We start from the raw sequence: 144179 nt of genomic DNA, 5'->3' as shown, positions 1-144179 counted from the left end.
GCACCAGAAAGTGTCAGAAAGTGATAAAACTAAAAAAGAAATGTCTTCAACATGTAGTGCTCAAATCTGAAGAGTCATCTTCTCCGTCGAGAATTTAATATGACCACCAAGAATTGTGAGTTAAATTCGGAGATTGGTTTCAAAGTCATCCCTAAAGAAACAAAAGGAATTTACAACCTTTTGGCTAGAGAGAGGTTAATAATATTCTCTGCAGTTTCAGAATCCACAAAAACTTGCCCCACGAACACAGTAGGAAATTGACATAGGTACAACCAGTCTCTTTTTAGCGGGGGTAGAGTTAACCCGCAATGTGATCCCTCCTCATTTGCTTAGGACCTGAAGTTTTCTTATTTGGCCTTGAGTTTAGAATAGTTTATGAGAGAATGATCCTGTTCCTTGATTAAAAGCATAAGTCCACTTGGGTTAAATTAGTTCATTAGGAGGATATGGCAAATCCCTACCAGCAAATTAGTCTTTGATCAGGCACAAAGGCCAGAATACAAGATACCTAGGAGAGTGTCATTGTTGTAGACTCATTCAGCAGACAGGCTATATAACTGGATGGCATAATATCCCACAGCATTAATACCTTGAGGCTATGTGCCCACGATGCAGAAATGAAGCAGAAAATTTCTGCAGCATTTCTGCATCTCCCTGGCAGAAAAAACGCATGCAGATTGTGCATGCGTTTTTCCTGCAGAATACATGCGGATCCACATGCGGATTCACTTGCGTTTCCGCATGCAGATTGACAAGCACTTTCCAGGCGATAGCATCACTTGGAAAGTGCTTGACAACTAGGTCACACTGTATAAATCCATGCAAACAGCATGAATTTATACAGTGTGAACCGTAAAAATTAAAACAAATAAAGCTATACTCACCCCCGAGGCCCCGGCGTGGCTGCAGCGCTGCTTCCTGGCTTGTTCCCGGCTGCCGGCATATCGCGAGACAGAGCGGTGAAGGGCCTGCGGTCACATGACTGTGACGTCATCGCAGGTCCTCAAGCGATGCCGGCATTCAGAGAGAAGCCGCCGGACAGGTGAATATAAACTTTATTTGTTATTTTATTCTTTTTTCACAGGTAGAATGGTACCCAGGTCTGGATGAGAGTCTCCTCTCCTCCAGAACTGGGTACCATCCGCACATAGAGACGCATAGAAGCCGCTTGTAAAAATGTACAGTCGCGGTTTCTATGCGTCTCAATGCAAGTCAATGGCGGGAGTTCCGCTGCGCTTCCGCAAAATTAAATGACATGCTGCGGATTTTTGTACGCAGCATAAACGCTGCGGAAAAATCCGCAGCATGTGCATAGAACATGCGGAATCCCCTTGGGGACCATGGGGTGCGGATTACCTAGCGTTTCACAAGCGTTTCCGCTGCGGAAATTCCACAGCATAAACGCTTGAAAAACGCTACGTGGGCACTCAGCCTGACTATGCCGAAGTACAGAATCAGTGGTTGAATGAACACGACCAGGTTCTTCAAACATTCTATAGAAGACAGACAAAAAGAAATTAGAGAATGCATTATAGGATTGTCTCATTCCATGATGATGAGGCCCAAGCCAAGCCAAAGCCAAAGTATCTCAGGATAGCAAAGAAAAACTTTGACTGGTCAGAAAAAAATGATTGGGGACAAAGTTTAAAGTGTACAGTGCACTGGTTCACAAATCTCCAGCAAGCCTTGGGATCTTAATCAAAATGTCTGTGTCAGATGTTGAGGAGTCGCGAGTGTAACCACAGGAGTTTGAGGCAGTGTGTCCATGCAAGCTGAGAGGTCATGTATACCCTGGACAGCCTCATGTTGGCTCACAGCATGATGCATAACCAATCCAGAAAAGTCCTCCATATCCAACGGCGACAGTGTTCATGCGTCTACACTTTTGAAATCCATTATCTGCGGAAAATCTGCGGATTCTGTTATGGACTCATTAAGCAGTAGGTCAGGCTAAGCAAGTCAGGTTGGACTTGGGTGACATGTGGATGAGCAAGGACCAGAACTGCAAGGTATGCAAGATGTCAGGCAGTCAGCAGAGGAAACACTAAAAGACATAGAGCTAGAAGGGTGGATATACATAGGAACTGTGGATGTATAGACATTCAAGGATTTGCATCGAACAGACATTAATGATATATTTGCATGCTATCAGGAGACAGGTGGTCAATGGCAGAGAGGTAGGCAAGCAGCAAACAAATGGTTAACTGCTGGCAGAAATGAGGAGCAGACAAGCTGGATAAATGCTTGAAGAAAAGATTACACACTGTTGTAGCAGCATTGTAATGTGAACAGTACCAAAGTTGATTATGCTAACAACACACAAATGATTATCTGCAAGTCTCAGCCAGGAACTAAAAGCAGGTAGCTGAAAAATAAGATGGAGTTCATTGAAGAGATGATTAGCCAGCTTAGAAAAATAAGCCAAAACTTTTGAATTATACATAGCAATTGAATGCAAACATACTGAATGCTCATTCATCACTTAGCTGTCAGAGTCAGCCTTAGAAGACTTTGATGACGATGTCAAAAGAATTCTCCATGTCAAATGAAAATAGTTTATTCTCTATTCAAAGTAATTAAAGGATTGGAAAGAGCAAGCAGATAATACACATTTAGATTTATGTATAGTGTTGATACTCCTAAACATCCACATCATGGCTTATGTGTCTCTGCTGACTAGATTGGATTGACCAATCGGAATAGAATGAAAAAACCTATAAATTAACATCCGACAAGAAGGCCATATGTATTCAATAAAAAAGACCTTTATTATAACAAGTTAGGGTATATGGTGACACAGAAAAAGAGCATACACATGATAAAATTATATCTCATTAAAATATTGCTTATAATATGCACGCAGGAAGTCAGAGTAATACTACCACTTCATTTAAGTATAACCAACACTGCTACATCGGACCTGCTACAATGGCAGTATGTCAGTATCAATGGCAATGCAACTTGTACTACATTAGAACACCATCCCAAATGTAACCGGCGGTATATGGACTTAACTGTTTTTATATGTTTAAGTGGCCACTAGTCTTTGCTGAATTATAATGTATATTCAGCATTACATGCGTATGTATCATTAAATGTCCTCATACTTGCTGGTTGGAATGTCCAAATATAGCGGTGGCTATTCCTGCTGAGCGTGTAATGCCCACCCCGATGCGCGTTTCGGTGCGTCCTTCCTCAGGGGATTTTTTCTATTCAACGTAAGCATGGACTACAACAGGGAGGCAGCCATGGGAGAAGGGAATAGGGATTGGTTTAGTGCTGGGACAGGTGAGTAACCACATGCTCGTTCTGTCCGTGTTTATGGCCAGTGAAGTTAACCACAACCTTTGATTTTCTAGAAATGTTTTATGTAATATATGTTTTTACTGCCATATCTATATGGAATCCATGAATATTGTGACACTTTGTCGTTTATTCAATGTCTATTTATTCATAACCAAATAGTGGAAGTGGGTAGTAGTTCACTAAACCTCGTATTACAAATAAAGAATGAAACTGGTCTTGGTTTATTTTATATTTACTAAATATTGGGCATAACAAGTAACCTTTGTACATGAGCCATAGAATTCCCTTTCTTCTTCTTCATTTATTCATGTTATCCACAATGCTGATGGTGTGAAATATACACAAACTCTACAACAATCAAACAAAAGAGGAATAGTGTAGAGATGTGAAAATGATTTTGTACGTGCCAAAATATAGAGGAATTGAAAAAAGCGAAGTTGTTATTTTTCTTTCTAGAGATGTATTAGGCTCTTACGTCATATTGAGGACTGGATTCAAAAAAGTGAAGTGGTGGTTTTCTGTAGAAGGTATTAGCCTCTTACATCATATTTATCGCTGTACTGAAAAAGTGAAGTTGTTGTTTTCTGTAACAGTAAATAGTATGTTTTGGGGGAAACATAGATAAGGAAAAACATAAGCCGACAGCTGCTCATCTCTTCTATATGTATGTTCTACTCATCTGAATGTTATAGGAAAAATCAAAAGTTGTGAGCTAACAGCTGTTTAATGTCTGTGGTTGCTTTATCCTTTTTCACAGAGGACCACGGGGACTCATACTTGACACATTACAGCTCTGTACAAATTCCAAGCTGGAATAAGGTGCTAAAATTTCCTATGAAGGTTGTCGAAACTCTTTAGGTCTTTTGCTTCTATGTTTTTTCTTAACGTATAATTCATGTTACACTTCATAAAATAGGAATATATCTCTATATTCATGACCTGCCATTTAACCGCCTGCTTGCTGGTTGACAGTTTATTCTCTATTCAAAGTGGTGGGCAAACCATGCTGTTAGGTACTACTTGACAGCTTTCTTTTAATTAAAGAACCCTTACTTACATATTGCTGTATAACTTTTCAACTCTTTTATGAAAACTAGGCAAATGTATCTAAGTACACATTGCGTTTAGCATTGATTCAAGGGTTTCCATCCATTGCTATCATCTGAATCTCTGGAAAATAGACTCAGCCTTTCATTACTATGAGACAAAAGGAGTTCTGTTGTAGTAGGATGTGATACCAGGAGCCCATTCAGGTTATAAGAGTAGTTCAGCTCCTACTGAATGGTACATCCATACTGACCATCACAAGAAGGTTTGCCATGTCTCCCAGCACAGTCTTAAAAGCATGGAGCAGATACTAGGACCATGGAAAGTCCTCAAACCATAGAAGAGCATCAACCCATCAGCAGAACCAATGTCTGTGCTCCCAGCACAGCACGGTGCAGCTTGATTAGCATTCACAGGAGAGCACCAGAATTAGGAAGTCCCCTATTAGCATTATTTGCACCTGTTCTCTTCACATATGAGAGCAGGTTCACACTGAGCACGAAACATGAAAGAGTCTGGAAAAGCTGTTGCCCATATTATGTTGTCTTTAATATCTTCCAGCATCACCGTTTTGGTGGTGGATCAGTGATAGTCTTGGGAGGCATATCTTTGGAGGGGTGCACAGTTAAATTCTCAGCGCCATTGTCACAATATTTGTAAGGATTCACTCACACTAGCATGTAAAAAAATCGGTCCCATTCTCATCCAGGAGAGTGGGACGATTTTATCCCACTTGTCATCCATGTGCAATTGATTTTTTTTACACAACAGTTATTAATCTTTTACAGGACCATTTACAGTTTCCTATGCTACAGAATTGTAATATATTTATATAATACATTACAATATATAACATAGGAAACTGAGATAAAATACGCTGATCTGCACTGCTTGATTGAATAACATTGTTCCGAGTGGAGTCCAGTTTTTATCGGATCGCACTCGTCTGTTTTATACGCTAATGTGAATGAGGTCTTAGCATGATAAAATTCATGCAAATTCGATCCAGCTGTGATTTAAATCCTCGGTTGGTTGTTCATTTTGGATTCCATTGGCCATAGATATGCAATTTTGCTCTCAAGAAATTAAACAATTTATATTAGTAAAGATTTTCAACTTCAACCTTTTGACTGAGAGCCAGAGGCAGCCAGGAGAAATAGAATCAATTTTCTCATAGCAGAAGGGCTTTAAGCAACGGCAAGGCAGCTTTTGAACGCTATTAACCTGCAGATTTTTTTTTATAAATATCCAATTATTTTCATCACTAAAATAGTTCAGTATCGCCGTAAAGATACTTACGAGGATAATCATATTGCTAGGTCATTTTTACCACACAATATATACCGTAAAAACAACGTCCCCCCCCCCAAAAAAAATTTGCAATTTCATCGCACTTGGAATTTTTTTTGCCGCTTTACAGTACACTATATGGTGGAATGAATAGTGTCATGCAAAATTGCAACTCATCCTGCAAAAAATAAACCCTCGTGTGTCTTTGTGCACAAAAAAAATACAAAAAAATTGGGTGTTGGAGGAAGGGGAGGAAAAAACTAAAATGCAAAAGCGAAAATTGGCCATGTGGTAAGGGGTTAAAAATTCAGCATTTTCCTAATTGTAACATATCTAAGATTCCCAACCATTCCCTTGCTATCGTTACTTCCATTTTTTTACTTCGGATAATGTTTCATTTCATACACACGCCAAGCATAAGGGACTGTCTATCACTGACTGTCACTCAATAGGCTATTCTTAAACTATACTGTCCCTCACTCCTGATGGTTTCAACCCCCTTTTCAACTGAATGTTATTAGTGTGGCTTGTCTGTTCAGCCCTCCTCTGGCTGTTCTGCTCAGTGTGTTCTCCCTCCTTGCTTGAGTTCTGCCAGTATGCTGTCTCGTTTTCATGGTGTTCAGAGAGGTTTAGGAACAGAGTACACTGACAGACAACTAATGCCTGCTCAGGAGAGAGAACACACTGAGCATGCGCCAGTTGTCAATTCCAATGCATACTTAGAGCCCTGATTCATCAAGACCGGCAATTTGCTTGCTGGTCTTCATGAGGGAGCATGGTGGAATCAGATGCTCCTGATTCATGAAGAGGTGCGTCACACCAGAAATCCTATTCCAGTTAGGGACTGAAGTCAGGTTTCTGGTGTATTTGGCAGAGCTGGGAGAAACTGGCGTGAAAACTCCAAAAGTCCAAAATGTTTGCGCAATTCCGAGGTGCCCCAAAACATTGTGACTTTTCAAAGCAATTTACGCCAGGATTCACTATTCCTCCAAACTACTGGAACAACACGTCCATCTCGAACTGTCCTCCCACCGCTCCTCAGGCTCCCTCTTTGACTATTACAATCTAGCTTCCGACCGCATCACTCCACTGAAACTGCCCTGACTAAAGTCACCAACAACCTACTAAACGCCAAATCCAAGCGACACTATTCTGTACTCCTCCTCCAGGACCTGTCATCTGCCTTCGGCACAGTGGACCATTCTCTCTTACTACAGACTCTCTCATCTCTTGGCATCACAGACTTGGTCCTATGTTGTATATCCTCATACCTAACAGACCGGATATTCAGCGTCTCCCAATCTATCCTAAACTCTGCTGCCTGACTAATCCACCTGTTCCCCCCGCTATTCTCCGGCCTCTCCCCTCTGTCAATCCCTGTACTGGCTCCCCATTGCTCAGAGACTCCAGTTCAAAACTCTAACCATGGCATATAAAGCCATCCGCAACCTGTCTCCTCCATACATCAGTGACCTAGTGTGACGCGAGTCACTACAGAAATAACAGTCTCAGAAGAGGAGAGAAGAGACTAATATTACTGAAAGAAATATTATATAAGTGCTACTTACTAGATAAATAGAGGGAGGTCAAACAATCCAAGGTCAAGTCCAGGAAGATGGCGCAGTACAAAGGGAGCAGACAAAAGAGTAGTCAGATAACAGGCAAATGGTCAAAATCCAGGTAAGGGAAAATAGTCAGGCTGGGTCAGGCACAGAGCACAGAGAGATCAGTCCTACACAGGCAATAGCAAGAGTACAATTGACACTGGGTGAAGGAGCAATCATGCTTAAGTAGAAGACTAATCAAGGGAAGTGAACACAGGTGATTGCAGAAACAACCCAGCAAAACCAAAACAGACTGACAGCCTCCACACAATAGTAACATAGCAGACAAGGAAAGTGTGGAGACCGTGACAGTACCCCCTCTTCAAGGGGGGGGGCCACCGGACCCCCAGGTCTCCCAGGAAACCGCCGATGAAAGGCCCGGACCAACCGATCAGCCCTCACAGAATGAGCCGGAACCCAGGACCGTTCTTCAGGTCCATACCCCTTCCAATGTACAAGATATTGAAGGGAATTCCGGACCATACGGGAATCAATGATCTTTTGTACCTCATATTCTAAGCTTCCTTCCATAGACACCGGAGGAGGCGGGGGCGAGGGAGACAGAACAGGGGGAATAAATTCCTTCAACAAAGACTTGTGGAACACATTAGGAATACGGAAAGACTGAGGGAGTCGTAATCGGAAGGAAACCGGATTGACCACCTAAAGAATCTCATATGGACCAATGAATCTAGGACCCAACTTCAGCGAGGGTATCTTCAATCTAATATTCTTAGAGGATAACCATACCTTATCCCCCACCTTGAAGGCGGCACCTGACGAGCGTTTTCTATCGGCCTTTTGTTTCTGCCGATGCTGAGCCACCCCAATATTCTTTTTAACCTCCCTCCAGACATCCCCCAACTCTTGAATGGTTACATCTACCTCAGGACACCCAGAACTTATCCTGGAGAACTCACCAAAATGAGGATGAAACCCATAATTACAGAAAAATGGCGAGGTTCCTGTGGACTGATTAACCTGACTGTTAAAGGCAAACTCAGCCAGAGGAAGAAAGGATGACCAATTCTCCTGCTGATCGGCGACAAAACATCTTAAAATTTGTTCCAAAGACTGATTTGTCCTTTCGGTCTGACCGTTAGTTTCAGGATGATAGGCAGAGGAAAAGGACAAATCAATCCCCAACCTTCTGCAGAAAGCCCTCCAAAATCTAGAGACGAATTGTACTCCCCTATCAGATACAATATTAAGAGGAATCCCATGCAATCGTACCACATGAGCAATAAACAGTTTGGAGAGAGTCTCTGAATTGGGTAACCCAGATAATGGAATGAAGTGAGCCTGTTTGCTGAATCGATCGACTACCAGCCAAATAGCTGCCATCGCCCCAGACAGAGGTAAATCGGAAATGAAATCCATGGACAAATGAGTCCATGGTCTTTCTGGAATGGGCAAAGGAGCAAATTCCCCATTGACAATGTTGTACTTTTGCGCGTGCACAAGTTTCAGAAGCAGACACAAAATCTTAAATGTCCCTACGCATAGCAGACCACCAAAAGAGTCTAGCAACCACCTTCTGGGTGGCAGTAACTCCAGGATGACCACTCAACACAGAATCATGGAATTCTTGCAAAAGGCGTAATCTGAGATACACAGGGACAAACAACTTGCATTCAGGAATATTGGAAGGAGCCAAGGATTGAGCAGTACGAATTTCCGCTTCCAGCTCAGAGGAAACTATGGCCACAACTATACCCTGAGGAAGAATGGAGGAAGGAGGCTCCGGAGGAGACACAGAATCAAGGCTACGAGACAGGGCATCCGCCCTCACGTTCTTAGACCCAGGTCTGAACGTAATAGAAAAATTAAATCTTGAAAAAAATAAAGACCATCTGGCCTGTCTAGGTGTCAACCGCTTAGCAGATTCGATATACGCTAGATTCTTGTGATCTGTCACCACGGTGACCAGATGAATGGCTCCTTCCAAAAAATGCCTCCCTCCATTCTTCAAAAGCCAATTTGACAGCAAGTAACTCTCGATTACCCACATCATAGTTTCTTTCAGCAGGAGAAAATTTCTTAGAGAAAAAGGCACATGGTCGCAGATTAGTTAAAGTCTTAGGACCTTGAGACAATACAGCCCCCACCCCAACCTCGGAAGCATCCACCTCCACAATGAACGGCCTCTGGAGGTCTGGTTGAACAAGTACAGGAGCAGACATAAAACATTTCTTAAAATTTTCAAAAGCCTTGACTGCTTCTGACGACCAAACCTTTAGCTCCGCCACTTTGCGAGTGAGGTCCGTAAGAGGCTTGATGATCTGAGAAAAACCTTTAATAAATTTTCTGTAATAATTTGCGAACCCTAAAAAGCGCTGCAAAGCCTTAAGGTTGCTGGGTTGAACCCAATCAATGATGGCCTGAACCTTCCCAGGATCCATCTTAAACCCGGAGGCTGACACAATGAAGCCCAAGAATGATATTTCTTGAACAGAAAAGGTAAATTTTTCAATCTTGGCAAACAAACAATTATCTCTTAACCTTTGCAGAACCAAACGGACATGTTTATAATGAATATCCAGATCAGGTGAAAAAATTAGAATATCATCTAAATAAACCACAATAAATCTCCCAATATAATCAGAGAGAATATCATTCATAAAATTCTGAAAGACCGCGGGTGCATTTGTTAGCCCAAAAGGCATGACGAGGTTTTCAAAAAGACCTTCAGAAGTTAAAAACGCTGTCTTCCACTCATCACCCTCTCGAATACATATCAGATTATATGCCCCTCTAAGATCCAGTTTGGAAAACCATTTGGTCCCCGAAAGCTGATTATATAGATCGGGGATAAGTGGAAGCGGATAAGTATTTTTAACAGTTATCTTGTTTAATTCTCGGAAATCGAGGCAGGGACGGAGACCTCCATCTTTTTTTTTAACAAAAAAGAATCCGGCAGCAACCGGTGATGAGGAAGGACGAATATGACCTTTCCGTAAACTTTCGTTAATATAAGCCTTCATGGATGCCCGCTCAGGGCCAGACAAGTTATACAAGCGATCTTTGGGTAATTTGGCATTAGGAATGAGATTAATAGCACAGTCATAGGGACGGTGAGGAGGTAAGATCTCAGACTCTACTTCCGAAAAAACATCTCCGAAGTCCTTCAGGTAATCCGGAAGACCCTCCTGACTAACGGAGCAAGCATGCACAGATTTAAGACATTTTTCAATACAATGAGGCACCCATTTGACAATATCTTTCTGATACCTGTCAATGATTGGATTATGCATGCGCAGCCAAGGAAGACCCAACACAATCCCAACAGGTAAATTGTCCAGGACATAACAGGAGATTAATTCTGTATGAAGTGATCCTACCTTGAGTGTGAACTCCACCGTAACTAACTGAACCAGATTTTTTAGCAACGGTGTTCTATCAATAGCCACAATTTGAATAGGGTCTTCTAGCTTAACTGTCCCTAATCCTAACTTCTGAACAAGTCCCGAATCAATGAAATTATCCGCGGCTCCACAGTCAATAAAGGCAAATGTTGATAGACACTGTTTTTGAAACAGAAGTTCAGCATTCAACAACACTTTATCGGAGGAGTAAAAGGGTACCTGTAAGTCTGGGTGACCTCCTCGACAATCACCCAGACCTAGGCATTTCCCGACGGCTTATTCAATGCAGGTCGTGCTGGGCAATCCTTTAAGATATGTCCAGTTTGGCCACAATACAGACAAAGTCCAAGTTCCAGACGGCGTCTCCTCTCCTTAACCCTTGAGCTGGCAGCTCCAACCTCCATAGGTTCTACCTCTGGTAAACGACCCGGGCCCGGTGGACAAAATGGAACCTCGTGTTGAACCTTGAGTCTCTCCCGCATCCTCCGTTCCATGCGGATAACCTGAGTCATGGCCTCCACCAAACAACCAGGTGGAGCATGCAGCGCCAGAGCGTCCTTTAGAGACTCCGAAAGACCCCTGAGGAATTGGCACCTGACAGCCGAGTCATTCCAGAGAACCTAAGTAGACCACTGACGAAACTCAGAACAGTAGTCTTCCGCTGTGTGGTTCCCCTGTGTCAGGTTCATGATCCTTGTCTCTGCCACCTTGACCCTGTCAGGTTCGTCATAGATCTGTCCTAAAGCGTCAAAGAAAGCGTCCACAGAAAGACGTTCAGGAGCAACAGGGGGTAGAGAAAATGCCCAAGTCTGGGGACCCCCCCCCGCAGAAGTGACATTATAATTCCCACCCGCTGTGACTCATTCCCTGATGACCGAGGACGCAAGGTAAACAATAATTTACAACTTTCTTTGAAAGTTCTGAACTGATCTTTCTCCACCGAAAATTTGTCAGGGAGTGCTATAGCCGGTTCAGGGGGGCTCAAAGATATGTCAGATGGTTCAGAAGTCATGACAGTGGTCGGAGAGGAAAGATTCTGAGGGACTGTAAACGTACCAGAAATCTGGTCTTGTAACTGAGCCTGTGAGGACGCCAGTTTGTGTTGTTCCAAGGCCAGATCCTGAACTAACTGAGTCAGATTCGCCACCTGATCACACAAAGTACGTAACGGATCCATAGGTGGGAAAAAATAACAAAAAAATAACGCTCAATTGTAATGTGACGCGAGTCACTACAGAAATAACAGTCTGAGAAGAGGAAAGAAGAGACTAATATTACTGAAAGAAATATTATATAAGTGCTACTTACTAGATAAATAGAGGGAGGTCAAACAATCCAAGGTCAAGTCCAGGAAGATGGCGCAGTACAAAGGGAGCAGACAAAAGAGTAGTCAGATGACAGGCAAATGGTCAAAATCCAGGTAAGGGAAAATAGTCAGGCTGGGTCAGGCACAGAGCACAGAGAGATCAGTCCTTCACAGGCAATAGCAAGAGTACAATTGACACTGGGTGAAGGAGCAAGCATGCTTAAGTATAAGACTAATCAAGGGAAGTGAACACAGGTGATTGCAGAAACAACCCAGCAAAACCAAAACAGACTGACAGCCTCCACACAATAGTAACATAGCAGACAAGGAAAGTGTGGAGACCGTGACACCTAGTCTCTCGATACTTACCTGCAACCTCCGATCCTCACAAGATCTCCTTCTCTACTCCCCTCTTATCTCTTTTTCCCAGAATCGCATACAAGATTTCTCCTGTGCATATCCCCCCTACTCTGGAACTCTCTACCCCAACATATCAGACTCTTGCCTACCATGGAAACCTTCAAAAGGAACCTGAAGACCCACCTCTTCCTACAAGCCTACAACCTGCAGTAACCCTCGCTCCACCATACCACTGCACGACCAGCTGTACCCTCACCTACTGTATCCTCACCCATTCCTTGTAGATTGTGAGCCCTCCTTGGCAGGGTCCTCTCTCCTCCTGTACCAATCGGTTACTCGTTTTGTTCAAGACTATTGTAATTGTCTTTGCTATGTATACCCCCCTTTTCACATGTAAAGCGCCATGGAATAAATGGTGCTATGATAATAAATAATAATAATAATTAATAATAAAATTGCTTTGATGAATCGGAGCCCTAGTGTGTTCTTTCTCCATGCCAAAGTTCAGAGAGGCTTTGAAGCAGAGCACAATGACCACCAAACCCTGGCAAAGAGAAAGAACACTATGAGCAGTAGGACAGTCAGAGAAGAGCAGAACAGATAAGCCCTGTCACTATGGACATTTTATTTCCAGAATGGGTGTTGAAACTGGCAGGAGGGAGGGACAGCAAAGTACAGTCCACTGATCATATGTCAGTGATGATGTTCCGCTTATTACTACCTTATGAATGGTGGAAATTTCAAATAAAGCGTCGTCGGAAATCAAATAAAAAATATATCAATAGTGAGGCTAGCAAGATTAATGGTACGTAATTTTGAAGTGTCAATTATAAAAATGCTTATTTTTTTATATAGTTAATTAAAGACGCAGTTTAATGTATAGGACAACATCTAGTAATGAGGATTAATGAGCCCAATAACAACTCCACGTATCTGTTAGGTCTGTAGTTTTTAACTTAACTAATCATTTCCAGAGGGCATGATTTAGTGGTAGTAGGACAATGCTGAAGGCAGTTAGTGCCACATGTAGACAATGTGCAGCCCGTGTCCCGTACGTCATCCACACAGTCTCCCCGGCATTGTCAAGGACAGAGAATTATGCCTGCTTAGGAGCGCGATGCCAGGGAGATTGTGTGGATGGTGCAGGACGCCTCATCCGCTCGAAGCAAAAAGGAGAACGGCATTGCAAGAAGAAGGGAGGCACCGGATTAAGACGAGTGACGTCCTTTGGACCGTACCGCCCAGTAGGCGAGTATAATAAAACGTAATTTTCTTGTCTTGCAGGCGGGGTGGGGGGCATATATACAGCATATTAGAACGCTGTATATCAGGGCTGAAAGATACTGGTCTTATCTCATATGGAAGCTGACTCGCCCCCTGGGCCGTGGGGTACCCGGAACTGGGCTTCTGTACGATGCTCGGGGTAGTAGTGGCAACCCAATCCCGTGGCTCAGGGTGGTCAGACCAAATTGTGGCAGTCTATTTATCAGTGTTTTGAATGTCCGACTATGCCACCCGTGGATTGCGGTCAGGGAGGCTGGTGTTGGTGTGCAGCACAGGGGTAGGATAACTCCCCACGGGAGGAGCGTAGCCTCAGGGCAGCGTGTAGGGAGGATGGGAGTGATGGTGCAGGCGCAGCAAAGATCACACTGAGTCCAATGGTGCAGTCCAGGGTTTTTACTCACAGTTGTTATCCATGTCACTTCTGTCAGCAATGACTGCCCAAGCCGTGCTGCGTCCACCAGGTGAGGAGCTCGGTCAACCCCCAGGCAATTCAGGAGTATGGCACAGGACCCCCTTCTGTCCTTTCTCTGGCCTCTCGTGCCCCACCAGTGACCAAACTTCTGTCCAGCTACCGCGAACCTTGTCGGGTAAGCATTGGCCTTCTCTTCCCGCTATCCTATATGGTGCCTTCCTAGCAGGTTTGGCGGGGGGTCGCACCAATAAATGATCACGACCTCCGGTTCTTGGCTGAGGGATGATTTACCTCCTCCAACTTGGGAATCCGGTACCCTTCCACAGCCTGACCCTTCACCCAATATAACGCGGGTTTGCAACGGTTGCTGTCCGTTCTGCTCTCTTAGGGTCCCTTCTGCCTTCTTGTTTCTAGAGCCTTTCTACTCCTCTCTCTCTTCTCCTTCCTTCCTTCTCCTCTCTGGCCCCAGCCTTCTCTCTAGGCCTGCCTCGTGGAGCTGAGCTCAGGCTGAGCCTCGGCTCCCTGTCAGCTCTCTACTCCTTTACTCTGCTCTGCTTCTCCCTGACTTAAGATGGCTCCCACCTTTTATCTGCTGCTCTGTGTCTGAGCTCAGGTGACCTGCACCCAATGAGCTCCTTCCTGTGCCCCAGAAACCATCCACTTCTGCTCCTACATCACTGGGTTCTCTCCCCCCTCCCCACTCCAGCCAGGGACATGGTCAGTTGTGCCTGCATAAATGGGAGCACCGTCGAGCTGTCCCGCAGAAATGGGGTGAGTGTGTGTATGCAGCTAACTGAGCCCTGGTCCACACTCCATCCTTACCTGGGAGTGGAATATCACACCTCTGGTTGAGGTGCAATACCCCTGTAGCAACCGAACCCTCGGGGCGCTACATAACAACCTGGTGACAGGCTCCCTTTAAGTCAATTTATTAATAGTCCTTGCTGTGGAGGACTCACCTCCTTCTAAGCCAGCACTGTCAATCAAGCAGCACTGGGTGGAAATAGTAGTACTTACAGGAGTTGTCCAGTACTTACATTAAAGGGAATTTATCAGTAATTAAAAAATGACGAGCTGAATCCTTCTAAATCAAGCCCATATACATTTGCATCTCATGAACCTACAATTCCCAGTATGTCCTTAACAATGGTAGAGAGATGCTGGGAGTTGTTATCAGTCTTTATCAGACTGCGGACCATACAGGAACCTCAGTACTGATGAGATGTAGCCAGTTTCAACAAGTAAGCATTTACATCCAGGTACCTTATAGGTGACCTCTTCTCTGATTGAGTCGTTTCTTTCTTTTCATCTTCATCTTGTCCAGATGCCATGATGACTTTTCACATTCACAGCTAGTCTCTGTAGACTTCCCTCTTCTCCGGTCTTCTGAAGCACATCCCTATATGGTGCCATTTAAAAATAAGAGTCTTATTAAAATGCCCTCTACATAAAAATATCTGTCCATATTATGATTTAAATAAGCCTCCTATAGTATATGATCTTCACATTGTCTGACTTAATGAGCTACACCCACCACACTGTCTGCCATTATCAACTATAACCGCCACACCATCCGCCCTTATGAACCACAGCTTATACCATGGCTGTTCCCTCTGTAGTTTTCCCTTACACTCTCTATATCTCTACACTGCACACCTCCATGCTAACCTCTCTCCATACTGTGCCCCCATTTCACGCTGCCCCTCTCCATATGCATTCTTTGCCCCTTTTCACACTATACCCTCATACTGCCCACCACGTTGTCCTCTCCAAGCTATATTCACCCCTCACATTTTTCTCCTACACAGTATGACACAGCCGTCCATACAGTGTGATATCCACAACATTACCCCAATATACACTATGATGTTCACCACAGCCCCCCAATATACAGTATGATGTCCCCCACTGATGACAGCTCTTCTGCTCCTGTTCCTGATAGACACAAATATTATTGAGTGCAGGGAGGGAGCGACGGTCAAGCGCAGGACAAAGAGAGGGCTTATTGGTGTCAGTGACTGATATCGTTCACCACCGAACCTGCGCCTCAGTCGTCACTGTGCTGAATGCGGCCAGAGGAAGATGCTGGGTGGCCACAGAAATTCAGCCGTTGCACTTTTGTTTTCCCCAAGTGCTCTTCGGGGAGGCCGGAGGCAGCGCCCTAGGTGGGTGCCTACCCTGCCTAGCCCGTGTCCCGGCCCTGCCCTCAACCATATGTATTGGAATGCAAGTGTTTGAAAGCTAAATCAATCAACATCTTTATATCTTCTAACAGTTACTATATTCATAAGCAAAGAAAAAATGCTTAGGGCTAGGGATGAGCGGACTTGTGGATGTTCGGGTTCGTCAGGTTCTGCCGAACATTAGTCCGAAATTCGGTTCGGGTACCAGAACTTGACCCCGAACACAAAACACATAGAGGCCAATGTAGACCCGAACTTTGGTGCTTTGGTGCTGTAAAATGGCTGTAAAATGGTCATAGTAAGCGCTAGGGGCTGAAAAAGGAAACAAAATAGGGGTAAGAGCAGGACAATTCCCCTGCAAACAAATGTTTATATGGAAAATACTTCAAATAACATAGAATAACAAAATATAGAAAATAATTATTTTGAACCTGGAGGCGGAGGTCCAAATAGGCGAGTGGAGCAGTGCTTTGCGTGTATAGTTTACTTTACTTGGTAATAAATAAATAAATGAATAACCAGCCAAGAGAAAGCAGACAGCTGTGAGCTGGTGTTATTATGTTGGGACGGAGCAAATATCCATGGACCTTCAGCTCTCTGCTTTACCTTTGCTGGTTATTAAAAGTGGGGGGACACAATAAAAAATGATGTGGGGTCCACCTTTTTTTCATAACTAGTTAAGGCAAAGCAGACAGATGAAGGCTGATATTAATAGGATGGGAAGGTCCATGGATAGTGGCCCCTTCCCAGCCTAATAGGACAAGCCCTCAACCACCCCAGAAATGGCGCATCCAATAGATGCTCCAATTCTGGTGTTTAACCTTGGCTCTTCCCAATTGCCCTTGTGCAGTGGCTATTGAGGTAATAGTTTTTGGGGTTGATGTCAGCTGTGTAATGTCAGCTGGCATCAAGCCCAGGAGTTAGTAATGGTGAGGTGTCTATCAGACACCCCCATTACTAATCTCATATGTAAAAATAAAAAGACACACACAGGAAAAAGAAAAGTATCCTGCAATTCCAACGTAATCCATTCTGGTTCCTATGAAATCCAGCAATTCTCTGCCAGTAATGTCATTGCCCGTGAGACATGACTGGGAATGACCTACGGAGCCTCGTTCTAGTCATGTCTCACGAGCGTTGATACTCCCATTATCAGGCTTCCTCCACCAAACTTAACCGATCGAGAAACTGAAGGAACTGTCAACCCCTTTTTCCCCTGTTTCTTGCAGACCTATTTGAACCCACCAGAGCCTAGTCTATTGACTTTCATCTCATCATCCAAATCACCGTTTTCCTATCTTCTACTGTCCACTTTTCATACTTTTTTGCAAACTCGAGCCGACAATTCTTACGTCAATATTGAAGTAGAGTCTTCTACTTTTCTTGGGCCACCATTCCAGACTTGTGTAAAGTGCATCACAGAGTACTTGCATAGATGTCTGTGATCTCACTATTATGAAGCATAGGAGCCACCTCCACTGCCATGTTTGTCGCACCAGAACTGATAGACCTTGTGATGAGCCGACTTGTTGACTCCGATATTTTCCCTGGACGTCCACCACTTTTGAATGGATGGACATTAACAATGGAGTAACATGACAAGAATCTGCATAATTAATTGTATGCTAAATAGTTGCAAGTCAAATTTATGTATGAGATAGCCAAGATGATTGTCTATAAAATGATGATGGTCAAACGTTCAAAGCAGTAGTGGACGGTGAGATATGGAGCCTGAAAGTCAAAAGTTCAAAACATTGTTACCCTTTTGCTCATCACTGTATAGTTATAAAAACATTTAAAAAGCAAAACAGCTATGATTATACACTGGGTGTGTCCATGTTAGGACTTACACCTCTAGTCCAATGTCCAGCACAAGGTAAACCACTGAAAAATGTAGATAGTAACCACAGTTTATAGATATTATAGACCAGAAAGTATATCTATGGTAAATAGTGTTGAGCGAGCACTAAAATTCTCGGGTGCTCAAAGCTCGGACCAAGCTCACCGTGATACTCGGGTGCTCGACCTGAGCAAGGAGCCCAATGTTAGTCTATGGGAGACCCGAGCATTTTTGCGGCGACACCCCCGGCAGTCTGTAGAAAGCCTAAAAAGTGCCCAAAACTATAGTGACAGTGCTCAAAAGAGTTGGGGACAGCATGGGCATCGCCCCAGGAAGCATTTCTGACCCCCAGGTCACTGCTGTCAACAACGTGGTCAGAGGTATTAAGCCACTTTAAAGGGCTCACAATAAAACGTTCAAAAACGAAACAAACGGTTTTCCTGTGAAATATGTTAAGGAACTTCCTTTCCAGGGTAAAGACTTGTGTATAAGGTAAAATAAATAACCAAAAAAAAAATACTCCTCCACACCTTGGGCTATGTTCACAAGTAGCATTTTTTATGCGTTTTTGCACTTTTGTATTGCTTTCAACCGTGACAAATGCATTCACCGGGAAATGTCATTTTAACATTTTACAATCTTATCTGGCCATGTGCTGTGTGACACATGCATACAGTGCTGAAAAGACATGGGAACAGCATGGGGAAGACCCCTGGAAGCATCTCTGATACCCAGGTCACTGCCTAAAAGTGTGCCCATCAGAAGTGATCCTTTACGCATCAGAAGATGCAGACTTGCAACTATCACTGTGCAAGTCCTTGTCCCAGGGTAGTGTTCAATTGTACCTCCCCCATTCCTTGCAATGCAAGCGCAAGTATGCAGCCTGCGACCCACCCACCCCCAGGCTGCAATACCATACTGCTAGCTTGCTTGCACTTGAAATGGGGCCTTTTAGTTTGGAGGAGGCCGAAGCTGGCTACTACCTCATGGCTGCTTCGGCAGCGAGGTATCCATACTCAGTCCCCAGCCGCCCGGCGGTCGGGTGTCCACGCTCGGTCCCCAGCCGCCAGGGGGCGGCCGGGTGTCCATAAACGGTCCCCAGCTGCCCCTATTTCTCCTTGAAACATCCCCCCACACTTTTCTTAGCCCGGCCTGCTTTAGGGCAGCATTGGACGAGCCCACCAGAGAACCAGACTCCTCCGGTAGGCCCTGGCTTCTACATCAGGGGAGTTGAGAGTTCCAAGGTGAGAAGCATGATGATGATGATAGAAGTTAGCATCTGCTTTGTTTTCTTGGAATGCAAGGGTAAGTGTGCAACCTGCTACCCACCCACCCCAGGCTGCAATATCATACTGCTAGCTTGCTTGCACTTGAAATGGGGCCTTTTAGGCATATGGAGGCAGACGCTGGCCACCATGTCATGGCTGCGTCGGCGGCCTGGTATCCATACTCAGTTCCTAGCCGCCCGGCGGCCGGGTGTCCACGCTCGGTCCCCAGCCGCCAGAACGAGCATTGGACGAGCCCACCAGAGAACCAGACTCCTCCGGTGGGCCCTGGCTTCTCCATCAGGGGAGTTGAAAGTGCCATGGTGAGGAGCATGATGATGATGATAGAAGTTACCATCTGCTTTGTTTTCTTGGAATGCAAGCGCATGTATGTAGTAGCGGCTAGGCCTGAGGTGGTCAGGGTTTTGGCGCATATCCTACCTCCTCCGAGGATTGCTGGATGTTTTCCTGCTACTATCCCAGATCTATTACTCCCGTTAAAACAAAGCTTCAGGTGATGAATAATGGATGAGGTGGTGGCAAAGGAAAAAGAGCAGGAGGAACAGGGACCATTCACATCAATATCAGGCCAGTCAACCACACATGTCTAGTAGGATATGTTTCTGTACCAAAAGGAGAGGTTCGGCTACACAGTTATAGAGCATGCAGTGAGTGCAATGCCTACCAAAAATTTCGAGGCACTCCAATGCCCCTTGGAAGTGAAATGGAGGTCAGAGGGCCTTAACTGAACCATTTTTTCCATTTATAGCAACTGGGTCTCATGTGCACTGTTGGCCTAAGCAGTGAATGGAAGGCTTTCCAAAAATTATGAGGAATTGCAATGCCCCTTGAAACAGACGTGGATTACAGCATACTAAAAACCATCTACCCATTATTGGGGAGAGGGTCTCCCTTAGTGTCGCCTATGCATTGAAAAGCAAAAGCTGACTAAAATTAGGAGGAAATGCAATGCCCGTTGGAAGAATGGTGGAGTTCGCAGTGGAATAAAAAGACAATATCAATGCCTCGTGAAAAAGTGGTGGAGGTCGCAGGAGCTTAACAAGACAGTTTTAATGCCCCTTGGAAAAGTGGTGGAGGTCGCAGTGGAATAAAAAGACAATATCAGTGCCCCTGGGAAAAGTGGTGGAGGTCGCAGAAGCTTAACAAGATGGTTTTAATGCCCCTTGGAAAAGACGTGGAGGTCGCAGTAGCTTAACAAGACAGTTTTAATGCCCCTTGGAAGAGTGGTGGAGGTCACAGTAGCTTAGCAAGACGGTTTTAATGCCCCTTGGTAGAGACGTGGCGGTCCCAGTAGCTTAACAAGATGGTTTTAATGCCCCTTGGAAGAGTGATGGAGGTCACAGTAGCTTAACAAGACAGCATTATTGCCCCTTGGAAAAGTGGTGGAGGTCGCAGTAGCTTAACAAGACAGCTTTAATGCCCCTTGGAAAAGTGGTGGAGGTCGCAGTAGCTTAACAAGACGGTTTTAATGCCCCTTGGAAAAGTGGTGGAGGTCGCATTAGCTTAACAAGACGGTTTTAATGCCCCTTGGAAGAGACGTCGAGGTCACAGTAGCTTAACAATGCGGTTTTAATGCCCCTTGGAAGAGCGGTGGAGGTCACAGTAGCTTAACAAGACAGCTTTATTGCCCCTTGGAAAAGTGGTGGAGGTCGCAGTAGCTTAACAAAACGGTTTTAATGCCCCTTGGAAGAGATGTCGAGGTCGCAGTAGCTTAACAAGATGGTTTTAATGCCCCTTGGAAGAGACGTGGAGGTCGCAGTAGCTTAACAAGACGGTTTTAATGCCCCTTGGAAGAGACGTCGAGGTCGCAGTAGCTTAACAAGACTGTTTTAATGCCCCTTGGAAGAGACGTGGAGGTCGCAGTAGCTTAACAATGCGGTCTTAATGCCCCTTGGAAGAGTGGTGGAGGTCACAGTAGATTAATAAGACAGCTTTAATGCCCCTTGGAAAAGAGGTGGAGGTCGCAGTAGCTTAACAAGACGGTTTTAATGCCCCTTGGAAGAGAGGTGGAGGTCGCAGTGGAATAAAATGACAATATCAATGCCCCTGGGAAGAGTGGTGGAGGTCGCAGTTGCTTAACAAGACAGTTTTAATGCCCCTTGGAAGAGACGTGGAGGTTGCAGTACATTAACAAGACGGTTTTAATGCCACTTGGAAGAGTGGTGGACGTCAGAGTAGCTTAACAAGACAGCGTTAATGCCCCTTGGAAAAGTGGTGGAGGTCGCAGTAGCTTAACAATACGGTTTTAATGCCCCTTGGAAAAGTGATGGAGGTCGCATTAGCTTAAAAAGACGGTTTTAATGCCCCTTGGAAAAGTGGTGGAGGTCGCATTAGCTTAACAAGACAGTTTTAATGCCCCTTGGAAGAGACGGGGAGGTCGCAGTAGCTTAACAAGACTGTTTTAATGCCCCTTGGAAATGTGGTGGAGGTCACAGTAGCTTAACAAGACAGCTTTATTGCCCCTTGGAAAAGTGGTGGAGGTCGCATTAGCTTAACAAGACAGTTTTAATGCCCCTTGGAATAGTCGTGGAGGTCGCAGTAGCTTAACAAGATGGTTTTAATGCCCCTTGGAAAAGTGGTGGAGGTCACAGTAGCTTAACAAGACAGCTTTATTGCCCCTTGGAAAAGTGGTGGAGGTCGCAGTAGCTTAACAAGACAGCTTTAATGCCCCTTGGAAAAGTGGTGGAGGTCGCAGTATCTTAACAAGACGGTTTTAATGCCCCTTGGAAGAGACGTGGAGGTTGCAGTAGCTTAACAAGATGGTTTAAATGCCCCTTGGAAAAGACGTGGAGGTCGCAGTAGCTTAACTAGACTGTTTTAATGCCCCTTGGAAAAGTGGTGGAGGTCGCAGTAGCTTAACAAGACAGCTTTAATGCCCCTTGGAAAAGTGGTGGAGGTCGCAGTAGCTTAACAATATGGTTTTAATTCCCCTTGGAAAAGTGGTGGAGGTCGCATTAGCTTAACAAGACGGTTTTAATGTCCCTTTGAAGAGACGTGGAGGTCGCAGTTGCTTAACAAGACGGTTCCAATGCCCCTTGGAAGAGTGGTGGAGGTCACAGTAGCTTAACAAGACAGCTTTAATGCCCCTTGGAAAAGTGGTGGAGGTCGCAGTAGCTTAACAAGACGGTTTTAATGCCCCTTGGTAAAGTGGTGGAGGTCGCATTAGCTTAACAAGATGGTTTTAATGCCCCTTGGAAGAGACATGGAGGTTGCAGTAGCTTAACAAGACGGTTTCAATGCCCCTTGGAAAAGTGGTGGAGGATGCAGTGGAATAAAAAGACAACATCAATGCCCCTGGGAAGAGTGGTGGAGGTCGCAGTTGCTTAACAAGACGATTTTAATGCCCCTTGGAAGAGACGTGGAGGTTGAAGTACATTAACAAGACGGTTTTAATGCCACTTGGAAGAGTGGTGGACGTCAGAGTAGCTTAACAAGACAGCGTTAATGCCCCTTGGAAAAGTGGTGGAGGTCGCAGTAGCTTAACAATACGGTTTTAATGCCCCTTGGAAAAGTGATGGAGGTCGCATTAGCTTAAAAAGACGGTTTTAATGCCCCTTGGAGAACTGGTGGAGGTCGCATTAGCTTAACAAGACAGTTTTAATGCCCCTTGGAAGAGACGGGGAGGTCGCAGTAGCTTAACAAGACTGTTTTAATGCCCCTTGGAAATGTGGTGGAGGTCACAGTAGCTTAACAAGACAGCTTTATTGCCCCTTGGAAAAGTGGTGGAGGTCGCATTAGCTTAACAAGACAGTTTAAATGCCCCTTGGAATAGTCGTGGAGGTCGCAGTAGCTTAACAAGATGGTTTTAATGCCCCTTGGAAAAGTGGTGGAGGTCCTATTAGCTTAACAAGACTGTTTTAATGCCCCTTGGAAGAGACGTGGAGTTTGCAGTAGCTTAACAAGACGGTTTAAATGCCCCTTGGAAAAGACGTGGAGGTCGCAGTAGCTTAACTAGACTGTTTTAATGCCCCTTGGAAAAGTGGTGGAGGTCGCAGTAGCTTAACAAGACAGCTTTAATGCCCCTTGGAAAAGTGGTGGAGGTCGCAGTAGCTTAACAATACGGTTTTAATTCCCCTTGGAAAAGTGGTGTAGGTCGCATTAGCTTAACAAGACGGTTTTAATGTCCCTTGGAAGAGACGTGGAGGTCGCAGTTGCTTAACAAGACGGTTTCAATGCCCCTTGGAAGAGTGGTGGAGGTCACAATAGCTTAACAAGACAGCTTTAATGCCCCTTGGAAAAGTGGTGGAGGTCGCAGTAGCTTAACAAGACGGTTTTAATGACCCTTGGTAAAGTGGTGGAGGTCGCATTAGCTTAACAAGATGGTTTTAATGCCCCTTGGAAGAGACATGGAGGTTGCAGTAGCTTAACAAGACGGTTTCAATGCCCCTTGGAAAAGTGGTGGAGGATGCAGTGGAATAAAAAGACAATATCAATGTCCCTGGGAAAAGTGGTGGAGGTTGCATTAGCTTAACAAGACGGTTTTAATGCCCCTTGGAAAAGTGGTGTAGGTCGCATTAGCTTAACAAGACGGTCTTAATGCCCCTTGGAAGAGAAGTGGAGGTCGCAGTAGCTTAACAAGACGGTTTTAATGCCCCTTGGAAGAGTGGTGGAGGTCACAGTAGCTTAACAAGACAGCTTTAATGCCCCTTGGAAAAGTGGTGGAGGTCACAGTAGCTTAACAAGACAGCTTTAATACCCCTTGGAGAAGTGGTGGAGGTCGCAGTAGCTTAATAAGACGGTTTTAATGCCCCTTGGAAGAGACGTGGAGGTTGCAGTAGCTTAACAAGACCATTTTAATGCCCCTTATAAAAGTGGTGGAGGTCGCAGTGGAATAAAAAGACATTATCAATGCCCCTTGGAAAAGTGGTGGAGGTCGCAGTAGCTTAACAAGACGGTTTTAATGCCCATTGGAAAAGTGGTGGAGGTCGCATTAGCTTAACAAGACGGTTTAAATGCCCCTTGGAAGAGAAGTGGAGGTCAGAGTGGTTTAGCATGATGGTTTTAATGCCCCTTACAAGAGCCATGCAGTACAGCATATTAAAAACATTATTCCCATTATTGGGGAGTGGGTCTCCCATAGTCTTTGCTTATGCCTTCCAAGCAAAAGCTGCCAAAAATTAGGACGGAGGAACTTGCAATGCTGGCAACACTGACCACGGTCACCCTGGTGGTATAGTGGTGGTGGAGGCTGAAGATAAGGAGAAGAGCAAAAAAAAGCCGAATTGAGGAAGCGTATACCCATGTGTGGGTGTGAAGCGGTGCATGGGGATATACCTCCCGAAATAACACAGTGGATTTGACTTTATGTTACTCTGCTGTCATTTGTTGGTGATGAGAAGTCTGGCCCAATCCAGCCCTTATTCATTTTGATAAGGGTCAGCTTGTCAGCATTGTCAGTTGACAGGCGAGTGCGCTTATCAGTTATAATTCCCCCAGCGGAACGAAAAACACGCTCCGATAACACGCTAGCGGCAGGGCAGGACAGGACCTCCAAGGCGTACAGAGCGAGTTCATTCCAAGTGTCCAGCTTGGATACCTAATAATTAAAAGGCACAGAGGAATCACGGAGGATGCTGGTACGGTCGGCAAGGTACTCCCTCACCATCTTTTGAAACTTTCCACTCCTTGAGAGAGTACCCCGCGACTCAGGGCCTGTAAGCTGGGTGGGACTTAGAAAACTGTCCCAGAACGTTGACAGTGCTCCCCTGCCTCTGCTGGATTGGAGTTGTGTCTCTCTTGCCTGTACGCCTTGGTTGGTCAACGAACTGTGACCTCTGCCGCTAGCGTGTTCAGATGGGAATTTTTTTAACAGTTCTGCAGCAAGTGCCTTCTGGTACTGCCCCATTTTTGTAGACCTCTCCACCTCAGGAATAAGAGAGTGAACGTTCTCCTTGTAGCGGGGGTCTAAAAGCGTCACCAACCAGTAATGACTGTCACCCAACATTTTGGCAACGTGAGGGTCACGGTTAAGGCAGCGTAACATAAAATCAGCCATGCGTGCCAGACTGGTAACGGGCAAGACTTCCGTGTCCTCACCAAGATGACGACTGACCATGCTCTCCTCCTCCTCCTCCCCCCTGTCCTCAGGCCACCCACACTGAACCGACTGTATGACAGTTGTACCGGTACTACCGTCTACAGTGCATGAGTCCAGCTCCTGTTCTTCCTCCTCCTCCTCCTCTCCCTCATTGTCCCCCAATGCACGTTGGGATGAGATGAGGCTGGGCTGTGTGTAATCGCCCATTGCGGCTTCTTGATCCATCTCATCATACTCTGGCTGCAATGCCTCCTCTTTAATTCCCTGCAGAGAGCTTTGCAAAAGACAGACAAGTGGGATGCTGACGCTAATGATGGCATCATCGCCACTCACCATCTTGGTGTACTCCTCAAAGTTTGTTAGGATGGTACATATGTCAGACATCCAGGTCCACTCCTGAGGTCTTATGTGTGGAGTCTGACCTGAATATCGACGGCCTTGTTGCAGCTGGTACTCCACAACTGCTCTCTTCTGCTCATAAATTCTTTGCAACATGTAGAGGGTAGAGTTCCAACGTGTGGGGACATCACACACCAGTCGGTGTGCCGGAAGCTGCAAACGCTGCTGCAACACAGCAAGGGCGGCGGAAGCTGTAGCCGACTTCCGAAAATGAGCTGACAGGCGGCGTACTTTTACGAGCAGATCTGGCAACTCGGGGTATGATTTAAGAAACCGCTGAACCACGAGGTTAAGCACATGAGCCAGGCATGGTACGTGTGTGTTCTCGCCTCGCCTCAGAGCCGCCACCAGGTTACGGCCATTGTCACACACGACCATGCCTGGATGTAAGTTCAGCGGTCTCAGCCACAGATCTGCCTGCTCTTTCACAGCTGTCCACAACTCACAAGCAGTGTGAGGTTTATTACCTAAGCTTATGAGTTTCAGCACAGTCTGTTGCCGCTTGGCTGAGGGAGTACTGCAGTGCTTCCAGCTTGTAACTGATGCAGTGATATCTGAGATGGAGGCTGAACATGAGGAGGAGGAGTAGGATGATGCGCAGGAGCTGTACACTGTGGGGGCAACTCTGACTGACATAGGGCCCACAATCCTCTGTGTGGGGAGTATGTGTTCCGTCCCAAAGTCCGACTGGGTCCCGGCTTCAACTATGTTTACCCAGTGTGCCGTCAGGGAGATGTACCGTCCCTGGCCACAAGCACTTGTCCACGTGTCCGTTGTCAGGTGGACTCTACCAGTAACTGCGTTGTTGAGGGCACGGCAGATGTTTTGGGACACGTGCTTGTGTAGTGCGGGGATGGCACACCGGGCGAAATAGTGTCGGCGGAAGGATTCCTTCTCCACCAGCCTAAAAGGCAGCATTTCCAAGGCAAGCAGTCGTGAAATGTGCGAATTTAGGACTGTGGCCTGTGGGGCGTTGGCTGCGAATTTGCACTTTCGTTCAAAGCTCTGGGATATGGACAATTGAACTCTGCGGTGGGACGTGGACATGGATGTTGATGCTGTTTCTTGAGAAACTGCCATAACAAGTGAAGACAGAGAGGAGGGGGCATCTTTGCATGCAGTATGGACAGGGGATTGCCTTGCATGCACAACAGGGTGTTCTATTACACGCACAACAGCGGAAGAAGCAGTGGTGACACCCGCTGACACTGGTCGTTGACCCTGGGGTTCGCCCCACAAAGTCGGGTGCTTTGCTGCCATGTGCCTGATCATGCTGGTGGTGGTCAAGCTGGTAGTTTTGTCACCCCTGCTCATGCTGGAATGGCAGGTGGTACAAATGGCCTTTTTGGGGTTATCAGCAGAGGCTTTAAAAAAATTCCAGACTCTGGAAGACCTACCGGTGGTACTGGCAACGTCCCTCGTGTTTGTGTTACGAAGAACTGTTGCCCGCCTTCTGTGTGCGGCCACCACACTGTTTCTTCTTGTCTCTTGGGGTTCTCTGCCTCCCTCCCCCTGTGTGCTGCTGGCCTCGCTCTGCGTGTCCTCCTGCCACGTTGGGTCAGTTACTAGATCATCCACCACCTCCTCCTCTTCCACTTGTGCACCATGATCCTCCTCCTCACTTGCTGGCAATTGTGTCTCGTCATCGTCCACCTCTTGTGACAAATTGCCAGCGTCGACTTCCTGTGGCTGTGGCTGTTCAAATATTTGGGCATCTCTACATGGGATCTCCTCTTTCACCACTTCAAGCGGAGCAGGCGAGGGGCACAAATCTGGAAATGGACCAGTGAAGAGCTCTTCAGAGTGTCCAAGTGTGGGATCAGTTGCTGTCTGACGACACTCGGCATGGTGAGAGGAAGGAGCATCAGGGTGAGGAGGAGTATGCGGTCGAGACTCACGGCTACTAAAACTTGACCGTGTGGAAGACAGACCGGAGGTGGTGGTGCCCAGGTAACTGGAAGTATTATCTGCTATCCAATTAATAACCTGTTCACACTGATCAGTTCGCAATACTGGTGTTGTAGTGTGCTTCCCTAGTAATTCGGTCAAGAAGTGGGAGCGAGAAGATGTGGCTGTTGGTTGTGGCACAGCTTCACCTTGGCCACGGCCCCGTCCTCTACACGCACCATCACCAGAACGTCCAGTTCCACGTCCCTTGCCACGTGCCTTGCCCATTGTAAATGAAGTAAAATAGCTTACACTCGCACTATCAATGGAAAAAGGGTAATAAAAAGGAGATTAGAACCGTGGAAGAGGAAAACCACAGTTCTATTTCTCTGGCCTACACCAGAATCTTTTAAACAGATATATTTGTGACTGAACAGACAGGGAGACACTATTACTGTTTTTTTTTACGTAAAACAGGCCAAAAGCTGGATAATACGGGGATTTGAACAGTGGAACTGCAAAACCACAGTTCTAATTTTGTGGCGTATACCAGACTTTTTTAAATAGATATATTTGGGGTTGAACAGTCAGCGACACACTCAAGCTGTTTTTTTTATGTAAAAAAGGCCCAAAAGTGGATAATACAGAGATTTGAACTGTGGAACTGCAAAACCACAGTTATAGTTATGTGGCGTACACCAGAATCTTTCAAACAGATATATTTGTGTCTGAACAATCAGGGAGACACTATTACTGTTTTTCTTTACGGAAAAAATACCAAAAGCTGGATAATACAGAGATTTGACCCGTGGAACTGCAAAACCACAGTTATAGTTATGTGGCATACACCAGACTCTTTTAAACATATATATTGGTGTCTGACCAGTCAGGGAGACACTATTACATTTTTTTTTTACGGCAATAAATGCAAAAAGCAGGATTATACAGAGATTTGACCTGTGGAACTGCAAAACCACAGTTATAGTTATGTGGCGTACACCAGACTCTTTTAAACCTGTGGAACTGCAAAACCACAGTTATAGTTATGTGGCGTACACCAGACTCTTTTAAACAGATATATTGGTGTCTGACCAGTCAGGGAGACACTATTACAGGTTTTTTTTACGGCAAAAAATGCCAAAACCAGGATAATACAGAGATTTGACCCGTGGAACTGCAAAACCACAGTTCTATTTTTCTGCCTACACCAGACTCTTTTAAACAGATATATTGGTGTCTGAACAGTCACAGACACACTCAATTTTTTTTTTGGAGGGGGGGGGAATACCAAAAGGTTAATAAGACGCGTATTTGGACAGTCTGACTGAGGAAAAAAAATACAGGATTTAGATGAAAAAAAAATTATTTTTCCTGGCCCCTGAGACCGGGGTGATAAGTCCAGCAATTTCAGCAACAGGAGCACACAGGACTGTAATGCAGCGTTTGCTGGTATAACCACTGCGTCTCCTGTACAGCCTGTCCGCCTGATATCTGGGATGGATATTAGTCCTGAGAAGGACCGTTTGATTTGGCAGGCTTTAGAGACCCTACACTACCTATTTCGCACTATATATATCTCCATAACTCAGCAGCACTCTCCCTACACCGTCTGATCCAGAGCGACTGTATCCAAGATGGCGGCGCCCGGTTTTAAATACTCAAGGTGACGCTGTGCGGCCAGCCAATCACTGTAATGCCCACAAACAACATGGCTGTTTACATTTTGCATCTGTATTTTACTTTGAAAAAAATAGTAAAAGGAAAACGATGTAAATATTTTTTTTTCCGTTGACGCTTTGTAATGAATCAGATGAAAAAGAACAAAAAACGCAAATGGAAAATGGATGGCTTGAAATTTTTCATCTATTTGGAACGGATCCCCATCTGGAATGCATGCTGTCAGTTTAAAAAAAAGTCAGCAGATGCATAATGGGAATATGCCATAAGATCGATGTAATTACAAATAATTCAATGGAAATGTTTTATGCCCCCTCCCCAAAAAACTTCTATGTCATCGGATACTTAGATAAATGGGTCCAAAAATATGACTTGATTTTGCCAAATAAGCATGATTATTCCCACTGAAAAGCAATAGTATTCCAGCTGTAGTTTGAAGTCGGGTCATTAAGTATTATACACTGTAAAATTAATTTTTACACTTCGCTTTAACAGCCTGTTTGTATGGTCGCAAGCCTATAACATAAAATCACTGATATGTTTCCAGCTTCCAATCCCGCCTCTATCTCTTGCGTATCTGATTCATGGGCGAGTCACAAGTCAGTTGTGCAATAACACTGGTCGAGCTTCCAGCCCGCAACAAGTCTTTTCACGAGTTCAGTTTAGAAAGAAAGAAAAAAATAAGCGCTGAGCTGTTTACTCAGGGGGCAGGTTTAAGAAATGCTTCAGACAGGAAAAATGTGATCACTGAACTTTGTGCACTTCTGCAGATTTCAAGTCTTACGGCTGTTCTGAATTTTCCTTCCGCACAGACTCAAACTGGTTGTTCAGGCACACGGCTGAGATCGTCCTGACCATTGCTGGATGTAGCAACAGACATGGACCAAAGGTGTGTAGACCGTACATGAAGCCCTCGTTCTCTGATTTTTATGTTTCAGAATGTTATGGATAACTTTTTGCAAATCTTTACAGAAACATCCAAGTCAGTAATTCTGCGGCTGTGACCTCACGAATGCTGTATCTTGTCTCATCTACTAATGGTAAGAAAAATTATGGTATATTACTTGAAAAGAAAATACCCAAATATGACGAATTTCCTTGTCTTACTAATTAATAGATTGTGCAGGCAAATTAGTGCTGCAGTGCACATGTTAAAAATACTGACAAATCTTAAGGAGCAGCAACTGTATATAAACTTTATTCACAATGGTCATTTTTTCCTTTGTGACTAATCCTAATAATTACTTTTCGAAATGACAGATTCTGAAGCTTTATTTTTTGTCTCCATGCCAAAAAGAATCCAATTGAATCTCCATCTTAGGGTTCGCTCTCACTTGCGATTAAATCGGACGAATGCAATCTGATAAAAAATTGGATTGCATTCGGACCAATTTAATCCTATGTTTCTGTGCTCAGTAGTGTTTTTTTTTTCCAGCTCCGGTCATATTGCGATCGGGCTGGAAAAAAAAAAATCGCAGCATGCTGCGATTGTATGCTGGATTTAGATCGCACGCACATATATAAGTCTATGGGTGCATGTGAACCATCTCACTGCACTCGGATATCACCCGAGTGCAGTGCGATTCCTGCTGATGCCAGCAACAGAGGAGATAGAGAAATTGATTTCTCCGTCCCCTCCGCAGCTGTGCTGCGATCCTCTCTGTGCGAGAGGACCGGAGCACAGAGCACTGACATTCGGTTCCCGCTCGCAGCAGAGCAGGAGCCAAATGTCATTATCATATCACATCTGATGCTATTGCATCGGATGCCATACGCTAGTGGGACCCCAGCCTTATGGTTAAGTTCAGTTGAGCACTGAACTTTTTGGACCAGATACTGCATAGTCCACAGGTGTAAGAATTGCCTACTATTTACATCCATTAGTCCGGCTCGTAAAGAAGAAATATTGCACATAGTCTGGTGCGCACACAGAGAACACATGGATCGAACTGTTGCTAGTGTGAACTTAACCTAAAGCTCATATATGGCTCCTGCTTATGTGTGCTATACAGGGAGAGCAGATACTGAGAGATGATTATTAGGTCACTGTGATCCATCTTGTATGTAGTTAAAGGGGTTGTCCTTTAAAAATAAGCTGTCACCTATCCTTTGAAAAGATGATATCTTACTGATTGCTGGGAGTCAGACCACAGGGGTGCACAGCAATCAGCAGAACAGTGAAATTTTATCTCATGTGGGGCACTTTTATCTCCGTTACAAAATGGTTAGGCAAGAGGGATGCCTGACTGCTGCTCTATTCATTTTCTTTGTGTTGCCCAAAGATGCCGAGCACATCGCTCTGCAGCCCCACAGGGAATGAATAAGGTGGCATGCTCACTTACGCTCCATGGGATGGCAGGCACCAAACCCCCCCACCCCCACAACATTCCCAACTTACCAAATAAAATGAAACACGACACATAGTGTGCAGATAAAAGGCCGTGGTATTTATTAATGGTTACTCAAATAAAATAACAAAAAAATTCATTACCCCATAGACACTAAAAACCATCCAGTCTCCACCCAGCAAAGCTGGGCGAGAACCATCTAATAAATACCACGACGACGTTATAACTTAAGGGAGGGCGGGCGGGCAGCTGTTTCTTCAGAATCCCGGCTGTTGTAAGTCCCCTGACAGGAATGCAGGGCTTAAAAAGGCTCTTCTGTTTCCCACCGAAATCCGTCCACCAATCAGGCTCCTGTCGCTCATATTTGCCTGGCACCTGAAGACTAAGAAACCAATCTACAAAAGGTAAGTACCATCAGTCATTACCTATCAAAGGAAGGGGGGAGGAGGAATAAAAACCCATTACTGAGAGAACTAACGGGACATACCAAGACTAAACCCTAGCTAGACTAGACTTCAGAAAACAGGGGGAGTTGGTGCCGCAATCCCATGAAGCCCCCACGCTATATGTTCTAAAGGTGGGCTTGGACATTCTTACGGAGATACAGATTCCCCATTCTGCTGATCTGTGTGAATGCTCAGCGGTCGGACCCCCATCTATCAATGATTCATCACTTTTATATAGAAGAATGAAAACCACTTTAAATTGAAGAATGATGTGCAGGCTTGAATATTTTATAGACAATTTGCCATACATACTGAATATTAGGCCACCTTCAGTATTTGGTCAGTATTTTCCATCAGTATTTGTAAGCCAAGACCAGGAGTGGGTGATAAATACAGAAGTGGTGACGTGTTTCTATTATACCTTTTCTCTGATTGTTCCACTCCTAGTTTTGGCTTACAAATACTGATGTAAAATACTGACCAAATACTGATAGTGCGGCTATTGTCTAAGGCCACGGCCCCACTATTAGTATTTGGTCAGTATTCGGTCAGTATTTTTTCTCAGGAATGGGAGCCAAAACCAGGAGTGGGTGATAAATGCAGAATTGGTGACTTGTTTCTATTATACCTTTTCTCTGATTATTTCTCACCTGATTTTGGCTCCCACTCCTGAGAAAAAATACTGACCGAATACTGAAAGCGAAGCCATGGCCTTAGAGACATTTCTGGGACTACCCAGAATATCATTTTGAGAAAGATGAATAAAAAAAACAAGAAGATAGACTTTAAAGGATAATATAAGATATGATACTTTCACTTTGCTATTTAGTCAGCGCTCTTTGATTTGCAATATTTGTTCAGCATTCATCTTTCGATTTCATTAGATTTTAAACTGTCTAGCAGTTATGAGTCAGAGCTTTGAAACACTGTACTGGTTAAAAGGTTAGTTTTTTAATATAGTATTTATTTCTTCATGTCTTAAAGATTTGGGGCATTGTGAGAAATGCCTAAATATTGGATAACCCCATTAAAAACTAAATATAGGGCCCAATTCATTAAGACTGGCATTGTACACGCCAGTCTTAATTGAGGAATCACTGGCATACGATGTGCCTAATTCATTAAGAGGCACACGCACCTTTATAAACTAGGCACATATTAACGTCTTTTTGCTATAGCCATTTTCTGTTTTTTCCATTTTTGTTGTTTCCTCCCCTTCTTCCAAGAGCCATAACTTTTTTATATTTCCATTAATGAAGCCATATGAGGCTTGTTTTTTCAGGGCAAGTTGTACGTTTGAATGGCATCATTGATTTTACTGTTTAGTGTACTGGAAAACAGGAAAAAAAACACCAAGTAAATTTGCAAAAAAAGTGCAATTCTACAATTGTTTTTTTATTTTTTTTTTATTTACCATGTTCGCTATATAGTAAACCTGACCTGTCAATATGATTCCACAGGTCAGTATGAGTATGCAGATACCAAAAATGTATAGTTTATTTTTTATTTAAGTGGTGAAAAAAAAAATCTGAAATTTGTATAAAAAAGTTTTTGCATTTGTCGCCATTTTCCGAGACCCGTAGCGTTTCCAGTTTTTCGGATCTGGTGCTGGGTGATGGGTGTTTTTTGCGCCCTGAGCTGATTTTTTTATTGATACCATTTTGGGGTAGATATGCAACGTAGCTCGTGGCAGTAGTCATGGGTGACACATGGCACTCGTCTTCAGCGCCCCAGCACGTTACATGAAAGTTTGGGTCCTGGCTGTGGGTCCTCTGGACTTTGGTGGTAGAGGCTGTGTTTTCGTGACTACACTCACAGGCTAGTAAAGATAACCCAGTACCTTGATGGTTAAGGGGCCTGGCCACTATAGTTCTGCACCAGTAGAAATCACCAGGTACCTTGACGGCTCAAGTGGCTTGGCTGCTGGGGTTCCGTCCTCTGGCTCCTATAGTCTCGGGCCACTCCATTCGAGAATTGATCTCTAGTTACAAAACTGTTCACACCCTTGTCTCTGTCCACACTGGAGGTTCTTGCTATCTCCCATCTGGTCTCTTTCTCCTCCTGCCACAAGTCACCCAATACACACAACCTTGACAGCCTGCAGACTATTTGTCCATTTTTACTACACAATAGGTCTTAACTGAAGTCTCTAGAAAGAACTGTGTCTGTCCCTAGCAGCTGACCCCTCCCACTGTGGGCAAGTCCCAACATTAAATGTCTCTGACCCTGCTGTCTGTTGCTGGGCAAACTTAACCTTTCACACAGTTCTATGCAAACATCATAACACCTATCTCTATCATACATTACAATATCACATCCTACATTATACACAATAAACTTTCTTAAAGGGGGAAATGGGAGCAGCATGTCCATACCCTTACAAATACAATTCTTTGATCACCTCTTAATGCATTTTATTGCAATGTTGTGGCAGCCAAAAAAAACGTAATTCCAGCGTTTAGATTTTTTTCTCATTTCGCTGTTTAATGATCGTATTAATTTATTTTAGATTTTGATAGTTAGGCCATTTGTGAATGCAGTGATTTTGTGATGCTTTTTGAATCAATGTCCTTTTCTGTGCATGATACCAAATATGTGTATTTTTTTATTTTATTTCCATTGTAATAAAAGGGGGGTGATTTGAACTTTTATGGGTTTTTTTAAAAATTTTTACAAATGTTTGTAAAAATTTTTTTTCACTTTTTTACTGCATTTAATAGTCCCCTTAGGATGATCGCTGCTTTAGGTCTCCTATCGCCTTGGCTATACATAGCAGTGCTTCAGCCTTGCTATGTATATCAGAATTCACAATCTCCTATGAACGCTGGCCTCAAGCCGGCGTTCCCAGTGGTCTCATAGTGATAGGCACAGGGGTTTTCTGCAGACCCCTGGCTGTCAAGACTAGAGATGAGCGTTGTTCTACTCGAACTGTTCGCCAATCTCAAATTCGAGCTGTTTTGGGCGGTGTTCGAGCCGGTCGGCGAACACGAACAATTTGAGAAAAATTCGGCTGTTCGAGGTTATGTTCGATAACTGTTCGTGCACCAAAATCATAACTGGATTTTTTCTCAGTAATGATGAAAATTAATGTTAATACGCAGTTTGAGTGTACAGCGGGGCGGGGGGAGGGGCAGGGGATGGATCTCTGCAGGAACAATGAAGATCTCCATTTTTTTTTCTCTTTCCCGCATTTGCAGTGGGGAGGTGCAATCTGTCAGCCTATCAGCAGCGCACACACGGAGCGAAGTGCTTTTTTTCACACAAGCAAGGGCATGTGTGATTGGCAGTGTATGTCACATGTCCTTGCCCTATAAGACCAAGCCATTTTCCCCGTCGCCACCATTTTCTCACTGCTGCAGCTGCGTGTTAGACGGCACCGCTGTTGCTGTGTGCGCTATACCTTGTTAATTTCAAGCCAATTTTCGCACAAATATACAGATAGCTTGGGAGTAGGGAATAGTTGTGATTGCAGTCCTTTTAAGGACTAGGTTACAGCATTTCCTACGACTTTTATCAGGCAGGTCTGTGCTCTTAAATAGATAGATTGTGGGAGTAAAGACTAATTGTAATTGGAGTCCTTTTCAGGACTAGGTTACATCAGTTCCTATCAGTTTTTGCCAGGCAGGTCTGTGCCAGTGCTGTGCAAGTTTTTTTCACAGCATTTGGCTGAATCTAGCAAAGCTAATCCTTTTTGGCCTATTGCAGAGTGTGTTAGTCAGTGGAGTAGCCTATCTGTGTTGCAAGATATACCACCTGTGTATAGAATACCAATTTTTTTACTGCACCTAGTGAAGTAAAATCTTTTGGGCATAGCATCATTCTATTAGTCCATCTATACTGACCTCCATCAGGTTGCAAACTGAATATAATTTTTTTCTGCATCTAGCTCTGAAAAAATATTTGGGCTTCTAGCGGTGTGTGGGACTTGGTCTATTAGTCCATCTATACTGACCTCCATCAGGTTGCAAATTAAAAATAATTTTTTTCTGCATCTAGCTCTGAAAAAATATTTGGGCTTCTAGCAGTGTGTGGGACTTGGTCTATTAGTCCATCTATACTGACCTCCATCAGGTTGCAAATTAAAAATAATTTTTTTCTGCATCTAGCTCTGAAAAATATTTGGGCTTCTAGCAGTGTGTGGGACTTGGTCTATTAGTCCATCTATACTGACCTCCATCAGGTTGCAAATTAAAAATAATTTTTTTCTTCATTTATCTCTGAAAAAATATTTGGACTTCTAGCAGCGTGTGGGACTTGTTCTATTAGTCCATCTATACTGACCTCCATCAGGTTGCAAATTAAAAATAATTTTTTTCTGCATCTAGCTCTGAAAAAATATTTGGGCTTCTAGCGGTGTGTGGGACTTGGTCTATTAGTCCATCTATACTGACCTCCATCAGGTTGCAAATTAAAAATAATTTTTTTCTGCATCTAGCTCTGAAAAAATATTTGGGCTTCTAGCAGTGTGTGGGACTTGGTCTATTAGTCCATCTATACTGACCTCCATCAGGTTGCAAATTAAAAATAATTTTTTTCTTCATTTATCTCTGAAAAAATATTTGGGCTTCTAGCAGCGTGTGGGACTTGTTCTATTAGTCCATCTATACTGACCTCCATCAGGTTGCAAATTAAAAATAAGTTTTTTCTGCATGTAGCTCTGAAAAAATATTTGGGCTTCTAGCAGTGTGTGGGACTTGGTCTATTAGTCCATCTATACTGACCTCCATCAGGTTGCAAATTGAATAAAAAAAATTTCTGCATCTAGCTCTGAAAAAATATTTGGGCTTCTAGCAGTGTGTGGGACTTGGTCTATTAGTCCATCTATACTGACCTCCATCAGGTTGCAAATTGAATAAAAAAATTTTCTGCATCTAGCTCTGAAAAAATATTTGGGCTTCTAGCGGTGTGTGGGACTTGGTCTATTAGTCCATCTATACTGACCTCCATCAGGTTGCAAATTAAAAATATTTTTTTTCTGCATCTAGCTCTGAAAAAATATTTGGGCTTCTAGCAGTGTGTGGGACTTGGTCTATTAGTCCATCTATACTGACCTCCATCAGGTTGCAAATTAAAAATAATTTTTTTCTGCATGTAGCTCTGAAAAAATATTTGGGCTTCTAGCAGTGTGTGGGACTTGGTCTATTAGTCCATCTATACTGACCTCCATCAGGTTGCAAATTAAAAATAATTTTTTTCTGCATCTAGCTCTGAAAAAATATTTGGGCTTCTAGCAGTGTGTGGGACTTGGTCTATTAGTCCATCTATACTGACCTCCATCAGGTTGCAAATTAAAAATAATTTTTTTCTTCATTTATCTCTGAAAAAATATTTGGGCTTCTAGCAGCGTGTGGGACTTGTTCTATTAGTCCATCTATACTGACCTCCATCAGGTTGCAAATTAAAAATAATTTTTTTCTGCATCTAGCCCAGCCAATAGTTTTGGCCTAATACCACAGTTTGGCCACTCAGCTCTGCTCGGTTACCATCCATTGTTTTTTTGTGCAAACAACTCCAGAGTTGTGAATTAGTTAACCACCAAAATGAGTGGAAAAAGGCCTGCTGCTGGTGGAAAGGGGAATAGGCGTGTTGGGAAGGGGAAAAAAGGTTGTGTCCGTGGGGTAGGTGCAGAAGAAAGACCATCTTCCAGCCAAACTAAAATGTCTACTTCTTTTAGCGGACAATGTGATAAGATCCCTTTCTTACGGCCACGCCAATCGCTACAAATTCCAGATGAGGCACAAAAACAGCAGGTGCTTCAACGGATATCAAGTGCTCCTTTAAGTGGGCTCTCCTCCACATCAACTTCAACATCACAAATACTCCAGTCCTCAAAGGTGTCACCCAAATCGCACTTGCTTCCTCACAGCTCCCAAATCTCCAGCTGCCCGTCTGAGTATGAGGTAGAACAGATGGTTGAGTCTGCAGAGCTGTTTACTCATACTATAGCCTGGGAATCAGAGGTCGACTCCAGCGCTTCTGTGAATCCAGACGAGGAAATGATCTGCACTGATGCCCAGAATCTTTATGAGTCGGATCCAGGACCAGACGCAGAAGGTTCTGACCATAATGTAGACCCTCATTCCCAAACTGTAACTCCTGTTGGTGGAGACAATGAGGAAGACGATGATAAGACTCAAATACCTGATTGGAGCGACAACTTTAGTTTTTTGTCAGGGCAGGAACAGGTTGGCTCTGAGGACGACGGGTGTGATAACGCACAGGGTGATGATGATGAGGTCGGAGATCCCACTTACTGTCAACCCACAGTCAGCCAAGAGATGAGGTCAGCAGAGGAGGTGGAGGAAGATGCTAGTGACGACGAGGTCAGGTTGCGCCTTCCTGGACAGAGACGTAGTACTGGAAGCACGTCAACAACTGCATCCTCAAACACAACTCTGCCTCTCACCACAAGTCGTGGTGGCTCTTCAGGTCGCATGGGTGCTAAGCCTTGCATAGCCTGGGCATTTTTTCAGATCGATAAAGATGACCCAACTCGTGTTATCTGTAACATTTGTCAGCAAAAGCTAAGTAGAGGCCAAAAAATACATAGTTTGAGTACTTCATGCATGAACCGGCACATGGACATGAAGCATAAGTTGCAGTGGGAAGCTCAGTGTGCTACAATGCGGCCTAGCCGGCCGGGCCAATCACCGTCTGCCATATCTTGTGCATCCGCGGCCTCTTCATCCTCTGTGACTGGGGGGACAGCAGTCACACCTGTTTTGGGGCGCAGACCTGCCACCTCTTTACCCGCAACAGCCAGCGTGATTGGCAGGTCATCATTTTCTTTGGAGGTGGTAACACCAGCTGGTGTTGAGCGCTGTCCGACATCGATAGCACCACCTTTGGATCAAGGCAACCTAACATGTCCGCCTGCATCTTCCTCACAGACCGGCAGTTTGCCGGGGACACCCTTATCAACCCCGTCTAAGCACAATAGCCAGCCCTCGGTCCCTCAGATGTGGACAAGTAAAAGACCATTTCCTCCTAGTCATGAGAAAGCTAAGAGGTTGAATTTCACCATCTGCAAGCTCTTGGCTACAGAAATGCTGCCTTTCCGCCTGGTGGACACAGAGGATTTTCGAGACCTTATGTCCGTCGCAGTGCCCCAGTACCAGATGCCCAGTCGGCACTACTTCTCAAAGAAAGGTGTGCCTGCGCTCCACCAGCATGTCGCACACAACATCACTGCTTCTTTGAGAAACTCTGTGTGTGACAGGGTGCATTTCACCACAGACACTTGGACGAGTAGGCATGGACAGGGGCGTTACATGTCGCTGACTGGGCACTGGGTAACTATGGTGACAGCAGGACAAGGGGCTGCTGTCCAAGTCTTGCCGTCCCCACGAGTTGTGCGTCAATCCTCTTTATGTCAAAGTTCCTCCACTGCTTCTGCCTCCTCAACCTCCTCTCGGTCTTCCACCTGCACCCAAAGCATGTCTGGTCATGCCACAAGCTTTCTAACTGCGCAGAAGGGATCCTGCACACCTCCTTACTATGCTGGCAGTAGGGCTCAACGTCATCAGGCGGTTTTTACATTGAAATGTCTGGGAAATGTGAGTCACACAGCTGAGGAGTTGTGGTCAGCTCTGGAGAACCAATTTCATGAATGGTTGTCTCCACTGGACCTGAAACCAGGGAAGGCCGTGTGCGACAATGCTGCAAACCTGGGTGCGGCCCTTCGCCGGGGCAATGTCACACACGTGCCTTGTATGGCTCACGTGTTGAACCTGGTTGTCCAGCAATTTTTAGCCCACTATCCCAGACTAGATGGCCTTCTGCAGAGGGCACGGTCGCTGTGTGCTCACTTCCGCCGTTCGCATCCCGCAGCTCAGCGACTTACATCTCTACAGAAGTCGCTGGGCCTGCCACTTCACCGGCTAAAATGCGATGTGCCTACCCGGTGGAATTCAACTCTGCACATGTTGCAGCGACTGTGGCAGCACCGACAAGCCCTGGTGCAATACGTTCTGACGTATAGCCTGGGCCAACGAGATTCAGAGGTGGGGCAAATCACGCTGGAGGAGTGGTCTCAGATCAGGAACCTATGCACCCTTCTGCACAGTTTTGAAATGGCGACGAAGATGTTTAGTGCTGACGATGCCATTATCAGCATGACTATTCCGGTGATTTACATGCTGGAGCACATGTTAAACAGAATTCGGAGTCAGGTGGTGGCACAAGAGGAGGTGGAGGAAGTAGAGGAGGAGGAGTTGTATGCGGAAGGGCTAACATCTGCAAGGTCCAGACGGTCGGCAGCACCAAGGCGGCAGGCATGTGAGGGTGGGGGAGATGGTTTTACCAGGGCGCATGGTAGCAGCCAAACTAGTGAGGAAGGTGCAGGAGCCCAGGAAGAAGTGGAGGACGAACTGATGGAAGACTCATCAGATGAGGGAGACCTTGATCACATTTCTGTTGTGCGAGGTTGGGGGGAGAGGACAGAGGAAGGAAGCATGATTGTTACCTCGCCACCAACACAACAGGGACTTGGTGCTCCTGGATGCGCAACACACATGAGTGCCTTCTTGCTGCACTACCTGCAACATGACCCTCGAATTGTGAGAATTAGAAATAATCCTGACTACTGGGTTGCCACACTGTTAGATCCCCGGTACAAAAGTAAATTTGCAGAAATTATTCCTGCCATAGAAAGGGATGCACGCATGCAGGAGTATCAGCAGAGACTGTTGCAGAATCTTACATGTGCTTTTCCACAAAATACCAGTGGTGCACGTAGTGAATCTCACAGTTCCAACTTGCCAACCGTGGGACCGTCAAGTGTTCAGCACTCAAACCGTAACAGAACCACAGTATCTGCTGGTAACATCAATTTTGCGGAATCATTTCACCACTTTTTTAGCCCATCCTTTGCAAGGCCACAGGAGACAAGAAGTCTGACACATAGTCAACGCCTAGAGACGATGGTACAGGAGTATCTCCAAGTAAACTTTGAAGCCACGACTGTGTCACTGGACCCTTGCTCTTTTTGGGCTTCCAATCTGGATAAATGGCCAGAGCTAGCCACTTACGCCTTGGAGATCTTGTCATGCCCCGCAGCCAGCGTTCTGTCTGAACGTGTGTTCAGCGCTGCTGGTGGTGTGCTGACAGATAAGCGCACGCGGCTCTCCACTGATAATGTAGACAGACTCACGTTCATAAAGATGAACAAATCATGGATCCGAAACGACTTTTCTACCCCTGTGTCATCCTGGGGAGAGTAAAAGCTTGATGATTGGTTAAAATCACCCTACCAACCGTTTTAAGCTTTCAAATTACTAATCATGTTTATCTGTATCTTGACTGGAAAATAATTTGGGCTTTGTAGCAGTGTGCAGCACTGATCCTATTAGGCCATCTATAATAAGCTTCACCAGATTTAAAATTAAAAATAATTTTTAGCTGCATCTAGCCCGGAAAATAATTTTGGGGCTCCGAGATGCGCAAGACACATAAGTGCCTTCTTGCTGCACTACCTGCAGCATGACCCTCATATTGTCAGAATTCGAAGTAATCATGACTACTGGGTTGCCACACTCTTAGATCCCCCAAACTTTTCGATCAACCTTTTCATTTTAATAAAGACCAAAAAAATGGTCATTTTTGAAATTATAAGCATTAGCAGGTTGTTAGAAACTGAAATCAAACAGTTTTCAACTCAAAACTTTATTCTAGGTGATGTTACATTTTCACATAGGACCCCTTGTTCGAAAGGAGCTTCTGAACTCTCTCGTCCATTGAATTTGTCAGGTTTTGGATGGTTTCTGCTTCAATTGTTTTGCATGAGGACAGAATACCCTCCCAGAGCTGTTGCTTAGATGTGAACTGCCTCCCGCCATCATAGACACTCCTTTTAATGATGCTCCAAAGGTTCTGAATGGGGTAGAGGTCAGGGGAGCATGGGGGTCACACCATAAGTTTGTCCCCTTTTATGCCCATATCAGCCAGAGATGCAGATGTTTTATGTGCAGCATGAGATGGTGCATTATCATGCAGAAAAATGATCTTGCTGTGAAATACACGGTTCTTCTTCTTGAACCATGGCAGGAAGTGCTGTTTGAGAAAATCCACATACATTATGGAGTTCATCTTTAGCGCCTTCAGGGATCCTAAAGGGGCCGACAATCTCTCTCCCCATGATTCCAGCCCAAAACATTACTCCACCTCCTCCTTGTTGGCGCTGTAGCCGTGTTTGCGTGGGGTGTCCATCAACCAGCCATCCTCCACTCCATTCATCTGGACCATCGAGCGCTGCACGGCACTCATCCGTGAACAAAACAGTTTTGAAATCAGTCTTCATGTAATGTTTGGCCCACTGGAGCCGTTTCTGCTTGTGTGAAGTGGATAGAGGAGGTCGACAGGATGGCATATGCACAGCTGCAAACCTCTGAAGGACCCTGCATCTTGTTGTTCGGGGGACGTTGGAGGCACAAGCAGCTTCAAAAACTTATCTGCTGCTATGACAAGGCTTTTTTGCCGCTGCTGTTTCAACCTGACGTAATTGCCTGTAGGAAAGAGTCCTCAATTTGCCCTTATCAGCACGCACACGTGTGTACTGTGAATCAGCTACATACTTCTTGATTGCCAAGACACTTCATCCTGATCATCGCACAATGTTGATTGTAGTCATGCCTTGACCTAAACACTCCACAATTTGTTGCTTCTCAGCAGCCGACACATCCTTTTTCTTTCCCATTTTGGCAGAAAATGTAGGCTGCTTAATAATGTGAGAGAGCCTTCTTAAGTAGTCTTGCCTTTCATTGGACACACCTGCCAAACTAATTAGCACAGGTGTCTGCAATTGCTTACAGTGATATAAAGAGCCCTGACACACATCACCATCAATGAGTTTAACTGACAAACAAACAAATTCTTCCCTTATCACTCCTAAACACTTTTTGCATAATAATTTGGAACGCGGTGTACATGTGCTTTTCCACAAAACACCAGTGGTTCACGTAGTGAATCTTACAGTTCTAACTTGCCAACCGTGGTCTGTATGGAATTGTTCAATAAAGGGCCCAAAATTAAGATAACATAGATGGGAGAGGTCTCTATGAATAGGAATTCCTAAGTATTTGATACCCTGTGAGGGCCAGGCAAAGGGAAAGTTGGACTGGATGGAATCCTATATGGATTTAGGGAGGGAGACATCGAGGGCCTCAGACTTCGCTGCATTGATTTTAAAATTTTACCATGTAACAAAGTGATCTATTTCAGCCATAACAGCAGGGATGGATATATGTGATTGAGTGATATATACTAGGACATCATCAGCAAATAGAGAGCACTTGTACTCGGTGCCTCCCACCTCAATCCACCTAATATTGGGGTTATGGCGAATTGATGAGAGCAGGTGCTCCGTCACTAGGATGTATAAGAGAGGGGACAGAGGACATCCCTGCCTTGTCCCATTGGTGATTGTGAAAGGTGATGAAAATGTTCTGACGCACCCCCTGGGCCTTGGGACACCCGGAGCCGGACCCTTTTTGGTGGATGCTGGTGGTTGTAGTCTTCTTGGTGGCGATCCGGTTCCGTGGCTCAGGGCGGTCAAACCAGTGGCGGAACTATTTATGTGGTTTTGATGTTTAAATGTCCGACTACGCCACCCGTGGATTGCGGTCAGAGTGAACCGCCGCTACAGGGCAGACCGCTAAGGCTGGTGTTGTGGGTGCAGCAGAGCGTAGCATAACTCCCCACGGGAGGAGTATAGCCTCAGGGCAGTGTATGCGGAGGATGGGGGTGATGGTGCAGGGCAGCAGCAGTAACGACACGGAGTCAGTGATGCAGTTCAGGGCCTTTACTCACAGTTCTTATTATCCAGACCACGTCTGCAGGTAACGGCTGCCCACGTCGTACTGTGCTCACCAGGTGAGGGGCTCAGACAACTCCCAGATAACTTTGGAGCGCTTCACAGGACCCCCTTTGTGTGTCCTTTGTCTGGCCTTTCTTACCAACACTTCTGTCCGGCTGCCTCGGGCCTCCTCTTGGTAAACTTGGCGCCAGTTTCCCTGACCCTATGTGGTGCCTTCCTAGCGGGTGGAGCAAGGGGCTGCGCCACATAAAATGTCAGAGCCTCCGGTTTCTAGCTGAGGGTCGTTTCCTGCCTCCACTAGTTCGGGGACCGGTCTCCCCCTTTGGCCTGACCCCTCCACGCAGGTGGATTCGGGCGTGCGGTGGCGACTCGCCCGTCCGCACCCCTGGGATCCCTTCATTCCTCGTTCCTGGAGCCTTCTCCGCTCCTCTTCCTTCCTTCTCCCTCTTGCAGGCCTGGGCCTCTGTTACTAGGCCCGCCTCCGGAGCAGAGCTCATGCAGAGCCCCTGCTCCCTGCCACTTCTGCTCAGACTTCTCTGCACTGAACTAAGATGGTGCCCACCTTTTATACTCCCTTCTCAATGCACCCAGGAACTGCTTCCTCCCTGCTCCTGCACTGCAGGGTTCCCCTTCCTCAGTGTTCCCTCCCCCCACTCCAGCCAGGGACAGGGACTGTCGTGCCCATCTCAGGGGCATATTGGTCGCCCTGCCCCACGGCAATGTGGTGTAATGCATGCAGGTGTCGGGTCCTGATCCACACTCCATCCTTATCTGAGAGTGAGATATCACACCTCTGGGTGAGGTGCAATACGTCTGTAGCAACCGAGCCCTCGGTGCTACAGTTCCATTTATCTTCAGCCTAGGTGACGTATTGTGATACAGGGCCGTGATTTTGGCTATAAAAGGGTCCCCTAGACCCCTACCCCAAGATTTTTAAGAGAATCATATATGGCGTGCCAGGAGACTCTATGGAATGCTTTCTCAGCATCCAACGAGAGTATCTACTTACAAATTTTTAACTGCATCTAGCCCAGGAAATACTTTGTGCCTAGTAGCAGTGTCTGCTAGTCAGCGGATTATCCCGGCTGTTAAGCAAGCTACACCACCTGTAGTTTGGACACTTAATTTTTTCAAAGGAAATGCTTCGGGACCACGGGATACTTAGTGAAGAGCATCAGGAGGCACCCCAAGGCATAGGGGCTGGGACTGGCACTAGGATGCCTTGCGGTGGACAGCCGAGCTCGATCCTTATAAAAGCTTTTTAACTGCAGCAGCTTTAGTGGACGCTACTGGAGCTGGAATTACGCGGCTGCTGGCATGAGACTTGCCCTCCAATAGATCCTTGTAAATGGATTTAAAGTGTATTCATTCAAATTAGAGGGACAATTTAAATTAAAAAGCTTAGAGCTGCCTCCACCACAGGGGGGCTCTCTCGACCCACCAGCGGACAGGCACCAGTATTGGGAGAGGGGGGCTGGCCGTCAGGGTTCACCGCGGCTCTGGCACAAACCCGGCGACACGGAGGTGGCACGGGCAGGAGCGGACTGGCCGTCTCGGCTTCTCACTTTTTGGATTTTAGAAGGGCATGACATGCCTATATCTGTGTCTCCCCCTCCTTTTACTCCTCCACCTCTTTTCTTTTCGCATGACTATATGTACTTGTCACTTTTCCATGTGTTAGTTGTGTCTTCTGAGCAGTTTGTCAGCTTTTGGACACCTTTGAAGGTGTTTTCTATGTGTTTCTATGTGTTTTTGTTTGCCTGCCATTGGTTTTAACGGTGTTCGAAGGTGTTCGACGAACAGTTCGACGAACAGTTCGGCGAACACACGGGTGTTCGACGAACCGAACCGAACTCGAACACTACGGGGGTGGCTCAACACTAGTCAAGACAACCCATCGGTGCCCCGCAGTTACATGACAGGGACGCCAATGGGCGGGATTTATAACGCACTTCCAACTGGTGCATGTTAAATCCCACTGTCAGATATTGACAGTGGGATTTAACTGGTTAAAAGCCACGGGTTAAGCTCTGATACTTCCGCGACTGTTAAAGGCATATGTTGGAGGATTAAATCCATTTTCTGGCATAATTTGCAGAACTAAAGTGGCAAGGGTGGGCTTTGCCACACACTGTCCCATCCCAGTTTTGTCTACTTTGATGAAGCTGGCCCATCAAGGACAACATCTGCAAGAAGTTTGCATGTTCTCCATGTGTTTGGGTGGGTTTCCTCTGGATTCTCCGGTTTCCTCCCACACTCTAAAGACATACTGGTAGGGAATCTAGATTGTGATCCCAATGGGGACAGTGCCAATAATGTCTGTAAAAGCGCTGTGGAATTAATGACGCTATATACGCGAACAATATAAATAATTAAATAAACTAGCTAAAGAGTAAAGATGCCAAAAAGTTGCAAAATTTTGTTGTGCAATCTTTTATCTGAGGTAAGCTGTTGCTAATGGAGTCTAGCAACAGCTTACTCCGCTCTCCCCATAGAGAGAACACATGAATGCTTGACTGAGCAGAGCTCCCATGTCCATGGGTCAGTTGAGAGCGAAAGCTATCTAAGGTGTATGGGCACTAGAGATGATGCAAATTGATTCTCATGACCCAGTTGAAAGTCCACATCAGTAATTTGATACTGCTTGATTGGAATCCAGAGAGACTCCTTCAGCCTGTCAGCATCTGCCGCACTTCTTTTGATTAGCTGACATGATATGACATCACATGTGCGTCACACCAATTCAGCTAATCAAAAGTGGATCTAGTAATGCGATCAGGTAAGAGGCGGTTTGCGCGGTTTGCTTGACTTCTGTCCAATGGCTACAGATTAATGACAAGGCCACTGAACCAGGTCCTGTGAATTAATTTTCACCACCTCTTATGGGCACCTTTAGAAGTACAGGTGCATCTCACTAAATTAGAATATCATCAAAAAGTTAATTTATTTCAGTTCTTCAATACAAAAAGTGAAACTCCTTTATTATATAGAGTCATTACACACAGAGTGATATATTTCAAGTGTTTATTTCTGTTAATGTTGATGATTTTGGCTTACAGCCAATGAAAACACAAAAGTCATTATCTCAGTAAATTAGAATACTTTATAACAACAGCTTGAAAAATGTTTTTAAAATCCGAAATGTTGTCCTACTGAAATGTATGTTCAGTAAATGCACTCAATACTTGGTCGGGGCTCCTTTTGCATCAATTACTGCATCAATACGGAGTGGCATGGAGGCGATCAGTCTGTGGCACTGCTGAGGTGTTATGGAAGCCCAGGTTGCTTTGATAGCAGCCTTCAGCTCGTCTGCATTGTTGGGTCTGGTGTCTCTCATCTTCCTCTTGACAATACCCCATAGATTCTCTATGGGATTAAGGTCAGGCGAGTTTGCTGGCCAATCAAGCACAGTGATACTGTTGTTTGTAAACCAGGTATTGGTACTTTTGGCAATGTGGACAGGTGCCAAGTCCTGCTGGAGAACGAAATTTCCATTTCCAAAAAGCTGAGGGAAGCATGAAGTGCTCTAAAATTTCCTGGTAGACGGATGCGCTGACTTTGGTCTTGATAAAACACAGTGGTCCAACACCAGCAGATGACATGGCTCCCCAAACCATCACTTATTGTAGAAACTTCACACTAGACCTCAAGCTGCTTGTATTGCGGCCTCTCCACTCTTCCTCCAGACTCTGGGATCTTGATTTCCAAATGAAAATTGGAACTCTGGGACCGTGTGGAGTGTGTCAATGACTGCCTTCTGGACATCTGTCAAGTCAACAGTCTTCCCAATGAATGTGGAGGCTACTGAAACACTAAGGGACCTTTTTAAACTCTTAGGAAGCCTCTGCAGGTGTTTTTGTTAATTATTTTAATTTACTGAGATAATGACTTTTGAGTTTTCATTGGCTGTAAGCCATAGTCATCAACATTAACAGAAATAAACATTTGAAATAGATCACTCTGTTTGTAATGACTCTATATAATAAATGAGTCTCACTTTTTGTATTGAAGAAGTGAAATAAATGAACTTTTTGATGATATTCTAATTTAGTGAGATGCACCTGCATAGTGAGGCCACATGCACACGTTCAGTATTTGGTGAGTATTTTACCTCAGTACTTGTAAGCCAAAACCAGAAGTTGAACAATTAGAGGAAAGTATAATAGAAACACATCACCACTTCTGCATTTTTCACCCATTCCTGATTTTGGATTACAAATACTGAGATAAAAAACTCACCAAATACTCAACGTGTGACCTAAGGGGTATTTTTTTCCCTGTGATACAAGTATTCCCAAAGGTATTCAAAAGATGATGAAGTTTGGATTCTGTGTGGTCTCTTGGTCTCAAAGTGTTAGAAGTTTTTATTTTTTGCAAAGTATATATTGCAATTTTTTTCTCAGTCTAATGATTTCTAGGTAGTATTTCATAATGTATTGTACCAGGAATTGAAAATATTTTATTAGTAACAAATCCCAAATCCAGATGTTATCTAACTGCAATCCCTTAACTATATTTGAGTGATGAATGTAGGTATGTTTCATAACTTCTATAGTGTACGTATTGTCTTCTGGTATTTACAAAGCTCATACATTTTGGGCTCATCAATCCTAAAACCCTTGCTTTTCAGTGAAGTTGTGCAATTTCTGTATTACATGGAAAAACTTTTTTCAATAATGGGCTAGGCAACTTACGCTTTCAGATCTATAGCATTGGCTTCTAGGCTGCATATAGAACATGTTAAGGTTTGGTCTCCATGAGATTTTCAATGCAATTTTTTGGGTGCTAAATATGTAGACGTCAGATGTTTGCTGACAGTTAATGGGAGAATATAAAGTTATATACACACTATGGCCCACATTTATTAAATATGGCTTCATTTTAGCCCATGTGTAATGAAAAGTCTGGCTAATTTAGTTATGGACGGTATGTTGCAACTGATTTAAGACTGCGTTGGTTTTCTTTATAAATCAGTTACAACATACATTACTACTACTACTAACTTTCAACGTTCACATTGACTAAAATGACAACACTCTTTTGACACCAGCTTCCATTTTGAGAAAATGTATTACTTTTTCCTCATTTTGTAACATTCTAGGAAAATAGCATTTCACAAACGTGTCTAAATCCTGACCCAGCAGAATACAGGTCCATTTATCTCTCCTGGGGTGGCTCTAAATTCTAGTGGAAATGGTTACTTTACAAATTAGAGACTATTCTAATGTAAAATATGCCTAAACGATGCAAATACATTAGTAAATGTGGGTCAATGGGTCATGTTATACAAAATTTAATATTGCTCTGGTTATGGTATGTTAGATTGTTTTCTATTTATAGACCTACATTTTTTTCAGTTTATTTTTTTTTTCTTTGGTGCATTTTTTGAACACACCAAAATACGTGTGAATCCGGCCTCCGGAGAAGATGGATAAACTAAAAATTATCTGATGCAAAAATGAAAAAGAGAACTTTAACTAAATTTTAATATCAAAGGTCAACTTTCAACTTGTCATAAATCAGCTTAGATGAATGTTCAGAAGAAGAAAGACAAGAGTAACACATCCTGTCACTAGAGGGATCTAACTGACAGATTTACTGCTATACATTCTGCTACGTACAGGGATACATAGAGGCTGCAAAAACCAAATGACATGAAGGTCCCAATTCATTAAAGAGTTTCCACCAGTTTTCTTGCTTACAACGCCTTAAAATGTTGCAAACTTTTTGAGCAACTGAAAGTTAGTCAAAAATATTCAAATTTTTGGTGTTTTTACGCCAGTCCCAGCTAGCTCCACAAAACTGGATGGAATAGGGGCAAAATTCAAAGCCTACCATAATAATTTTAGCCAGGACAGTGACATAAATTATGCCAGAATTGTACTCCTGGAACTGGCTGGTGTAACATTTCTGGCAAAGGGACACGCCAATTATAAGATGCGTCAAAATCATAAAGAAGTATGTGTTTCTTAATAAATTTGGTGCATCTTATTCCAGCGCACCTTTCATTAAGACTAGCATGCAAAACACATGTCACAATGAATCGGGGCGAAAATGTTTAACCGGTTCAGGACCGCCCACTGTACATAAACATCGGCGCTGCCTGGGCTCTGTGCAGCGCCGATGTTTAAAAACGGTGGGTGGTCCCGCAGCGCTCAGGACCCCCAGGGTCCTGCAAGCGCTGCGGTTTAGGTGCAGAGCGATAGCTCTGACATGTGACATCATGGGGACCTGATTGGTCCCTATGATGTTAACCCGTTCCTATCTTATAGATGCCGCGATCCATAGCGATCGCGGCATTTAAAAGATAGTGACAGCCGGTGGTCGGTGATCGGGACCCCCACATACCTTAACAGCGAGGGGATCCCGGTGCTGTGACCTCTAACCTCATCGAGACCTGATTGGCTCAGGTCTCGATGATGTCAGCGTCACACCAGCCAATCCGAGAGATCACTAGGGAAGTTTGTTTTAGCAACAAACTTTCCCGGGTGATCTGCCTGATAAATACACTGCTTCCCCTCAGATCTCAGTGAGAGAGGGAGAAACAGTGTGACAAGAGCTGTGTCAGCCTTGCCACTGTGACAGTAAAAAAAAAAAAAAAAAGAAAGTAAGAGTTAGGCTAAAGTTAGGGTTAGCTTTAGGGTTAATCAGTCCTGTCAGTCAGTCCTGTCAGTTAGTCAGTCCTGTCAGTTAGTCAGTCCCGTCAGGTCAGTCCCGTCAGTCCTGTCAGTCAGTTCGGTCAGGTCAGTCCAGTCCGGTCAGTCCAGTCCGGTCAGTCCAGTCCGGTCCGGTCAGTCCAGTCCAGTCCGGTCAGTCTAGTCTGGTCAGTCCAGTCCAGTCCGGTCAGTCCAGTCAAAAAATATAAAAACAAATAAAATGGCCCGTCAGACTTATACCGCAGAGGAGGTGTATGCCCTGCTATGTTCTGACACTGATGACAGTGCAATCTCAGATGGAGATGTGGATTTTGAGGGCTTTTGTAGCGGCGAAAGGTGAGAACTCAGAAATGAGCAGTGATTCTGGTCCATCCTCAAGCCCAAGGACCAGTACAACAATAGGGGCAAATAGCGCTACTGGAGAAACGTCTCCAAATCAGGGAACACTGCCCAGTACAAGCGCTGTCCCTGCTACTAGTGAATTGGCGCACGCCAGTGTACAAGGGGCTTTACCACTGGATATAGCATTTCCCAGATGGGAGGCTTCGGATTCGGCTGCTCCATTCAGCCCTGATTTCAACGCCATTCCTGGTATAAATGTGGAGGGTGGAAGATTTTGGACCAATTCATTTTTTTAATTTGTTTTTTACAGACAGCTTGCTAGAGCATATTGTCATGCAAACAAATTTATACGTGTCCCAATTCATAAGCCAGAATCCCCGATCTTATGGACACCAACTAATGTCCCGGAAATAAAAAATTTTTTAGGACTTACATTTGCCATGGGGCTTGTTAAAAAACCGAGCATTCGATCCTACTGGTCCAACCACCCTGTTCAAGCCACCCCTATGTTTCCAGTCGTTCTTCCTAGGACCCGTTATGAAATGCTCATGAGGTTTTAGCATTTTAACGACAATAGTCAATGCCTGCCCAGAAATGCCCCAGAACATGACAGGTTATATAAAATTAGACCCATCATTGAAAATTTGTCAGAAAAATTCTTAAGGCTCTACACCCCAACACAAAATATTTCTATAGATGAGTCCCTTGTAAAATTCAAAGGAAGACTGCACCTCAAGCAATTTATCCCATCTAAAAGGGCAAGGTTTGGAATAAAGCTCTATAAAATGTGCGAAAGTTCAACCGGATACACATCCGCTTTTCGCATATATGAGGGGAAAGTTAGCCAACTAAACCCACCAGGATGCCGTACTTATTTGGGGACATCTGGAAAAATTGTTTGGGAGCTGATAAGTCCATTTTTTCAAAAAGGCTACAATCTATATGTGGACAATTATTACACCAGCATACCCCTATTTAAAAGTCTGGTTGAAAACAACATCGGAGCTTGTGGGACCATTCGTAAAAACCGTCAGGGGTTTCCACAACCATTGGTCAACTAAAAGTTCCAAAAGGGGCAGTCAGGGGCTGTACGCAACGGAGAGCTGCTTGCCCTGAAGTATAGGGATAAGAGGGATATTTTTGTCATCAGCTCGATCCACACAGATGCCACAAGGGCCACTGTAGAACTAGGATCCACTACTCCGAAGCAAAAACCTGTGTCAGTCATTGACTACAACAAACACATGGGGGGTGTGGACCTTGCAGACCAGGTTCTACAGCCATACCAGGTATCAAGAAAGTCCTATACCTGGTATGAAAAGTTGGTTATTTATTTGTTTCAGGTGGCCACATACAATTCTTTTGTGTTGTACAAAAAAGCAGGAAATTCAGATCCTTTTCTTGATTATCAAGAAAAGGTAATAGAAAATCTTGTTTTTGAATGTGATAGCCCCGCTCATCCATTAGAATCTGAGGATGTGAAAAGACTCACTGAGCGACATTTTATTGCACTTATTCCAGCAACGGAAACGAGAAGGAACCCCCAGAAAAGATGTTGTGTATGTACTAAGAGAGGCGTGATACCCACTACTATTGCCCACAATGCCCATCATTGCCAGCCTGATGCGTCACTGACTGCTTTAAAATCTTCCACACAGAACCACGTTTTTAAACTGTAAAAATGTATCCCATTTTGTTATTCAAACATTTGGTTCATTTAGTGAATGACACATTCGAGTAGAGCTCACTTAATTTCCAGGGGTGGGGTGGGGGGGGTTCTTCAGAATCTAAACCTTCCATTGCGTGCTTGTTTCTGGAAATCATCCATTGAGTTAAAATGGTCACTAAACCCATAGATGAATTCTCAGAGGGGTGTCATTTCCAAAATGGGGTCACTTCAGGGGGGATTCTTTAGTTCTGGTACTTAGCGGCTCTGAAAAGTGCCAGAACAGCAGAATCCCCCCTGAAGTGACCCCATTTTGGAAATGACACCTCTCTGGGAATTCATCTATGGGTTTAGTGACCATTTACCTATCTACTTATTTTCCCACCACTAGATTAATTTATACAGAGGAGTAGATTGTAAAATTCAGTGGGGGGTTTCCTCTGTTTAGGCACCTCAGGGGCTCTCCAAATGCAACATGGCGTCCGCTATTGATTCCAGCCAATTTTCCATTCCAAAAGTCAAATGGCGCTCCTTACCTTCCGAGCCATGCCGTGCGCCCAAACATTGGATTTATACCACATATGGGGTATCAGCGTGCTCAGGAGAAATTGCACAACACATTTTGGGATCCAATTTTTCTGGCTGCCCCTGTGAAAATTAAAAATTTGAGGCTAAAGTAGCAGTTTTGTGTTAAAAATGTGTTTTTTTATTTTCACACTTCAACATTATAAAATTCTGTGAAGCCCCTGGGGGTTCAAGGTGCTCACCACACATCTAGATAAGTTCCTTGAGGGGTCTAATTTTCAAAATGGGGTCACTTGTTGGGGGTTTCCTCTGTTTAGGCACCTCAGGGGCTGTCCAAATGCAACATGGCGTCCGCTATCGATTCCAGCCAAATCTCCATTCCAAAAGTCAAATGGCGCTCCTTACCTTCCGAGCCATGCCGTGCGCCCAAACAGTGGTTTTGCACCACATATGGGGTATCAGCATGCTCAGGAGAAATTTCGCAACACATTTTGGGGTCCATTTTTTTCTGGCTGCCCTTGTAAAAATTAAAAATTTGAGGCTAAAGTAGCAGTTTTGTGTTAATAATGTGTTTTTTTATTTTCACACTACAACATTATAAAATTCTGCGAAGCCCCTGGGTGTTCAAGGTGCTCACCACACATCTAGATAAGTTCCTTGAGGGGTCTAGTTTCCAAAATGGGGTCACTTGTTGGGGGTTTCCTCTGTTTAGGCACCTCAGTGGCTGTCCAAATGCAACATGGCGTCCGCTATCGATTCCAGCCAAATTTCCATTCCAAAAGTCAAATGGCGCTCCTTACCTTCTGAGCCAGGCCGCGCGCCCAAACAGTGGTTTTGCACCACATGTGGGGTATCAGCGTGCTCAGTAGAAATTGCACAACACATTTTGGGGTCCATTTTTTCCTGTTACCCTTGCAAAAATTAAAAAATATTGGGTCTAAGGTAATTTTTTGTGAAAAAAAGTAAAATGTTCATTGTTTTCTTCCACATTCCAAAAATTCCCGTGAAGCACCTGAAGGGTTAATAAACTTCTGGAATGTGGTTCTGAGCACCTTGAGGGGTGCAGTTTTTAGAATGGTATCACTTTGGGGTATTTTCTGTCATAAAGGCCCCTCAAAGTCACTTCAAATAAGATGTGGTCCCTAAAAAAATGTTTTTGTAAATTTTGTTGTAGAAATGAGAAATCGCTGGTCAACTTTTAACCCTTATAGCTCCCTAACAAAAAAAAAATTTTAGTTCCAAAATTGTGCTGATGTGAAGTAGACATGTGGGAAATGTTATTTATTAACCTTTTTTTTTGACATATCTCTCTGATTTAAGGGCATGAAAATTCAAAGTTTGAAAATTGCAAAATTTTCAAAATTTTCACCAAATTTCCGATTTTTTAACAAATAAACGCAAGTGATATCGAAGAAATTTTACCACTATCATGAAGTACAATATGTCACGAAAAAACAATCTCAGAATCAGGGGGATCCGTTGAAGCGTTCCAGAGTAATTACTTCATAAAATGACAATGGTCAGAATTGAAAAAATTGGCCCGGTCACGAAGGCAAAAACAGGCTCTGGCGCGAAGTGGTTAATGAAGCATTGTTTTAAAAATGCTTGTGGCTCAACAATGCATACATCTAAATATTAACTACACTTTCCATTTTTACTCATAAATTAACAGTAAAAGCAAAGATAAGTTACTTTTTAATGTAAATTATTAGAGAAAAAATTCTTCTTTCCCCACATATCAGGCAATTTTTCTCTTTCTGCACTAAATATTCACTCTCCAACACTGCTGAACACTTTCTACATATCTGTCTACAGAGAACGATCAAATTGCATCAGCTGTCTATAAAAGTCTATGGAGCGGGGGTGGACAGAGAAGCCGGAGAGAAACAGAAAAATACACCAATTGAAACAGCTAAATCTTCTGGTGCAGTTCAATAATTGCTAAAAAAAAATGTAGTATACAAGTCATACAATGGTCAGAAATAGTGTTAATTCTCACACACGGCAGCTTATTCAGAAAAATTACTTGAAGGTGCCGTTACACTTCAAATAAAAAAATACCCCCATATATCCTTTAAGTGAAAAAAATATACTGAAGATATTGTCATAAACAAACTGCACAATTGGATTAGTTTAGATTTCATTCCAAGTGCATTCTTTCCTAGCTGTGTTTTTGTAAACTCTAAGTAAGTTACAAAGTATTAGTGTTGAATTAACAAGCCAGATGTTGGCAGTGAACCCACTTATGACCCAAATGTACAAGGTTGAAGGTACAAGCCAAAATGGACAGAGGAAGATTTAGCAAGTAGAGATGAGCGTTGTTCTACTCGAACTGTTCGCCAATCTCAAATTCGAGCTGTTTTGGTCGGTGTTCGAGCCAGTCGGCGAACACGAACAATTTGAGAAAAATTCGGCTGTTCGAGGTTATGTTCGATAACTGTTCGTGCACCAAAATCATAACTGGATTTTTTCTCAGTAATGATGAAAATTAATGTTAATACGCAGTTTGAGTGTACAGCGGGGCGGGGGGAGGGGCAGGGGATGGATCTCTGCAGGAACAATGAAGATCTCCATTTTTTTTTCTCTTTCCCGCATTTGCAGTGGGGAGGTGCAATCTGTCAGCCTATCAGCAGCGCACACACGGAGCGAAGTGCTTTTTTTCACACAAGCAAGGGCATGTGTGATTGGCAGTGTATGTCACATGTCCTTGCCCTATAAGACCAAGCCATTTTCCCCGTCGCCACCATTTTCTCACTGCTGCAGCTGCGTGTTAGACGGCACCGCTGTTGCTGTGTGCGCTATACCTTGTTAATTTCAAGCCAATTTTCGCACAAATATACAGATAGCTTGGGAGTAGGGAATAGTTGTGATTGCAGTCCTTTTAAGGACTAGGTTACAGCATTTCCTACGACTTTTATCAAGCAGGTCTGTGCTCTTAAATAGATAGATTGTGGGAGTAAAGACTAATTGTAATTGGAGTCCTTTTCAGGACTAGGTTACATCAGTTCCTATCAGTTTTTGCCAGGCAGGTCTGTGCCAGTGCTGTGCAAGTTTTTTTCACAGCATTTGGCTGAATCTAGCAAAGCTAATCCTTTTTGGCCTATTGCAGAGTGTGTTAGTCAGTGGAGTAGCCTATCTGTGTTGCAAGATATACCACCTGTGTATAGAATACCAATTTTTTTACTGCACCTAGTGAAGTAAAATCTTTTGGGCATAGCATCATTCTATTAGTCCATCTATACTGACCTCCATCAGGTTGCAAACTGAATATAATTTTTTTCTGCATCTAGCGCTGAAAAAATATTTGGGCTTCTAGCAGTGTGTGGGACTTGGTCTATTAGTCCATCTATACTGACCTCCATCAGGTTGCAAATTAAAAATAATTTTTTTCTTCATTTAGCTCTGAAAAAATATTTGGGCTTCTAGCAGTGTGTGGGACTTGTTCTATTAGTCCTTCTATACTGACCTCCAGCAGGTTGCAAATTGAATATAATTTTTTTTCTGCATCTAGCTCTGAAAAAATATTTGGGCTTCTAGCGGTGTGTGGGACTTGGTCTATTAGTCCATCTATACTGACCTCCATCAGGTTGCAAATTAAAAATAATTTTTTTCTGCATCTAGCTCTGAAAAAATATTTGGGCTTCTAGCAGTGTGTGGGTCTTGGTCTATTAGTCCATCTATACTGACCTCCATCAGGTTGCAAATTAAAAATAATTTTTTTCTTCATTTAGCTCTGAAAAAATATTTGGGCTTCTAGCAGTGTGTGGGACTTGTTCTATTAGTCCTTCTATACTGACCTCCAGCAGGTTGCAAATTGAATATAATTTTTTTCTGCATCTAGCTCTGAAAAAATATTTGGGCTTCTAGCGGTGTGTGGGACTTGGTCTATTAGTCCATCTATACTGACCTCCATCAGGTTGCAAATTAAAAATAATTTTTTTCTGCATCTAGCTCTGAAAAAATATTTGGGCTTCTAGCAGTGTGTGGGACTTGGTCTATTAGTCCATCTATACTGACCTACATCAGGTTGCAAATTAAAAATAATTTTTTTCTTCATTTATAACTGAAAAAATATTTGGGCTTCTAGCAGCGTGTGGGACTTGTTCTATTAGTCCATCTATACTGACCTCCATCAGGTTGCAAATTAAAAATAATTTTTTTCTGCATCTAGCTCTGAAAAAATATTTGGGCTTCTAGCAGTGTGTGGGACTTGGTCTATTAGTCCATCTATACTGACCTCCATCAGGTTGCAAATTAAAAATAATTTTTTCCTGCATCTAGCTCTGAAAAAATATTTGGGCTTCTAGCAGTGTGTGGGACTTGGTCTATTAGTCCATCTATACTGACCTCCATCAGGTTGCAACTTGAATAAAAAAATTTTCTGCATCTAGCTCTGAAAAAATATTTGGGCTTCTAGCGGTGTGTGGGACTTGGTCTATTAGTCCATCTATACTGACCTCCATCAGGTTGCAAATTAAAAATAATTTTTTTCTGCATCTAGCTCTGAAAAAATATTTGGGCTTCTAGCAGTGTGTGGGACTTGGTCTATTAGTCCATCTATACTGACCTCCATCAGGTTGCAAATTAAAAATAATTTTTTTCTTCATTTAGCTCTGAAAAAATATTTGGGCTTCTAGCAGTGTGTGGGACTTGTTCTATTAGTCCTTCTATACTGACCTCCAGCAGGTTGCAAATTGAATATAATTTTTTTCTGCATCTAGCTCTGAAAAAATATTTGGGCTTCTAGCGGTGTGTGGGACTTGGTCTATTAGTCCATCTATACTGACCTCCATCAGGTTGCAAATTAAAAATAATTTTTTTCTGCATCTAGCTCTGAAAAAATATTTGGGCTTCTAGCAGTGTGTGGGACTTGGTCTATTAGTCCATCTATACTGACCTCCATCAGGTTGCAAATTGAATAAAAAAATTTTCTGCATCTAGCTCTGAAAAAATATTTGGGCTTCTAGCGGTGTGTGGGACTTGGTCTATTAGTCCATCTATTCTGACCTCCATCAGGTTGCAAATTAAAAATAATTTTTTTCTGCATCTAACCCAGCCAATAGTTTTGGCCTAATACCACAGTTTGGCCACTCAGCTCTGCTCGGTTACCATCCATTGTTTTTTTGTGCAAACAACTCCAGAGTTGTGAATTAGTTAACCACCAAAATGAGTGGAAAAAGGCCTGCTGCTGGTGGAAAGGGGAATAGGCGTGTTGGGAAGGGGAAAAAAGGTTGTGTCCGTGGGGTAGGTGCAGAAGAAAGACCATCTTCCAGCCAAACTAAAATGTCTACTTCTTTTAGCGGACAATGTGATAAGATCCCTTTCTTACGGCCACGCCAATCGCTACAAATTCCAGATGAGGCACAAAAACAGCAGGTGCTTCAACGGATATCAAGTGCTCCTTTAAGTGGGCTCTCCTCCACATCAACTTCAACATCACAAATACTCCAGTCCTCAAAGGTGTCACCCAAATCGCACTTGCTTCCTCACAGCTCCCAAATCTCCAGCTGCCCGTCTGAGTATGAGGTAGAACAGATGGTTGAGTCTGCAGAGGTGTTTACTCATACTATAGCCTGGGAATCAGAGGTCGACTCCAGCGCTTCTGTGAATCCAGACGAGGAAATGATCTGCACTGATGCCCAGAATCTTTATGAGTCGGATCCAGGACCAGACGCAGAAGGTTCTGACCATAATGTAGACCCTCATTCCCAAACTGTAACTCCTGTTGGTGGAGACAATGAGGAAGACGATGATAAGACTCAAATACCTGATTGGAGCGACAACTTTAGTTTTTTGTCAGGGCAGGAACAGGTTGGCTCTGAGGACGACGGGTGTGATAACGCACAGGGTGATGATGATGAGGTCGGAGATCCCACTTACTGTCAACCCACAGTCAGCCAAGAGATGAGGTCAGCAGAGGAGGTGGAGGAAGATGCTAGTGACGACGAGGTCAGGTTGCGCCTTCCTGGACAGAGACGTAGTACTGGAAGCACGTCAACAACTGCATCCTCAAACACAACTCTGCCTCTCACCACAAGTCGTGGTGGCTCTTCAGGTCGCATGGGTGCTAAGCCTTGCATAGCCTGGGCATTTTTTCAGATCGATAAAGATGACCCAACTCGTGTTATCTGTAACATTTGTCAGCAAAAGCTAAGTAGAGGCCAAAAAATACATAGTTTGAGTACTTCATGCATGAACCGGCACATGGACATGAAGCATAAGTTGCAGTGGGAAGCTCAGTGTGCTACAATGCGGCCTAGCCGGCCGGGCCAACCACCGTCTGCCATATCTTGTGCATCCGCGGCCTCTTCATCCTCTGTGACTGGGGGGACAGCAGTCACACCTGTTTTGGGGCGCAGACCTGCCACCTCTTTACCCGCAACAGCCAGCGTGATTGGCAGGTCATCATTTTCTTTGGAGGTGGTAACACCAGCTGGTCTTGAGCGCTGTCCGACATCGATAGCACCACCTTTGGATCAAGGCAACCTAACATGTCCGCCTGCATCTTCCTCACAGACCGGCAGTTTGCCGGGGACACCCTTATCAACCCCGTCTAAGCACAATAGCCAGCCCTCGGTCCCTCAGATGTGGACAAGTAAAAGACCATTTCCTCCTAGCCATGAGAAAGCTAAGAGGTTGAATTTCACCATCTGCAAGCTCTTGGCTACAGAAATGCTGCCTTTCCGCCTGGTGGACACAGAGGATTTTCGAGACCTTATGTCCGTCGCAGTGCCCCAGTACCAGATGCCCGTCGGCACTACTTCTCAAAGAAAGGTGTGCCTGCGCTCCACCAGCATGTCGCACATAACATCACCGCTTCTTTGAGAAACTCTGTGTGTGACAGGGTGCATTTCACCACAGACACTTGGACGAGTAGGCATGGACAGGGGCGTTACATGTCGCTGACTGGGCACTGGGTAACTATGGTGACAGCAGGACAAGGGGCTGCTGTCCAAGTCTTGCCGTCCCCACGAGTTGTGCGTCAATCCTCTTTATGTCAAAGTTCCTCCACTGCTTCTGCCTCCTCAACCTCCTCTCGGTCTTCCACCTGCACCCAAAGCCTGTCTGGTCATGCCACAAGCTTTCTAACTGCGCAGAAGGGATCCTGCACATCTCCTTACTATGCTGGCAGTAGGGCTCAACCTCATCAGGCGGTTTTTACATTGAAATGTCTGGGAAATGTGAGTCACACAGCTGAGGAGTTGTGGTCAGCTCTGGAGAACCAATTTCATGAATGGTTGTCTCCACTGGACCTGAAACCAGGGAAGGCCGTGTGCGACAATGCTGCAAACCTGGGTGCGGCCCTTCGCCGGGGCAATGTCACACACGTGCCTTGTATGGCTCACGTGTTGAACCTGGTTGTCCAGCAATTTTTAGCCCACTATCCCAGACTAGATGGCCTTCTGCAGAGGGCACGGTCGCTGTGTGCTCACTTCCGCCGTTCGCATCCCGCAGCTCAGCGACTTACATCTCTACAGAAGTCGTTGGGCCTGCCACTTCACCGGCTAAAATGCGATGTGCCTACCCGGTGGAATTCAACTCTGCACATGTTGCAGCGACTGTGGCAGCACCGACAAGCCCTGGTGCAATACGTTCTGACGTATAGCCTGGGCCAACGAGATTCAGAGGTGGGGCAAATCACGCTGGAGGAGTGGTCTCAGATCAGGGACCTATGCACCCTTCTGCACAGTTTTGAAATGGCGACGAAGATGTTTAGTGCTGACGATGCCATTATCAGCATGACTATTCCGGTGATTTACATGCTGGAGCACATGTTAAACAGAATTCGGAGTCAGGTGGTGGCACAAGAGGAGGTGGAGGAAGTAGAGGAGGAGGAGTTGTATGCGGAAGGGCTAACATCTGCAAGGTCCAGACGGTCGGCAGCACCAAGGCGGCAGGCATGTGAGGGTGGGGGAGATGATTTTACCAGGGCGCATGGTAGCAGCCAAACTAGTGAGGAAGGTGCAGGAGCCCAGGAAGAAGTGGAGGACGAACTGATGGAAGACTCATCAGATGAGGGAGACCTTGATCACATTTCTGTTGTGCGAGGTTGGGGGGAGAGGACAGAGGAAGGAAGCATGATTGTTACCTCGCCACCAACACAACAGGGACTTGGTGCTCCTGGATGCGCAACACACATGAGTGCCTTCTTGCTGCACTACCTGCAACATGACCCTCGAATTGTGAGAATTAGAAATAATCCTGACTACTGGGTTGCCACACTGTTAGATCCCCGGTACAAAAGTAAATTTGCAGAAATTATTCCTGCCATAGAAAGGGATGCACGCATGCAGGAGTATCAGCAGAGACTGTTGCAGAATCTTACATGTGCTTTTCCACAAAATACCAGTGATGCACGTAGTGAATCTCACAGTTCCAACTTGCCAACCGTGGGACCGTCAAGTGTTCAGCACTCAAACCTTAACAGAACCACAGTATCTGCTGGTAACATCAATTTTGCGGAATCATTTCACCACTTTTTTAGCCCATCCTTTGCAAGGCCACAGGAGACAAGAAGTCTGACACATAGTCAACGCCTAGAGACGATGGTACAGGAGTATCTCCAAGTAAACATTGAAACCACGACTGTGTCACTGGACCCTTGCTCTTTTTGGGCTTCCAATCTGGATAAATGGCCGGAGCTAGCCACTTACGCCTTGGAGATCTTGTCATGCCCCGCAGCCAGCGTTCTGTCTGAACGTGTGTTCAGCGCTGCTGGTGGTGTGCTGACAGATAAGCGCACGCGGCTCTCCACTGATAATGTAGACAGACTCACGTTCATAAAGATGAACAAATCATGGATCCGAAACGACTTTTCTACCCCTGTGTCATCCTGGGGAGAGTAAAAGCTTGATGATTGGTTAAAATCACCCTACCAACCGTTTTAAGCTTTCAAATTACTAATCATGTTTATCTGTATCTTGACTGGAAAATAATTTGGGCTTTGTAGCAGTGTGCAGCACTGATCCTATTAGGCCATCTATAATAAGCTTCACCAGATTTAAAATTAAAAATAATTTTTAGCTGCATCTAGCCCGGAAAATAATTTTGGGGCTCCGAGATGCGCAAGACACATAAGTGCCTTCTTGCTGCACTACCTGCAGCATGACCCTCATATTGTCAGAATTCTAAGTAATCATGACTACTGGGTTGCCACACTCTTAGATCCCCCAAACTTTTCGATCAACCTTTTCATTTTAATAAAGACCAAAAAAATGGTCATTTTTGAAATTATAAGCATTAGCAGGTTGTTAGAAACTGAAATCAAACAGTTTTCAACTCAAAACTTTATTCTAGGTGATGTTACATTTTCACATAGGACCCCTTGTTCGAAAGGAGCTTCTGAACTCTCTCGTCCATTGAATTTGTCAGGTTTTGGATGGTTTCTGCTTCAATTGTTTTGCATGAGGACAGAATACCCTCCCAGAGCTGTTGCTTAGATGTGAACTGCCTCCCGCCATCATAGACACTCCTTTTAATGATGCTCCAAAGGTTCTGAATGGGGTAGAGGTCAGGGGAGCATGGGGGTCACACCATAAGTTTGTCCCCTTTTATGCCCATATCAGCCAGAGATGCAGATGTTTTATGTGCAGCATGAGATGGTGCATTATCATGCAGAAAAATGATCTTGCTGTGAAATACACGGTTCTTCTTCTTGAACCATGGCAGGAAGTGCTGTTTGAGAAAATCCACATACATTATGGAGTTCATCTTTAGCGCCTTCAGGGATCCTAAAGGGGCCGACAATCTCTCTCCCCATGATTCCAGCCCAAAACATTACTCCACCTCCTCCTTGTTGGCGCTGTAGCCGTGTTTGCGTGGGGTGTCCATCAACCAGCCATCCTCCACTCCATTCATCTGGACCATCGAGCGCTGCACGGCACTCATCCGTGAACAAAACAGTTTTGAAATCAGTCTTCATGTAATGTTTGGCCCACTGGAGCCGTTTCTGCTTGTGTGAAGTGGATAGAGGAGGTCGACAGGATGGCGTATGCACAGCTGCAAACCTCTGAAGGACCCTGCATCTTGTTGTTCGGGGGACGTTGGAGGCACAAGCAGCTTCAAAAACTTGTCTGCTGCTATGACAAGGCTTTTTTGCCGCTGCTCTTTCAACCTGACGTAATTGCCTGTAGGAAAGAGTCCTCAATTTGCCCTTATCAGCACGCACACGTGTGTACTGTGAATCAGCTACATACTTCTTGATTGCCAAGACACTTCATCCTGATCATCGCACAATGTTGATTGTAGTCATGCCTTGACCTAAACACTCCACAATTTGTTGCTTCTCAGCAGCCGACACATCCTTTTTCTTTCCCATTTTGGCAGAAAATGTAGGCTGCTTAATAATGTGAGAGAGCCTTCTTAAGTAGTCTTGCCTTTCATTGGACACACCTGCCAAACTAATTAGCACAGGTGTCTGCAATTGCTTACAGTGATATAAAGAGCCCTGACACACATCACCATCAATGAGTTTAACTGACAAACAAACAAATTCTTCCCTTATCACTCCTAAACACTTTTTGCATAATAATTTGGAACGCGGTGTACATGTGCTTTTCCACAAAACACCAGTGGTTCACGTAGTGAATCTTACAGTTCTAACTTGCCAACCGTGGTCTGTATGGAATTGTTCAATAAAGGGCCCAAAATTAAGATAACATAGATGGGAGAGGTCTCTATGAATAGGAATTCCTAAGTATTTGATACCCTGTGAGGGCCAGGCAAAGGGAAAGTTGGACTGGATGGAATCCTATATGGATTTAGGGAGGGAGACATCGAGGGCCTCAGACTTCGCTGCATTGATTTTAAAATTTTACAGTCAGCCAAGAGATGAGGTCAGCAGAGGAGGTGGAGGAAGATGCTAGTGACGACGAGGTCAGGTTGCGCCTTCCTGGACAGAGACGTAGTACTGGAAGCACGTCAACAACTGCATCCTCAAACACAACTCTGCCTCTCACCACAAGTCGTGGTGGCTCTTCAGGTCGCATGGGTGCTAAGCCTTGCATAGCCTGGGCATTTTTTCAGATCGATAAAGATGACCCAACTCGTGTTATCTGTAACATTTGTCAGCAAAAGCTAAGTAGAGGCCAAAAAATACATAGTTTGAGTACTTCATGCATGAACCGGCACATGGACATGAAGCATAAGTTGCAGTGGGAAGCTCAGTGTGCTACAATGCGGCCTAGCCGGCCGGGCCAACCACCGTCTGCCATATCTTGTGCATCCGCGGCCTCTTCATCCTCTGTGACTGGGGGGACAGCAGTCACACCTGTTTTGGGGCGCAGACCTGCCACCTCTTTACCCGCAACAGCCAGCGTGATTGGCAGGTCATCATTTTCTTTGGAGGTGGTAACACCAGCTGGTCTTGAGCGCTGTCCGACATCGATAGCACCACCTTTGGATCAAGGCAACCTAACATGTCCGCCTGCATCTTCCTCACAGACCGGCAGTTTGCCGGGGACACCCTTATCAACCCCGTCTAAGCACAATAGCCAGCCCTCGGTCCCTCAGATGTGGACAAGTAAAAGACCATTTCCTCCTAGCCATGAGAAAGCTAAGAGGTTGAATTTCACCATCTGCAAGCTCTTGGCTACAGAAATGCTGCCTTTCCGCCTGGTGGACACAGAGGATTTTCGAGACCTTATGTCCGTCGCAGTACCCCAGTACCAGATGCCCAGTCGGCACTACTTCTCAAAGAAAGGTGTGCCTGCGCTCCACCAGCATGTCACACACAACATCACCGCTTCTTTGAGAAACTCTGTGTGTGACAGGGTGCATTTCACCACAGACACTTGGACGAGTAGGCATGGACAGGGGCGTTACATGTCGCTGACTGGGCACTGGGTAACTATGGTGACAGCAGGACAAGGGGCTGCTGTCCAAGTCTTGCCGTCCCCACGAGTTGTGCGTCAATCCTCTTTATGTCAAAGTTCCTCCACTGCTTCTGCCTCCTCAACCTCCTCTCGGTCTTCCACCTGCACCCAAAGCCTGTCTGGTCATGCCACAAGCTTTCTAACTGTGCAGAAGGGATCCTGCACACCTCCTTACTATGCTGGCAGTAGGGCTCAACCTCATCAGGCGGTTTTTACATTGAAATGTCTGGGAAATGTGAGTCACACAGCTGAGGAGTTGTGGTCAGCTCTGGAGAACCAATTTCATGAATGGTTGTCTCCACTGGACCTGAAACCAGGGAAGGCCGTGTGCGACAATGCTGCAAACCTGGGTGCGGCCCTTCGCCGGGGCAATGTCACACACGTGCCTTGTATGGCTCACGTGTTGAACCTGGTTGTCCAGCAATTTTTAGCCCACTATCCCAGACTAGATGGCCTTCTGCAGAGGGCACGGTCGCTGTGTGCTCACTTCCGCCGTTCGCATCCCGCAGCTCAGCGACTTACATCTCTACAGAAGTCGTTGGGCCTGCCACTTCACCGGCTAAAATGCGATGTGCCTACCCGGTGGAATTCAACTCTGCACATGTTGCAGCGACTGTGGCAGCACCGACAAGCCCTGGTGCAATACGTTCTGACGTATAGCCTGGGCCAACGAGATTCAGAGGTGGGGCAAATCACGCTGGAGGAGTGGTCTCAGATCAGGGACCTATGCACCCTTCTGCACAGTTTTGAAATGGCGACGAAGATGTTTAGTGCTGACGATGCCATTATCAGCATGACTATTCCGGTGATTTACATGCTGGAGCACATGTTAAACAGAATTCGGAGTCAGGTGGTGGCACAAGAGGAGGTGGAGGAAGTAGAGGAGGAGGAGTTGTATGCGGAAGGGCTAACATCTGCAAGGTCCAGACGGTCGGCAGCACCAAGGCGGCAGGCATGTGAGGGTGGGGGAGATGATTTTACCAGGGCGCATGGTAGCAGCCAAACTAGTGAGGAAGGTGCAGGAGCCCAGGAAGAAGTGGAGGACGAACTGATGGAAGACTCATCAGATGAGGGAGACCTTGATCACATTTCTGTTGTGCGAGGTTGGGGGGAGAGGACAGAGGAAGGAAGCATGATTGTTACCTCGCCACCAACACAACAGGGACTTGGTGCTCCTGGATGCGCAACACACATGAGTGCCTTCTTGCTGCACTACCTGCAACATGACCCTCGAATTGTGAGAATTAGAAATAATCCTGACTACTGGGTTGCCACACTGTTAGATCCCCGGTACAAAAGTAAATTTGCAGAAATTATTCCTGCCATAGAAAGGGATGCACGCATGCAGGAGTATCAGCAGAGACTGTTGCAGAATCTTACATGTGCTTTTCCACAAAATACCAGTGGTGCACGTAGTGAATCTCACAGTTCCAACTTGCCAACCGTGGGACCGTCAAGTGTTCAGCACTCAAACCGTAACAGAACCACAGTATCTGCTGGTAACATCAATTTTGCGGAATCATTTCACCACTTTTTTAGCCCATCCTTTGCAAGGCCACAGGAGACAAGAAGTCTGACACATAGTCAACGCCTAGAGACGATGGTACAGGAGTATCTCCAAGTAAACATTGAAACCACGACTGTGTCACTGGACCCTTGCTCTTTTTGGGCTTCCAATCTGGATAAATGGCCGGAGCTAGCCACTTACGCCTTGGAGATCTTGTCATGCCCCGCAGCCAGCGTTCTGTCTGAACGTGTGTTCAGCGCTGCTGGTGGTGTGCTGACAGATAAGCGCACGCGGCTCTCCACTGATAATGTAGACAGACTCACGTTCATAAAGATGAACAAATCATGGATCCGAAACGACTTTTCTACCCCTGTGTCATCCTGGGGAGAGTAAAAGCTTGATGATTGGTTAAAATCACCCTACCAACTGTTTTAAGCTTTCAAATTACTAATCATGTTTATCTGTATCTTGACTGGAAAATAATTTGGGCTTTGTAGCAGTGTGCAGCACTGATCCTATTAGGCCATCTATAATAAGCTTCACCAGATTTAAAATTAAAAATAATTTTTAGCTGCATCTAGCCCGGAAAATAATTTTGGGGCTCCGAGATGCGCAAGACACATAAGTGCCTTCTTGCTGCACTACCTGCAGCATGACCCTCATATTGTCAGAATTCTAAGTAATCATGACTACTGGGTTGCCACACTCTTAGATCCCCCAAACTTTTCGATCAACCTTTTCATTTTAATAAAGACCAAAAAAATGGTCATTTTTGAAATTATAAGCATTAGCAGGTTGTTAGAAACTGAAATCAAACAGTTTTCAACTCAAAACTTTATTCTAGGTGATGTTACATTTTCACATAGGACCCCTTGTTCGAAAGGAGCTTCTGAACTCTCTCGTCCATTGAATTTGTCAGGTTTTGGATGGTTTCTGCTTCAATTGTTTTGCATGAGGACAGAATACCCTCCCAGAGCTGTTGCTTAGATGTGAACTGCCTCCCGCCATCATAGACACTCCTTTTAATGATGCTCCAAAGGTTCTGAATGGGGTAGAGGTCAGGGGAGCATGGGGGTCACACCATAAGTTTGTCCCCTTTTATGCCCATATCAGCCAGAGATGCAGATGTTTTATGTGCAGCATGAGATGGTGCATTATCATGCAGAAAAATGATCTTGCTGTGAAATACACGGTTCTTCTTCTTGAACCATGGCAGGAAGTGCTGTTTGAGAAAATCCACATACATTATGGAGTTCATCTTTAGCGCCTTCAGGGATCCTAAAGGGGCCGACAATCTCTCTCCCCATGATTCCAGCCCACAACATTACTCCACCTCCTCCTTGTTGGCGCTGTAGCCGTGTTTGCGTGGGGTGTCCATCAACCAGCCATCCTCCACTCCATTCATCTGGACCATCGAGCGCTGCACGGCACTCATCCGTGAACAAAACAGTTTTGAAATCAGTCTTCATGTAATGTTTGGCCCACTGGAGCCGTTTCTGCTTGTGTGAAGTGGATAGAGGAGGTCGACAGGATGGCGTATGCACAGCTGCAAACCTCTGAAGGACCCTGCATCTTGTTGTTCGGGGGACGTTGGAGGCACAAGCAGCTTCAAAAACTTATCTGCTGCTATGACAAGGCTTTTTTGCCGCTGCTCTTTCAACCTGACGTAATTGCCTGTAGGAAAGAGTCCTCAATTTGCCCTTATCAGCACGCACACGTGTGTACTGTGAATCAGCTACATACTTCTTGATTGCCAAGACACTTCATCCTGATCATCGCACAATGTTGATTGTAGTCATGCCTTGACCTAAACACTCCACAATTTGTTGCTTCTCAGCAGCCGACACATCCTTTTTCTTTCCCATTTTGGCAGAAAATGTAGGCTGCTTAATAATGTGAGAGAGCCTTCTTAAGTAGTCTTGCCTTTCATTGGACACACCTGCCAAACTAATTAGCACAGGTGTCTGCAATTGCTTACAGTGATATAAAGAGCCCTGACACACATCACCATCAATGAGTTTAACTGACAAACAAACAAATTCTTCCCTTATCACTCCTAAACACTTTTTGCATAATAATTTGGAACGCGGTGTACATGTGCTTTTCCACAAAACACCAGTGGTTCACGTAGTGAATCTTACAGTTCTAACTTGCCAACCGTGGTCTGTATGGAATTGTTCAATAAAGGGCCCAAAATTAAGATAACATAGATGGGAGAGGTCTCTATGAATAGGAATTCCTAAGTATTTGATACCCTGTGAGGGCCAGGCAAAGGGAAAGTTGGACTGGATGGAATCCTATATGGATTTAGGGAGGGAGACATCGAGGGCCTCAGACTTCGCTGCATTGATTTTAAAATTTTACCATGTAACAAAGTGATCTATTTCAGCCATAACAGCAGGGATAGATATATGTGATTGAGTGATATATACTAGGACATCATCAGCAAATAGAGAGCACTTGTACTCGGTGCCTCCCACCTCAATCCACCTAATATTGGGGTTATGGCGAATTGATGAGAGCAGGTGCTCCGTCACTAGGATGTATAAGAGAGGGGACAGAGGACATCCCTGCCTTGTCCCATTGGTGATTGTGAAAGGTGATGAAAATGTTCTGACGCACCCCCTGGGCCTTGGGACACCCGGAGCCGGACCCTTTTTGGTGGATGCTGGTGGTTGTAGTCTTCGTGGCGGCGATCCGGTTCCGTGGCTCAGGGCGGTCAAACCAGTGGCGGAACTATTTATGTGGTTTTGATGTTTAAATGTCCGACTACGCCACCCGTGGATTGCGGTCAGAGTGAACCGCCGCTACAGGGCAGACCGCTAAGGCTGGTGTTGTGGGTGCAGCAGAGCGTAGCATAACTCCCCACGGGAGGAGTATAGCCTCAGGGCAGTGTATGCAGAGGATGGGGGTGATGGTGCAGGGCAGCAGCAGTAACGACACGGAGTCAGTGATGCAGTTCAGGGCCTTTACTCACAGTTCTTATTATCCAGACCACGTCTGCAGGTAACGGCTGCCCACGTCGTACTGTGCTCACCAGGTGAGGGGCTCAGACAACTCCCAGATAACTTTGGAGCGCTTCACAGGACCCCCTTTGTGTGTCCTTTGTCTGGCCTTTCTTACCAACACTTCTGTCCGGCTGCCTCGGGCCTCCTCTTGGTAAACTTGGCGCCAGTTTCCCTGACCCTATGTGGTGCCTTCCTAGCGGGTGGAGCAAGGGGCTGCGCCACATAAAATGTCAGAGCCTCCAGTTTCTAGCTGAGGGTCGTTTCCTGCCTCCACTAGTTCGGGGACCGGTCTCCCCCTTTGGCCTGACCCCTCCACGCAGGTGGATTCGGGCGTGCGGTGGCGAGTCGCCCGTCCGCACCCCTGGGATCCCTTCATTCCTCGTTCCTGGAGCCTTCTCCGCTCCTCTTCCTTCCTTCTCCCTCTTGCAGGCCTGGGCCTCTGTTACTAGGCCCGCCTCCGGAGCAGAGCTCATGCAGAGCCCCTGCTCCCTGCCACTTCTGCTCAGACTTCTCTGCACTGAACTAAGATGGTGCCCACCTTTTATACTCCCTTCTCAATGCACCCAGGAACTGCTTCCTCCCTGCTCCTGCACTGCAGGGTTCCCCTTCCTCAGTGTTCCCTCCCCCCACTCCAGCCAGGGACAGGGACTGTCGTGCCCATCTCAGGGGCATATTGGTCGCCCTGCCCCACGGCAATGTGGTGTAATGCATGCAGGTGTCGGGTCCTGATCCACACTCCATCCTTATCTGAGAGTGAGATATCACACCTCTGGGTGAGGTGCAATACGTCTGTAGCAACCGAGCCCTCGGTGCTACAGTTCCATTTATCTTCAGCCTAGGTGACGTATTGTGATACAGGGCCGTGATTTTGGCTATAAAAGGGTCCCCTAGACCCCTACCCCAAGCTTTTTAAGAGAATCATATATGGCGTGCCAGGAGACTCTATGGAATGCTTTCTCAGCATCCAACGAGAGTATCTACTTACAAATTTTTAACTGCATCTAGCCCAGGAAATACTTTGTGCCTAGTAGCAGTGTCTGCTAGTCAGCGGATTATCCCGGCTGTTAAGCAAGCTACACCACCTGTAGTTTGGACACTTAATTTTTTCAAAGGAAATGCTTCGGGACCACGGGATACTCAATGAAGAGCATCAGGAGGCACCCCAAGGCATAGGGGCTGGGACTGGCACTAGGATGCCTTGCGGTGGACAGCCGAGCTCGATCCTTATAAAAGCTTTTTAACTGCAGCAGCTTTAGTGGACGCTACTGGAGCTGGAATTACGCGGCTGCTGGCATGAGACTTGCCCTCCAATAGATCCTTGTAAATGGATTTAAAGTGTATTCATTCAAATTAGAGGGACAATTTAAATTAAAAAGCTTAGAGCTGCCTCCACCACAGGGGGGCTCTCTCGACCCACCAGCGGACAGGCACCAGTATTGGGAGAGGGGGGCTGGCCGTCAGGGTTCACCCCGGCTCTGGCACAAACCCGGCGACACGGAGGTGGCACGGGCAGGAGCGGACTGGCCGTCTCGGCTTCTCACTTTTTGGATTTTAGAAGGGCATGACATGCCTATATCTGTGTCTCCCCCTCCTTTTACTCCTCCACCTCTTTTCTTTTCGCATGACTATATGTACTTGTCACTTTTCCATGTGTTAGTTGTGTCTTCTGAGCAGTTTGTCAGCTTTTGGACACCTTTGAAGGTGTTTTCTATGTGTTTCTATGTGTTTTTGTTTGCCTGCCATTGGTTTTAACGGTGTTCGAAGGTGTTCGACGAACAGTTCGACGAACAGTTCGGCGAACACACGGGTGTTCGACGAACCGAACCGAACTCGAACACTACGGGGGTGGCTCAACACTATTAGCAAGTACTAACACATGTCGACTGTTACTTTTGAATCTGCAAGGGGAACACATTAAGCAAGAAAAATACTCCAAAGGTTTAAGTTAGGAACAAGTTACATACAGAGGAGCTTGAAAGTTTGTAAACTTTTTAGAATTTTTCCATATTCTGCATAAATTTGACATAAAACCACATTAGATTTTCTAAAAGTAGATAATGAGAACTAAATCAAACTAATGATTCATATATATTACACGGTCATTTTTTTATTGAGAAAATGATTCAATATGTAGCATGTCTGTGAGTGGCAAAAGTATGTGAACTTTTAAGATTACCAGACCATTTAAAGCTAAAATTAGAGTCTAGTGTTTTCAATCAATGGGACGGCAATGAGGTATTAGTGGATGACGTGTTTTATTTAAAGAACAGGGTTCTATCAATGTCTGATCTGCACAACACATTTGTGGAAGTGTATCACAGCACAGACAAAGGAGATTTCTGAAGACCTCTGAAGAAGAATTGATGATGCTCATCATCTAAAAAAGATTTGAAAACTATCTCTAAAACTCCACTAAACCACAGTCAAATGGAGAAAATTCAAGATTAATATTAACCTCTCCAGGATTGGTCGACCAGCAAAGATTACTTCAAGAGCAAGGCTTAAAATAGTCCATGAAGTCACACAAAGATACCCAAGGTAGCCTCTAAGCAACTAAAGGCCTCTTTCACATTAGCTAATGTTAATGTTCTTACATTACACCATCAGGAGGATATTGAACAACAATTATGTGCATGTCAGTGACGCGCCCAGGGGGATATGGGGGGAATCTCGGTACCCGGGCCTTGACCTTCTGTGGGATGTCACAGCAGTCGGCTCCCGGGCCCGTACCCTGGGGTCACTCTTTAAAAGGGGGTTTGTTAACAGTTTTTGTCTCGCGACGCCACCTGTGGTTCCCGGTAATTCCGCTGCTGCAGACCTCCGGGGGTGATGGGATGGCAGCTGGGATGTTTCTGTTCCCCACAGGTGGAGCGGGCCCCCGGGGCAGAGTTGATGGAAGGGATGCAGATGGTAATGCTGGGCGCTGTAGTGCAGATGCGGTAGCGTGATAGAAATAACTGACAGAGACGGTGGAGTGCAGTCTTCCGAGTTTACTCACAGTTCTTTTAGGTTCCTCGGGTACACTGTCCAGGTGTCAGCTTCCCGCGTCGCACTGCGTTTGCCAGGCAGGGGTCCAGCACTCCCTCAAGTATATCAGAAGCACTTAACGGGACCCCCTTTCTTTATGTTCCTTCCTTGACCGTCTTCCCGTGCTGGGTCTTCTCCCTCCTGCCCTGCACTCCCCCACTCAAAGTCCCGATAGGGTACTCTGAGATCCCTCTGGGCAACCTGGAGTTCCCGGACCTGCTTGGTGCCCTTCACGGCGACCTGGGTGAGATTGTGGCAACTGCACCATGGAAGTGCAGAAGCCTCCAGTTTTCCAGCCGAGACCTGGAGTAACACGTCTGGTCCAGGGACCGGTTCCCTTCCTGCGGCCTGATCCCTCTGACGCTTGGCAAATTCGGGCGTACGAGTGCCGTCCTGCACTCACCATACCCCCTGGGATCCCTTCTGTAATGGAGCCTTCCTCCCTGACTCCCCTCTCACTCCTGGGCCTCTCTTACTAGGCCTCACTATGGAGCAGAGCTCCTGAAGAGACTCTGCTCCTCTCCTCCTTTCTCTCACTGCATCACTAACTGAACTGAACTCACTACTCTAAGATGGCTCCCTATATATATCGATTCTCTAAGTGCTCCCTTGTTCTACGTCCTCCACCCACACCCACTACTGGTTCCCCCTCACTTTGATTCCCCCCACTCCAGCCAGGGATAGGGCAGCAGAAGAAGTGCATAATGCCCTTCCAGCCGGCCTGGAGTAGTGTAGTGTTGAGTGCAGGTGTTGGGGTCCCGTGGCAGTACTCCCTCCTTACCTGAGAGAAGGAGATGCCACACCTCTGGGTGAGGTGCAGTACCTCTGTGGTGACTGAACCCTCAGGGACGCCACATCAGGATTGCAAAGGTAAAGCCACTGCTCTCCAAAAAGAACAATCCAGATGACTATTGAAACAAAGTTTTATGGATGGATGTGACTAAGATGGAGCTGTTTGGTTTAAATGAGAAGCAATGTTTGGAGATAGACAAATATTGCACTATATCATAAAAATGTCATGCCATCTGTGAAACACAAATCATAATTTGGGCATGTTTTCCTGTATCTGTACCAGGATGGTTTTCCATCATTGATGAATCAATGAATTCTTAATTATATCAGCAAATTTAAAAGGAAAATGTCAGGACATCTGTCCATGAGCTGAATCTCAAGAGAAAGTGGGTCATGCAAAAAAAACCAAAGGAAGTCGTTCTGCTATATAAAAGCTAAAGTAGAATATAGGGAAAGTTTTGGAATAGCTAAGTCCTGACCTGTTGTGAAAGGATCTGAAGTGAACTGATAATGGCAGACAAGCCACCAGCCTAAAAGAGTTGAAGTAATTTTTTTTTTGGGGGGGGGGGGGTAATGGGCTAAAACTCTTCCAAGATGGTGCACAGGACTAATCAACAATTACCATAAACGTTTACATACCTCACAATCTGATTAAACCAAATACTGAAATTAAAGGTTCACATACTTTTTCCATTCACAGTCTTGCGATATTTGTAGCGTCGGCGTCCCTGCCTCCTGCTAGGCAGGGACGCTGTTCCCCTCACCTCTCCGCTCCGTGCCCGGCGTCTTCCTCCCGCTCTGCTGGCAGCGCGCGCTGCTTCCCGGCCACTGTGCTTAGGGCGCGCGCGCGCTCCCCCTCTCTTAAAGGGGCCGCGCGCGTCGTCCTAAGGAGTCCCCTGCCAATGGCCGGAGGACTTCACCATATATAAGGCACCTCCTCCAAAATGGATGTGCCCGAGCAATGCTGTTGCAAAGCCTTCACTCTGCTTCAGTCCTCAGGTCCCGCTACCAGTTACCTGCCAGTCACCTGCCAGATTCCTGCTTGATGCTTGCCTGATATCCGCTTACCTGCTTGCAAGCCTGCGGTCCGACGGTCTGCCTTCCGACACCTGTCAGTCTGTCTATGGACCAGCCTGCCCGCTCACCTGGGAGCGCTCACCTGCTACCTGCCTGCTAGCCTACCTGGAGGCTCTGCCGTCACTTGCCGTGACCACCTGCCTGTCCAGAGACTCTTGCCTGCTCACCTGGGAGCGTCCACCTGCTACCTACCTGCTAGCTCACCTGGAGGCTCTGCCGTCACTTGCCGTGACCACCTGCCTGTCCAGAGACTCTTGCCCGCTCACCTGGGAGCGCTCACCTGCTACCTACCTGCTAGCCTACCTGGAGGCTCTGCCGTCACTTGCCGTGACCACCTGCCTGTCCAGAGACTCTTGCCCGCTCACCTGGGAGCGTCCACCTGCTACCTGTCTGCTAGTCTACCTGGAGGTTCTGCCGTCACTTGCTGTGACCACCTGCCTGTCCAGAGACTCTCGCCCGCTCACCTGGGAGCGCTCACCAGCCACCCGCCTGCTGTCCTTCTACCCAGAGACTGTCCCTGTCACTTGCCGTGACTACCTGCCCTTCTACCCAGAGACTGTCCCTGTCACTTGCCGTGACTACCTGCCCTTCTACCCAGAGACTGTCCCTGTCACTTGCCGTGACTACCTACCCGTCTTCCCTGGGAGCCACCCGCTTCCTTACAAGGACCGCCCCCTTGTATAGTTGCTCAGAGGTTCCACCTCCCAGACCCGTTACAATATTGAATTATTTTACATTTAAAAGTGAAAAAGACTAACATTTTTGAAGGCTAGAAGTTAAAATTCAAGAAGACAACACCGTATATAGCAAAATTTTGGGAGAAGGTGAGGTTATGGGTTCCTTCGAGTAACGGTCCTTTCAATACATTTAAATCAATGGTCTTACAGCTGCTGCCCTGTCCCGTACAGGCAAAATGGAGGCCTTGTCTTAGTGCTATGGACATCTTTGTAGATCAGGATGAAATATATGACTACGCTTTTGTAGTATATGTTATGCCAAACAATATAGAAATACTAGTGGCTTTATTTGGGAAGTTTGACATCTATGCATTTCAGAGTCAGACTGACACCTTCTTCAGTATAAAACATCATCATACCATCAATCAGTAATCATTTTTTTGCGCCCTGCTGAGCACAGGTGCCACAGAACCCAGTAGGGTGCATGGATGGACTTCTCCACAAGAGGCCCTCACACATTCATACACCTCCACCCTACCACCTCAGACCACCGGAGGGAGCCCCATTAGGGATATATATATGGAGGATGGAGCCAGGCAGCTCAGTGAGAAGTCAGTAGTTAGTTGTGAGAGAGTGTGCTGGCACTTAGACCAGTAAAGACGCAGCACGCTGGCTGCTGTGCTTAGGCGAGCCAAGGCCTACAGCACGAGTTTAAGCCTAGTGAGGGCCCCGAGTGTGGCCGAAGGCGAGTGGGGAGAAGAAGCAACGTGGGGGCAGGGGAGCGTACCAGGCTCACCCCGAACTATACACCGGACACCGGGTCTGCGCCTACAGGGTCCCTTTATACCCAGTAGGGACCACCGGATACCTGGAGGACTACAAGTCCCAGGTCGACCAACGCTGACTACCGTACCAGGGCTAGGAATCACGGAGGCCCCAGCAACCAGGGAGAGTGATCTCCAAGAGAAGACCCTACCACCAGGTCAGCAGATGCAAGAGAGAGACAGTAATTAAGCCAGGCCTAGCTCCAGGCAGGTCAGAAGCTTAGCAAGTGAAAGCAATGGATCAGGAGGCCCTATACCCGCTCACTGGGGAGAGTCCAGAAGTGCACCCTTAGTACCAAGTACCCTGGACCATACCTGCATCTACACCAGTAAAGGTACCGAAGCGAACCCCCGTGTGAGTGTCTGTCATTTCTCCCTGAATAGTCCTGGCCGTCTCTCACCTGTACCATCATCCATTTCCCCACGCTCCCCTGAGGCCTGCTCCACCTGTGGGGAGCCGTTCCATCATAAGCTGCCCTAACATCGGCCTCAGAGGACTGTCGCAGCGCTGGTAGACCTTACCAGGCACCTCAGGTGGGGTCATGAACTATTCCAAAACCCCATATAAACCCAAAACCCCCTTTCTTTTTGTTGACCGCCCTGGGCCACGGACCGGGCCAGCCACCGTGGTATCCCCCACCAACATCCATAGGTCCGGCTGCCGAGTACCCCACGGCTCTGGGGGCGAGTCAATTTAAATACTAAAATATGTGAAATGGTGATACCACTTCTTGAGTGTGTACATTAAAAAGGCTTCAAAGGCTTTGCAAAAATTAATGAATCAGTTTAAAATAATGGAGTCTTTAAGAGACTGATTAAACAAATCTTAAGGCAGTGATTTCATAAATTAATAGCATAAAAAATAAAAACTGATGATCTGAGCTTTGGAAAAGAGGGATGATCGCGGGGGAAAGCTGGGTGTATCTACAAGTGTTTTTTTCAGGCTCAGTACGTAGATAGAGCGCCGGACTGATTAGTGTATGGCGCTGGAACTGATACCGTGTGTCCAGCAGCATAAACAATAACAGCAGATGTTGCATATTGTAAGCATTGGGTTCCCATGGTCACCATGACGTTATATGAGCCACAGAAGCCGGGCTGCGGAATAATTGGTCCGTTTGTCTTGGCGTTGATATAGTCTGTTTGTATATGTGTCATCTATTAGAGATCAACAGAAACATTTGTTAGTAATGATTTAAGAGACTATTTGTCTGAAAGCTGCAGATTTAAGTTTTACATGAAAAAAATTGCAAAGGAAAACTAGTTATGTACACAAATACTAATATGGATGCTATACTAAGCAAGAACTTCTTATAATGTCTGTTTGACTCCTGGGCTGATATAATGTATTTCACAGAGGGAATATATCTGAATTATTATAGGTGTTAGGTATCCATGGTAATCTGGACGCTGGATAAGCTACAGAAACCTATTAAGGACAAAGTTAGCTCATTCGTGACAACGTTGCTGCATGAGGGAAATTTTTAGCAAGAAAATATTCCTTTCATATTTGGATTTGCATGTAATAAGAGTCCACATTTCATTAGTGGTCGATAGAGAATACCAAAAGAAAGGGAAAAAGGGAAAAAGTCTAATATTTTTGACTCATTTGTTTTATTTGGTTCTCTTTATCTACTTTTAGGTTGAACGGCAGTCAAGTGTGCCATATGCATACTCCCGGCCAGAACCCATCTAGCGGGCATGGCCTCATACAATACAAGTGTATACACAGGTCTTTCCTCCTCACACCCACAAATACGACTGAAGCATCTGAACTGCCTTAAATATGCCATTTCAAGGCCTGGGACTGGAGGCATGGGAACGGCCAAAGCCCTCCCAGCTATAGTGGCAGTCCCTAAAACACAGAGCCAGAATCTGAGCCCATTAAAAAACCTCTGCACTATCTGTGCTGGAGTCTGCTCTCTGGGTGTCATATCATCGAAGCTAGGCACCTCAGTGACACATATGCTCCATCCAGGACTTATCCAGCTGCAACCTTACAGTATATATATATACATACACATATAAATATATGTGTGTGCGTATATATATACACACACGTGGTCAAAATTGTTGGTACCCCTCGTTTAATGAAAGAAAAACCCACAATGGTCACAGAAATAACTTGAATCTGACAAAAGTAATAAATTAAAAATCTATGAAAATGAACAAATGAAAGTCAGACATTGCTTTTCAACCCTGCTTCCACAGAATTTTAAAAAAAATTAAACTCATGAAATAGGCCTGGACAGAAATGATGGTACCCCTGAAAATAATGTGACAAAAGGGACATGTTAAATCAAGTTGTGTCCACTAATTAGCATCACAGGTGAGAATATGAAATGATAACAAAAATACTTTTTCTCTACTCATGGTTATTGGTTTGGTGAAGTTATTTATTGTCAAACTACTGTGTTTTCTATTTTTAAGTCTTAATGACAACCAAAAACATCCAAATGACCCTGATCAAAAGTTCACATACCCCAGTTCTTAATACAGTGTATTGCCCCCTCTAACATCAATGACAGCTTGAAGTCTTTTGTGGTAGTTGTGGATAAGGTTCTTTATTTTCTCAAATGGTAAAGCTGCCCATTCTTCTTGGCAAAAAGCCTCCAGTTCCTGTAAATTCCTGGGCTGTCTAGCATGAACTGCGCGCTTGAGATATACTCAGAGTGGCTCAATGATATTGAGGTCAGGAGACTGAGATGGCCACTCCAGAAAACTTCACTTTGCTCTGCTGTAGCCAATGACAGGTTGACTTGGCCTTGTGTTTTGGATCGTTGTAATGTTGGAACGTCCAAGTACGTCCCATGCGCAGCTTCCGGGTTGATGAGTGCAAATTTGCCTCCAGTATTTGCTGATAACGTGCTGCATTCATCTTTCCTTGAACTTTTACCAAGTTTACTGTGACTTTGTAGCTCACACATCCCCAAAACATCAGCCATCCACCTCCATGCTTTACAGTAGGATTGGTGTTTCTTAAATCATAGGCCTTAATGACCTCTCTCCAAATGTAACGTTTATGGTTGTGACCAAATAGTTCAATTTTGGTCTCATCACTCCAAATTACCTTGTTCCAGAAGTTTTGAGGCTTGTCTCTGTGCTGTTTGGGGTATTGTAGGCAAGATACTTTGTGGCATTTGCGCAGTAATGGCTTTCTTCTGGCGACTCAACCATGCAGCCCATTTTTCTTCAAGTACCTCCTTATTGTGCATCTTGAAACAGCCACACCGCTAGTTTTCAGAGAGTCCTGAATTTCAGCTTTGCATCCCGAACAATTTTCCTGGCAGTTCTGGCCGAAATTTTTGTTGGTCTACCTGACCGTGGTTTGGTTTTTACAGGGCCCCTGATTTTCCATTTGTTAATCACAGTTTGAACACTGCTGACTGACATTATCAATTCCTTGGATATTCAAGAGAATGCCAAGAGTGTGCAAAGCAGTCATCAAAGCAAAAGGTGGCTACTTTGAACAACCTAGAATATAAGACATATTTTCAGTTGTTTCACACTTTTTTGTTAAGTATATAATTCCACTTGTGTTAATTCATAGTTTTGATGCCTTCAATGTGAATGTACAATTTTAATAGTCAGGAAAATACAGAAAAATCTTTAAATGAGAAGGTGTGTCCAAATTGTTGGTCTGCACTGTATATATATATATATATATATATATATATATATATATATACATACATATACACACACATGTAGATACCTAGTTGCTCCTGTTTAGGTGTTGAATTTTGGAATAAAATTTTTGTATTTTGGGTTTTTAGGCACATAGATAGCGTCACTCTCAACTGCCCTACATCATCACCCATGATCTGTGCATGTTTTTTTCACATCATAATATTTTAATACCCAGATAAGTAAAAGATGTGGGTCACATAAGGGACATTAACCCCTTGCCGCCGAAGCCTGTTTTCACCAAACTAGCCAGGCCAAATTTTTCAAAATGGACATGCGTCAGAATAAGTGATAAAACTTTGGAACAATTTGGCTATATTCACTTGGCATCTTTTTTCAGGTGGATTCCACCCTGAATCCTCCTAGAAAATCAATTTGAAAGCTCCACATAACATGAACATAATGCCCAGCAATGTCTAAATGACAATACTGTGCACATATTCCGTGTTATGTCACTTCTTTTAATCACTTCAGGGTTTGGAAACCCTGAAGCCGTTAAAAGAAGTTACTTGTTCATTCTCTAGGTGGTTTACGCTCAGAAGCCTCTATATTTCACAGTGTAGAGTAAAAGATGCCATCAGTGGAGCCGTTGCAAAAACAATGGCAAGACTGTTGCTGATGTCGCTTCAGAAAACGACTACCATTTTTATCCTAAATTGGCTTTGCCTGTGAAACTTGGCAGCTGCATCGGCATCTAAAAGACTGCACATAGACTTCTATATATCACGGTGATTCTGAGACACATTTTTCCTTAACACATTGTACTTTATTTATTTAAAATTTAAGTCTATATAACTTACATGTATTTATAAAAATATATGAATTTGACAAAAATTAGGAAAAATCTGCATTTTCTGAACTTTGAGTTTTTTTGGCCCTTAAAATAGATATCCATATTGCACTAAATAGTTATTAAACAAAATTTGCCATATGGCTACTTTACACAAGCATTATTTTTTCAACTTTTTTTTTGTTAGGATGGGTTATGAGGGTTAAAAGTTTAGCAGCAAATTGTCATTTTTACATGAAATTCACAAAACCTATTACTTTTGAAGTGGCTTGCAGGGGCCTATATATCATAAACCCAACAAACAATACCCCATTTTAAAAACTACACCCTTCAAACTAAAATAATATTCAGGAAGTTTGGTAAACTTTTAGATTCTTCACAGGAATTAATGCATAGTGGAATAAAAAAATTAAAAAAGTTTTTCCTCAAAAATGTTACTTTAGCCCCAAATTTTTCATTTTCACAAGGGTATCAGCAGGAATAGTGCTCCACAATTTTGTTGAGCAATTTCTCCTAAATACGCTGATACCCCATATGTGGTTGTAAACTTCTGTGTTGGCACACGGCAGGCACCGGAAGGGAAGGAGAACTATTTGACTTTTGGATAACAATTTTTGCTGGAAAATACTGTGGATGGCATGTTACATTTGCAGAGCCTGGGGAGGGGAGAAAAACAGCAAGAACCCCCCCAAAAATGATCATATTTCAGAAACTACACCCCTCAAGGAAATCATCTAGTTTTGCAGTTATAATTTTGGACAATTTTGAAAACTTAACTCCTAGAATAATTTATATAGGTGTTATTTATTGAAATGCAAAAATTAATATATTCACTTTTTCTATCAAAACATTTCTTTAGACCCACATTTTTAATTTTCAAGACTGAAAGGAGAAATATTGAGTAATTTCTCTTGAGCATGCTGATATTCCATAATTGATTGGAAACTACTGTTTCGGCACATGACAGAGTTCAGAAGGAAAAGAGCGCTATCAGATGTTTGAAACGAAATATTGGCTGGGATAAGTTGTCACATTAGCAGAGTCCTTGAATTGCCAAAATTGCAAAGACCCCCCAAAAGTAATCCTATTTTTGAAACTATACCCCTTAAGGCAGGGTTTCCCAACTCCAGTCCTCAAGGCCCACCAACAGGTCATGTTTTCAGGATTTCCTTAGTATTGCTCAGGTGATAATTACATCACCTGCACAGGCAATAATTCTATCACCTGTGCAATATTAACGAAATCCTGAAAACATGATCTGTTAGTGGGCCTTGTGGACTGGAGTTGGGGAACACTGCCTTAAGGAACTCATCTAAGGGTATATTAATCATTTCTACTAATAGGTGTTTCACAGAATTGTATAATGCTGGGATGAGGAAATGCAAAATCAAGCTTTTAAAATAATGTTTTAGCTCTAAAATTTTCATTTTTACAAGGGGCAATAGGAGAGCATGGACTTCAAATTTTGTTACCCCATTTCTCCCCAAAAGTGGTCAGAAAGTACTATTTGAGCACACTGCAGAGCTCAAAAGGTAAGGATCGCTATTTTTCTTATTGAGAGCATGGTAGACTCCCTGAGGTGCCAAGCAGCTGACGCGCCCCCTGGGCCATGTTCAAGGGACACCCGGAGCCGGATCTGGATAGGGGTAGTAGTCCTTGTGGCGGTGACCCGGTCCGTGCCCAGGGTGGTCAAACTAAGTGTGTGGCAGTCTTTTGTAGATGTTGTTTAAGTGTCGACTATGCCACCCGTTGATTGCAGCTAGGAGGCCGCCGCTGCAGAGCAGACCGCTGAGGCCGGTGGTAGGATTGTGCAGCAAGGATGGTATAACCCCCAACGGGAGGGGTATGGCCTCAGGGCAGCAGATGTGGAAGATGGTGGTTGTGATGGTGCAGCAAGGAAGCTCAGAGACATGCGATGCAGTTTCAGGGTTTTTTTACTCACTGGTGTTGTTCCGGTCACTCCGGCCTTGAGTGACCACCCGAGCCGTGCTGCGTCCACCAGGTGTGGGACTCGGCCAACTCCCAGGCAGTCCAGAGCGTGGTCCTGAGCTCCCCTCTCTTCCTTCCTACTGGCCGTTCCCACCAGGGATCCACCTTTGTCCGGCTCCCTCGGGCCTCTTGGTGGTAAAACCTTCTCTGGCTTTCCTGACCCTACTCGTGGTGTGCCTTCCTGGTGGATGTGGTGAGGGTCGCGCCAACACTTGACCACGACCTCCGGTTCCTGGCTGAGGATCATTAGCCTCCACCAGTTTGGGTTCCGGTACCCTTTTCTGCCAACCCTTCACCCTTTTGGTTTACTTCTGGGATCTCAGGGTTCCCTCTTGTCTTGCGTCTCTGGGCCTCTCTTCCTCCTCCTCTCCACTGCAGGCCTGGCCCTGGAGCTGGGCCCAGCCGGAGCCACAGCTCCCTGTCAGCCCTCCTGGCTGAACTCTCCCTCTGACTCTCTCAGCTCTGCTCTTCCTGTCTCTAGATGGTGCCCACCATATATACTCCCTCTATGTGTGAGCCCAGGTGACTAACACCCAATGGGCTCCTACCTCTATGCCCAGAGTCCCTCCCCTATCTGCCCCTACACTACTGGGATGTTCCACCCCCCCTCCCACTCCAGCCAGGGACAGACGCTGTCGTACCTGCACATCTACTTGGTGGGAGTACCGTAGTTCTGTCCCCCGGAAATGGGATGTATGTAGTGCATGCAGCTAGCTGAGCTCAGTCCCACACTCCATCCTTACCCGGGAGTGGAATACCACACCTCTGGATCGAGGTGCAATACCCCTGTAGCAGCCGAGTCCTCGGGGTGCTACATTCCCCCCTGGTAAATCACAGCACGTCCTCGGGCTGTAAAAGAATAAAACATACCAAAACATACAAACTTTTTTTTAAAACATACTAACATATAAAACATTATGAAACATTATCAGAATATAATATGACAGGTAACTTATATATTATTCTAGCAATATAAACTTTTTCATATAAAACGTTCTTGTTCCTCCGGTCACGGTGCAACTTATGACCGGGTAAAGTGCAACAGTCACTAGAAGAAAATCAGTTCTTCCTATAAAACCGGTAGGGGGCGCTTTAGGAAGCGCAACTATTTACAGGGTATGGCCGCTCTCAGTCCTCGGCCAGTGGGGAAAAGGGATGGCTGCTCACAGTCCTCAGCCTGTGGGGAAGAGGGATGGCTGCTCACAGTCCTCAGCCTGTTCAGGGATAGGGACACACAGCAAACAGTTCACACTAGTCCCAACGGGGACCACACTCTGATTTGCATCATATCAAGTACCCCTACGGGTAACTATATACAGTTCTCTTTATGCTACTTCCCTTCAGCAGCGGTGTCCTCTCCTTATCTCCTCCTGAGGGTAATCTTCAAACCCGTCCGGGTCCTTTTGTTCCTCCTCATACCGCAGTTCTTCCTCCGTCAGCCGGTGCACATGAAGGGCGTATGGTCCTTTGGCACACTGATGCCGGGTGAAGGTGACCTCGTCACCCAGGTAAAGGTCACGTCCGCGGTGTCCCTCCGGCAGGTGAGATTCGACATCCCTGTGGGTGACAAAGACATCGCCGGGGGTTTTGTGATCCCTGATAAAGCCCCAACCGTGCTCCAGTTGGAACTTGATTACAGTCCCGGTGGCGCGGGGACCGTGGGCTGCACGGGGGTTTCTCCGGGTCCGGCTTTTCTGCTCCGCGCTCTGGACCTGCAGCCGCTCCTCGCGGATCCGCCTCTCTCGCCGTTCTTTGTTGAAGACCTCCAGTTGTTGTCGGCAGCACTCCGCACGCTGGGCTGCGGCCGCCCGGGTCTCTTGGGTGAACCCCATGAGGTTTTCACCGGTGGGGTCCCATGCGAACTGCGCCTCCTCCAACGGGAGTGGGGTGATCTTGGTGGGTGCCGGAGCCGGAATCAGGGGCTCACACAGGGGCCATTCCTTCCGGAATCGGGGATTGAGGTATTGCGGTGGCCACTCAAAGGGCTGCCCATCCGGGCAAGTATGTTGCACAAGTAGGTCTTCGCCTAGGGGCAGCACTGTGGAGGTCGAGGGCGCGGTGGTGGTAGCGGCGCCCGGATTCACCAGGCCTTGCGACCAGGCCGGTGGCACTTTAAAGGTGAAGGGCACTGTGGAGACGGCGGCGCCCGGGGGCACTCGGCCTTGCGACCAGGCCGGTGGCATTTCCTGCTTGGCCGCGCTCAGGGTTAAGGCGCGTGACGTCACAGGGGGCGTGGCCGCGGCTCCTGCTGCTTGAGGCCTAGTTCGGAGCGGTGGCGGTGCAGCAACGGGCACGGTCGCTGGGATTTCGGGCTCTGCGACGGGGAGCTGGGGCAGGCTTACGGCTACTAGGCTTGGGGTAGTAACGTCCCCTTTACCTGCTTCCATCTCTTCAGCTCCTTCCACGGCGTCGTCTCCGGCCTTCGTCCCTCCTGCACCATCCTCAGAGGCAGACAGACTCCTCGTTCCGGGTGACGTCTTTTGCTGGCGGGTTCCAGCCTGCAGGGCCATTTCTCTGCTCCACTCTGTCAGCACTTCTTGCTGCACTCGGGCCATCTTCCGAGCCAAGCCCTCCAGCGCGGTCTGTGCATGCTCCCGATCTTTGGGGAGCTGTGCCAGGATCTCCACCAGGCCTTCTGGGGTGGCGGCCTGCAACAGGCTCCTGACCAGAGGGTCGGTGCTGCCTGACTCTCCCTCCATCTCCGGGTGCGATCTCTCCAGACTCCTCCAGGCTGCACCCATCCTCTCTCTTTTGTTCTTGATCCGCCCATACTGAGGGCGGTCCTGGGGCAACTTGGTGATTGTCAGTTTCAGGGGCAGACCCCTCGCTCTGATGGACATCTCTATCATTGCAGTCTCTGCTGGTGGGGGCGGTCTCCGCTTTTGGCGCTCTTCTGGGACCAGGCCCACGATGGGAGGTGGTCTCTTGCCACCCTCTGGCACGCCCATAATGGCGTCCGCTCTGCCAGGGCGGGAAATCGTCTCAGATGGCGGGAATCGTCTCCTAATGGCGGGAAACTCCGTGGATGGCGGGAAAAGGCTGCAGATGGCGGGCAAACGGCGGGAAACGACCCGAGATGGCGTCCGATGGCGGGGACCCTCCGGAACCGGCGGGAGACTTCTTCTTACGGTAAATATGAACTTTTCTTCAGGCACGCAGTACCCGGTGGTTGCGGGCACGTTATCTTGCCGACTACGCCAAAGTTGACGCGCCCCCTGGGCCATGTTCAAGGGACACCCGGAGCCGGATCTGGATAGGGGTAGTAGTCCTTGTGGCGGTGACCCGGTCCGTGCCCAGGGTGGTCAAACTAAGTGTGTGGCAGTCTTTTGTAGATGTTGTTTAAGTGTCGACTACGCCACCCGTTGATTGCGGCTAGGAGGCTGCCGCTGCAGAGCAGACCGCTGAGGCCGGTGGTAGGATTGTGCAGCAAGGATGGTATAACCCCCAACGGGAGGGGTATGGCCTCAGGGCAGCAGATGTGGAAGATGGTGGTTGTGATGGTGCAGCAAGGAAGCTCAGAGACATGCGATGCAGTTTCAGGGTTTTTTTACTCACTGGTGTTGTTCCGGTCACTCCGGCCTTGAGTGACCACCCGAGCCGTGCTGCGTCCACCAGGTGTGGGACTCGGCCAACTCCCAGGCAGTCCAGAGCGTGGTCCTGAGCTCCCCTCTCTTCCTTCCTACTGGCCGTTCCCACCAGGGATCCACCTTTGTCCGGCTCCCTCGGGCCTCTTGGTGGTAAAACCTTCTCTGGCTTTCCTGACCCTACTCGTGGTGTGCCTTCCTGGTGGATGTGGTGAGGGTCGCGCCAACACTTGACCACGACCTCCGGTTCCTGGCTGAGGATCATTAGCCTCCACCAGTTTGGGTTCCGGTACCCTTTTCTGCCAACCCTTCACCCTTTTGGTTTACTTCTGGGATCTCAGGGTTCCCTCTTGTCTTGCGTCTCTGGGCCTCTCTTCCTCCTCCTCTCCACTGCAGGCCTGGCCCTGGAGCTGGGCCCAGCCGGAGCCACAGCTCCCTGTCAGCCCTCCTGGCTGAACTCTCCCTCTGACTCTCTCAGCTCTGCTCTTCCTGTCTCTAGATGGTGCCCACCATATATACTCCCTCTATGTGTGAGCCCAGGTGACTAGCACCCAATGGGCTCCTACCTCTATGCCCAGAGTCCCTCCCCTATCTGCCCCTACACTACTGGGATGTTCCACCCCCCCTCCCACTCCAGCCAGGGACAGACGCTGTCGTACCTGCACATCTACTTGGTGGGAGTACCGTAGTTCTGTCCCCCGGAAATGGGATGTATGTAGTGCATGCAGCTAGCTGAGCTCAGTCCCACACTCCATCCTTACCCGGGAGTGGAATACCACACCTCTGGATCGAGGTGCAATACCCCTGTAGCAGCCGAGTCCTCGGGGTGCTACACAGCAGAAATTCCCGACAAGTGACCACATTTTGGATACTACACCTCTCAAGGAATTCATTGAGGAGTGCAGTGGGCATTTTAAACACATATGTACTTCACAACTAGTTTGATTGCTTGTCTAATGCATAGCAATATACATGGTTTCTGATTATTGAACAGGGATCAACTTTTTTTTATAAATCTATTGGTTCTAGCACTTTCCTTTACAGTGAGAAAAAAACATGCTTTTCCCTCACAAAATTACATTTCTGATTAGTATGGGAACTAATTCTCAGCTGCCCCTTAATATATATTATGTCTGATAATTATATTATAAGGCAATGTCCATAGGCATAATGACAGACATATAGAGGGTCGATTTGTAGAAGGCTCAATTTGTAGAAAAGCCAGTTAGCACTGTCACTCCCCACTTCTGTCCTTACCCCTTGAATTTGTTTCCTTATGCTTCCCTGTGGAAATTTGCAAAACATGTAAGGATGCATATATTTGTATTTGGTCTTTAGAAGAGACATGATAAATAAGTATAGAAATGGCTCATACCTATAAGACAAAATAGACTGTAACTTTAGAGAAAGGATTTCCACAGAAAAAACTTTGTTTTCTAGCTTTCACAGACAACCAATCATGTGAATGTGAAGTAATTATCCCCCTCTACTCCTCCTTGGTCACACCTCATCTGGGATACTTGTCCAATTCTGGGCACCACATTTTAAAAAGACACCAAAAAATGGAGCAAGTTCAGAGAAGTGCTACCATGATGGTGAGAGGACTGTAAACCATGTCCTGCAAGGAATAGATAAAGGATCTGGAAATGTTTAGCTTGCAAAAATGAAGGCTACGAGGAGACTTAATAGCTGTCTACATATATCTGAAGGGATGTTACAGTATAGAGGGATCATCCTTATTCTCATTTGCACATGGAAACATGATAAGCAGTGGAATGAAACTGAAAGGGAGAAGAAATAGATTAAATATTTTAAAATTCTTTTTGACAGTGAGGTTGATCAATTAGTGGAACAGGCGGCCCCAAGAGGTGGTGAGTTCTTCAATGGAAGCTGGGCAGACATCTGTCTGAGATGGTTTAGTGAATCCTGCATTGAGCAGGGGGTTGGACACAATGACCCTGGAGGTCCCCTCCAACACTAACCTTCTATGATTCTATATTTACCACAACAGTATTAACGGCATGAAATAACAAAACCAGGAAGTGGTTTTTAGCAGAAGTAGTTGGTGGCTTCGACTAAGGGCACACATATAAATGTTTAGATTTCTTGAATAAATGTTGATCCAGTCTTAATAAACACGTCATAAATATAGGGATGATTGTTGTGTACATTTTGAGGTTTTTTGTTTTTCTCGATCTATAGGAAAAAAAGTTCTAAGATTTTCTCTTAACCTTTGTTTTACCCAGGGGTCCTCAAACTACGGCCCGCGGGCCACATGCGGCCCGCGGAGGACTTTTATCCGACCCGCCGGGGTGTGGGCAGAGGAGAGCGGCGTCAGTGCCCGCCCTTCCCCTCGCTTTCTGAGAGCCCCGGCAGCCGGATACTTACCTCTCCCCGTGCCATCGCAGATCCGCTGTCTTCCTGGTCTGCGCTCCCTGTGACGTCTCAGGTCAGAGGGCGCGGTGACGTCTTTACACCGTGCCCTCCCCTGAGCCGTCACAGGGAGCGCAGAAAGGGACAACGCCGGAGACACTGGAGTACAGACCTGAGCAGCGGCAGCAGGCAAGGAGGGAGGTGAGTATTGGATTTTTTTTTTTTTAATGTATGGAGGCATGGGACATAATATTAGGGGTGACATCCTGCATGTGGCATTATATGGGGGGGGGTGACATCCTGAATGGGGCATTATATGGGGGGGGTGACATCCTGAATGGGGCATTATATGGGGGGGTGACATGCTGCATGTGGCATTATATGGGGGGGGTGACATCCTGAATGGGGCATTATATGGGGGGGTGACATGCTGCATGGGGCATTATATGGGGGGTGACATCCAGCATGGGGCATTATATGGGGGGGGGTGATATCCTGAATGGGGCATTATAGAGACAGGGGAGTGATATCCTGCATGGGTCATTATATGGGGGGGTGACATCCTGAATGGGGCATTATATGGGGGGGTGACAAGCTGCATGGGGCATTATATGGGGGGTGACATCCAGCATGGGGCATTATATGGGGGGGTGACATCCTGAATGGGGCATTATAAAGTTATAAAGACAGGGGAGTGATATCTTGCACGGGGCATTATATGGTGGGAGAAAGGGAAATCCTGCATGGGGCATAATAAGGGGGGAACAGCCTGCATAGGGCATTATAAGGGGGAAACAGCCTGCCTATTGAGGACCTATGCTGCCTATTGGGGACATTTACCTGCCAATTGGGGACATTTACTTGCCTATTGGGGATATTTACCTGCCTATTGGGGACCTATGCTGCCTATTTGGGACATTTACCTGCCTATTTGGGACATTTACCTGCCAATTGGGAACCTATGCTGCCTATTGGGAACATTTACCTGCCTATTGGGGACATTTACCTGCCTATTGGGGACCTATGCTGCCTATTGGGTACATTTACCTGCCTATTGGGGACCTATGCTGCCTATTGGGTACATATACCTGCCTATTGGGGACCTATGCTGCCTATTGGGGATATTTACCTGCCTATTGGGGACATTTACCTGCCTATTGGGGACATTTGCCTGCCTATTGAGGACCTATGCTGCCTATTGGGGACATTTACCTGCCTATTGAGGACCTATGCTGCCTATTGGGTACAGTTACCTACCTATTGAAATACCGGTTGATTTAACTTTACTTGTTCTTCATTTTAAATATTGTATTTGTTCCTGTATTGTTTTTTTACTACAAAATAAGATATGTGCAGTGCGCATAGTAATTTGTTCATAGTTTTTTTTTTAAAACTATATTCCGGCCCTCCAATGGTCTGAGGGACCGTGAACTGGCCCCCTGTTTAAAAAGTTTGAGGACCCCTGGTTTTACCCATATTCTATCTTTTTTACTGGTTTAACTTGGTGGACAAATGTTTCAACTTCACTAATGATGTATTTATGTTATATTGCAGCCAACTACAACAGCACAAACTGCTCAGATATCATGAAGACAAGGAATCCAAAAGTAGAAATCTTCTTGATGACTCTACTTACATGTGTCTTTATTTTTGGAACAATATTCAATTCGCTTGCCGTCTGGGTTTTCTGCTTTAAGATGAAGAAGTGGACTGAAACAAGAGTATTCATGATGAACCTTCTTTTTAGTGATTGCTGCCTCCTCTTTACTCTCCCTTTTCGCATCTTTACCACTCAGCATTTATTCCCTTTTGATAAAACATTTTGTGATGTTCTTCGTTTTTCTTATTTTTTAAACACATACATGGGCATTGCTGTTATCACTTTGATATCTATAGACAGATATGTGGCTATAAAGTTTCCAATGAGAGCAAGAACCTTACGTTCTCCAAAAAAGGCAGCACTATCTTGTGGGATTATCTGGCTACTCTTTATTGCAACACGTCTCTACCTTGAACTTGGCACAGATGTAAAGTTCAGAGATTCATCAATGTGCTTCCGAAAAGTGTCACCAAAACCTTTGAAGAGAACTTTGTATTTTACTGTTTTTGGGTCATGCATCCCAATGGTCATACTAATCTTTTGCTCAACACAAATCATACGGACTCTAAAGAAGAAGGAGAAAATGTGTGTGAATGAAGAAAAGAACATTGCGAAAACCATCAGCATAGTAAAAACAAATCTGGCCATCTTTTTGCTTTGCTTCTTGCCCCTTAGTATTGGAAATATTGTAAGGTTTGTCATTGAATCCATAAGTGCAAATTGTGTTCATTTGAAGTCGATTAATGATTTTGTCCATGTCGCACAAGGCCTTAGTGACCTAAATTGCTGTCTTGATAGCATTTGCTATTACTTTGTGGCAAAGGAATTCTGGGAAAAAGCCTCATTGTTTCCAAGGTTTACAAAGCAACTAATCCAGGACCAAACAAATGAGTCTAGCATATAGATATGAAAGATTGTGTCTGGAATGATGAGAAAGGTTAATGAATTTAAAGAATTTAACCTATCAGGTCCCTTCACCCTCCCAAAACCCCAAACCTCCACCATTATATTACATAGCCTTATTTCTTAAAGGACTCGACGGGTACTGTGTAATATTACTGTACCACCAAACATCCTATTATACTCCTATACAATGGACATACAACGCTTATGTTTTCATTTGCAACCGTACTCTGTGTACCCTCAGGAGCTGTGCATTCCTGTCTACTGAGCTGCGCAGAGGAGTTTGGAGTAATTATTGGGGTCTCAAGTCCCAGACTTCCACTGATCTGCAGGAAATTTAAGTACCTGCAACATATAGGAAAATCTGCTGAATATGTTACTCTTTAAGTAACTGCAATATGTAAATATTCTGCTAATTTATTACAGTGTTTTTTGCTTATTTATTTCTAAACAGTGTTTTTGATTCCAGTTTGTGACATGTTGAATATGTATATGGTTACATATAAATACAGTAGCATCTTTTATATGCACATAATGTGATATTGTAATTTTATATTCTGAGACCAAATGTGCTTGTACACATTAGAGCAAAGTCAGCATTACCCAACATGACCAGCTGGATATGTTATGTGTATGGGTCCCTCCCAAATCCCCTCCGCTCATGTCGTGGGAGAGAAGAATCTGCCATTTCATCTTTCGCATCTTTTGTTTGAACGGCAAATGTAAAATTTAACCAGGTAGTAGATTAGTTATTATGATGTGGCAATAAGCATAAGCCTATTATTATCCACCATCTGTGAATTGGTGATTCAGGTTTACAGATTTCATACATTTCAGAAGGTGTAAAGAAAATGCAAGATCCCTTTTTTCATGTTGGACCATGTACATACTTTAATAACAAATTGGGTAGAGTTCTAGCATTCAGTTATTGGAGACAAAGTTTATGAACCAAAATTGTGCATTTGTTATTGCAGATATATTGATGATCTATTGATGAGACTTCTGATAAGTTAAAGGGTTATTATGAAATTGCCAACTTAATGTAAAAAATTATTGAACCTCATTATATTGTAAATGCACCGTAGCTGTGCATTCACTCACCTCTTGAGTCTTCTCTACTACTAGTTCTGCTACACTACTTTTCCAGTAACAATGTCCTTTTAAAAAGCATATAAGGGCGGTTGTGCAGCAAGGAACATGTGGTGTAATGAAGACTACATTTCCCATGAGCACACTGTGACTCTGTGTGCTGAGCTCCTCTCACCAGCCTGGTTTTCTGCCCAATCAGTACAGTCTGGATATTATAGTGCGTGCTGCAGAACCTGTGCTCAGAGCAAACAATAAAATGGTGCATTATACCTGTGCCCATGTTATTTTCTTGCCACTGCAACTTTTTTTTATCTATGAATTATTAATTTCATCTCTGTAATCTATATATGTGTCTCACTCTGTCTACATCATATTTGTCTATATGTGTGTGTACTTACAGTATACTCGTATGTATGCATCCCCACACATTAACATACATGTACATTTTAGTGGTATGTATGTATCTATATGTACAGTAACAGTCATTATTATCATTGTTATTATTGAAATGTGCACATTGTAGATTCAGACTGATGACCACAAAGGAACATGAATGGAAACAAGGAGTAAAGAAACATGTGTAAAACAAAGTAGAAAACCAGTATGACATCTTTACATCCACTTGGCATTCTATCAAGCAGCTTCATCAGGTAGCCCACACTCTGTGGTCAATTTATAAATAGACAATATAATTAATGAATTTATTAATTCCACTATTACTATACATGTAAAAAAACTGAGTACTTTGTGTTTTTTACATGTATGACAATAGTGGAATTCATGTATTCATTTATTGCAGTGTGTTGATGCACAGTGTATGTATATACGGTGTATATATTGTCCACAGTCTATGTGAGCTGTCTATTAATTGAATACTTTAGGTGTGCTGTCCATATTTTGTGTTTTTTTGTATTGTGCATTGGGCGGTGTGGGCGTCCCCCCTGGGTTGTGCATCCTTATCCCCCCATCTATCCCAGACCGGTTTTAATTAGAGCTAAATCAGATCCTATTTCTTTACCCGTTTACTTGATGCCAGTTTGGCACATAGAGAGCTGAATTAAGAAATATAGAGTCCATGCATCTAGGTCCCTTTTTGTTAGTAGATGGATTTTTGAACATTACCATTTATTGCTTACATCATTTGTCAAAGATCCTGTAATGGAGGATAAATATTACAATGTATTAGTTATTATTGTATGTCTTTATGACCTTTTCCATATGTAGCTGAATATGGAGTTCTACACCAATCTCTTATAACACTGTCCTATATACCTCCAAGCTGTACTGTTCAATGCATCCTGACAGCTGACACATGCTTCCCAATACATACAATATTAATAGATCTTCCCAATACTTCCTCTTCTCAACACCAAAAGAGTTGGCTTTGTGATGCTAAGTAGTATAGCAAGGGGTATCATCTCCACCCATTAGTTTTTGTTCGTTGTTGTATTTCAAGTTTAATGCTGGGTTGGCCCTTCTTCCAGATTAAATCCCTTAAGAGGGTGTTAATATGATAAAACCTGATAAAAGGAGGTCACACTCTGGCATAATACAATGCATGTTGCAGTTTAAAAAACAGGTTTTTGCTATGCATTCTGAGGACAGCATGAGATAGGAGCTGAGACACTGACTTCAGTGATGTGTCACTTATTAGGCTGCGTGCTGTTTCAATACAGTGAGTGGTTATCAGCAAGAGATTAACACTGTCAGACTTGTACTCGTGTGCATCCTGGTCCAACCCCGCTGGCAACCTTGATTAGTAGCTTACGGTCACAATACAATGTACATAGAAAGCTGTGGTGTGGGCAGGGACAGCTTTCTGAGCTCAGCTACTGTACATGCTACCTCTAAAAACTCTCATTGTATCACAACTGCTGCACCCAGTGAACTAAGTGAAACATACAGTGGTGGCCAAAAGTATTGGCACCCCTGCAATTCTGTCAGATAATACTCAGTTTCTTCCTGAAAATGATTGCAATCACAAATTCTTTGGTATTATTATCTTCATTTAATTTGTCTTCAATGAAAAAACACAAAAAGAATTGTCCTAAAGCCAAATTGGATATAATTCCACACCAAACCTAAAAAAGGGGGTGGACAAAAGTATTGGCACCCTTTGAAAAATCATGTGATGCTTCTCTAATTCGTGTAATTAACAGCACCTGTAACTTACCTGTGGCACCTAACAGGTGTTGGCAATAACTAAATCACACTTGCAGCCAGTTAACATGGATTAAAGTTGACTCAACCTCTGTCCTGTGTCCTTGTGTGTACCACATTGAGCATGGAGAAAAGAAAGAAGACCAAAGAACTGTTTGAGGACTTGAGAAACCAAATTGTGAGGAAGCATGAGCAATCTCAAGGCTACAAGTCCATCTCCAAAGACCTGAATGTTCCTGTGTCTTCCATGGGCAGTGTCATCAAGAAGTTTAAAGCTCATGGCACTGTGGCTAACCTCCCTAGATGTGGACGGAAAAGAAAAATTGATGAGAGATTTCAACGTAAGATTGTGCGGATGGTGTATAAAGAACCTCGACTAACATCCAAACAAGTTCAAGCTGCCCTGCAGTCCGAGGGTACAACAGTGTCAACCCGTACTATCCGTCGACGTCTGAATGAAAAGAGACTGTATGGTAGGATACCCAGGAAGACCCCACTTCTTACCCTGAGACATAAAAATGCCAGGCTGGAGTTTGCCAAAACTTACCTGAGAAAGCCTAAAACGTCTTGGAAGAATGTTCTCTTGTCAGATGAGACAAAAGTAGAGCTTTTTGGGAAAAAGCATCAACATAGAGTGTACAGGAAAAAAAAAGAGGCTTTCAAAGAAAAGAACATGGTCCCTACAATCAAACATGGCGGAGGTTCCCTGATGTTTTGGGGTTGCTTTGCTGCCTCTGGCACTGGACTGCTTGACCGTGTGCATGGCATTATGAAGTTTGAAGACTACCAACAAATTTTGCAGCATAATGTAGGGCTCAGTGTGAGAAAGCTGGGTCTCCCTTAGAGGTCATGGGTCTTCCAGCAGGACAATGACCCAAAACACACTTCCAAAAGCACTATAAAATGGTTTGAGAGAAAGCACTGGAGACTTCTAAGGTGGCCAGCAATGAGTCCAGACCTGAATCCCATAGAACACCTGTGGAGAGATCTCAAAATGGCAGTTTGGAGAAGGCACCCTTCAAATATCAGGGACCTGGAGCAGTTTGCCAAAGAAGAATGGTCTCCAATTCCAGCAGAGCATTGTAAGAAACTCATTGATGGTTACCGGAAGCGGTTGTTCGCAGTTATTTTGGCTAAAGGTTGTGCAACCAAGTATTAGGCTGAGGGTGCCAATACTTTTGTCTGGCCCATTTTTGGAGTTTTGTGTGAAATGATCAATGATTTGATTTTTGCTTCATTCTCTTTTGTGTTTTTTCCTTGCAAGCAAATTAATTGAAGATAATAATACCAAAGAATTTGTGATTGCAATCATTTTCAGGAAGAAACTGAGTATTATCTGACAGAATTGCAGGGGTGCCAATACTTTTGGCCACCACTGTAGTTGGAATCAGGGTCTCTTTTGCACCTGCGAGGTCCTAACTACGAGCGGCGCTAGATCACATTCCCCTTACAGCTGGTTTCAGTAAAACGGCGCCGGTGTCAGCGAATGCACACTTTAATCTCCCAGCAGTCCGCAGTAAAATGGCACCAGAGGCGGCACATGCGCAGATTGAGGTCTCGGCTTGTAATTCAGCCGAGATCTTACTCTGCACATGCGCCAGCACCGGCTCCATTTTCCTGAAGTTCACCGTGAGGTTAATGTGCGCAGCGGGGACTCCGCTCCTGCCTCCCTTGCTTCGCACCCCATGGACACCCCCTACTCCCAGCCCAGGGCCTGTTGTATTACCCCACTCTTGCTGCCCGCCAAAGCTACATTCAGACTATAAGCTGCATCCCCATTCTCTTCAAAAAATTTTGGGAAAAAAGTGCACCTTATAGTCCAAAAAATACGGTACATTAATTATCAATTTACACCATGAGTTAATTTCTGGTTTAAATTTAACCAATAAAAGTTGCACATTCATAGTCTCATTATATTCTATTAATCCATTATTGACCCTAAAGACCAACCCCATTTTTCATATCTTCCATATGTCAATTTATGTTGTACTAATTGTAGAATTCTTCAATATATCCCAGTGATCTTAAGAGTGTTTTTTGTGACACATTGTACTTTATGGTAAATTATGATTGATATGTACAGTATTATGGTGCTTTATGAAACTATTTGAAATTTCACCAAAATTTAGAAAAGTAAGCGATTTTCTATTTTTTTATGTTTACTTTACACCCTTAAAAGGGTTGTCCGGTACTTTTAAAAATATGCCAGTGTGTTTTAATGATAAATAGAAGCTTCTTTCTAATTACCTCCTGATGCTGTTTCTGCCTGTGAGCGGCGCTATGGGTGGCCGCTCACAGGCAGCTTGTGACCCCTGGCTGCAGCCGGCTCTGACATCCGCTGACTTCACGTCAAGTCCAGGCTGCAGCCGATGGTCCCTCTTCCGCGTTCCACTGGTGGCTACTGGGATGTAGGCGCGCCACACCCGGCATCCACCGTGCGCTCTCCCTTTCCCTATTCATTGGGAAAGCGTGCGGTGGATGCTGGGTGTGATGCGGGGAAACTAATTATAACTGGGGAAGTGAAAAAAAGCCGACACTTCAACCTTCATTGAAGTAGGACTTGACATTGCACATATGGTATTAATTGTAACTAGGGAAGTGAGAAACAAATTATAACTGGGGAAGTGAGAGCGAGCTTACACTTCAGCCACTATAGAAGTAGTGACCTCCTGCAATGACCATATAATTGCAACAGGAGATCTACTCTGAGAGCCAGATGCTAAGCCAATCAGAGGACAGCAGCTGACGTCAGGAGCACATGGCAGTGACCTTATGCACTCCCATCGCTTGCATGCTGAAGTCAGCTGCTGGCTTCGGAATAGGGTGCAGTGCAGTGTGGAAGAGGAGAGAAGGAGAGTATAATTGTTTTTTTTCCATGCATTAAAGAACAGCGGCAGAATGGGGGACACATACCAGGATGGGGCATAGGATAAAGGACATATACCAGGATGGGGGATATATACAAGGATGGGGCCCAGGATTAGGTACAAATGCCAAGATAAGGGATATATTACCAAGATAGGGCCCGGGAAAAGGGACATATTACCAGGATAGGGGATATATATATCAGGATGGGATCAAGGATAAGGAACATACTGTGGCATGTAAAAGTTTTGGCACCCCTGGTAAAATTACTGTTATTGTGAACAGTTAAGCAGGTTGAAGATGAAATGATCTCCAAAAGGCCTACAGTTAAAGATGACACATTTCCTTTGTATTTTAGGCCAAAAAATATATATATTGTGATTTTTTCACTCTAATAATTACAAAAAGGAAATGGGCTGATGCAAAAGTTTGAGCACCCTTGGAGATTTGTGTGCTCAGATACTGTATCTTTGACCAACGTTTCAGACCATAATTAGTCTGCTAGGGTTATGGCTTGTTCACTATCATCATTAGGAAAGGTCAGGTGATGCAAATTTCCTAGCTTTATAAAAACCCAGCCTCCTCTTACTTTGTGCCAAACAAACAACAGCCATTGGATTTTCTAAGCAGCTGCCTAGCACTCTAAAAATAAAAATGGTGGTGGCTCACAAAGCAGGAGAAGGCTATAAAAAGATAGCAAAGCATTTTCAAGTTGCCCTTCCCTCAGTAACTCAAAAGGTGTAAGCTGAAGGTTTCACAATGGCCCTCACAGTCCCCTGATCTGAACATCATTGGAAATCTGTGGCTAGACCTCTAAATAGCAGTGCATGCAAGACGACCCAAGAATCTCACAGAACTGGAAGAATTTTCCAAGGAAGAATGGATGGAAATCCCTCAAACAAGAATTGAAAGACTCTTAGCTGGCTACAAAAAGGGTTTACAAGTTCTGCTACTTTCAAAAGGTGGTGCTACTAGGTACTAACCATGCACGTTGCCCAAACTTTTACATTGGTCCATTTTCCTTTTTGTAATTTTTAAAATGTAAACAATGAAAATATATATATATTTTTGCCACAGAAAATGTGTCAGCTTTAACTTTAGCCCCTTTAACCCCTTAATAACATCTGACGTACTAATACGCGTCTGTGCCCTGGGACTTAAGAGCCAGACCCGTATTAGTACGTCATCGCGATCGCGCGCGCACACAGGCTGTGCGGGCGCGATCGCCGCCGGGTGTCAGCTGATTGTCACAGCTGACACCCGGTACTATGTGCAGGGAGCGGTCACGCACCGCTCCCAGCACATTAACCCCCGCGATGCTGCGATCGAAGTCGATCGAAGTCGATCGCGGCATTGCGGGGGCAAGGGGAGGTGATCGGCGATACTCACCTCCTCTTCCGGCTTCCAGCGCAGTCTGCAAAGGCTTCCCGGGTGTTGCCATGACGACCCGATGTCGTCATGACAACATCCGGGTCACCAGAGAGCAGGAAGATTGCTTGGACATGCGCAGTGCATCTCCAAGCAATCTTCACACTGTGCACTTCTGACAGCCTTCATGGCATAGGGATGGTGCTCCATTCCTGTGCCATGCAGGCGATCAGAAAAAAAAAAGTGAAAGTCCCAGAGTGGGACAAAGTAATAAAGTGTATAAACTGTGTGAAAGTGGAAAAAAAAAAAAAAAAATGTGCAAAAATATTATAAAAAAATAAAAAAAATAATACACCAAAAATAAAAATATAATGTACCCATCAATAAATATTATTATAAAAAAAACAAAAAAAAACAATAAAAGTACACATATTTGGTATCGCCGCGTCCGGAACAACCTGACCTATAAAACTGTCCCACTAGTTAACCCCTTCAGTGAACACGGTAAAAAAAAAAAAAAAAAAAACAAGCAAAAAACAATGCTTTATCACCATACCACCAAACAAAAAGTGGAATAACACGCGATCAAAAAGACGCATATAAATAAAAATGATACCGCTGAAAACGTCATCTCGTCCCGCAAAAAACAAGCTGCCATATAGCTCCATCAGCCGAAAAATAAAAAAGTTATAGCTCTCAGAATAAAGCGATACTAAAAAATATTTTTTTTATAAAATAGCTTTTATTGTGTATAAGCGCCAAAACATAGAAAAATGATACAAATGTGGTACCGCTGTAAACGTACTGACCCGAAGAGTAAAGCTGCCTCATCAATTTTACCACACGCGGAACAGAATAAAAAAAAAAAAAAAAAAACAATTCCTGAATTGTTGGTTTTTGTTTATTCTGCCTCCCAAAAATCGGAATAGAAAGCGATCAAAAAATGTCACGTGCCTGAAAATGGCACCAATAACAACGTCAAGTCATCCCGCAAAAAACGAGCCGTCACATGACTGTCTGCCAAAATCTGGAAAAATTATAGCTCTCAAAATATGGCGATGCAAAAACTAGATTTTACAAAAAATGCGTCTTTTAGTGTGTGACAGCTGTCAGTCATAAAAACCCCATATGATTCTGGCATTGCTGTAATCACACCGACCCGAAGAATAAAGTCGTCTAATCACTTATACCGCACAAGGAACGGCGTCAAAAATAAACTCTTGAGTTAGGATTGGGCTAGGGTTAGGGCTGGGTTTGGGGCTAGGGTTGTGCTGGGGCTAGGGTTGTGCTGGGGCTAGGGTTGTGCTGGGGCTAGGGTTGTGCTGGGGCTAGGGTTGTGCTAGGGTTAGGGCTGGGGTTGGGATTTTTTTCAAAAGTAAGAAAAAAAGATGACGATATGGCGACTAGTGTTGAGAGCAAGTGCTCGCTACTTGAGTTTGCATCGGGTGCTCTGGTATGCATTTAGTATCGTGGGTATTTGAGTGACATGCTCGAGTCTCTGCCCCATATGCTTCACGGCCAAAAAACTTTACGGGGATTGCCTGCCATGCACGAGCGATCCCCGCATGTTTTTTTTTGGGTGTATAATAACCGTGAAACATGTGGAGCAGGGACTCGAGCATGTCACTCGAGCACACGCTGTACATGGTGCATACCTGAGTACCCGATGCAAACTCAAGTAGCGAGCACTTGCGCTCAAGAATAATGACAACTTATTCAATATGATGACCTAATGTAAACAAATAATGTGCCGTACCTCTGGGTTCAAAATGTTCACTATACACCTTAATAAAATCTTTGAGGGGTATAGTTTCCAAAATGGGGACACTTGTGGGGGAGCTCCACTGTTTAGGCACATCACGGGCTCTCCAAACGCGACATGGTGTCCGCTAACAAATTGAATGGAAAATCGGCTCAAATTGTTAGCGGACGCCATGTTGCGTTTGGAGAGCCCCTGTGTGCCCAAACATTGGAGCTCCCCCACAAGTGACCCCATTTTGGAAACTAGACCCCCCAAGGCACCTATCTAGATGCATAGTGAGCACTTAGAACACCCAGGTGCTTCACAAATTGATTCGTAAAAATGAAAAAGTGAAAATAAAACACTTTTTCATTTTTATGAATCAATTTGTGAAGCACCTGGGGTTCCAAGTGCTCACTATGAATCTAGATAGGTGCCTTGGGGGTCTGGTTTCCAAAATGGGGTCACTTGTGGGGGAGCTCCAATGTTTGGGCACACAGGGACTCTCTAAATGCAACATGGTATCCGCTAACAAATTGAATGGAAAATCGGCTCAAATTGTTAGCGGACACCACATTGCGTTTGGAGAGCCCCTCTGTGCCCAAACTTTGGAGCTCCCCCACAAGTGACCCCATTTTGGAAACTAGACCCCCCAAGGCACCTTTCTAGATGCATAGTGAGCACTTGGAACCCCCAGGTGCTTCACAAATTGATTCGTAAAAATGAAAAAGTGAAAAAAAAAACACTTTTTCATTTTTATGAATCAATTTGTGAAGCACCTGGGGTTCCAAGTGCTCACTATGAATCTAGATAGGTGCCTTGGGGGGTCTAGTTTCCAAAATGGGGTCACTTGTGGGGGAGCTCCAATGTTTGGGCACACAGGGACTCTCCAAATGCAACATGATATCCGCTAACAAATTGTCGGCTCAAATTGTCAGCGGATATCATGTTGCATTTGGAGAGTCCCTGTGTGCCCAAACATTGGAGCTCCTCCACAAGTGACCCCATTTTGGAAACTAGACCCCCCAAGGCACCTATCTAGATGCATAGTGAGCACTTGGAACCCCTAGGTGCTTCACAAATTAATTCGTAAAAATGAAAAAGTGTTTTTTTTTTCACTTTTTCATTATTACGAATCAATTTGTGAAGCACCTGGGGGTTCCAAGTGCTCACTATGCATCTAGAAAGGTGCCTTGGGGGGTCTAGTTTCCAAAATGGGGTCACTTGTGGGGGAGCTCCAAAGTTTGGGCACAGAGGGGCTCTCCAAACGCAATGTGGCGTCCGCTAACAATTTGAGCCGATTTTCCATTCAATTTGTTAGCGGATACCATGTTGCATTTAGAGAGTCCCTGTGTGCCCAAACATTGGAGCTCCCCCACAAGTGACCCCATTTTGGAAACTAGACCCCCCAAGGCACCTATCTAGATGCATAGTGAGCACTTGGAACCCCTAGGTGCTTCACAAATTGATTCGTAAAAATGAAAAAGTGTTTTTTTTTTCACTTTTTCATTATTACGAATCAATTTGTGAAGCACCTGGGGGTTCCAAGTGCTCACTATGCATCTAGAAAGGTGCCTTGGGGGTCTAGTTTGCAAAATGGGGTCACTTGTGGGGGAGCTCCAAAGTTTGGGCACAGAGGGGCTCTCCAAACGCAATGTGGTGTCCGCTAACAATTTGAGCCGATTTTCCATTCAATTTGTTAGCGGATACCATGTTGCATTTAGAGAGTCCCTGTGTGCCCAAACATTGGAGCTCTCCCACAAGTGACCCCATTTTGGAAACTAGACCCCCCAAGGCACCTATCTAGATGCATAGTGAGCAGTTGGAACCCCCAGGTGCTTCACAAATTGATTCATAAAAATGAAAAAGTGTTTTTTTTTTCACTTTTTCATTGTTACGAATCAATTTGTGAAGCACCTGGGGGTTCCAAGTGCTCACTATGCATCTAGATAGGTGCCTTGGGGGGTCTAGTTTCCAAAATGGGGTCACTTGTGGGGGAACTCCAATTTTTGGGCACACAGCAGCTCTCCAAACGCAACATGGTGTCGCTAACAATTTGAGCCAATTTTGCGTTAAATTTGTTAGCGGACACCATGTTGCATTTAGAGAGCCGCTGTGTGCCCAAATATTGGAGCTCCCCCACAAGTGACCCCATTTTGGAAACTAGACCACCCAAGGCACCTATCTAGATGCATAGTGAGCACTTGGAACTCTCAGGTGCTTCACAAATTGATTCATACAAATGAAAAAGTGGTTTTTTTTTCACTTTTTCATTGTTACGAATCAATTTGTGAAGCACCTGGGGGTTCCAAGTGCTCACTATGCATCTAGATAGGTGCCTTGGGGGGTCTAGTTTCCAAAATGGGGTCACTTGTGGGGGAGCTCCAATGTTTGGGCACACAGGGACTCTCTAAATGCAACATGGTGTCCTCTAACAAATTTAACGGAAAATCGGCTCAAATTGTTAGCGACACCATGTTGCGTTTGGAGAGCCGCTGTGTGCCCAAACATTGGAGCTCCCCCACAAGTGACCCCATTTTGGAAACTAGACCCCCCAAGGCACCTATCTAGATGCATTGTGAGCACTTGGAACCCTCAGGTGCTTCACAAATTGATTCATAAAAATGAAAAAGTGTTTTTTTTTTTCACTTTTTCATTGTTACGAATCAATTTGTGAAGCACCTGGGGGTTCCAAGTGCTCACTATGCATCTAGAAAGGTGCCTTGGGGGGTCTAGTTTCCAAAATGGGGTCACTTGTGGGGGAGCTCCAAAGTTTGGGCACACATGGGCTCTCCAAACACAACATGGCGTCCGCTAATTATTCAAGCAAATTTTACAATCAAAAAGTCAAATGGCGCTCCTTCACTTCCGAGCCCTGCCGTGCGCCCAAACAGTATTTTTTCCCCAAATATTGGGTATCTGCGTGCCCAGGGGAAATTGCACAACAAATTTTGGGGTCCATTTTTTCTTGTTACCCCTGTGAAAATAAAAAAAATTGGGTCTAAAGTAACATTTTTGTGAAAAAAGTTAAATGTTCATTTTTTTCTTCCACATTCAAAAAATTCCTGTGAAGCACCTGAAGGGTTAATAAAGTTCTTGAATGTGGTTTTGAGCACCTTGAGGGGTGCAGTTTTTAGAATGGTGTCACTTTTGGGTATTTTCTGTCATAAAGACCTCTCAAAGTGACTTCAAATGTGATGTGGTCCCTAAAAAAATGGTTTTGTAAATTTTGTTGGAAAAATGAGAAATCGCTGGTCAACTTTTAACCCTTATAGCTCCCTAACAAAAAAAAATTTTGGTTCCAAAATTGTGCTGATGTAAAGTAGACATGTGGGAAATGTTATTTATTAACTCTTTTGTGTGACATATCGCTCTGATTTCAGGGCTTAAAAATTCAAATTTTGAAAATTGCAAAATTTTCAAAATTTTCGCCAAATTTCCGTTTTTTTCACAAATAAACGCAAGTGATATCGAAGAAATTTTTCCACAATCATGAAGTACAATATGTCACGAAAAAACAATCTCAGAATCAGGGGGATCCGTTGAAGCGTTCCAGAGTAATTACCTCATAAAGTGACAGTGGTCAGAATTGTAAAAATTGGCCCGGTCATTAACGTGCAAACCACCCGCGGGGCTTAAGGGGTTAAAGATCATTTAATCTACAACTGGCTTAACTGTTCACAATAACAGTAATTTTGACCAGGGGTGCCCAAACTTTTACATGCCACTGTATATGTCTATATGTCTGCCGGTCTATATCTATTTATCTCTATCTATTATCTATCTATATTCATTACTGTCCAAAAATGCTAGAAAAACACATTTTCGATGCATTTGGACAATTCACAGCTGACATCAACCCAAACACCATTGTCTCGATTGCCCACACACCAGGGCAATCGGGAAGATCTAAGGCAAAGAGCCAGAATTGGAGCATCTAATGTGATATGCCACTGTGATATGTGCTAAGATTTCTCAATTATTTCTATTTTCTTGAGCAGTAATGCTATTCAAATGTAATATATTTCATACTTGCATACTTAGCGTTACAGAGTGCTACTTTGTTAGTTGTATATGTATATATATGCCTGTCTATGTATATATATATATATATATATATATATATATATATATATATATATATATATTGTAAGGCAGCACTAGTCATCATAATGGGGAATACTCGCTTTGCTGCGACAATCAATGCACACGTGCAATGTATTTCCGTTTATAAACAATGCTCAGCAGTTTATTACTTCATAAACCACAAGTCCACACAGTTCATCTTAGTCCGCCACCGGCATGTTTACACACATAAACACAATGTTCATGAGCCAAGTGGCACACCGGCCCACTTGATCCAGGTTACAGCTTACGGCAAGGTAAAAATAGCAATGTTCAAATCACAATGTCCATATAGCACAGGGTATTACCTTTGCCGGGTTTAGCTGCTGCAGTCCATTACGCTTGCCACCACTGTGGCTTTGTGGCTTCCCAGGTAAGGGTCTCTAGCCGTCGTCCCCTCGTAGGCTACTGGTATGTCTTCCACACTTGACATCCAGCCTGCGCCTTTCAGGGTTCCTCAACAAGCTAGCTCTCCCTCAAAGGCCACTGGCATCCACGCACAGGATCCGGGCACGGCCTTTCAGGCTGCCAGGCTTCACTCTCGGCCTCACTAGGCCTCTCACAAACGGTGTCCCAAACACACGGAGCACAGGCCTCACGCCTCACACCGAACACACCTGTCTCAAATTAAGCAGGGTTTATATATGCTGTGCACAGACAGCCACATACTGACAGGACCTTGCTGATGTCACAGTCATGTGATCAGTCAGCTGTGCGTATAGGTCCTGTGTGCTGTCCCAGTCATGTGTACAGAGCTTTACTGTGCATACAGGACCTGTGTGATTTCACAGTCATGTGACCAGTCAGTTAAAGGGGAAGGTACATGGTCCGGTAAACACATCCTGGACCATTTACAGTAATGCTAGCAAGCTGCTGCATTACATATCCCCCCCCCCGTTCAAACTTGTGGGGTTGAACACATAATATACACAATAACATTATAACCCCCAGCTCACATAGAGACCATTGACTTTACAATTGTGCTACTCAGCCCCTGGAACCTTAGTCAACGACATTAGCCCATTCCTTAGGGACCTACCATTTGTCACTGTCACTGACTTCGTCAGGTCACCTTTCTGGGTCGTAACATTGCCAGGTCTTCCCCACTCCCAGCGGTCAGTCATAATCTTGTCAGACCTCCCCCGCTCCCAGCGGTCAGTCATACAGCGGTGTGACTCACATGCCCTGGTATCTAAGGTCCGGTTCGACTCCGTACTGTCCCGTCCTCTATTGGGTCGTTTGTATGGGCTGCTCAAACCTGAGTTACTGGAGGTTTCACTACCTCTAAACCCACACCCACTACTCTCAGGACATCTTGAAAGGTCCCTAACTCCAGCTGTAGCAATTCTGTTATTTAGGGGGCCCTTTCTCTGTCGGGTCTCACTATTTCTAGACGGCTTCCATCTTCTGCTGCTCAGATGATGCTGTCTATCTACTCGCAGTCTAGCGAGATTCAATTGTTCTACCTCCTGCAGGTAGGTCACTCGGTACTCAATCAGCATGCGTATATATTCTAGGCTTTCTTCTGTTCCTACAGCGGAGAAGGACACCATGCCGTCTTCGTCTGGTATCCAGTCCTGATGATGAAGGGGACTGCTTACTTTCACCACACCAGACTTCTTGACCATCATCTGCATGGCTCGTCCGCTTCTCCCAATGAGCTTTCTCACCAGAACATGAGGCACCCGGATGACCTCTTCACGCATACTGTGAGCTTTCCTCATCAGTTTCAGTTGTCTAACGGCTTGTTCCGTCTTCAACCGGAGAAACCGCTTCGTGCGAATACATCGCCAATGCATGTCACTTAGGATCGCCACCCTCTTCACTGTGACTTCGGTCATGGACAGAACCACCAGCTGTTTAGCTTCGGAGGTCAAGTACACCTTACAGGCTCCCACAGCCTTCTTAAACTCTTCATGCACGGACTCACGGGTGCATTCTTCCCTCAAATCCTCGGGTACATCTACGAGGCATTTGTACCAAGACGTTTCGGTCTCACCAGTGGTTTCCAGACGATCAACCAGCTCAGGGTTCAGGGACAACTGACTTTCAGCTTCTTCCCCTTGTATGCTTACCCTGAGCTGACTCACAGCTAAAAATTCACGAATTTTCGTCTTGACCACTTCCACTTCATATTTATCTTCTGTTACCCTGCTCTTAGCTCTCCTCAGGTCCACCTTCTCATGGTACAAGGGAGTGAGTACAACGTGTTGGCCCTTTTCCTTCTCCAAGGAGGCCTCGCTCACCGAGTGATACTTTGTCAGGCGACTTTTGAGCCCAGAAACCTCTTCCTCTAGTTCCGTCACTCGCCTCTCAGCGGCCCGTCTCTGAAGCTCTTCCTGCTTCAACTGCTCTTTTAACAGTAGAGTTCTCTCTGACCTCTCTTGCTTCAAATGGGCCTGAAGCAATTCCTTGAGCTCCCTGATCTCGGCTCTTACTTCCACTGAATCATCCAAGCTCGCATCACTCGAGGAGGTATCTGCTTCACACCTCCCCTCACCAGCGGCCAACTCCTGGCCCTGGTCTGTGGCTTCTCCGATGGACTCCTCTATCTTTTTCCGCTCAGCTTCCATCTTGCTGACTCTTTCTTTAAGGCACGTCTCCGCCCTCTGGAGAGTTTCACAGGACATCTGTAGCTCCTTCACCTGAGCTTCCAGATCTAGGGTCTTTCCACGGAGATAATCATTCTCCTCACGGGTCTCTTGCAGAGTAGTCTCACCCACTTGGCGCACTTGCTCTGCACCCGCCTTATCCTCCTCTAGTTTTTCTTTTACCTTGAGGAGATCCTCATAATCTCTCTTAAGTTGTTGCAGTTCCATACCGAACTTTTCATCACACTCCTTCTTGGAGTCACACAGCTCCTGGTTGAACTGTTCGCGCAATCATTCTAGGTTTTGTTCACGCCCAGCAACTTCATGCAGCAGCGCCTCTTTGAGGGCAGACAGCTCTAACTGTACCAGGGAGAAGCGATCTTTCACCTCGCATAACTCATCTTCATACACCGCTTTGTCAATCTGTAAATGAAAAACCTCCTCCTTGATTTTGCGGCGGTCCTCCTTAATTCCGTAGAACATTTCCTTCCAATGGTTAATTTCCGCGTTGCTTCCCTCCATGTCTCGCTGCCAGTTCCTCATAACCTGGTATATTTTCTGCTGCTCAGACTCCAGGTTCAGCTGGTCTGAGGACACGTTCCCCAGGTTTTCACATAACTGCTGCACGTCAATCTGACACTGCGGCCTGATAGGCTCTCGCTCTTGGTCATGACTGGCCGCCTCCCCTTTCAGGGCTGTCGGATCCTGACTCGTCAGTCTCAGTACCGTACCGGAGGTTGCTACTGGCAACGTCATCTCCTCTTCTACCTCTAAAGGAGGACCCACACTTGAAGCATAGGCACAGTACTATATTCTCTTTATTTTCATTTTCAGGGAGTACTACCGGAGCAACCTTTTGTGGCCCTTGGGCCGTCGACGACGAGAGGGGGACTCTCTCCCCTCGTCTAGCCCCTCCTGACTGAACTCACTTTTTACTTTCATAGTGTCACAGTCAGCTACGGGGTCTGTGTCACTCCCCATGGTGTTGTGGACTAACAGGTCACCTCCCACTTTGACGTCACCCCCTTCTACTGGAGTTACCCCGTTATCAACGGTCACATTGTCATTTTTAGGAGGTACCAACCCACAACCAGTAACAATTTTCAGTTTTCTACACTCCACACTCTTGTGAAAATCCGCCCCTTTTTAAGACTCCGTCCCCTTTTTAACAACCACACCGGCAGGGTAAGTTTTACACAAAAAATCAGCAGTAGTCTTAGGACTCAGTTCACAACATCTCTTACCACCTCCCCGGGCACTCTGGGACAACACTGGCGCCCCCGGAGAGTCCATAGAATGGTCCACTGCCGCCATTTCACATGGTGCCCACAGCTCCCGCACCATGTCCAGTTTCATGTCCAGTAGACGTTTCTCATATATGCGGTCCGACTCGTCAGACCCATTTGCTGCTCCGTTCACAGCCATCGTGGTACGCTGTTTACACTAGAACTTCACCGCAAACCAGGTTTGAGTGCGACGATAATCTTCGCAACCCGCCGAGTTGCCGCAAGATGCTTTAAACTTCGTGAGCCCCACCGAGCCACAGCAAACCAGGTTTGAGTGCGACGTCAATCTTCGCAACCCTGCCGAGTTGCCGCAAGATGCTTTATCCACACTCGTCGTCCTGTGCCGTTGACGCTAGCAACCGGGTTGTAGTTGCCGCTAGCAACTGGGCTGCCGTTGCCCGCACTCTCGAACCATATGTAAGGCAGCACTAGTCATCATAATGGGGAATACTCGCTTTGCTGCGACAATCAATGCACACGTGCAATGTCTTTCCGTTTATAAACAATGCTCAGCAGTTTATTACTTCATAAACCACAAGTCCACACAGTTCATTTTAGTCCGCCACCGGCATGTTTACACACATAAACACAATGTTCATGAGCCAAGTGGCACACCGGCCCACTTGCTCCAGGTTACAGCTTACGGCAGGGTAAAAATAGCAATGTTCATATCACAATGTCCATATAGCACAGGGTATTACCTTTGCCGGGTTTAGCTGCTGCAGTCCATTATGCTTGCCACCACTGTGGCTTTGTGGCTTCCCAGGTAGGGGTCTCTAGCTGTTGTCCCCTCGTAGGCTACTGGTATGTCTTCCACACTTGACATCCAGCCTGCGCCTTTCAGGGTTCCTCAACAAGCTGGCTCTCCCTCAAAGGCCACTGGCATCCACGCACAGGATCCGGGCACGGCCTTTCAGGCTGCCAGGCTTCACTCTCGGCCTCACTAGGCCTCTCACAAACGGTGTCCCACACACACGGAGCACAGGCCTCACGCCTCACACCGAACACACCTGTCTCAAATCACCAGGGTTTATATATCCTGTGCACAGACACCCACATACTGACAGGACCTTGTTGATGTCACAGTCATGTGATCAGTCAGCTGTGTGTATAGGTCCTGTGTGCTGTCCCAGTCATGTGTACAGAGCTTTACTGTGCATACAGGACCTGTGTGATGTCACAGTCATGTGACCAGTCAGTTAAAGGGGAAGGTACATGGTCCGGTAAACACATCCTGGACCATTTACAGTAATGCTAGCAAGCTGCTGCATTACAATATATACACACAGGGTGGTCCAAAAGTAGGTGGACGGAAAGTGTAAATAGGTTATGAAGGGGGAGATTTATCAAATATGGTGTAAAGTGAAACTGGCTTAGTTGCCCTTAGCAACAAATCAGATTCCACTTTTCATTCCTCACAGTCTCTTTGGAAAATGAAAGGTCGAATCTGATTGGTTGCTAAGGGCAACTGAGCCAGTTTCACAGATCTAGTTTTCACAGATAGATCTCCCCCAAATCTGTTTTCTTTTCAGATAATTCAGATAACACATAATGGCAAATAATTTAAATACAGATCAAAGAAAATGGATTTTAACAGAGTATTGGAAATCTCAAAATGCTGAAACCGTTAGAGCAAATTGGGTTGAAACATTTGGTACTCAAGTCCCAAAGAGACAAACCATTTACCGCATTCGTGACAAATTCGATGCCACTGGCTCAATCCTTAATGCTCCAAAAACTGGTCGACCCAAAACAGTCTGTACAGAAGATAATAAACAACTTGTTGCTGAAACATTTGTTCAGAGTCCAAAAAAGTCCACCAGAAGAGCCTCTTTGGAATTGGGAATTTCACTAGCTTCTATCATGCAAATCCTGAAATCTATTGGCTGGAAAGCTTATCGTCCACATCTAATTTATAGTTTATTGAAGGATGATCCAGACAGGCGGCTGCAATTTAGTGAGATTATGCTTAACGAAATTGAAGAAAATCCAGTAATTTTAGATAACATTATGTGGAGTGATGAAGCTTCTTTGAAATTATCTGGCCATATTAACAGACATACAGTGTTGGCCAAAAGTATTGGCACCCCTGCAATTCTGTCAGATAATACTCAGTTTCTTCCTGAAAATGATTGCAATCACAAATTCTTTGGTATTATTATCTTCATTTAATTTGTCTTCAATGAAAAAAAACACAAAAAGAGTTGTCCTAAAGCCAAATTGGATATAATTCCACACCAAACCTAAAAAAGGGGGTGGACAAAAGTATTGGCACCCTTTGAAAAAATCATGTGATGCTTCTCTAATTCGTGTAATTAACAGCACCTGTGGCACCTAACAGGTGTTGGCAATAACTAAATCACACTTGCAGCCAGTTAACATGGAATAAAGTTGACTCAACCTCTGTCCTGTGTCCTTGTTTGTACCACATTGAGCATGGAGAAAAGAAAGAAGACCAAAGAACTGTCTGAGGACTTGAGAAACCAAATTGTGAGGAAGAATGAGCAATCTCAAGGCTACAAGTCCATCTTCAAAGACCTGAATGCTCCTGTGTCTTCCGTGTGCAGTGTCATCAAGAAGTTTAAAGCCCATGGCACTGTGGCTAACCTCCCTAGATGTGGACGGAAAAGAAAAATTGACGAGAGATTTCAACGCAAGATTGTGCGGATGGTGGATAAAGAACCTCGACTAACATCCAAACAAGTTCAAGCTGCCCTGCAGTCCGAGGATACAACAGTGTCAACCCGTACTATCCGTCAGGCGTCTGAATGAAAAGGGACTGTATGGTAGGATACCCAGGAAGACCCCACTTCTTATCCCGAGACATAAAAAAGCCAGGCTGTAGTTTGCCAAAACTTACCTGAGAAAGCCTAAAACGTTTTGGAAGAATGTTCTCTGGTCAGATGAGACAAAAGTAGAGCTTTTTGGGAAAAAGCATCAATATAGAGTGTACAGGAGAAAAAAAGAGGCATTCAAAGAAAAGAACACGGTCCCTACAGTCAAACATGGCGGAGGTTCCCTGATGTCTTGGGGTTGCTTTGCTGCCTCTGGTACTGGACTGCTTGACCGTGTGCATGGCATTATGAAGTCTGAAGACTACCAACAAATTTTGCAGCATAATGTAGGGCCCAGTGTGAGAAAGCTGGGTCTCCCTCAGAGGTCACGGGTCTTCCAGCAGGACAATGACCCAAAACACTCTTCCAAAAGCACTATAAAATGGTTTTAGAGAAAGCACTGGAGACTTCTAAGGTGGCCAGCAATGAGTCCAGACCTGAATCCCATAGAACACCTGTGGAGAGATCTCAAAATGGCAGTTTGGAGAAGGCACCCTTCAAATATCAGGGACCTGGAGCAGTTTGCCAAAGAAGAATGGTCTCCAATTCCAGCAGAGCATTGTAAGAAACTCATTGATGGTTACAGGAATCCGTTGTTCGCAGTTATTTTGGCTAAAGGTTGTGCAACCAAGTATTAGGCTGAGGGTGTCAAAACTTTTGTCTGGCCCATTTTTGGAGTTTTGTGTGAAATGATCAATGATTTGATTTTTGCTTCATTCTCTTTTGTGTTTTTTCCTTGCAAGCAAATTAAATGAAGAGAATAATACCAAAGAATTTGTGATTGCAATCATTTTCAGGAAGAAACTGAGTATTATCTGACAGAATTGCAGGGGTGCCAATACTTTTGGCCAGCACTGTAATTGTATTTACTGGTATAATGAGAACATGCATTTAACATTAGAGCAACAACTAAATGAGCCTGGTGTCAATGTTTGGGATGGTATTTCAAGTTTTGTTGTTTTAGGACCAATATTTTTTGATGGAACAGTCACAGGAGATAAGTATCTCAAAATTCTAATGAATCAAGTTGTTCCCCAATTACAGCAACAGCCTAATTTACAGTAAATGACCTTTATTTCCAACAAGATGGGGCCCCTCCACATTATTCAAGAGTAGTCCGCGAGTATCTTGATGAAACATTTCCTAATAAATGGATTGGCCGAAGAGGCCCACTTAATTGTCCGGCATGTTCACCAGACTTGACCCCAATGGATTTTTTCTTTTGGGGAGTACTCAAGTACAAAGTTTATAGTCGAAAACCAAAAAGTGTCAGTGATTTGAAAAATTACATAAGAGATGCATTTCAAGAAATTAATACCCAAAGAGACTTGTGCAAAAAAGTTTGTTGAAGCGTAAGAGGCAGACTTCAAAGCTGTGCTAATTGTAATGGAAAACAGTTTGAGCACCTGCGTTGATAAAATTTAAGGGCTTTTGTATTATTGTTCCGAATAAAATTTAATTGTCAATGTTATGCTTGTGTTAGGAAATATAATTTTTATTTATAAATCAAAATAAATTATTATTATTTTCTGTCCACCTACTTTTTGATCACCCTGTATATACCCTGGTACGGTCACTGCCAACTCCAGAATAGCAAAAAAGAAATCACTAGCTGCCACCACCAATCATTTATACAGGAGGGTTGTAACAGGTAGTGTATGACTTCAGGGGTGCGGTTAAATTATAAGATATTACATTTTATATATTTAATCCGGAAAGGTAGGCAATGTGTGAAAAAATATACAAATATGACACAAAATGGGATTAAAACAATACAATAAAAACAATTACATAAAAAAAAATGGATAACAAAATAAAATTACTAAACCTGTGTCATGGAAATGGCTCAGAGCATAGCAGAGGGAGGTACTTCTTAAGAAAATGGACAGAACCCACAGCAAGCTGTACCTTCAGGACTGACAGATGACCAAACCCAAATTCTGCTTTTTATTAGATCAAGGTTACGCTCCCATATCTCCCATTGGTGTGCTCATATAGAGGCTGATTGCAGGATGTGCTAGGTATTTTAGAATTTTATGAGATCCCCAACTTACAGGATATCTTCACCCCTTGATGGTCCAGGTGGTAGATGTTGTTGTCATGTTTCTTATTGTGATTTTACCTTTATATAGAGATGAAACATGGCCTGAATTGCATCATCCATCGGAATGTTATTAAGTTGGAGGGGCTTTCCGGCCTTACGGTGATGTGAGTGAATTCAATGTGTTCATCCCTTTGCTATGACGCCGAAAATATTTCTCCCATACCTATCGGATCAATGCAAATCCCCCAATATTCTTCACTGACCACTCGCTCCAAAAGGTTTTGGAGAAGTGCTTTGATCAAAGGAAACTTATTCCTCAGAAGTGCACTTCCCTACCTTTGCACAAACGAATCTCACACTTGGTGTCTTTTGCCCCAGAGAAAACCTTCTGTTGTAATTACCCGATTACTGCAGGAGGACACTACTTCAATAGAAGTTGAAGTGTCAGCTCTCTCACTTCCCGCGTGAATGAAAATTGACTTGCAAATGGACACATTCAGAATTTTTTACAACCAAATATGCAACATGTGAACATACCGTTATTGTGAGTGACTCCAGGATGCTCTATCATTAGATTGATAAAACAGACATTCATTTTGGGAGAATGGAAGATCCTAGAGTTATGCTAAAGGCTCAGAGGATCAAATTACTGTTTATTACATATTTTTGCATATACAGTAGAGACCAAAAGTTTGGACACACCTTCTCATTTAAAGATTTTTCTTTTCTATATTTTCATGACTATGAAAATTGTACATTCACACCGAAGGCATCAAAACTATGAATTAACACATGTGGAATTATATGCTTAACAAAAAAGTGTGAAACAACTGAAAATATGTCTTATATTCTAGGTTCTTCAAAGTAGCCACCTTTTGCTTTGATGACTGCTTAGAACACTCTTGGCATTCTCTTGATGAGCTTCATGAGGTAGTCACCGGAAATGGTTTTCACTTCACAGGTGTGCCCTGTCAGGTTTAATAAGTGGGATTTCTTGCCTTATAAATGGGGTTGGAACCATCAGTTGTGTTGTGCAGAAGTCTGGTGGATACACAGCTGATAGTCCTACTGAATAGACTGTTAGAATTTGTATTATGACAAGAAAAAAGCAGCTAAATAAAGAAAAACGAGTGCCCATCATTACTTTAAGAAATGAAGGTCAGTTAGTGTGAAAAATTGGGAAAACTTTGAAAGTGTCCTCAAGTGCAGTTGCAAAAACCATCAAGTGCTACAAAGAAACTGGCTCACATGAGGACCGCCCCAGGAAAGGAAGACCAAGAGTCACCTCTGCTTCTGAGGATAAGTTTATCCGAGTCACCAGCCTCAGAAATCGCAGGTTAACAGCAGCTTAGATTAGAGACCAGGTCAATGCCACACAGAGTTCTAGCAGCAGACACATCGCTTCAACAACTGATAAGAGGAGACTTTGTGCAGCAGGCCTTCATGGTAAAATAGCTGCTAGGAAACCACTGCTATGGACAGGCAACAAGCAGAAGAGACTTGTTTTGGCTAAAGAACACAAGAAATGGACATTAGACCAGTGGAAATCTGTGCTTTGGTCTGATGAGTCCAAATTTGAGATCTTTGGTTCCAACCACCGTGTTTTTGTGCTACGCAGAAAAGGTGAACGGATGGACTCTACATGCCTGGTTCCCACCATGAAGCATAGAGCAGGAGATGTGATGGTGTGGGGGTGCTTAGCTGGTGACACCGTTGGAGATTTATTCAAAATTGAAGGCATATTGAACCATCATGGCTACCACAGCATCTTGCAGAAGCATGCTATTCCATCCGGTTTTGCGTTTAGTTGGACCATCATTTATTTTTCAAAAGGACAATGACCCCAAACACACCTCCAGGCTGTGTAAGGGCTATTTGACCAAGAAGGAGAGTGATGGGGTGCTACGCCAGATGACCTGGCCTCCACAGTCACCAGACCTGAACCCAATCGAGATGGTTTGGGGTGAGCTGGACCGCAGAGTGAAGGCAAAAGGGCCAACAAGTGCTAAGCATCTCTGGGATCTCCTTCAAGATTGTTGGAAGACAATTTCCGGTGACTACCTCTTGAAGCTCATCAAGAGAATGCCAAGAGTGTGCAAAGCAGTCATCAAAGCAAAAGGTGGCTACTTTGAAGAACCTAGAATATAAGACATATTTTCAGTTGTTTCACACTTTTTTGTTAAGTATATAATTCCACATGTGTTAATTCATAGTTTTGAAGCCTTCAGTGTGAATGTACAATTTTCATAGTCATGAAAATACAGAAAAATCTTTAAATGAGAAGTTGTGTCCAAACGTTTGGTCTGTACTGTAGATATATGTGTGTATACTAGTGATGAGTTGATCTTTTGAAATTCAAATTTGCCAGCTTTGCCAAATTTTCCCCCCAAAAATAATAAATAATTAATTTGCAGTGAATAAGTTTGTGCGATTCTCAATACTGGAAAGCTTGTAATTGCTCAAAAATACACATGGGGGAGAGGAGCAAGAGAACCTCACAGATCATAAGAGATTACATTCTACAGGAGAGAGAAAGGACCCGATGACCATAAGAGTTTGCACTTCACAAGAGAGAGGAGACTTACCCAGTGGCCCTGGAGATAGAAAATGACTCTGATGATCTGTGATGGCCCACACTATTGTACAAGGCATGATAATCTGCTAGATGTCATAGCTGTAGGGCATTATGGGGAGCCCCTTGCGGTAACGCAGAATGACGTTAGCCCTCTCTCTGATGCTTCAATGGTGTGGGAAATGGTGGCGAGCAAGTTTTTTTTTGCAAACTGCAAATTGAATCTGAAATTAAAGCCTGGGGCATATTAGTACGCCCCAGGCCATCACCCCCAGTTCAGTGAGGGCTCCGGTGCTGAGCCCAAAATGAACCGGGCACATGTCAGCTGATTTATACAGCTGACATGTGCCTGCAACAGCCGTGGGTGGAAACGCGATCCACCCGTGGATGTTAACCAGTTAAATGCCGCTGTCAATCTCTGACAGCAGCATTTATCAGCGCTGCGCCGGAAGCGCGTCACTTACCCCGCCCATCGGTGACCCCGTTATGTGATCGCGGGTCACTGATGGGTGGGCATGACAACCCTGGGACTGCAGCTGACCCCAGTGGTTGTCATGTAATGATCTCTATGAGCGCCACCTAGTGGTCGACGCTCATAGCACAGGAGCATTTCTGCTAAATAGAGGTGATCTGCTCATCACCTCTACGTAGGAGAGGCGATCGGACAGTTGCTGCTTCTAGTCTCCTATGGAGACTATAGAACCAAGCAAAAAAGTGTAAAAAAATGTTTTTAAAAATATTAAAAAAATTAAAAAATATAAAAGTTTAAATCACCCCCCTTTTGCCCCATTCAAAATAAAATAATACAAAAAAAACACATACACATATTTGGTATCGCCGCGTTCAGAATCGCCCGATCTATCAATATAAGAAAAGAATTAATCTGAATGCTAAACGGCGTAACGAGAAAAAATTTCTAAATGCCAGAATTACGTTTTTTGGTCAGCGCAACTGTTAGAAGGGCGGTTGCAGACAACTTTATTATAATGGAACGCAACCGACCCCAGGGTCCGCGATGCAGCCTGGAGGACTGCTGCCGAACACTTTCCGGGTGAAACAGAAAGCAACCAACTTAAATGATAAACCCTTCCGTGTTACTGTACACAGGAACGGGTATAGCGGTTCACTCTATCTCCGTTAACTGCACGGGAGATGTGCGACCGGGAAACTATCTGTAGCCCTGTTAACTACACAGGGACTACACTGGCGGCACTAGGATGCGTGTGTGACTACGCCGACGGGTACACGTGCCTCCAGCCAGCGTGCTACCGGACTGCAGGTTATTACTCCATGTGTCTGACAGACTATAGCCGTGAACAGGACGTCTGCAGGCTGCTCGGGGTGTTAGGCGACCCCTTTGGCTGAGCCAGACTGCTAGACGAAGCTACCTGCCTCTATGGAGCTAACCTGCCTAGCGAAAACTACACGTGGAACAGAGACGTCCACACACCAGCATCACTGCTCAATGATCAGAGCGCGCCGCCATGTTTGTGGGCGGGCCTTTTAAAGACTAAGCCCTGCCCACAGACACGCCATTGGTGACGCTACCCGTAGACCAATCAGGCGGTGAAGGTCACCGGGTCAGGTGGGTGCCAAACCACCGATCACGATCCGCCAGGTCATGGGCATGCTCAGTGCGGCGAATCCTTGACTTAGACTCCAAAAGCCTTGCCTCCCTCTGCCTATGCTTAACAATGTTAGGCACAAATACCCAGGAGACAATCTGCACATCTCGTGGACCAGCTAGGTGTTGGGGCTGATGATGATGCTGAGCAGCATCAGCCCCAGCTGGACTGAAATGGGAGACCGCTGAAGGTTCTGGACCCATTTCAAATCCAGAAACAGACCAACACCTAACATTATCCCCCCTCCACTTGACATTCATTTTCCTCCATGAGCAGGGGGGCAAAAATGTGTTCCACCTGGTCACAGAGGGGATTCACAGAACCGTGACCCCTCCGGTGTACAGGGTACCCTTTTATAAAGCGGGGGGCAAACCTCGCAGATTCCCCGCGTACTTTTGTATTACGAGCCGTGAGCCACACTCTGTCGCCCGGATAGAATATGGGAGCAGGACGACGAGAAGTGACAACCGACTCTGTATGTGTGGAGTCCGTCACAGATGGAGAAGACCAGCCGGACTTTGACGGAAAGATTTATCTCCCGCACAGACGGGACACGCGAGGACAAAGTCCTTAACGTCCTGGCGCCACCGGGGCCACCAATAGTACCGCTGAAGGGACTTATTGGTACGTTTGATCCCCAGATGAGCTCTGATCTTAGCGGCATGAGCCCAGGAGAGCACCATATTCTGTAGATTAGGGGAAACAAACGTCCTCCCCGAAGGAACCTGGTTAGAGGACACAGCAGCCACCCTCTCTACCTGAGAGTTCCTTTTGACATAGTCTGACAAGACCCGGGTCCTGGGGACAGAGAAAGAATCTGTACCGGAAGCCACAACGGTAGAGGGATCAGAGACTACCCTCCGGGTGACTGCGACCATACACTGAGACGCACAATTCTCACTCCAGGAAGAAATTTCCCCCGTATTCCAGTCAATGTGTGGAGTATGACAACGTAACCAGGGGAGACCCAATAACACCTCGTCTAATCCACCGGGAATAATAAAAAATGAGATGACCTCCCGGTGGCCCTGAGGAAATGACATGGCGAGGGGAATCGACTGGTGGGTGATTTGCGCGTCCAGGAGTGAACCATTGACAACATTAATGTTCATGGGTCTTGACAGTAACTCTAAAGGGATGGCATGCCTCTGGGCAAATGTAGATGATAAAAAATTGCCATCAGCACCAGAGTCCACCCACGCCTTGGCAGTAACTGCAGATGTACCAAAGGACAATGACACATTATATAATAATTTGGAGGAAGAAGTTCCAGAATTTAATACACCTCCTCCAACGGTGGTAAGACCAACTTGTTTACCCGACTGCTTGGAACCCTTATTCATGAGGGACTCCAAGAGATGAGCAGGTCGGGAACAAGAAGAGTTAGACTCAGTTTGAGATACATCCATAGCCTCAGGCTCCGGGTCGGGAGTCTCGGGTTTGGAAATGGGTCTAGAGAAGGATGGTGCCAACTGATACTGAGGTCTGGCGACCTCCAGCTCTAACTTGTGTTCTGCATGACGCAAGTCTATATGGTTAGCGAGAGATATTAACTCCTCCAGGGAGGTTGGGATTTCTCTGGTAGATAGAGCATTTTTAAAATGACCAGCCAGACCTTTCCAGAACACCAGGATAAGCGACCGCTCAGACCAATCCAGTTCAGCCGCCAGGGTTCTAAACTGGATGGCATAGTGGCTGGCGGTGTCCGAACCCTGAATCAACGCAAGAAGCTTAAGAGCTGTATCGTGCGTGACCTGAGGACCTAGAAATACACTTTTTATGGTTCTGAGAAAGAGATCCGCATTAGTCACTACTGGGTCATTGCGCTCCCACAGGGGAGTAGCCCACTCCAGAGCTCTGTGGGAGAGTAACAAGATGACATATCCCACTTTGGCTCTTTCGGTGGGGAACCGTGCCTCTGTGTCACCCTGGCCTGGATGCCATAAGTGTAATAAAGCTGTGTCTGAGAGCAAGGGGGAGGTTCTCTAGTCAGGGGAACATTAGCATGCAGTACCTCCTGTCTCAGGCCAGTAGGGGGAGCAGGCTGCCCCTATAAAAGCTGGTACTGGGGGCAGGGTTAGTGAGAACTGGATGACCTGTCTCAGGACTGAGACTTGTCCCAGAGCAGAGCAGGGACAGAAAGTTGTATTGCACCTAAGAGGAAGTGTGGCAGGAGGAGAGCCACAAGCCAGAGGCAAGAGGCGAAGTGAGCCTGTCTTGGCAGATAAAGGACTTAATTTTCAAGACTTTGGTGTCTGAGGCTGGGAGGATTCCACATCCTCCAGCAGATAACCAGTCCGCAGGGGACTGTATATTCCTTGGCCTAAGAAGCCTGAAGGCCCTGCCACAACAGAAGGGACCAGAAAAGCCGTACCAGGCCGGGAGCAGAAAGGAACCCACGTTGCAGGCCATACATGCGGGAGTACACGGAGAGCTCGGAACCTTGGGCTGTTACCCTATAAGGAGGAGATAGCCAGAAGGAGCGCAGAAAGCACGGTAGGCCTACACCCTCACCCTGACCAGGGCCAATCTCCCAATTGCTCTCAGACATCCAGGTCCCCTCCTAGCCAGGACTGTTTATGGGTCAGTTTACCTGTTCTAGTAAAGACCCTGGACTGCAACCTGTTGTCTGTGTGCTCCTTCGCGCCTCCAGCACTACCGGTACTGGGACTCTCACCACCATCACTCCCACCATCCATTATACTGCCCTGGGGCCGCACTCTTCCCATGGGGAGTCACACTACCCCAGCTGCACACATCATCAGCCCCAGCAGTCTGCATGCAGCGGCGGTTCCTAATAACCGCAATCCACGGGTGGCGTAGTCGGACATAATCATCAGCACATAACGAACTACCACTGGCCTGAGCCACGGAACCGGGTTGCCACTACTACCCCCATCGTCCCCCTATTGCCCGGATCCGAGTGCCCCACGGCCCAGGGGGCGAGTCGCCTCCATCATCTCCAAACCACCAATCACGATCCGCCAGGTCACGGGCATGCTCAGTACGGCGAATCCTGGACTTAGACTCCAAAAGCCTTGCCTCCCTCTGCAACCTATGCTTAACATTGCTAGGCACAAAGACCTGGGAGACAATCTGCACATCTCGTGGACCAGCTAGGCATTGGGGCTGATGATGATGCTGAGCAGCATCAGTGCTGGCTGGAACAAAATGGGAGACCACAGAAGGTTCTGGACCCATTTCAAATCCAGCAACAGACTGATGCCTAACAGCAACGTTGCAAGAAAATACAATAATGGGTGATCAAAACATTGGATCTACCCCAAAATGGTATCAATAAAAACTTCAGCTTGGTGCACAAGAAATAAGCTCTCAACTGGCCCCAGATCTTGAGAAAATTGAGATGTCTCAGAAAATGCCACCATTTTATTTATTTTTTTAGCAAATTTAGTTTGTTTTTTTCACCACTTAAATAAAAAAGAACCTATACATGTTTGGTATCTAAAAACTCGTAATGACCTGGAAAATAAGAATGGCAGATCAGTTTTAGCATTCAGTGAACGTGGTAAAAAAAACATCTGTGGTATTGCACTTTTTTTGCAAATTCACAGCACTTGGAATTTTTTTCCCATTTTCCCGTACACGATATGGTAAAACCAGAAATGTTGTTCAAAAGTACAACTCGTCCCGCAAAAAATAAGCCCTCACACAGCCATATTGACCAAAAAATAAAAACGCTATGGCTCTGGGAACAAGGAGAGCAAAAAATGAAAATGCAAAAATGGAAAATCCCAGAGTCCTTAAGGGGTTAAGTTTGTGTGAAACCACAAATTTCAGAAGTTTCCACTCAAACTTGATGATCCATAGATTGATCTGTTCATCTTTAGTGTATACACTTAAAAAGACACAGTATATCGGTAGATATGACAGAGATTGGGAAAAAAGAAATCCAAACCTACAGGGCCCAGTGTGAAAAGATGATTGCACCCTCCCCTTAAAACATAAATTAACTGTGGTTTATCATATCTTTGGGAAGCTGAGCTCAATTCCCCTAGCCACATACAGGCCTGATTACTGCCACACTTAAATCACTTAAATAGGACCTGCCTGACAAAGTGAAGTAGACCAAAAGATCCTCAAAAGCTGAACATCAAGCTGCGATCCAAAGAAATTCAGAAACAAATGAGAAATAAAGTAATTGAGATCTATCAGTCTGGAAAAGGTTATAAAGCCATTTCAAAAGCTTTAGGACCTCAGCGAACAACAATGAGAGCCATTATTCACAAATAGTGAAAACATGGAACAGTGCTGAACTTTCCCAGGAGTGGCCGGCCGACCAAATTTACCCCAAGAGCACAGTGATGACTCATCCAAGAGGTCACAAAAGATCCCACAACAACATCCAAAGAATTGCAGGCCTTACTTACCTCAGTTAAGGTGAGTGTTCATGACTCCACCATAAGAAAGAGACTGGGCAAAAATGGCATGCATGGCAGAGTTCCAAGATGAAAACTACTACTGAGCAAAAACAACATAAAGGCTCATCTCAGTTTTGCCAGAAAATATCTTGATGATCGCCAAGACTTTTGGGAGAATACTCTGTGGACTGACGAGACAAAAGTTGAACTTTTTGGAAGTTTTATGTCCCATTACATCTGGTGTAGAAGTAACACAGCATTTCAGAAAAGTAACATCATATACCAACAGTAAAATATGGCGATGGCAGTGTGATGGTCTGGAGCTGATTTTCTGCTTCAGGACCTGGAAGACTTGCTGTGTTAAATGGAACCATGAATTCTGCTGTCTACCAAAAAATCCTTATGGAGAATGTTTTAACTCAGTAACAGTTCAGAAATCAATATTTGGTGGACTAACCATGATTTTTAATCACAGCTTTCATACGTCTTGGCATGCTTTCCACCAGTCTTTCCATGCTTTCCAATAGAAAACTGTTCAGTGATCTCTTGATTTTTGCCAGAGCTGTATGTTAGCATTTGAGGACCCACTTTTTAAACATTTGGGGACCCACTTTAAACTTTTGTGTATAGGAACAGCAAACCTTTGCAGAAAAGTAGTTGAGGAGCCAGCAAACCATGTATAAGAACCCACTCTGTTTTCAACTTCAACTTGACAGTTACTTGTATACATCTGTGAGAGACAATCTGAAAAGTTTGAGATTCTCACACTTTATACTTTGAGGCTTCTCTTGTCTGTTACATTCTGCTCTTTGGTTGTTAGAACTGACTACAAATGTGTGAAAACAAATTACACTGTTTTGTAAAAGGGAAAACCAGAACTTTAAAGAGAAATAAAAACATAGTAATGTGCAAAGGTTTTAGCAGGTGTGGAAAAAATGCTGTAAAGTGAGAATGCATTCAAAAATAGCTGTGTTAATAGTTTATTTTTATTAATTAACAAAATGCAAAGTGGATGATCAAATACGAAATCTAAGGCTTGGACTATGCGGTGACGTGTCTTGTGACAGCAACTCTTCTCTGCAATTCTCTGGAAAGGCAACTTGCAAGCAAGTCTAATGTCACGTGCGACTTATATTGAAGTGTATGCCAAGTGAGTTTTATGCAATTTGCAACCAGAAACAGAAAATACAATACATTTGGAAACTTGTCACAACGCAACACCATTGAAAATCATTCAGTGTTTCAATGTGTCACTGCAATTTCAGTGTTGCCTTAACATAAAACAAATCAGTATTTGGTGTGACCACCTGCTTTGCTGTCAAAACAGCATTAATTTTTCTAGGTACCCTTAAACTACATTTTTGAACGAATGCAGCAGGGAAGTTATTCCAAACACCATGGAGGATAACCACAAATGTTCTGAGAAAGGATGTAGGCTTGCATAAATCCTTCTATCTATTCATGTAATCCCAGAAAGACATGATGATGTTGAGATCAGGATGCTGTTGTAGTCACATCATAATTTCCAAGACTCCTTGTTCTTCTTTACGTTGTGGATAATTCTTAATGACAATAACTACTCATTCAGGGTCATTGTACTGCTGCAGAATAAATTTGGAGCCAATCAGATGCCTCCCTAACTGTATTGTGTAGTATCGTCGTCTCTGCCCCCTGACAGGCAGAGAAGCCGTCCCACTCACCGCCGCGCTCCCTGCCCGGCGTCCTCCGGCACGCCTGCCTCTGTTGCTGCTGGCACGCGCAGCTCCCCGGGCACTCTGCTTAGGGCGCGCGCTCCCTCCCTCTTAAAGGGGCCGCGCCCGCCGTCCTAAGCAGTCCCCGCCAATGACTGGAGGACCTCTCATTTAAAAGGCACCTCCTCCAAAATGGAGGTGCCCGTGCAAGGTTGTAGCTTTGTGTGTTATACTCTGCTTCAGCCCTCAGGTCCCGCTGCTAGCCTGACTACAAGTCCAGCCCGCCAGCCTGACTACAAGTCCAGTCCGTCAGCCTGACTACAAGTCCAGTCCGCCAGCCTGACTACAAGTCCAGTCCGCCAGCCTGACTACAAGTCCAGTCCGCCAGCCTGACTACTAGTCCAGTCCGCCAGCCTGACTACAAGTCCAGTCCGCCAGCCTGACTACTAGTCCAGTCCGCCAGTCTGACTACTAGTCCAGTCCTCCAGCCTGACTACCAGTCGAGTCCGCCAGCCTGACTACTAGTCCAGTCCGCCAGCCTGACTACTAGTCCAGTCCGCCAGCCTGACTACCAATCCTGTCCGCCAGCTTGTCTATTCTCCAGCCCTACAGTCTGTCTACAGTCCAGTCTGCCAGTCTGTCTATGGGCTCTGCCCGCCTGCTTACCTGGAAGCACCTGCCCGTTACCTGCCGTGCCTGCCAGCCCGCTTATCCAGAAGCACCTGCCTGTTACCTGCCGTGCCTACCAGCCAGCCTACTTGGAGGCTCCTGTCCGTTACCTGCCATGCCTGCCAACCCGCTTACCTAGAAGCACCTGCCTGTTACCTGCTGTGCCTACCAGCCAGCCTACCTGGAGGCTCCTGCTTGTTACCTGCCGTGTCTGCCAGTCCGTCTGCCTGGATCACCCGTCAGCCTGCCTGCCGTGCTCATCTGCTGTACCGGTCAGTCCCTGCCTTCTGACCCGTGGGAGTCACCTGCTCTCATACAAGGTCGGTCCCAGAGTAGCACATGGTCCCTCTGCTCGGTCCCTCCCTGGTCACGGAGTCGATTGAGCCACTTTACGACCTTGGTCGGTCCGAGTTGATACCTAGTTATGCCCCTCTGGTCCCTCCTTGCACCGCAGAGGTTCCACCACCCGGATCCGTAACATATTGCATGATGGATAAGTATCTGCCTGTATTTATCAGCATTGAGGTCACCATTAGTCCTGAACAAATCTCTAATTCTATTTACCAAAATGCAGCCCCAAACTTGCAAAGAACCTCCACCATGCTTAACCTTGCTGCAGACACTCATTATTGTACGTCTCTTCAAAGAACAAATAGTCTTCTATCACAGCCACATATTTCACATTTTGACTTTTCAGCCCAGATCGCCTGCTGCCATTTCTCTGTTCACAGTTCCTATGTTTTCTTACATAATTGAGTTGCTTGGCCTTGTCCAATGTATGGCATTTTACCCTAAATTCTTACTTGAAGACCTGTTCTGGCCAGAGTTTTTTTAACAGTAGATGGGTGTAGCTGGGTCCCACTAGTTCTCAGCTGATGGCACTGCCAGTCATCTACCGTCATTGACTACAACAGAACAAAGTGAAGGTTCTGGAGTGGCCATCTCAGTCTCCTGACCTCAATATCATTGAGCCATTCTGGGGAGATCTCAAGAGCGCAGTTCATGCTAGACAGCCCAGGAATTTACAGGAACTGGAGGCTTTTTGCCAAGAAGAATGGGCAGCTTTACCATCTGAGAAAATAAAGAACCTCATCCACATCTACCACAAAAGACTTCAAGCTGTCATTGATGTTAGAGGGGGCAATACACGGTATTAAGAACTGGGGTATGTGAACTTTTGATCAGGGTCATTCGGATGTTTTTGGTTGTCATTAAGATATAAAAAGAGAAAACACAGTAGTTTGACAATAAAAGTCTTCACCCAACCAATAACCGTGGAGAAAAAGTTTTTTTTGTTATCATTCATATTCTCTGAAACAAGACCAAGAAAGGAAAAATTCTCCCGGGATATGTAAACTTTTGAACACAACTCTATATATCTATATCAGGGTGACTGTCAAAAAAATGTTGTTTATATTTTTAGTTCTCACCCCTTTGGTGTGTTTGTAACATACACAAAGTTTCGTAACATTGCAACATTGTTTCTTGGTGGCTCAATCTTCACAAAACTAAGAATTATTTGTAATACATGTCTTGCTGCAAAGTAAATGTACAATTTTACAGTAGTTTCACGGTTTCACTTTTTTAAATGAAACACACTTTATTTGGTTCAGGGTATTTATGGCGATGCTTCTACACACACTGAAGAATAAACTGCTTCTGGTATTGAGTGCACAGTGATGAACTGAATGGACTCATGAGTGCAATGGAGCGTTTGGCGGCATCATTCACGATTTTCAATCCTGCGACTTTTGAGGATGCATCGAAGTAACTTGAATTGGTGTGCCACAGACAAGGATCTTGATGAAGAAAATTTTTGTTTATTTCCAGTGCAACAAACAGTTTTTTTGTGTTGGACGACAAGAAGTAATGAAGCTTCTTGTGTGACTCAAGGTCTTCGGCAAGCTGCATGTGAGCTGAGCACACATCGTTGCCTTCCTTCTCCAAGGCCAGTATCATCTCTAACTTTTCTAGGGTTGGAACCTCACTGTCAAAAAAAGCCAGACCCCCATAATCTCACTGAGGTACCACAGGTGTCTGTTGAAAGTTTTTATTGCTGCTTCAGCAACCAACGCGTTGATTTCTTTGTATGCTACGAAACCTTGCAGTAATGTCAAGCCATTTCGCAGCGATGTGGCTGGGATCTGACAGAAGTACCAAGTCTTCAAGTGTAAGTGGACGGTAAAAGTGCAAAATTGACAGAGATTTTTTAACTCTGTCAAAGTTAAACGAAATTGGTGACGAAACATGAAGATCTTCAGAGCGTATATCACTTTGCTATCCATCGGGCCCGATGGTAGGTGCTTGGAGTGTTGATGTGTACATCTGGGTTTGCCGGTGAACCAAGGAACAGGATTGCCAGTGTTAACAATTCCTTGCAATCATCTCTTGGATGGCATTGTGCAAGCTGGTTGGTGCACAATTCAACTTGACACTCCTTAAGCGGACCTAGCTCAGTTGAAACTACATCATCTTCCATTCCAGCCTAAAACTGGTTCCATCTTGTGCCCGTAACTTCTGACTGGCCAGAAGTTAGAGGTTATGTCACTAGAGCTCAATGCAACTGACGCACCCCTGGGCCGTGGGGTACTCGGTGCCGGGCCGGTCATTGCTAGGGGAGATGTCACAGTGGCGGTGACCCGGTCCGTGACCCAGGGCGGTCAGTAAAAAGGGGAATTCGTGACGCCACCTGTGGTATGCGGCTAGAGGTAGCCGCCGCTGCAGCGCAGGTCCTCAGAAGCTGCTGTTTAATGCAGCAGAGTTGGTTTGGCTCTCCACAGGTTGAGCTTAGCTCCAGGGCAGTGTGGATGTTGTAGTGAAGTAGATGATGCTGGGCGGTGTAGTGCAGGGGTGATGGCGCAGTTAATAATCAGTCCACAACTCAATGGCGGTTTCCTCTTATGTTTACTTGCGGTGATTAGGCATACCAGGACACGGGTGCTGGCTCGTAGTAGAGGTCCGGGCGGCCTGGAATCAAGTTGGGAATCCACCTCGCCAGGTGAAGTTGTAGGCCTTCCCTTTCCGCTACCTCTTTGGCCCTGCTGCGTATAGCTATGCTGCATCCCTCGTCCCTGAGTAAAACGTCTTTGTGCTCACCCGTATGGCAGGCAGCTTGGGCCTTCCTGGGGTGTCGCTCCCACATGGCGGTGCTGGGCCCTATCGTGCTGCTGAGCCTCCAGGCGTCTGATGGGGCCAAGAGACCTGCAGTCTCCTGCCCTCCGGTTTCTGCTGCTGGGCCTTCGGTGCCCGACAACCTCGAACTCCGGTGTCCTGTTCTTCTGCACATCCCTCTGGGGTGAACTGCTGCGCAGCTCCACTCCCTAGGTCTTTCCTCTTCAATGTCCTGACTTCAACTCTTCTCACTAAGTCCAACTAACCCCGCCTCCAGATCCCAGTTGCTAAGGGGAGGAGCTCCCCTTGCTGGTCTGGAGCCAGGAACGTGTTGCATGTTAGTATACCTGACTAGGGGACCCGTGCTTGCTTCCAGGCATGGCATCACCCCTTGTGAGGAAGGCAATGCCACTGTGGCAACCGAACTCCTGGGGTGCCACATTCCCCCCTAGTTAACTTCAGTACTCCCGGACTGAGGATACCTTTTAAAATTAACAATAACAATTCACATTACAAACAATGTACAAAGTCAAAAAATTACAAAAACCAAACTAGAATTGAAAACAGTCATTGCGGCGCTTAGTCTTTACACCACAATCCGGGTAACCGAAATTTGACTGGTGGGAACCACATCAACCCACTTTGTGTATCGTCCCTGGGCGTGGCTTTATGGCACTCTTTTGGTAGGCCTGGTCTTAAGCCACGCTTGCGGTTTATTTTCTAAGCCAATTAGTAACTATATCCAACATTGTCCTGACCACACCTAGTCCTGTGGTCCATCTGTCCATAAATTTAACAAATATATATTCCTAGCATTATTTAACGGTTACAACTATATATACCATACTCTTTAGTATCTTACACTTTAGTTCCTCCAGCGGGCAGGGAGCTGACCTTTTGTACTCCGGGTCGACCTACGTAGTACATTTGTTGTTACTGACCTACCCTGGTCCCTAGTGTCTACCCCTGGTATTGTGGGTTCAATGTGAACTTACTGATGAGGCACATTTCGAAGGTAGGATGGTGTATGGCTCAACCTCCCACTAGTCATCTAATTTGTGGACTCGTCTCTTCCTTTTGAGTACTTGTTCTCCAGGTGACAAGGGAATTGCAGGTGCGTGCTGATTGTAAGTTTTCTCCTGCTTCTGTCTCGCCTGGGACAAACTTCTCTCCACACATTCTTGCACCTTGCGGTATTGTTGCTGCCGCTCTGTATCCCAATGTGCATCTGGTGATGTTGTCTCTGGTGTTAAGACTCCCATGTCTAAGTCAATGGGTAGCTTACCAGGTCTTCTCTCATCAGGTAAGCAGATGTACAGTTGGTGGAGTTCACCGGGATGTGGTGATATAGGTCCACCAAATCTGGTAAGTTCTCTGGCCACAGGCTACGTTCTTCAAGGGGCAACGTCTTCAACAGGTCTATTACCACCTGGTTTATCTTCTCACACAACCCATTGGTCTGGGGATGATACGGCGTCGTCCTTATTTTCTTGCAGCCGTACAAGTTACAGAATTCCTGGAACACCTCTGCTTCAAAGGCTGGACCTTGGTCGGTAAGCACTTGTTCAGGGTAACCGTGCGGGCAACAAAATGCTGTTGGAACGCTTTTGCTGCCGTCTGAACCATCTGGTCTTTCACTGGCATTACTACCAAGAACCGGGAGAAGCAGTTTACTATGGTGAGAGCGTAGACATAGCCTGACCGGCTTGGGGCTAGCTTCATGTGGTCCAAGGCTACCAGTTCAAGTGGTTGTTTGGTGATTATGGGCTGCATGGGAGCCCTCTGGCTATCACTGTCTTTTCGTCTCAGGTTGCATGGACCACATTCTCGTCACCATCTCTCGATTGCTCTCCTCATGCCAACCCAGTAGAATCGTTCACGTAGCAGCACTTTCAACTTCTTCCACCGGAAGTGTCCTGCTCCATCGTGGTACGCTTCTCTGACCATTGGTGTATCCTGCCTTGGAACTACCACCTGCCAGACCAGTTCGTGTGTCCGGGAGTTGATAATTCTTCGACACAGCTTTCCCTTGTAGATGAACAGCTTGCCCTTCTCCTTCCACAACTGTTGGGTCTCCTGTGGAGCATCTGGATCAGGGTGCGAGTCAGCTTGTGTCAGCAACTCCTTTACCAGGTGGATAGCCGGGTCGCTATCCTGCGTCTCTGCCCATCCATGGTGGGGCAATGGGTTGAACGTTGCCTCTCTGTTGGCGGAGCGCTTGTCCCTCACACAGTGGGAGCACTGGGTCACCCCATGACGATGGAAAGCGGGTAGCTCTATCTCCTCTAGATCTTCCGGGTCTTCTCCCCCATCTGGCAAGTTGGGCATCCTGGACAGCGCATCAGCATTAGTGTTTTTATGCCCCGCCCGATACTTGATGGTAAACTCGTAATTAGACAGTCGAGCCATCCATCGTTGCTCTAGGGCGCCAAGCTTCGCAGTCTCCATGTGCGTCAGCGGGTTGTTGTCTGTGAAGACTGTAAATCTGGAGGAGGCGAGGTAGTGCTTGAAGCGCTCTGTTACAGCCCAGACTATGGCTAAAAACTCCAACTTGAAGGAACTATAGTTGTCAGAGTTCCTTTCCGTAGGACGGAGCTCCCTGCTGACGTAGGCAATCACTCTCTCTCTCTGCCCTGCTGTACCTGGGACAGCACCGCTCCCAATCACACGTTGCTGGCATCCGTATGGAGTACAAATGGTTGGCCATAGTCGGGGTAGGCCAGGACTTTGTCTCCAGTAAGAGTCATTTTCAGTCGAATGAAAGATTCATCTTCTGGTTTACCCCATTTGAACGGAGGTTTCGGGTTCTTGGCCTTCTTGGACTGGCCCACTAAGAGGTCCTGCATGGGTGCCGCTACCTTGGTGAAACCCTTAATGAATCTCCTGTAGTAGCCCACCAGCCCGAGGAACTGCCGCACTTCCTTGATAGTGGAGGGTCTGGGCCAGTTCTTGATCACGGTGACTTTTTCAGGGTCTGGTGCTACACCTTCGGCGCTTACCACATGACCTAGGTACTGCACCTTGGGCTTTAACAGGTGGCATTTGGACGGCTTTACTTTCAGGCCATAACCAGATAGGGCTTCGAACACCTCGGCCAGGTGCTCCAGGTGGTCTTCATATGTCTTCGAGTAGACAATTACATCGTCTAGGTACAGCAGGACGGTTTCAAAGTTTTTGTGTCCTAGGCAACACTCCATTAACCGCTGGAAGGTTCCTGGGGCGTTGCAGAGCCCGAATGGCATGCAGTTGAACTCGCTGAGGCCCATTGGTGTTGTGAAAGGGGTCTTTTCTCGGTCCGCCTCTGCCACAGGAACCTGCCAATACCCACTGGTGAGATCCAAAGTGGAGAAATAGTTAGCTGATCTCAATGCTGCTAATGATTCCTCAATTCTGGGTAATGGGTAGGCGTCCTTATGTGTAATGCGGTTAATCTGCCTGTAATCAACACACATCCTCATTGTACCATCTTTCTTTCTAAAGAGAAATAATGGAGCTGCCCAGGGGGTACAACTATCTCTGATCACCCCAGCCTCCTTCATCTCCCGTCACATTCCTTTGGCACATTGATAGTGAGCTGGGGGTACAGGCCGGTACCTCTCTTTAATGGGCGGATGATCTCCTGTGGGGATATGATGTTGGACCCCTTTTACCTGCCCAAAGTCTAGTGGGTGTTTGCTGAAGACTCGCTCATATTCTTGGAACACCCGGTATACTCCATGCTTTTGGTGCAAGGGGTGGAGTCAGTGCCCACTTGTAGCTTCTGACACCAATCCTACATCTGCCCCTTGGAGCCATTATCCTCCGCCGCTTTGGACGGAGGCAAGGGTTCCACTGCCTTTATTGCGTTGTTACTGACAGTGAACAGCTTAGTAAGGGTAGCATACTGGGGTAAATGGACCTCTTTCTCCCCACAATTCAGGATGCGTATCGGTACTCTCCCCTTGCGGATATCGACTACCCCCCTGGCTGTCAAGATGATGGGCCTACTGTCAGAGTACACGGGTTCTACCAGGGCCTGATAATCTTGATCCCTGAGACCTATTGCTGCCCGACACTATATTAACATTTCACTCCTAGGGGGCATTGCAATGGGGAATGGATCACTCATCCTGACACTGCCAACTTCTCCACCAGACAGCTCTACCTGTTGTCTTTTCATCAGGGCTTTGATTTCCTTCTGCAGAACTCGCTGCTGACTGGAACTGGCAGTCTCTGCAACCTGTTGCAACAAAATAATAATTTCTCCGAGACAATTTTCTATCACATTGGTGCCTAAGGTTATCATAGGATGACTTTCTCAGCGATCAATATCAATAATAATCATTCCTTGTGATGGCAATTCTACTTTGCCAACTTTTATGGTCACCTCTTTATACCCCACCTGAGGCAAGGGCTGACCATTGCTGGCATAGATGTTAAGATGTTCATCTGGACTGTGGGTAATGTCTGAGTCAGTCCAGTATTGTTTATAAAGGATATATGGCATTGTTGTCACCTGGGACCCAGTGTCCAGCAGTGCGTTCATCGGGATGCCATCAAGCACAACAGGTAGGACCGGCCGTCCTCCCACGTACTTGTCTTGCCAGCTTTGTGGGCCTGGTCATCTTACTCCTGGGGGTTGGCCCTCTGCCCCAGGGGTTGCTCGTTTAAATTACAGAATCTTGTGTAGTGCCCCGCCTTTTGACAGCGGCAGTAGATGGGTTGTTCGTCCTGGTCGTAGCGATCGCTGTTCCTCCCTCTGGTCGGTGGAATTCTTCTCTGTCGCTGCCACAGGACGTCATCTGGACTGGAAGCCAGCTGGATATTTTCCTTTGGAGACACTTGCATGGCCTGCACGGTTTTGGCTAACGCAGCTGACGCGCCCAGGGGATGGGGACGACTCGGCGCCCGGGCCTTGTTGTTTGGTTTTGAGGGATGTCGCGGTGGCCGGCTCCCGGGCCTGTACCCTGGGGTCACTCTTAAAAGCAAGGAATAATGGGGAAAAGGTGTATGGGATAGGAAAAGTTTGTGACGCCACCCGGTGTGTCTGGTGAGCATCACCAGTGCTGCTACAGTCCTCTGAGGCCGGTGGTCAAGCAGCTTAGTTGGTGCGGCTCCCCAAGGTGGAGCGTGGCCTCAGGGCAGCATAGGAGAAGGGATGCAGGACAGAGGGGACCCAGCCGGGTCGGAGGAAGAATAGGCACACACACGACAGTTCACTTCAGTACCTTTACTGGTGGTGTTTCAGGCACGATCCAGGGCACTGTAGGGTGAAGGTTGCATTTCAGGACTCTCCCCAATGAGCGGGTGTGGGGCCTCCTGTTTCTTGCCTTTTCTTGATAAGTTTATGACCTGCCTGGAGCTAGGCCTAACTTGGTCTCTGTCTTGCACCTGCTGACCTGGTGGTAGGGCCTTCTGTTGGAGTTCACACTCCCCGATCTCTTGGGCCTCAGTGACTCCTGACCCTGGTATTACAGTCAGCTTTTGGTATTCCTGGGACATGTAGTTCACCAGGGGTTCCGGTTGTTTCTGCTGGTCCTAGAGATCCCTGCAGACGCGGGCCCGATGTCTGGTATGTGGTCTTGGGGTGAGCTGGCTAAGCTCCTCTGCCCCCTATGTAGCTCGCTTACTCCACTTGCCTTCGGCCGCTCGGGGCCCTCACTAGGCTTCACACTGGCAGTAGGCCTCGCTACTCTTCACCGCTCTTGTGGCGTCGGCACGCCTTAGGCTCACTGACTGAGGTCTATGAGTCTGAACTCTCTCTAGAGGGACTGGAACTACCTCTGTCCCCTGAGGAAACTGTTCTCTAGACTGAGCTCAACTGCAGGCTGACCTCTCAGGCTCATCTACTACAGTAACTGACTGCCTAGCTCCACCTTCCCTTTTTATATCCCTATCCGGGCTCCCTCTGGTGGTCTGAGGTGGAAGGTGGAGGTGTGTGAATGCTATGAGGGCCTCTTGTGGAGGAATCCGCCCATGCACCCCTCTAGGATCTGTGACACTAATGCACAGCAGGGCGCCACACAGCCACACTTTTGGTCAGCTCCTGGACCTGAAGGAACAGGTCTGCAGATGGATCATTATCTAGGGTCTGCGCGTCAGCCTCCACAGGTGCTGGGGGAAAGGACACCACCTCCTGGTGGTATGTGATAGCTGGACGCCGGAGGGATGCAGTGCTACTTGGGATTGATTCTGGCAGCACCCGGATGGTTCTGTCTTTAAATTGTTCAAAGTCCAGATCAGGGTTTTGCAGAGCCATAATGCGCAGCTGTGTCCTGTGAGTGGCAGACAGGAGCCCCTCAATAAACTGCTCAATTAGCAATCTGTCCTCATCTTGCACACTGTCGGGGTCTACCTGTTTGATGGCTCGCAGTGCCTCCTGCAGGTTTAGAGCATAGTCCCGTACACTGTCCTGCACTCTCTGTTTGCACCCGTAGAACTTCATCTTTATTTCTGCCGCGGTGCGGGTGTCAACGGTATTCTTCAACCGGGCCAGTATTTCCTTGACAGAGCCTTTGTCCCTGCCCAGCCAGGACTTCACCTATTAGCTGTCCTATGAGGATGCTGACTTTTTGTTCCTCAGACAGGGGGTATACTTTAAACAAACTGCGCAGTCTCTCTTCAAAGTCGTTCAGGGTGTGCGACTCTCCTGAGTACTGGGGCAACCACGCTGCTCCGGGTATATATGGCATTGATAACGGCATTACAGTGGCTGAATCCTCTCCCATGCTGGGCATCTTCCTCCCCCCTAGTGAACCTCAGCCAGGGCCTGGGCGTCTGCTGACGTACCAGTATGCTGCTCTGCAGGCGGAAGGATCTCTTACCCGGCGGTTCCGGATGGGGGCTTCTTGCTTCCCCTCGGCGGGCAGCAAACCAAGTGATAACACCGTTTAGTAAAGTCTATGACACACAGGACCCGGTTATACAGGGCTTTGTGAATCCTGTTCATGACGCCAAGTTGATGCGCCCCCTGGGCCGTGGGGTACTCGGTGCCGAGCCGGTCATTGCTAGGGGAGATGTCACAGTGGCGGTGACCCGGTCCGTGACACAGGGCGGTCAGTAAAAAGGAGAATTTTATAGTTTTTATGTATGCAATTCGTGACGCCACCTGTGGTATGCGGCTATAGGTAGCCGCCGCTGCAGCGCAGGTCCTCTGAAGCTGATGTTTAATGCAGCAGATAAATATTACAGCAAGTAAAGTGAAAAACCTGCGCCACCTGCAAGCAGCTGCAATAGTCAATGCAAAGCTGAACATGTACAATGCAGACACCTAAATAGGACTTGGTAACATTTCAGGTGCAAAAGCTCATAAAAAAGTTTAAACAGTCCAAAATAACCATAAGAAAGAAAAATGAGCTGCATTCACACAGACCTGTAGAAGCGTCTTCACGCGAAACAGCTGTTGTCTGCTTTTTTCTTCCCCGCTCTCCCTGCTCGCCGGACTTTTTATTCTTATGGAATAAAGATACTGCTTTTAAGGACTTGGGAGTGCAGCTCATTTTTCTTATTATGGTTATTTTAATGCAGCAGAGTTGGTTTGGCTCTCCACAGGTAGAGCTTAGCTCCAGGGCAGTGTGGATGTTGTAGTGAAGTTGATGATGCTGGGCGGTGTAGTGCAGGGGTGATGGCGCAGTTAATAATCAGTCCACAACTCAATGGCGGTTTCCTCTTATGTTTACTTGCGGTGATTAGGCATACCAGGACACGGGTGCTGGCTCGTAGTAGAGGTCCGGGCGGCCTGGAAGCAAGTTGGGAATCCACCTCGCCAGGTGAAGTTGTAGGCCTTCCCTTTGCGCTACCTCTTTGGCCCTGCTGCGTATAGCTATGCTGCGTCCCTGAGTAAAACGTCTTTGTGCTCACCCGTATGGCAGGCAGCTCGGTCCTTCCTGGTGTGTCGCTCCCATGTGGCGGTGCTGGGCCCTATCATGCTGCTGAGCCTCCGGGCGTCTGATGGGGCCAGGAGACCTGCAGTCTCCTGCCCTCCGGTTTCTGCTGCTGGGCCCTCGGTGCCGCACAACCTCGGACTCCGGTGTCTGGTTCTTCTGCGCGTACCTCTGGGGTGAACTGCCGCGCAGCTCCACTCCCTAGGTCTTTCCTCTTCAACGTCCTGACTTCAACTCTTCTCACTAAGTCCAACTAACCCCACCTCCAGATCCCAGTTGCTAAGGGGAGGAGCTCCCCTTGCTGGTCTGGAGCCAGGAACATGTTGCATGTTAGTATACCTGACTAGGGGACCCCTGCTTGCTTCCAGGCATGGCATCACCCCTTGTGAGGGAGGCAATGCCACTGTGGCAACCGGACTCCTGGGGTGCCACACAACTCTATGAGAGCCATAATGAAGCTCTCATAGAGATGTATTAAAAAGCAAACTACAGTGTGCTCCATGCATGGAGCTGCCGGCAGGTGACCTTTCACCGGAGACCAACAGGAGTGACACTGGAAAAGGATGAAGGCAGCAGCAGGTGAGTATGAGACTGGGGGCAGGGGAATTACATTTGAAGCACGACTCCAGCTTTGCAATAAAAAGATAAAAGCTGGAGTGGTACTTTAAATAAATGGGTCTGTGAAAAAAAACAGCATGCAGATGTTATTTGAGTGTCATCTGGGTCCTGTCTGGTTTTTCCCTTTAATTGTTAGGAAAAGCTTTGAAATTATTTTTCTTAGCTTATTTACATATTAATAATATGTATTTCTCTGCAATAAGTCATCAGATTACATACGTATATCACGGTATCACATTATTTAACTTTCTATGAACTACATTGGGTTGATACTTCTGTCATTTTCCCATTAACTTTTAATGATGATCAGAATAATTCCTTAGCTCAGAAATTAATAAATTGTTATATGAAAATGGATTTTGTAAACTGAACAGCCCTCATTTCTGAGAGAGTCAGCTATAAAATATAATCCTGACAACCCCTTCAACAAAGACAACTTCACCTGCACACTATTGCCAACAGACAATCAGGAAATTGTGCTATAAGGTGATCGTTATCACACTTGTGAAAATACATCCTAACAGTCAATGCAGAAACAATTTGCTGCCTTTATCTATTGACTAATAAAGGCTGTGACTAACAGTGTTTGCTACATCTGCAGGAAAATCCTGTATTGCTCAATAGACACTGAACTATGACATTAGCCATATATCTTCTTGCACCCTGTGATACATGTCTAGTACTCTGCTAAATGACATTATGGCTTAGCTTCTGGAGAACACACATCCAAAGTTTGATTTAAAAAAAAATAAAACTAAAGATATAAAATACATTTTTGGGCCTGAATAAAAATAAAAAAATAAAAAACTCCAATGGTGAGTTCCAGATCCAGTATATCTGATGCATGTCATATAAAGGCATGTTTATAATAATAACTTTATTTATATGGCTCTAACATATTCTGAAACAATTCATAATTTCGAGGCCACATTATGTACAAACAATGTAAGACATTGCAGAATAACCCATAATTGTACAATTGAAGCTTACAGTCTATGAGTGAATGAAGAGAGGAGCGCAAATAGCGCTGTTACCAGATTAAGTCATGAGAAAATAGAAAGAGGATTGCTCACCTTTTTGAGTTGTGAAATGCACAACACGTGGTAGGTATAATGAAGGGCTGCAGGCAGCACTGAATCCACAGAGGGATACACAATGGAAAGCCAGAGAGGATCAAAATGGTGCCAATTAAATCCGCGCTCCTCCACATATGGATAAGGAATCAAAGGTTCAATTAAAGTCCATCTTTTATTAAAGGTTAAAAACTACGCATTTCATGGACGTCCTGTCCACTTCCTCAGGTATATAGCCAATGACTATGAACAGGACGTCCACGAAACGCGTATTTTTTAACCTTTAATAAAAGATGGACTTTAATTGAACCTTTGATTCCTTATCCATATGTGGAGAAGAGCGGATTTAATTGGCACCATTCCTATCCACTCTGGCTTTACAATCTATGAGTAAATAGGGGAGATCCAAAATGTAAGAAGTGCTTGTCGTAAATGGTCCAGCCATCTTTATAATTAGTAAGGAAACAAAATACTTAGTGCATAAAGGGTGTGAGAATGGGTAATAAAAAGTACTAGGTTCAGGTAATAATTTTGGAAGGGCAAAGAAGGAACAGATAAACTAGTGGCGTGAGGTGACAGCCCTGTGTAAAGAAATGAGTTTCTAATGCACGTTTAAAACCGTGGATACTAGGAAGCAACGAAATTATCTGTGCTGTGAGCACTGGGTCCCGATCTTTGCCATGGTGACCCGATGTCGTCATGATGACATCCAGGTCACCAGGCATCAGGAAGTTAAGTAGATCATGCTCAGTGTACGTTCTATCTAACTTGTGTCTGCAGGGCTGACAGCCTGCAAAGCATAAGGATGCTGCTGCATCTCTATGCTGTGCAAGCGATCAGCCTGTAAAAATTGAAAAGTTCCATAGTGGGACAAAGTGTAAAAGTAAAAAAAGTGTCAGAAAATGAAAAATAAATTGTAAAACTATCTAAAAAAAACAAAAGAAAAAATAATAAAAAAAAATAACAATATACTGTACCCATAAATAAATATTATTATGAAAAAAAACAAACAATAAAAGTACACAGATTTGGTATCGCCACATCCGGAACAACCTGACCTATAAAACTGTCCCACTAGTTAACCCCTTTATTGAATACAGTAAAAATATAAATAAATAAAAAACAAAGCAAAAAATGGCCCCCCCCAGATACAGCAGGAGGCCGCACACACACAAACAAACATATACAAAGGCAAATACATACACGCATAGGCTGCGTGCCCACTGTGCGTTTTTCAAGCGTTTTTGCCACGGAATTTCCGCAGCGAAAACGCTGAAAAAACGCTTGGTAATATGTGCCCCATGTTCCCCAATGATAATCCGCATGTGCTGTGCACATGCTGCGGACATTTTCAATGCGGATTATCATTGCAGAAAAAAACGCAGCATGTCCATTAATTTTGCTGACACGCAGCGTAATTGCTGCCATTGACTTGCATTGAAACGCATAATATCCGTATGACTACATGTGCACACGCGGATATGAAGCGTTTCAATGTGCGGATGGTACCCTGGTCTGGAGAAAAGGAGGCTCTCCTCCGGACCAGGGTACCATAGTACCTGTTAAAAAAAGAATTAAAAATAAAAAAAATAAAGATTATATTTACCTTCCGATGGCCCCCGGTCTCCTCAGCGATACGTCCGGTCTGTTGTATGCGTCGCGGTGGTGTGAAAGGACCTGCCATGACGTCATTTAGTCATGTGACAGGTCACACGACAGCTGATATCGGCTGTCGCATGACCTGTCACATGACTAAATGACGTCATGAAAGGTCCTTTCACACCACCGTGAGCCGCCCAACACACCAGACGCATCGCTGAGGAGACCGGGGGCCATCAGAAGGTAAGTATAATCTTTACTTTTTACCATTCTTATTCTTTTTTTTAACTATTACTTGGTCACACTATATATGCCAGTTGCATGGATTTATATAGTGTGACCAAGTTGTCAAGCACTTTCCAAGTGATGCTAAAATCGCTTGTCAACCCGCATGCGGAAATGCAAGTGGAGAACGCTTGACAAACGCTTCTACCTGGCGGGAAAAGAACATGTAAAATCTGCATGCGTTTTTCCTGCCAGGGAGAAGCAGAAAAAATATGCAGCATTTCTGCATCGTGGGCACATAGCCATAAACACATTTGAAACACAAAAATACATATAAAGAGACATATGACACAATGATATCTGCACACACTGACACATCACTCACCGTCCCCCTGCTCGGCTCCAGTCGTCCAGCTCCTCTATGGTGGTAAGAAGCAGTGCAGGGCACACTGCATGACGTCACGCTAGCAGACACTGCCGCGCACAGGGCCGTGTCTTCTAGCTGTGATGCACGATATGCAGATATGCGCACGCACGATATGCAGATATGCGCACAGACACATGCACACGTACATATCTTATAAACACATAAAACTGTCCTGTCCAGCAGCTCCTCATGCATGTCTCAGTGCAGGGCCGCCGGCATGTCACAGACATGGCCCTGGACCATCAGAGGGGCCCACTCGCCGTTGGGGCCTGGGCTGCTTCTACAGCATCTGTGTAGGACCTCTGGCGCTGCTTGATTGCCGACACTTCACCTGACATGGCCGTGCGCTGTGCGGTTGTGTCTGGTAGTAATGGCGCGGCAGGGGCAATACACACGCACAATTATAGGCGCAGTGTCGCCCCTGCCGTGTCATTACTACCAGACATATATTATATATATATATATATATAAAACACACACACACTGCACATGGACTTATCCTTTCTGTACATGATGCAGGTTCTTCCATCTTCTCTGTGGGGCAGCCTCCCCTCTTGGGGCCCGACTGCAGAGCTCTGGTGTAATTGCAGGGCAGGAGGGGGAGAGCGGAGAGGTAATATTCAGTCCCGGGTAGGGGGCAGGGAGAGCAGTGGCCATGCTGTAAACTGGCTCTGTGCTCTGCTGGAGGCTGGAGCAGGTGGGCGGAGCCTCCTCTCCTGCAGTCATTTGCTGGTGAGTCATCCTCGCAGCGCCGCCGGACACAGCAGAGCAGATTTCATCTTCCGACTCCCGGGCCCTCCTGTCACACATTATAATGAGGTCAATCCGGCCACAGGCCCCTGGGAGCCCCGGGCCCCATGGCAGCCCAGGGCCCTGGGCGGTAGCCCGGATTGACCTCATTGTAATCCGCCTATGGCCCCAAGTACCACCAACAGTGAAGCCATCCCCAATTTCCTTCTCAGGAATTTTATTTGGTAGACTGAGTGGCTGCCCAAATACATTTTCTCACAAAGGAGCTGAACTCAGAGTGGCAGTAGGTGCAAGTTTCTCCAGCCTGTTAGATATTAGAGGGTGAACGGCAGCACATTGGATCAGTGGTTAGCACTGAAGCCTTGCAGCACTGGGATCCTGGGTTCAAATCCCAGCAAGGACAGCATCTGCAAGGACTATGTATGTTCTCCCTGTTTTTGCTTGTGTTTCCTCCTCAGTAAAAAAGCAGCCATAGAGTGTCTGGGAACCTTCCCACACACTTTCTTAGCCAGGACTGCTTCTCAGCAGGGGTGGACGGTCCCACCAGAGAATCCTCTGGTGTGCCTTGGCTTCTACCTCAGGAGAGTTCATGATAGTGCTAACTTTGCAGCTGCTATGGGGCTCTTGAGCGGGTGAGAAAGGTTAGACCTCAGAATCAAATTCTCTGGTGGGCATGTTTTTCAATCTGAAACAGCTTCTCAGTGGGAGTTGTATTTCACCACAGCCATATTCTTTAGCTCGGTAAAAAGACTGGCATAGAGGGAAACCGTATCTACCCCAGCTGTCATTTCTCCGTCACCAGGTTCCGCCCATTGTCACACATGACCATGCCTGGCTGTATGTTCAGCGGTGAGAACCACAGATCAAGCTGCTGTGCTACAGCTTTCAACAATTCTGTAGTGCTGGGTGGCTTGTCAATTAAGCATTAAGCATGTTATCTTCAGCATAGCCTGTTGCCGCTTGGCCAAGGCAGTGCTGCAATGCTGTCAGCTTGTGAATGATGTGGTCATTTCAGAGATGGAGGAGGAGTTGCATGAGCTGAACAATGTGATTACATTGAGGTTAAATTGGTGACTCTGTTTTTATACTAAAAAAAGATCCTATTGTTTTTTTTTTTTTAACGTTATTATTTAAGACAAATTACAAATTCCTATTAGAAAGGAGAGAGTCTCCCATAGTGTTGGCCTATGCAATGAATGCAACAGCTGCAAAAAATTTGGAGGCACTTCAATGCCCCTTGGAAGAGACGTGGAGGAGGGCCTCATAAAAAAATGTTCCCATTAGAAAGGAGCAGGCCTCCTATACTTGTAATGCCCCGGCACTAAGTGTATGGGCTGACAAACATTTACCCCTGGGGGGTATACATGAACTTACTGTATAAATTTTTTTTTTACGGACATCATAAACACCCTTTAAAAAAATTATGTGGGTGTTGCATCACGGACCACGGTCACCCTGGTGATATGGTGGTGGAGGATGAGGAGAAGGAGGAGGACAAGAGCAAATAGACAAAATCAGGAAGCGTATACCCATGTGTGGGTGTGAAAAGGTGCATGAGAATACACCTCCCAAGAAAAGACACTGGATTTGAGTTTATGTTACGCTGCTATCATTCGGTGACGTTGAGAAGTCTAGCCCAATCCAGCCCTTGTTCATTTTTATAAGAGTCAGCCTGTCAGCATTTTCAGTTGACAAGCGGAGGCGCTTATCAGTTATAATTCCACCAGCGGCACTAAAAACTCACTCTGATAAAACGCTGGTGGCAGGGCAGGTCAGGACCTCCAAGGCTTGAAGTTGTGTCTCTCTCGCCTGTACTCCTTGGTTGTCCAACGAAGTGTGCCCTCTGCTGCCAGCGTTTTCAGATTGGAATTTTTTTAATAGTTCCGCAAAAAGGGCCTTCTGGTACTGCCCCATTTTTGTAGACCTGTCCACCTCAGGAATAAGAGATATAAAGTTCTCCTTGTAGTGTGGGTCTAGAAATGTCACCAACCAGTAATGACTGTCACACAAAATTTTGAGAACGCGAAGGTCATGGGAAAGGCAGCGTAATATAAACTCAGCCATGCGTGCCAGACTACTAACAGGCAAGACTTCCGTGTCCTCACCAAGAGGATGACTGACCATGCTCTCCTCCTACTTCTTCTCCTCCTCTGTCCTCTGGCCATCCACGCTGAACAGACGGTATTACAGCTGTGCAGGTAGTACCATCTATAGTGCATGAAACTAGCTCCTGTCCTTCCTCCTCCTCTTCCTCATTGTCACCCAATCCACGTTGGGATGAGATGAGGCTTGGCTGTGCGTAATCACCATATATGGTTCCTTACTCCATCTCATTATGCTCCGCCTGCAATGCATCTTCTTTGATTGTGAGCAGAGAGCGTTTCAGAAGACAGAGAAGCGGGATGGTGACGCTAATTATGGCGTCATCACCGCTCACCATCTTGGTGGAGTCCTCAAAGTTTTGGAGGATGGTACATAAGTCTGACATCCATGTCCACTTCTGAGGTCTAATGTGTGGAGTCTGAACTGAATATCGACGGCCTTGTTGATGCTGGTACTCAACAACTGCCCTCTTCTGCTCACAAATCCTTCCCAACATCTGCAGTGTAGAGTTCCAATGAGTGGGGACATCACACACCAGTCTGTAAGCCGGAAGCTGCAAACACTGCATAAACACTGCAAGGGCGGCGGAGGCTGTAGCTGACTCTCTAAAATGGGCACACAGGCGGTGTACTTTAACAAGCAGATCCGGCAGCTCCAGGTAGGATTTGAGAAACTGCTGAACCACGAGGTTAAGCACATGGGCCAGGCATGGTACGTGTGTGAGCTCGCCTCGCCTCAGAGCCTTCATCATGTTCCAGCCATTGTCACACACGACCATGCCTGGCTGTAGGTTCAGCGTTGTGAGCCACAGATCTGCTTGCTCTTTTAGAGCTGTCCACAACTCTTCAGCATTGTGCGGTTTTTCACCTAAGCATATTAGCTTCAGCACAGCCTGTTGCCGCTTGGCTGAGGCAGTGCTGCAGTGCTTCCAGCTTGTGACTGATGTGGTCATTTCGGAGTTGGAGGCTGAAGAGGAGGAGGAGACTGAGGAGGATGAGGTGCAGGAGCTGTAGACTGTGGGGGCAACCCTGATTGACAAAGGGCCCAAAATCCTTGGCGTCGGGAGGACGTGTTCCTTCCCAAGGTCCAACTGGGTCCCGGCTTCCACTATGTTAACCCAGTGTGCTGTAAGCGAGATGTACTGTCCCTGCCCACAAGCACTTGTCCACGTGTCCGTGGTTAGGTAGACTTTACCGGTAACTGCGTTGTTGAGAGCACGGCTAATGTTTTGGTCTTGTGTAATGCGGGGACGGCACACCAGGAGAAATAGTGGCGGCTGGGGACCGAGTACCAAGGGACGGCTGCCATCAGGTTGTGAAATGCTTCCGTCTCCACGAGCCTAAAAGGCAACATTTCGAGCGCAAGCAGTCGTGAAATGTGATATTTGGGCATCGCTACACGCGATCTCTTCTTGCTCCGCTTCAAGTGGACCGGGAGAGGCCTGAATCTATAAATGGAAAAGTTAACAGCTCTTCAGAGTGTCCAAGTGTGGGATCAGTTGTCTCTGGGTACTCGGCATGGTGGGAGGAACGAGGATCAAGGCGTGGAATATGTGGTCTAGACTCACAGCTACTGAGACTTGACCGTGTGGAAGGCAAGGTGGTGGTGGCTAAGTGACTGGAAGCATTATCCGATATCCAAACAGAAACCTTTTGACCCTGCTTTGGGTTCAATAGTGGTGCGCTGCGGTCCCCTCGAAATTGGGACAGGAAGGTTAGGCGAGAAAATGTGGGTGTTTGTTGTGCCACAATTTAGGCTTGCCCACGGCCTTGTCCTAAACCTCTGCATGCACCATTACCATCACGTCCAGTTCCCCGTCCCTTGCCTCGTGCCTTGCCCATTTTAAATGGAAGACAGTATCTTCTACGCTCACTACAAATGACTGAGTTTGGAGCGAACTTATATGTGATCCGTTTGACGGAGAAAACAGAGTTTTGAATACCTGGCCTGTAGGTAAGTAGTTTGAACAGCAAACTGCGGTGAATTGCTTCAGTAACACACTAAAGGAAATTGTTAATGGAGGCCAGAAATGGCAGTATTTTCTGACAACATATATATGATCCATTTGACGGAGAAAACACGGTTTTAAATAGCTGGATTTCTAGCGCTCTAATATGGAAAGGACCTGGCTGTATTCTGCAGTGCCAACAAGCAAATGTCGCAAAAAAATGGTTTTCTCTGGATTTCTTTTTAAGCAAATAATGAGGATTAAGATCCAAAGAAAAGTACTCCTTGCCCGTGAGACCTGGGCCTTTGTATAGAAATATCTAACAGCAGCAGAAGGCAGAATTGGAATGGAGCCTCTTGTGCTATATGCACTGCAGTCTTCTATATACACTGCCTGCCTATACATCCTGCCTGCCTGATATCTCTGCAGATGGATTAGTCCTCAGAAGGACTGTTTGTTAAGGTGGATATGTGTAATTTATGGTTTTTCTCCCTACACTACCTAATACACAAGCAAATCTGTCCCTGACGCAGCAGCAGCTCTCCCTACACTGTCTGATCTGGAGTGACTGTGACGAGCATGGCAGCGCTAGGTCTGATATAGACCTGATGACGCTGTGCGGCCAGCCAATCACT

At 45.6% G+C, this 144179-nt stretch overlaps 1 protein-coding gene across 3 annotated transcripts; it reads left to right on the top strand.

Moving 5' to 3' along the window:
• Positions 1 to 29874: 29874 nt before the first annotated feature.
• On the top strand, positions 29875 to 91240 carry GPR35 (G protein-coupled receptor 35). 3 transcript variants are annotated; one of them, XM_073674444.1, is made up of 4 exons: positions 29875 to 30172; positions 30256 to 30323; positions 32981 to 33019; positions 89841 to 91240. In XM_073674444.1, exons 1-4 carry the CDS (start codon positions 30162 to 30164, stop codon positions 90788 to 90790), a joined length of 1068 nt encoding a protein of 355 aa, XP_073530545.1. In that variant the 5' UTR covers positions 29875 to 30161; the 3' UTR covers positions 90791 to 91240. The 3 variants fall into 3 exon arrangements, with proteins under 3 accessions (XP_073530545.1, XP_073530546.1, XP_073530547.1); XM_073674445.1 differs by lacking the exon at positions 32981 to 33019; XM_073674446.1 differs by lacking the exons at positions 29875 to 30172; positions 30256 to 30323; positions 32981 to 33019 and adding an exon at positions 31881 to 32035.
• The last annotated feature ends 52939 nt before the right edge of the window (positions 91241 to 144179 follow it).

This window comes from Phyllobates terribilis, unplaced genomic scaffold, assembly GCF_046119375.1.
Source record: "Phyllobates terribilis strain yellow unplaced genomic scaffold, ASM4611937v1 Scaffold_3__8_contigs__length_932513732, whole genome shotgun sequence".
Classification (NCBI taxonomy): domain Eukaryota; kingdom Metazoa; phylum Chordata; class Amphibia; order Anura; family Dendrobatidae; genus Phyllobates; species Phyllobates terribilis.
This window is presented reverse-complemented; position numbering and strand designations above follow the sequence as displayed.

Bases quoted from the DNA above. Each gene is read 5' to 3' on its own strand.
- GPR35 (XM_073674444.1), top strand. The intron at 30,324-32,980 runs GTAAGAAAAATT...ACTGTCTAGCAG, and splicing joins TCTTGTCTCATCTACTAATG to TTATGAGTCAGAGCTTTGAA. The intron at 33,020-89,840 runs GTTAGTTTTTTA...GTTATATTGCAG, and splicing joins AACACTGTACTGGTTAAAAG to CCAACTACAACAGCACAAAC.